At 41.0% G+C, this 144,179-nt stretch overlaps 2 protein-coding genes, 1 pseudogene and 5 gene segments (V, D, J or C); 2 read left to right on the forward strand and 6 right to left on the reverse strand.

Moving 5' to 3' along the window:
- Positions 1-3,628: 3,628 nt before the first annotated feature.
- On the reverse strand, positions 3,629-4,173 carry LOC120363020 (immunoglobulin heavy variable 4-38-2-like). The segment is given in 2 exon segments: positions 3,629-3,983; positions 4,066-4,173. Coding segments are annotated over 2 exon segments (390 nt in total).
- A 2,683-nt stretch (positions 4,174-6,856) lies between these two features.
- On the reverse strand, positions 6,857-57,426 carry LOC101042584 (immunoglobulin heavy variable 7-4-1-like). The segment is given in 2 exon segments: positions 6,857-7,230; positions 57,342-57,426. Coding segments are annotated over 2 exon segments (363 nt in total).
- LOC101036630 (immunoglobulin heavy variable 3-74-like) lies at positions 18,718-98,578 on the reverse strand. The segment is given in 2 exon segments: positions 18,718-19,061; positions 98,467-98,578. Coding segments are annotated over 2 exon segments (375 nt in total).
- LOC120363177 (immunoglobulin heavy variable 2-5-like) lies at positions 33,727-42,856 on the reverse strand. The segment is given in 4 exon segments: positions 33,727-33,855; positions 35,580-35,781; positions 42,325-42,664; positions 42,751-42,856. Coding segments are annotated over 4 exon segments (717 nt in total).
- LOC141582802 (F-actin-capping protein subunit beta-like) lies at positions 64,117-65,093 on the forward strand (annotated as a pseudogene).
- Positions 75,082-78,410, reverse strand: LOC141583432 (uncharacterized). The gene is made up of 4 exons (XM_074392583.1): positions 78,299-78,410; positions 77,737-78,195; positions 77,461-77,608; positions 75,082-75,205 (listed from the first exon to the last, which is right to left on the reverse strand). Exons 1-4 carry the CDS (start codon positions 78,342-78,344, stop codon positions 75,082-75,084), a joined length of 777 nt encoding a protein of 258 aa, XP_074248684.1. The 5' UTR covers positions 78,345-78,410.
- Positions 87,227-89,562, reverse strand: LOC141582493 (immunoglobulin heavy variable 3-74-like). The segment is given in 2 exon segments: positions 87,227-88,106; positions 89,105-89,562. Coding segments are annotated over 2 exon segments (468 nt in total).
- Positions 90,859-93,582, forward strand: LOC120362971 (dolichyl pyrophosphate Glc1Man9GlcNAc2 alpha-1,3-glucosyltransferase-like). Of its 4 annotated transcripts, none has more exons than XM_074390764.1 (4): positions 90,859-91,006; positions 92,011-92,619; positions 92,715-92,840; positions 93,121-93,582. In XM_074390764.1, the coding sequence occupies exons 1-4, from the start codon at positions 90,912-90,914 to the stop codon at positions 93,521-93,523; spliced, it is 1,233 nt and encodes a 410-aa protein (XP_074246865.1). In that variant the 5' UTR covers positions 90,859-90,911; the 3' UTR covers positions 93,524-93,582. The 4 variants fall into 4 exon arrangements, with proteins under 4 accessions (XP_074246865.1, XP_074246863.1, XP_074246864.1 ...); XM_074390762.1 differs by adding an exon at positions 92,882-92,978 and having other exon boundaries at positions 90,877-91,006; positions 92,011-92,840; positions 93,013-93,582; XM_074390763.1 differs by having other exon boundaries at positions 90,885-91,006; positions 92,011-93,215; positions 93,289-93,489.
- Positions 98,579-144,179: the final 45,601 nt, after the last annotated feature.

A 144,179-nucleotide genomic window follows, 5' to 3' on the forward strand; every position in this document is an offset into this window, starting at 1 on the left:
CAGCTTAATAACATTTGCATTATTTTATTACTCTGAGTCTTACTAAAAAAATCTGCAAGTCTGCTTTGAAATGTACATAGGTGAGGAATATATTTTATTTATGTTTTTTTTTACAACAACAACATCAACAATAACAGATAAACAGAGAAGGTGGAAATCTGCAAATTTTTAAAAACACTCTAAACACTTGAAGTTTTAATATAAATGTCAAATCTGAAATCTAGGTAGAGGTAAGTTCCTGTAGAAAGTAACAAAACCAGGATATAGGTTGAACTGGGGCAGCCTGGCATATAAAATGTAGGCTCATACATGAGAAACACACAAGCACATATATTGGATTGCTTGAAGTCGAGTGTGGTAAATGTGTTGTGGTGTGAATTTCTCAGGGACCACATGCTGAAGCGCTTTCCCATCCTCCTGAATCCCTTTTCCCAAAAATGGAGACAGTCACAAAAATCTTTCTGTCCCAATGTGTCCATCTGAAAGCGAAAAGGAGACCACACTCTGAAATGCATTTAGACCCACCTCCTTTACCCCATTGCAGAAATTCACTATTTCAAATACAAATGGTATTATTCCTGGCGCTATGTTGAATGATTTGTAATGTATGCCAATACAATCCTTTTTAATTAAAGGACTTTTTTTAAGTTGGCAGATAGTGATTATTTATATCTATGGGGTACAGTGTGATATTTCAATACATCTGTGCCATGTGGTTTGACCAAATCAGAACAATGAGCAAATTCATCAGCTCAGACACTAAGATTTTTTGTGTTGGTAGCATACAAAATTCTCACTTCTGGCTACTTGTAAACATAAAATGTACAATATATTGTTGATTGTAGTCACCCTACTGCACTGTAGGACACTAGAGTGTATCCCTGTTTACTTGTAATTGTGCATTTGTTAACAAACCTCTACTTATCTGTCAACCCTAGGGCAGGTGCCACTGGATGGCAGTGAGAAAGGAACAGGCTAAACTGGGCATATTTAGTGAGATTTTTTTGCATGCATGTGCTAATGGTGTTAGAGTGTTAAACTACTTGTCCTTGCAGGCTGTTGCCATTAATTTGAAAAATCCACAGTGAACTACCTTATCCGCTGTCCTGTCGTGTTGACAGGGAGAGAAGAACAGCGAGGACTGTTGAATGCCTGGATTCACCTCCACTATCCCCGGGGGAAATCCACTAAAACCTGCACCCTGTGGGCTGTGGTGAAGCCAACAGAAACAAAATAAAACAGAGGATTCCCAGGAAACTCGATTCAGAAAAAAATCCTTAATCTGCAGGGTAAGTACAATGGATGAGAAGCTGAGGACGCTGGTGAGAAAACATTGTGGTTGGGAAAGGAAACTCTACCCCCGGGGGTGGAGGTAAGGACAGGAAAATTTGGATGCTCACCCCGGAGCCATGATTACTGCTCATGCATAAGAGGGAGGTGGATTTGGAAGGTTGGAGAATGTCCCCCTGTGTTCAGGCTCCTTCTCCCCATTGTCAACTAGGTCTGTAGAATAACGATGTAGCTGCATCAGCTCTGCTCTGGCCTCTGTCATGTGACAGTTTTTTGCAGATTTGCTTTCTGCTCTATTATGATTTGTTTCCTCTCTTAAGTCCTAACTCCATTCTCCTTTTAATTCTCAGTTTATTGAAGAGATTCATTGTTAGCTTAAAACATTAAAAGCTTTGGAATAAATTTTCATCTTTAACCCCCCAAATCTAACAAGCTCTCTCCAGGGGTGCTCATCTCTGTTTCTCTCTTCCTTTCTTATGGGGGATGGCCCTTGTATCCACCGGAGTCCAGCTCTTATTTCATATGCATGAGGAGTCCAACCGTCGCACACCCAGGAACATCTTGGAGGAAAGTACCCTACCGTCGGTCTCCTCAGCCTTCCTGTGCACCGTGGCCATGCCTTCAGCTGCTGTATGTGCTTTAGAGCTTTCCCTTTAAAAGTGTCTTTCACTGGCCCCCAAATAAAGTTACTAGACCTTAAGTACCTTCAAGAGCCAGTCTTCTTTTCTCTCCTTCTGTTGTTCATATTATTTTATTCCGTTAAAATCCACTGGAAACCTTAGTCACAATAGAAGTGATCCGCTTACCCATCCCATTGTCTGACTTCTGCCTGACTGACCCACCTGTTTACTCCACTGCTCTGCAGCTGATGGGGCCATCTGGAACTTCACCAATAAAAGGTGTGCAATTTATTAGAGAATGACTGAGATCAGCAGGTGCCTGAACCTCTCAGAACACAGGTATGGTCCTGCAGTGTAACTGAAATCACATCTGTGTGTAACCTGTGGCTTCAGCTCAGAAGCTGATGCCAGCTTCTGGTAATTCCTGGGAAGCCTGATGGGGGGTGTCCACAGAAGGATGGATGCAGGATATGGATATTAGAAAGTGATGTGAGGTTGGGGGCATTGAGAACCAAATTTTATTTAAAGTCTATTTTGTCGTTGGTATTTGGAGAAGTCTGGGAGGCAGGGAAAAACTCAGACCCCATGTAGCTCTTCATTTAGGAAGAGATTCGGTGCAATTTTAGAAAGTTGAAGAAATAGATTATACTTTTAGGGATTATTTCTATTGTTTGAGGAAGTTGAACAATGGTGATGTTGGTGTGGTCCTCTGTGCCATACTTAGGAGACAGCAGAAATGGTCAGTGGTTGGTCTCCATCCAGCTGGTACTCATTATCCACTTGTTACGTCCAGACAAAAGATGAAGGACAACTTTTATGGCACAGAACCCAGGGAGAGTTTCAGAGACCTTGCCCAAAAATGGCCGACGGGGCCATGACACGTTTTTATATGAGAGCTACTATTTTTGTCTACTTCAAATGGAAATCTGAGAGATGTGCCTGGCCTCAGATGGCTGCTCCTCCCCACAGGGTACAGAGATAAGAGAGTTGTGTGGGATTAGTATGTATGGGGCTTCATAAGAAGATAACAGGAGTGGGTGGCTCAAACTACAAATATTGATTTTCTTACAATTGCACAGTCTGAATGTCCAAGATCAAGGTGCGTTAGGGTTGGTCCTTGGTGAGGCTTCTTCCTGGCTGCACAGGGCCACCTTCTAGTGCACCATGTCTCCACATGGCCCGTCTCTGTGTGCACGTGAGAAGTGAGAGGTCTCTGGTGTCTCTGCCTCTTCTTATAAAGACAACAGGTCTATTGCATTAGGATCTCACATTTAGGACCACATTTAACCTTAATTATATAATTGAAATTCCTCTCTCCAATATAGATCCATCGGATTTAAGGTTTCAGCAAATAAGGCACAATTTGGCTGATGACACAGATCAAGAGATGGTGAGAATCCGTCGTATATATAAAAAGACGATGAAATGAGCCATTCAGGAGCATGCAGGAAAGTCTCTAGTAAACGGTGAAACCTCAACAGTTAACAGAAAATTTGTCTTCCTCCTTTCTTTGCTGGCACAAGGATGTGAGGAAGCAGAACCACAGATAATAAAGAAAGGAGCCCTGGACACAGCTCAGGTGTTGGCGGGGAGGGAGCCCACTGAGCCCACGAGGAAGCCCCGCCCTCCCTGCACCTGCTCCAGACCCGCCTCGGGCTCTGCGGGCCCCGCGCGCCCCCTGCTGGTCCTGAGCAGAACCTGCGCCCGCCCCGCCGCCCCGCTGATGGGAGGTTTGTGTCTGGGCTCACACTCACCTCCCCTCACTGTGTCTCGCACAGTAATACACGGCCGTGTCTGCGGCAGTGACAGAGCTCATCCTCAGGGAGAACTGGTTCTTGGACATGTCTGTTGATATGGTGACTCGACTCTTGAGGGACGGGTTGTAGTAGGCGCTCCCACTATAATAGATGCTCCCAATCCACTCCAGGGCCTTCCCTGGAGGCTGGCGGATCCAGCTCCACCAGTAACCACTGCTGATGGAGTAACCAGAGACAGCACAGGTGAGGGACAAGGTATCCGAAGGCTTCACCAGTCCTGGGCCCGACTCCTGCAGCTGCACCTGGGACAGGACCCCTGTGAACAGAGAGACACACGGTGAGCCCTGGGCTCAGAGGCAGCCCCCATAAATTCATATGTGCACCCCTCAGACACTCACGTCTGGGAGCGGCCACCAGGAGGAGGAAGAACCACAGGTGTTTCATGCTCTTGCACGTGAGATCCATGACTCTCAGGAAGCATTTCCCATGTGAGCGGGACCCTGAATTTAAGGAAACATATGGTGGTTTCCTGTGGGTGCCTAAGTGAGGATTTGCATGTGGGTGGTGCCTTTGGAGCAGTGAAAAGTGATGAGGAGGCCCCAGCTTTTCAGGCTCTCCCTGGGAGGAGGATGCTGGCTGTGACCTCTGAGAACTCAGATGTCTTCCTGGGGCCTCCCCTCCCCAAACCCAGAGTCCTCTTCTTCCAGGTAGGGAGATGTGCTGAAGGAGCTGGTCTGGGAGATGAGTGTGATCATGGATCAAGACAGATTGTGGAATAGGGTCAATACTGTTCTACCCTTAAATGACCCTGAAGATATGGCCTGACCTCTAAACACATCTGTGTGAAAAGATGTAGATTGGGGATTGCAATGACAATTTAAGACAAAAACCCTGTAATAGATCAGCACTGGAGGATAGTCTCATCACTAAGATTAGTGCAGTTACCTTTCCTAGGATTCAGAAAGAATAACTGTGAGCCCTCCCCTCTGAGAGCACAGGGAACCCTGGTAATTCCCTGACAGGTCACACCTGTGAAATATGGCTGAACAATGACACTTAAGCCCAGAGCTCTCAAACACATATTTACCAATTCAGAGCCATCTGTCTCTGAAAGACTTTCTTCTCCATTGAATTGCAAGGACATACCCTAAGGTGTGCCGTATTGCAGCATGGACATTTGACATTAGTTCAATGAATTATATAATAAACAAACTATCTCTATGGATGTGGGTAACAGGAGAGTCATCAGAAGTTGGGTGTGTCTTAAAATCAGGACAAATCTGAGCTCTCTTCTTAGGAGCAGAACAAACAAGCTGACCTTCTGTGAAACACCAGAGAAGAAGAGACAGACTTAACATCCAGAGCCAGGAGAGCTCCTTACCTTCCAGATGGTCTCTGGGCCTTTTGTTTGAACAGATCCAGAAAGACCTTTCTCCTCTGGCTCCTTGCTCAGGAGAATTATGAACTTTGAAGGGAATCGAGATACACTTTATTAACAGAAAACAATTCATAGGCTTGTAGACCTATATGCAGATATGTAGAGGGATGCTAGGATATGATCATACACATAATAGAAAGAATTATGGTTCATAGGAATAAAAATGAAGAGCTTCTGAATTTGTAGGTATTGTTTACTACAAATGTGTCAGGTCACTAGATCATGTTTTAACGTTAGAGATAAAACTTCCCAATATTGTCCTGGAGACAAAATGCAAAAGAGTTAAAGATTCAAGTGAGATTCCTTTGAAAATCACCAGTAATAGAGACCAAAATAAATCAACCATTATGGAAAGAGTGCTCATTAAATAAAATAGTAAATTCCATGTTGATGTGAGAAGGAAGTTCCATCTGAAAACCCATTTCCACCTCTGTGAAGAGTTCAGAGCACAGACTAAGAGCGTGAACTTAGGGCAAGTGGGAGATAGATGTTTGAGGAGGATGCAGAGTCCTGGAGTCCTTGTGAGTCACTCGGAGAAGCAGCCATGTGCCAGGGCGTACTGAGTCCTCCTGAGTAAGGAAGTGTTTAATACACACCAGTTTCACTGCCCTCAGTGTGCTTTATTCCCCAGACTCTCTTGGATGCCCAGATTTGAACACTTGGAGTGTTGATGGAAATCAACAAAACTAGGAACTTTTCAGTGAAGATGTAGGTAACAATCTCGGTTAATTAAATTTTGGTTTTGAAAATATTATTATCTGAAATGTCAAAGTCAGTTATCTATCAATTTATCTTTCCTTTTTATTTTACAAAGACATGTTCTGTTGCCCACCCTGAGGTAGCTCTAGTCACAGAGGGAAGGAGGGGGTTTGCTGAGTTGATGCTGTACTTCAGAGGAATTTAAACAACCCCTCACTTCACCCAGTCTATTTTCATAACTATGCATGACCGTTGGGAATGCCATCACTGTTTCTCACATAATGGGAGTTGACTGTCCCATGAAGGTAACAAGCAGATGTGCATTTAAAGCCTGGGTATGCTAACTGCTGAATTAACAAAGCCTGCAGCCAATCACATTCTGGTATCTTGTTTAATTAGTTGTGAATTTATTTTCAGTTGGTTAGTTCACATTCCCATAATTCACTTTCTGCTAAAATAGTCATATACAATATTCTTGAGATATTAAAATTAAAAAAAAAACTAATTTGAAAACAAACCCAACTTCCAGGAGAGGTGAAAGTTACTTTGTGGTGAACAGTGTGAAGGGTGAAGACACAGCTGAATACCAAGGTAGTGTTCACAAGTGTTTTATTTTGATTAGGGGAACTTCTATTCATCCCTCATATTTATTACAAACTCCTATTGTGAACCTTGAACTAACATAATTAATTAATGGATCACACAACAATGAAGCTGAAGGTTATTAAGCAGGAATTGCTGTTACAACGTTAGCTTTCCTTTAGAACACATTCCTCTACCTGATGTGAAATTAGCCCAGGTGTACTGATAAATGCTTGTCAGCTAACCGAAGACCAGGAAATGGGCACACATATGTCTGGAACAGGGCGTGACTTTGGGATGCTTTGCAAACAAAGTGGCTTCTCACATATTCTGGAATACCCGTAAGAATGGGCAAGTTACAGATCTCTTAGGAGCAACCACATATCCCACATTCTTGGCTAATATAAAAGGGGAAGTCAATGCTAAATGAGATAATATGGAAGTTAAGGAAACTCCTGTAGCATGGCCTCAGCTCAACAAAGCAGCCTCCTCTCTCAGGGTTTCTGACACTCTCAGGATGTGGGTTGTCACACTGTGTCTCTCGCACAGTAATACACGGCCCTGTCCTCAGGCTTCAGGCTGCCGATCTGCAGATATGCTGTGCTGACCGAGGTGTCCATGGAGAAGACAAATTGTCCTGTGAAGCCCTGGGCATACGGTGGCTTCCCGGTGTTGGTGTTGATCCATCCCATCCCCTCAAGCCCTTGTCCAGGGACCTGTCGCACCCAGTTGATAGCATAGCTGTTGAAGGTGTAACCAGAAGCCTTGCAGGAGACCCTTACTGATGCCCCAGGTTGCTTCAGCTCTGGCCCAGACTGCACCAGCTGCACCTGGGAGTGGACAGCTGTGGAGAGGAGACAGGAGTGGGTGAAGTTTCTCTTTACTGGACTGATTTCTCCCTCAGCCCTGGGAGTGGGGAGCCCCAAACCTGTAGCCGCTGCCACCAAGAAGACGATCCTCCAGGTCCAGACCTTGGTGAGGAGCTGTGCTCTGGGGCTTCTCCGAGGAGGGGTGTGGTTGTTGGGTGATGCTCTCAGGACACAAAGATCTCTATATTCACCTCAGTTATTTGCATATTCATGAAGGATGCTATTTAATAGTACAATTCCTGACCCAGTAAGAGAAAGAGCAAGTCGATGACACATGGACGACACAATTGTAGAAGCTGAGGGTTCAAGCTGTAATCCTGTGAGAAGCCATGTGTCCCTGACACATCCCAGAACACTGCGTTTACAGAACTTCCACCACTGGGGAACAGGCTCCCGCAGGACACGCACCTCGCTTTGAACCCACATTTGAGTGTCTCAGGGGCAACTTGAACCATTTCTAGACCTTGATATGCGAATGTGTTATTTTGGGAATGAGTGTGTTATTCCAAAGTGGCACTTATAAATAAGAAAGACTCTCTTCCTGACCTCCAACTTCTTATTATTAAGTCGTCTAGCAGAGTTTGAGATCGCCTTTGTGAAAGTGGGTCTCATTACAACATCCAGTTTGACAAATATTCACAATTGAACAGGATATTTATATGGACATCAGCAGTCCTTGTGAAATACTTATTTTAGATATTTTTAAAGGAAGTTCCAGGACCTGAGAGGAACCCCTCCCCAGCCTCCTGTCCTGTGCACCTGCTCTGGGGCAGGAGCCTGTGCTGGGTGTGTCCCGAGCGCCCCCTTGCAGCCCAGCTCCCATCCTGCAAGGAGGTGACACGGCATATTCCTACCAGTGTCTCTAGCCCAGTATAAAGTGTCTGTGCCCAGGCCCAGAATTCTCCTTTAGTGACACCATATGCTTCACACACCATCCTTTGAAATACTGAATTGGCCTTAGGAAACCCAGAAAATAATGCAGGGTAACCCTAAGAAAAGATCTCATACATCACCAGGGATACCTTTCCTAGAGCTCAAGAGGCACCGAATTGCTGGAGACATGGTGAATCCAAAAACTCTTCAGGGTTCTGGGGGAGAGTCTTATTTCCTTTAGGGTCCTGCAGTTGATTCTTGCACCTGAGAGTTGATCCTTGTACCTACAAGTGCAGGGGCACACGCACACACACACATACACGTTGCAGCTAATTTTTACATTAATTGGTCCCATGTTTGCCTCTTTTTCTGGTATCCATCTCATGAGAAGCACTCCCTACACCGACAGTAAGTCTGAGTATGTGTCTACTTTCTTCAAACAGATGTAAAAAAACCAGAATGTCCTTGGGAAGCACGCACACTGAATTCACCTATTCTCACTTTGGAATCCTGCAGATGCCCCATGAAAATGAAATCTGAGCCAATGAGGGTGAAATCAGTTTATTGTTACTAAAGTTACTGGTGTCAGCAGCTTCAAATTTGTCTATTTTCCTTAACATTTATTTTTTTAATTTTCTTCCTCAGATACAGTTTGTGCATTGGCACACTCTCATATTTAATCCATAATGACTAACCTGGTGAGAATGTAATGTGGAACACAGAAGCATTCCATGTGCTTACAGTCACATTTTAATGCTGTTGTGGTCTTCTTTCTCTGGGCTGTGCCATATACAAGAAGTCTCCAGGTGGGAAGCTGATTTTTGTTCTCTTCTGGTCGAAATATCAAAGTAAAATTTTCTTAAATGTGCCCCTATTGTCTAATTTTACTCATTTTCATGATAAAGTTAGGCTGCTGGTATGGGCTTGTAAGGGGATGGATTACCTTTCTCCACAGAGAGGAGGATCAAGAAATGCCCTTCCCCTGGCTTGTCTTTCTAAAGAAGGTCTGGGTATATTTATCAGAGATTCGGTCTCCTGGTGATTGAGCCATTCAGAGATCTATGTGGATTCCCGCCCTGAGAACCTGGGGGTTCCTGGAGGAAAAGGGTGATGAGAGTATGGGGGGTGGGTCTCCCAGTATCTCTCACCCTCATGCTAGTCCAGACACACCCTTTATGTTTATTTGGTTCAGATTTTCATATAGCAAACAAAACAGCCAGGCTCATTTAAATTATCCATACTCACTACATATTTGAGCAGCAGCTGAGCATAACAACACATTGAACTCAGACAAGTCTGGGCCCCATTCCCTTTACTGTAGCTCAGAGCAGCTTTAATGACTCACTTAACGTGGAGATTATTTCTTCCCTGAAAGAACTGTAAGGGCTGCTGAGGAGCCTGTGTGAGGTTAGATTTCTTTGTGTCAGCCTGTCATGCAGAGAATTCTGAATGATGTAGACCTTTATACTTAGACGGTAATTATTCCCAGTGTTGTGGACATGGCTGGCAGCCCTCAATCCTGTTTCTTTCTTCTGTTCACCTGAGTGTCTACGAGAATCCCATGAACCTCAGGACTGTCCTTCATGGATGGCTCTGAGGATGGTCAATCAACTCAGTGCTACAGACAGACGGAGCTAATGGAGGATCAGCTCACTGATATGTTGGGCCAGCAACATAGAACACATCTGAATATGAGACATTTTTGTCAATGCCAATCAATATTAAATTCGAGAGTCACTATTTTCAGTAAATTGGAGTGTAAAATTTCTATGATTCTTGGCAGTGAGGTCTCAAACTTAATTATTTGCAGAAGAAATGAGCTTGTCATGTTTACACAGAAGTCTCTTTGCCCGAGAAGCTAGTCTTTTAAAATAAAGCACCTGAGAAGTGGTTTCCTGAATTCTTGTGAAAATTTATCTACTGGATAAAAATATATCAGGATAACTGGTCTCAAATCATTGAAAGAAACCTCGTAAGAAATTTTTAACAACACAGCCATGAAATTCCAGTTAGTCAATTTTTTGGTTCATGTCTACAACTCAAGAAGCAGTTAAGAAATCTACACAATTGGAAGCCCACTCCAACAGAGATGATTTCCCTGCTTGAAAAACAGATCAGTCTTCAAAAAGACTTTCCCATGAGATCCAGAACTAACACAGATTTATGTAACCTGAAAGTTTCTCTAAGAGGATTATCCTCTAGACATCTATGTTTGCAAAAATACTTTGTGCATATTTGTATGTGAGTAATCTGTAGAAGCCCTTGTCATAGTAAACAAACTTCATGTAAACGTGGTAACTTTATCACTTAATGTTCATTTACACTTTATTGGTTTCAAAAGTTTATCACCCTTGTGATGGAACAATAGGTGCCTTTGATAATATCCTGTTTCTTCACTTGGACATGTTCTAGATCCTCTCTTGACTTCTTGGTTTCACGTTTAGTAGCCGTATATCTGTGACTGAACACCCAACAGTATTATCCAACACATTCTCCTCTAATGAGATCATTCTAAAACCTGCCAACAACCTTCATCATGCATGCTTCCAATCATTTGCTTTTAAGGAAATAAGAGGCAAATTTATAATCCATCCTTGCTTTGAGGTGAGAAACTTTCCTTGTTTTCTATCATATTTATTAGGAATCTCACTGAGAAACACATTATTGGTCTATAGATCATACCTCAAAACTGAAACTGTTTTTCATGATGGCCATATCATTCTACATTTCGACAGTTACAGGAAGCAGTATAAAGGCTCTTAAATGAATTAAAACTGGAAGTATTACATGACCAGAAATCCTGTTTCTTGGAATATACCCAAAGGAGATGAAATCACCACCTTATAAAGTGCCTGTACCCTATGTTTATTGAAACACTATTCATAACAGCTAAGAAGTGAAAACTATCTGAGTGTTAGTAGATAGAAAAATGGATAAAGAAAATGTTATATATACAAAATAGAATACAATTTGTTCTTATAAAAGAACATAATGCTTCCATTTGCCACAATGGATCAATTTCCATAACCACTATCAGTGCAGCCCGTCCACCATAGCTCCTCCCTAGGGGACGGCAGATCCTTATTCAGTAAAAACTGGATGTGGTGTGAAGGCAACTTTTAGGTACTGTTGAATTTTTCAGCCTAACACATCAATGTCTTAAAATACTCTGCTCTGTCTGCATGTGATAAAGTGGAGTCTAACATTGAAGGTGAAATTAAAAGTGCATGAGTCTTCCAGACACCAAGTCATAGGATGGTCATGGCTGTGTCCTTGAGAGAGTGGACCACATGCAATAGCATTTAGACTGGGAATTGGTGCATTTCTGCTTATATGAAGAATAATTATAGTATGTTAAGTGTAATAATGACTTTATTATTGTCTTTATTTGAAGATTATGTATAATATCAGGAGATGTGTATGGGTTAAAGTCGAAAAAGGTGGACTTGTAATGGTAAATACTGAGTGTCAAGTTGATCAGATTGAAGGATGCAAAGTATTGATCCAGGGTGTGTCTGTGAGGGTGTTACTAAAGGAGATTAACCTTTGAGCCAGGGGACTGAAAAAGGCAGACACACCCTTAATCTGGGTGACACAATCTAATCAGCTGCCAGTGTGACCAGAATAAACAGCAAACAGAAAAACATGAAAAGGTTAGACTGGCTTAGCCTCCCAGGACACATCTTTCTCCCGTGCTGGATGCTTCCTCATCTCAAACATCAGACTCCAAGTTCTTCAGCTTTGGGACTTGGACTGGCTTCCTTGCTCCTCAGTTTGCAGATGGCCTATTGTGGGGCCTTGTGACAGTGTGGCTTAACACTTTTTTATAAACTTCATATATAATGTGTATATATCTCTCTCTATCTCTCTGTCTCTCTCTCTATCTATCTATCTACCTACCTGCCTATCTATCATCTATCTCCTTTTAGTTCTGTCCCTCTAAAGAACCCTAATACAATCTGAATTCATAAGAAATTTAAAAAATAGGTAATTAGGAATTCCAGGATGGAATGCAGACAGTACAGAAAATATCTAATGTCATTACAAATGTGTGAAATCCAGGGAGGTACCAAGTAGCTTTGGAAATAGTGTGGTCAATAAGATTAAAGAATAAAGGAACTACATGTCAGCACTGGACTCCATTTGATGATGTTCCACAAAAAGGCACAATTGTTGAACTAATTTACACTCCCACCAACAGTGTAAACACCTTCCTATGTCTCCACATCCTCCCCAGGATCTGTTGCTTTCTTTTTTTTTTTTTTTTTTTTTTTTTTTTTTTTTTTTTTGAGATGGAGTTTTGCTTTGTCGCCAGGTGCTGGGCACAATCTTGTCTCACTGCAATCTCCGCCTCCTGGGTTCAAGCAATTCTCCTGCCTCAGCGTCCAGAGTAGCTGAGACTACAGGCACACACCATAGCGCCCAGCTATTTTTTTTGTATTTTTTAATAGAGATGGGATTTCACCATGTTGGCCAGGATGATCTTGATCTCTTGACCTAGTGATCCGCCTGCCTCAGCCTCTCAAAGTGCGGGGATTACAAGCGTGAGCCACCATGCCTGGCTGTTTTCTGACTTTTTAATGATCATCATTATAACTGGCATGAGATGGTATCCCAATGTAGTTTTGGTTTGTATTTCTCTAATGACCATTGATGATGAGCTTTTTAAGTTATATTTGTTGGCTGAAGAAATGTCTCGTTCTGAGCAGTGTCTGCTCCTGTCCTTCACCCATTTTTAGTGGAGTTTTTGGTGTTTTTACAAATTTGTTTAAGTTCTTTGTAGATTCTGGAAATTAGCATTTTCTCAGATGGATAGATTGAAATATTTTCTCCCATTCTGTAAGTTGCCTGCTCACTCTGATGATAGTTTCTTTTACTGTGCAGAATCTTTTTAGTTTAATTAGATCCCACTTGACAATTTCGGCTTTTAACTTTTTAATCCATCTCGAGTTAATTTTTGTATAATGTGTAAGGAAGGGATCCAGACAAACAGAGTGTAAAATCATGAGTGAACACCCATTTACAATTGCTACAAAGAGAATAAAATACCTAGGAATACAACTTGCATGGTATGTGACGGACCTCTTCCAGGAGAACTACAAACCACTGCTCAAGAAAATAAGAGGACACACACAAATGGAAACACATTCCATGCTCATGGATAGGAAGAATCAATATTGTGGAAATGGCTATACTGCTCAAAGGAACGTATACATTCAGTGCTACCCCAGTCAAGCTACCACTGACTTTCTTAACAGAACTGGGGGAAAAAAAAACTACCTTAAATTTCATGTGGAACCAAAAAAGAGCCCACATATCCAAGACAATATTAAGAAAAAAGAACAAAGCTGGAGGCATCACTCTACCTGACTTCAAACTATACTACAAGGCTACAGTAACAAAAACAGCATGGTACTGGTACAAAAACAGATATATAGACCAATGGAACAGAACAGAGGCCTCAGAAATAACACCAAACATCTACTACCATCTGATATTTGACAAATCTGACAAAAACAAGCAATGGGGAAAGATCCATATTTAATAAACGATGTTGGGAAAACTGGCTAGCCATATGCAGAAGGCTTATTTCAGTTAATATAATGAACTCCAGTTTCATCTATGTTGTTACAAATGACAAAATCTCATTCTGTTTATGGCATAATAGTAATCCATATACTATATGTACCACATTTTATTTATCTGTTTATCTGTTAAAGGGCATTTATGCTGCTTTCAAATTTTGAATACTATGAACAGCATTATAACAGATACAATAGTGCAAAAAATTCTTTTTGGGGGTATAGATCAACAGAAGGATTGATGGATTATATGGTAACTCTATTATCAAGCTTTGAGGAAATGCTAAGCTGTTCTTTACAGTGGTTGTACTCATTTAAATGCCCACCAATACTATAAATGTTCCCATTTCTCCATATCCTCTCCAGCATGTTATTGCCTGGTTTTAGGATGAATGTCATTTTAAAATCAGATGGGATGATATTTCATTATAGTTTTGTTTTGCATTTTTCTGATGATCATTGTGGTACAGTGCATTTTTATATGCCTGTTTTCAATTTGAAAGTCTTATTTTGAGAAATAATTATTGTCCACTTTTTATTCAGATAACTAGATTTTCTTTTCTTATAGAGTTTTTTGAGTTTCTGGTATATTCTCATTAATCCATTGTTAGATGGGTAGTAATGTCTTTTTACTTTATAGTATGAGAGACATGATGTCACTATTCACAGGTGCATTCCTGGATATCCACACAATGTCAATGGAAAAGAGTCATCTGGCAGTGTTGCCTTAGAAAGCCTCTTCCTGATATCTCTGAGAGTCTGTATTTCTTCAAATAACAACTGGATGTTATTCTGTACTCATTACTGGCATAGTGTCACTGTTTTGTGTCAAAAATGGATCCACAGTCTAATGCAATTACATTTGTTCCTATTTTGAGGGGCAGTTTTTGAGGTTTTTCATGACCCAGAATGTTATTTTCTTTTTTGAGAAAATGGGTCTAGCAATATTTTGCAGGCTGACCATGAAATCCTGGGCCGAAGTAATCTTCCCACATTAATATCCTGACTAGTTGAAAATACAGGCACATGGCACAGTGTCCAGCTGATTATTCTTAAGTTATGCTATTTCTCATTCTCTCTTCTAAACCAAGTGTTTTATTGCTCTGATGGAGCTGTGAGCTTTTCGTTAATTACTTACAATAAAAATACACTGTGTGCATAAGGAGAACTTTAAGGTAGAAATTATCCAATTTGACTGCAAATAAAGTCTCAAAATTTAGAGTTCTGTATCTCTGTTTTTATGCCCTGTCTCTTTAACTGTAAAAACACAATAGCCTATGCCATGGTACACACAAAGTTATTCATGATTCTCAGTGTGACAGTCCTACTTCAAGGGCACAACACTGTATGGGAATAGTGGACTCATACACTCTCACTGTGCCTCTCGCTGGAAGCTCCCCAGCAGCTCTGCTATACGAGTGATCAGGGGTGAGAATCAATGGAGTCCCTCTGTTTTTCGTCTATAATGCATGGCATGGAAACTCTATCTTGTAAGTGAAGCTTGGAGGAGATACACACCCATCACATCACAGACTGTAATTTATTCTCCACCATGGAGATCTGACACCATGGCCTCAACGGAGATATGGGGGAGAGGAAGCACCATTTTCTTGTCGGATCAGCTCAAGGGCAAGACTCTGTCATCCTGAGCTGAAAATGAGAGAGTCATGCTCGTCTCTTAAGTATGGTGGACCCTCACTGCCCTTCCTGAGACTTCATAAGTGTTTTAGTCTGTTTCAGCTGCTATAAGAGAACTCAATAAAATGGGTGGCTCAGAAATAACATAAACATGTATTTCTGAATTCCCAAGGCTAGGAAGTTAAAGATCAAGATGCTTTTGAGATTCATATCTGGTGAAGACCCAATTAATTATTCATAGAGGAGCATCATTCTACTCTGTCCTCACATGGCGGAAGGGGAGCATGAAAACTGGATTTACACATGAGGTCACTAATCTTACTTATAAAGATGGCACCTCAACATCTCCCCAAAACATCTATTCACTTATCAAAGGCCCCATCTCCTAACACCATCATGTTGGGTTTATTCCAACATAGACACTGTGGGGGTAATAAACATTCAATCTATAGCAGGACATTTTATCAATCAATACGTTTTATCTACTGTGTTTTCTTAGAATAATTTGCACTCATTTTGAATGGTTGAAATTTACATTTATTTTTACCAGATGTGGTTGTTTCAATGGAAAGCTTGGGGCTTCCTACACCACCACTCCTGTAATTAGATAATTTTATTCATGCTTGTGTTTAAAGTTTTTTTAGTAGGTCCATAAGTATTTTAAGTATTTTTCTGTTAAGCCGACTGCCATGATGGAATTGATTTGTTCACTCTCTTTGATGTTATCATTGTTTATAAATACACTTTTCTAGCGATTAATGCAGTTAATTCACCTGTTTTTTATTTGGCTTTATCAAGATATATTTCGGTGTATGTTAAACTAAGCAATTATTTCATTTATTTTTCCATAGTTTTAGGTTTTGAGAAAAGCCTCTCTAATAGGGTGTGTTCTCATGTACAAATTGCCCTGGTTCCCACACACAGATATGCGCTCTACCAAGCCGGGGTCACCCTCCTGCCATCTGTGGGGCTCACTCTCTGAACAGTGTTGTGCAATCCTCTGTGTATTCTGTGGTCTCCACACTTCCTGGCCTGTCTGAGATCTCAGCTCCTTTTCCTCAACTTCAGATCTATCTGATCCCACTTGAGCACGTGCCTGGAAACTGTCTTAAGAAAATAAGCATGCATTCATCAGCGGGCTCCTTTTGTATACTTTCCCTCTCCCAACAATCACTGTCCTTATTACTTGATGCCAAACATTTTAAAATCATGTTTAAGAAATTTCACTGTGATTTAAAGTTATTTCCAGTGGAAAGATATATCTGGTTTCTGTTGTCACAATTTGTTTGAAAGTGATCATTTTGCACATACATATTAGAATCAACTTTATAATGTTTACCAAGATTTATGTATATGTGTGTGTATATGTACCCATGAAAATTGCAACTGTGTTTCCAGGATGTCCTGCACAATAAAGAAATAATTCTACAGGACATCCTGGAACAGATGAATGTGAAAATTACAATTGTTTGCAGTCTGCACGCATTTTCATATGTCTTCCAATAAATTAAGAAAAACCGTTCATCCTGTATAAACATCCACAGCGTGTTAGCTCTGACAATGCACCTTTCTCCCTCCACCTGCAGGCAGAGTTATGTGCTTGGATCATGCATCTGGCTGCTGCTCTCTGATGTGCATGACATGGCTCATGTCGAAGCCCATGTCCTGTGCTCCATTCTCAGGAACAGAGTGAGCTCTGCACTCATCTGAGCCAGAACCACTGCTGGGGGTCATGGCAGTTTCCTGAGGGGCAGCTTTGACTTGCAGAAGACTCAGTGATATTCTGGACTTTCTTAGCACAGTACAGGAATATAGGAAATTTCCACTCAATCCTCCTTCCCTCTCTCCTTCACTCGGGGACAGGCTTCCATCTTATGCCATCAGCCTCCCCAGCCTCATTTACCCTCCACGCATTTTCGCTCAAAAGGGTTGATGCCCTTCTTCCACAAATGCATGCAAACTTAAGCCACTACTGGGTATTTCTGCTCAGAAGACCAATAATGACACACATAGTTTAGCAAAATTATTTATAACATGAGTTTGATTCTATTATCAAATTTAATATATTAAGTATTAATATTAATATTGCATTGATTAATGTTAGCATTAAAATATTAATCAGTGTAAAATATAAGATATTAATCACGACAATAATCAGTTTTGAGTGTCACCTCTACTGGAACATAATCTCAGTTATTCAATCAAACACGAATGTAGGTGTTGCTCTGATGGTATACTACAGGTGTTATTAAAGCCTGTCATCACTTTTCTGTAAGTCAGGAAGATTGTCCTAGATGAATTTGGTTGGTCTGATTTAATCCCAGCAGAAGAGAAGATAATGGAACTCCATGTCTTTGCTGTGGGACTTCCCAGGAATTCCAGCCTGTCTTTCCTGCTGGCCAGCTTCATTGGCTTTGGCTGTGCCTAGCCAGACCTCACGACTGCTGTCACACAGAGCCCACAGTACAACAAAGTGTCTATCCTCAGCTCTCTCGAAAGTCACAGGTGAGGGTGGGGGCTCTGTGACAGGGTGAGAAGTACAGGGTCAGCTCTATATCACTATCTCATTTGAACATTTGAAGAAATGACTATTTATGTCCACTTGCATTTCCCAAATGCATCCATGCATAGAACACAGTAGGGGCATCAAGGCAATGGGGAATAAGAAGGACCCCTCAGCCTGCCAGGCCCTGCAGGAGCCACAGCCTGAGCCACCCTGATTTCCAGGTAATGTATCTGAGACCTGCGGTTTAGACCACAGGAAGCACACACTCCATTTTCAGAAAAAAAAGGAGAAAAGGGAAGTCTAAGAATGAAGCCTAGAGAAAAGGAAAATGGAACAGTAGAGAAAGGGACAAATGGATTAGTCCTGAGCCGGATGTTCAGTTTTAAAGGACAATGAGGTCACTCTGAAAAATGTCAGGATTGTAAGGACCCTGGGCCTGGATGAGCCTCCTTCTTGGTCCCAATTTGAATCCCAAAACCTATTCCAATCAGAGATTCCCACGGAGATGTCTGATTGACAGACTCCTCCCAGGTTCTCCTGGGCTTCCTCAGGACTCTGATTCTGGTGGCCTGGGGAGGGTCATTTGTGTACCCAGGGTAACACTTGGGCTTCTGTGGAGGTGAGGATGAGTCCTCCTGTTAGAAAAAAAAAAAAAACACTGGGGGGAAAGGTTTCACATTCAGAGACATTAACTGTTAGTACAGAATCAGAAATCTGAATGATTCTCTGAGGAAACTTGATGAGCAGGCAGCCCCAGACCATGGCAGGAAGCCAGCCCTCAGCAGCACCTGCACCTGCCCCGTAGACAGCCCAGTTCACAGGGCTCCTGACGCCCCCTGGTGGTCTCGGGGACCCCTGCAGGAGGTTTGTGTCCGGGCTCACACGGGCCTCCCCTCACTGTGTCTCGCACAGTAATACACGGCCGTGTCCTCGGTTCTCAGGCTGCTCATCTGCAGATACAGTGAGGTTTTGGCGTTGTCTCTGGAGATGGTGAATCGGCCCTTCACGGAGTCTGCGTAGCTTGTGCCACTCCCATCAGTATTGATAGCTGAGACCCACTCCAGCCCCTTCCCTGGAGCCTGGCGGACCCAGCTCATGGCATAGTTACTGAAGGTGAATCCAGAGGCTGCACAGGAGAGTCTCAAGGACTCCCCAGGCTTTGCCAAGCCTCCCCCAGACTCCACCAGCTGCACCTCACACTGGACACCTGCAAACACAGAGACACCCTGGTCAGAAACTGCCACAAATATCCGCTGTTTATCTCACTCTTATCACTCACACTCAATTTCAATAGTTCTCCATGAATTACCTTTTAAAATAGCAACAAGGAAAACCCAGCTCAGCTCAGATTTCATGGTGAGTGCTCTGTGTGCCGCCCTGATCAGCAAGCAGAAACACCTGTGAATCCTGGGGCTGGGCTCCTCTCCCAGAGCTGCAGGGTCAGGGCTGCGCTGATTTTCATCAGCAGAGAGGGGGCCTTATTTGCATGTCTCCTGCTATATAGCAAGCTCTGGGGTGAGACATGTAAAGAGAAAGCAGGGCCCCGAGGAGATGAGGGTGTCCTGAGGAAAACTGGTGACAACACTGGGGTTTGAGGAAATGTGCTTATTATTAAGTTGTACTGTGATAGAAACTTTGCACTGATCACCTTATTTCAGTTTTATCTATGAGTGTAAACTATGTTCCGTAGGAGTCAATGTTCTCTATTTACAGATGTGAAAGTAAGCCCATACATGGACGGGCTCCGTATGTATCTCGGAGTTTATGTCTGGGATGAGCGAGTGCTGGTATCTGGGCCTGTGCTTCTCACCACTGGCCCTGACTCTTCCCTTAGCCAACTCCAGGACAGAGCTGGACATGCCTAGTGCGGTTTGTAGAAGCCACTGCTTGATCAGAATAGATGTGATTTTGCTGTGTTCTCCTGTTTACCTAAAACTATGGAGAGAACTAGGGTTCAGATAGATCTCTGACAATTGACATACTGGTATCTATCTTTCTGCCACTCCTACCTTGTCTAATATTCAACTTGTTTCATTGTTACAAATTTTATAGGATTTGATTGACAGATTATACACTTTACATTTGTAAAGTATAAAACTGATAAAATCATGACATAACTATTACCATTATCAAGAAGGTGGACAAGTTAAATTGCCTCAACTTTTCTTCTGTCCTTCTACATTTCCTTATCCTTTCTCTTTTTCTTCTTCCAACATAGTCACAGACAAGTAATAATCTTTTTTTTTTTTTTTTTTTTTTTTTTTTTTTTTTTTTGCTTTTTTTTATACTTTAAGTTCTGGGGTACATGTGCAGATTATGCAGGATTGTTACCTAAGTCTACACATAACACAGTAGTTTGCTGCATCCGTCCCCCCGTCATCTATATTAGGTATTTCTCCTAATGTTATTCTCTCCCCAATCTTTCCAACCCCTCTTTCCCCAACCCCAGTCCACCCAATCCCTCCCTGTGTCCATAGGTTCTCATTGTTCAACACTCACCTATGAGTGAGAATATGCAGTGTTTTGTTTTCTGTTCTTGTGTCAGTTTGCTGACAATGATTGTTTCAAGCTTCACCCATGACCCCGCAAAGGACATTAACTCATCCTTTTTTAGGCTGCATAGTATTCCATCTTGTGTATGTGCCTCATTTTCTTTATTCAGCCTATCATTGAAGGGCATTTAGGTTCGTTCCAAGTCTTTGCTATTGTAAAAAGTGTCACAATGAACATACATATGCACATGTCTTTATGACAGAATGATTTATAATCCTTTGGGTGTATACCCAGTTATGGGATTGCTGGGTCAAATAGTATTTCTATTTCTAGATCCTTGAAGAATTGCCACACTGTCTTCCACAATGTTTGAACTAATATACACTCCCACCAACAGTGTAAAAGTGTTCCTATTTCTCCATTTCCTCTCCAGCATCTGTTGTTTCCAGATTTTTTAATGATTGCCATTCTAACTGGTGTGAGACGATATCTCAATGTGGTTTTGATTTGCATTTCTCTAATGACCAGTGATGATGAGCATTTTTTCATATGTTTGTTTGCTGCATAAATGTCTTCTTTTGAAAAGTGTTCATATCCTTTCCCCACTTTTGGATGGGGTTGTTTGCTTTTATCCTGTAAATTTGTTCAAGTTTATTACAGATTCTGGATATTAGCCATTTGTCAGATGGGTAGCTTGCAAATATTTTTTTCCCTATCTGTTGGTTGCTGGTTCACTCTTATGATAGTTTCTTTTGCTATGCAGAAGCTCTGGAGTTCAATTAGATCCCATTTGTTTATTTTGGCTTTTGTTGCCATTGCTTTTGGTGTTGTGGTCATGATATCCTTGCCTATGCCTATGTTCTGAATGTTATTGCCTAGGTTTTATCCCAGGGTTTTTATGATGTTATGTCTTATGTTTAAATCCTTAATCCATCTGGAGTTAATTTTTGTATCAGGTGTAAGGAAGGGATTCAGTTTTAGCTTCTGCGTATGGCCAGCCAGTTTTCCTAACACCATTTATTAAACAGGGAATCCTTTTCCTGTTGCTTGTTTTTGCCAGGTTTGTCAAAGATCAGAAAGTTGTAGATGTGTGGCATTACCTCTGAGACCTCTGTTCTGTTCCATTGTTTTATATCCCTGTTTTCATACTAGTACCATATTCTTTTGATTACTGTAGCCTTGTAGTATAGTTTGAAGTTAAGTAGTGTGATGCCTTTGTTTTGTTTATTGTTGTTGTTTGTTTTTGTTTAGGATTTTCTTTGCTGTGCAGGCTCTTTTTTTGGTTCTATATGAAGTTTAAGGTGGTTTTTTCCAGTTCTATGGAAGTCTATGGTAGCTTGATGGGGTTAACATTAAACCTGTAAATTACTTTTCATGATATCAAGTCTTCCTAACCATGTGCATGGACTGTTTTTCCATCTGTTTGTGTCCTCTCTTATTTCCTTGAGAAGTGATTTGTAGTTCTCCTTGAAGTTGTCCTTCACATACCTTGTTAGTTATATTCCTAGATATTTTATTCTCTTTGTAGCAATTGTGAATCAGAGTTCACTCGTGATTTCACTCTTTGTCTGTCAGTTTTCATTTTCCAGAATTTATAAAAACAGAATCATATATTATATATTCTTATTAGTTTGGTTTATGTTACTCAATTTACATTCTTGATAATTTAAACTTATTTTGTGTATCAGACATTCCTTTATTAGAATTATGGGTACTATTCCAGTAAAAAAGTTACCATGATTTTTTTTTTTTTCATTAGAGGGATGATCAATATTTAGAATCTTTTATTATTTTTGGACTTCATAAAAAGTCAGCTATTCAGATTGAAAATGTACATAAATAAGATTTTTTATTTTTATTTTTTACAACAGTAAAATCAACAGTTAGTTACATGTTAAAAAGGGATAATTGGCTTTTGCAATTTTATTTAATACTTCAGATCATTGAAATTTTAAGACAATCAATAAATCTGAAATCTAGAGAGAGACAAGTTCTTGTAGGGAGAATCATAGCTAGTGTATGAGCTGAACTGAGGCAGAGTGTGCCGTATGAAATACAGGCTATTACAAGATAAAATACACTAATATACTTTGAATTGCTTTGAGTCGAGTGTGGCAAGCATGTTCTTAGTTTGACATTCTCAGGCACCACAAACTGAAGAGTTTTTCTATTCTTTTGAATTCCTTTCCTTTTTTTAAAATTGTACTTTAGGTTCTGGGGTATATGTGCAGATCATGCAGGATTGTTGCATAGGTACATACATGGCAAGGTGGTTTGCTGCCTTCCTTCCCCCATCACCTATATCTGGTATTTCTCCCCACGTTATCCTTCCCCACCCTCTCTACCCCCCTGCTGTCCTTTCCCTAGTACACTCCAACTGACTGCAGTGTGTGATGCTCCCTTCCTTGTGTCCATGTGTTCTAATTGTTCAACACCCACCTATGAGTGATATCATGCAGTGTTTGATTTTCTGCTCTTGTGTCAATTTGCTGAGAATGATAGTTTCCAGATTCATCCATGTCCCTAGGAAGGACACGAACTCATCGTTTTTTTATGGCTGAATAGTATTCCATGGTTTATATGGGCCACATTTTCTTTATTCAATCTATCATTGATGGACATTTGGGTTGGTTCCAGGTCTTTGTTATTGTAAACAGTGCCACAGTGAACATACGTGTGCATGTGTCTTTATAATAGAACAATTCATAATTCTTTGGGTATATACCCAGTGTTGGGATTGCTGGGTTAAATGGTATTTCTATTTCTAGGTCCTTGAGGAATCACCACATTGTCCTCCACAATGTTTACACTAATTTGCATTCCCACCAACAGTGTTAAAGTGTTCCTATTTCTTCACATCCTCTCCAGCATCTGTTGTCTCCAGATTTTTTAATGATCGCCATTCTAACTGGTGTGAGATGGTATCTCAATGTGGTTTTGATTTGCATTTCTCTAATGACCAGTGATGATGATCATTTTTTCATATGTTTGTAGGCCTCATAGATGTCTTCTTTTGTAAAATGTCTGTTCATATCATTCACCCACATTTGAATGGGCTTGCTTGTTGTTTTCTTGTAAATCTGTTTTAGTTCTTGGTAGATTCTGGATATTAGTCCTTTCTCAGATAGGTAGATTGCAAATTTTTTTTTTCCATTTTTGTTGGGTTACTGGTTCACTCTAATGATTGTTTCCTTTGCTATAGAGAAACCCTGGAGTTTAATTAGATCCCATTTGTCTATTTTGGCTTTTGTTGCCATTGTTTTTGGTGTTTATAACCACTGTCCTATCAGACCCATAAAATGAACCTGGTAACTCGTTTGGAATTGTGGAGACCACTCGGTTTCTGCACCTCTCTCCCTGGGAGATGCTTTCTGGAGCTGCCTCTTATTCAGCCATCTTGGGATTGACTATTCCTTTTCTTTGTAATTGGAACAGTCACAAAAACCTTCCCTTCCCAAAGTGTCTGTCTGAAAGAATATGAGAGCCCACACTTCTGAAATGTGTCCAAACCCAACTCTCTTTTCCCCGCTACAGAACTAAGAAATTACTCTGCCAGGGAAAACCACCAAAACACGTATCCTAAAGGCACTGCTGGAACCTATCACAAATAGAGATGGGAGCAGAGTCCCTCACCAACGTTTTTCTGGGAAGCAGTTTCCCTGTTTCTTATTGAATCAGAGCCTTAGTCTGCAGGGCAGGGCAGTAGATCTGGAACGTGATGACACAGGTAAAGAACACTGGAGCTGTGGGAGGGAACACCTTGGGGAAACAGGGAGACTCTACCCCAGGGTAGGGGCAAGAAAACACAGACCAGCATGTCATCTAGAGAAGGGCAGGAACAAATGCAAGCTCGCTCCCAGACACAGGTCACAAAACCTTCTTAGGAATATGGACCAAGGAATATGGACCTAGGAATATAGAGCCTTTAGTCTAATGTCTTGCACTGATTTAAAAATTGTCTGTAAATAAAACAACTGCATGAACCTGAGGGAGCTGAAAGTGATTGTCTGGAGGACAGAACAAGGTGAAGAGACAAAGTGAAGTAGAGAAGACAAGGAAGATACTGTTGGAAGATCTGTAGTCTCTGGTGGACATAGAATAACAAACTTGAATTAGTTTTGAAAATTTCATGTCAGTCGTTAGTAATTTTATGTAATAAAACAGTCAGCCTCATCAATGGAGTCTTTTTATCCCCATCAAGGATGACTGTCTATGTGGGTATGTGGTGAAGTTCTAGTCATGAGGACTGGGAGATGGTCTGTTGAAGTGTTCCTAGTCCTTCAGAGGAGAGTTACAAAAATGTCTCTTGCTCACTTCCAAAAAATATTTAACACATGTGTGTGACCCCTGGGAATGTTGTCACTATTCACTGCATGATGGGAGTCACCTGGGAAGTGAAGCTGACTTTCTGGATATATCAGTGTGGAAAATTGAGAATTGAAACTGCCTGGGCACATGAGCTGTCAAGTTATTCATTCCTGAAGGCTCTCACATCAAGCTTCCTGAATTGGCATCGTGAGCTGCTACTGTCTACAGCCTCAGCTGGCCTTCTAATGCACTTTTCTGCCTCTTGCCTCTTACCGAGACTCCACCACCTGCACCTCACCCTAGACATCTACAAACATAGAGACATTTTGGTAAGAAACTGTTGCATATAATCATGTTTTTTTCAATCATATCCACTCACACTCAATATCTCTAGTTCTCCATTATTTGCCTCTTAAATTGGCAACATGAAAAACCCAGCTCAGCCCTAACTCTATGGTGAGCCATCTGCGTTGAGAGCTGATCATCAAATGAAAACTCCTGGTAATTCTGGACTGGGGCTTTTCTCCAGGGCTGGGCTGGTTTTCATCAGGAGGGGGAGGGTCCTGTTTGTGTCTCCTCCTCTGTAGCAAACTCTGAGGTGGGCCTTCTGAGGAGAGAGCAAAGCCCAGTGCAGACGTGAGACTCCTGGAGGAGGGTAGTGGTGATGGCAGCATTTGGGAAACATAATTTCTTATTGTGTGATTTTCCCATTAAAATTACTAAGCAATGATTATTTTATTTCTATTTTAAATACTTGTAAAAATAGAAATATAACTGTATTGATCAACTTTAAGAGATATGAAGGCAGAAATAGAAAACAATAAAAAGGAAGAGACTTCAGCACCTCACCCTCAATAATGTATAGAACATCCACAAAAAATTGTTAGGAAGGCAGTGGACTTAACCAACACTATTGAACAAACTGACTTAATAGACATCTACAGAACCTTCCAACCAAGAGCAGTGTAATATGCATCCCAAGCACACAATATAAACGTTCTTCATGATAGGTTGTATGTTAGATAAAAATGAATTTCAAAATAAAAAAAAAATAATGTCAACAGTTCTCTAACTTTTTCAAAATTGGTGTGGCTCCAACCTTCTAAATTCCCTCTAAAAGGCTACAATAACTGTATTACCGGTAATCGACAATGGCAAAAGAAGAAAGTTAAACTTCAAATATTCTTAGTATATATAAATAAACTACTCCCAAGTAATAGTCAACTAAGTTCTAGAGGACTTTAAAAGGATCATACACTGACTGGGTGCAGTGAGTCACACCTGTAATCCCAGCACTTTGGGAGGGTGAGGTGATGAACCACCTGAGGTCAGGCATTTAAGACTAGCATGGCCAACATGTTAAACCTTGTCTCTACTAAAAATACAAAAATTAGCTGGGTGTGGTGGCACATGCCTGTAATGCCAGTTATTTGGGAGGCTAAGACAGGAGAGTCACTTGAGCCTGGGAGGTGGAGGTTGCAGAGAGCCAAGACTGCACCACTGCACTTCAGCCTGGGTGACAGAGCAAGACTCTGTCTCAAGAAAAAAAAAAAAAAAAAAAAAAAAAAAAAAGAGGGGGTTATATACCATAGCAAACTTAAATTTATTTTTGAGATGCACAGATGACTCAACATCCTCAAGTCAATACATTTTGTGTGCTTAATTAAGAGAAAAAAGAAAAAAATTCATTAACTTCTCACTAGACACAGAAAATAACATTTAAAAATCAAGATTTCATAATAAAAACTATAAAAAATAGGAACAAATGAATATAACCTGTACATGATAAAAGTCATTATGAAAAGCCATACCTATTATCTTACTTAATAGTAAAATTTAAGATGGCCACCTAAGAACAGCTCAGGACTTCAGCTCCCAGTGAAAGTGCAGAGGGTGAGTGGACGCCGTATTTCCAGACGAACTCTTATTGCCCACAGACCAGGAGATACCCAGGCAGAGGGGTCGCCAGCATCACAGTCCAAGCTGGTGCGGCTGTTTTGGCCCCCGCGGGGCTGATTCCGCCCGCGCGGCTGCTGTGACCACTCCCTGTTGCTGCGGTTCTCCCTACAAAAGCCACTGGTCTGGGAGCCCTCTTAGCTGGCGAGCAGAGCCCTGAGACGGCAGAGTTGCCCATTCATCTGAAATAGCGAGTCAGGCCAGGAGATTCCTAGGGAAAAAATCCGCCAGGAGCCGGCGCCGCCGTTGGAGCCGACTCCGTGAGTCGCAGCACGGGAGATCCCGGCGCCTTTTCAACAAGTGACTGGAACGCGGGGTCATTCAACTTAAAAGAAAAGACTGAGTCAGGGAGCCACGTGATCAGGCTCAGTTGGTCCCACCCCTCCACGCCCAACAACAACAAAAACAAAAACAGTAATTGGAAACCCTCAAGGTTGAGCCTTTCAAACCAAGCACAGCTGAACCTGGACAGCCCGGCTCTGTGGGGGAGGGGCTTCCGCCATTACTGAGACTCTCCACCTCTATGGAGGCAGGCTGCCGTTGCCGAGGCAACCCGCCACAACAGAGAGAGTCCTCCATAACAGAGGTGGGGCCACCATTGCTGAGACAGTTCTAACTACGCCCATATAAACAGGACTGCAGGGAAGAGCTCAGGGCAGCTAGGCGGAGCCCACAGCAGCTCAGCAAAGCCCCTGCGGGCAGGCAGTGGCTAGGCGTGCTGCTAGCTGGGCGGGTCAGGCCTGAAAGAAAAATCAAAAAAGGCAGTAGTGCAACGGAAACTCATAAAGCTCCAACTCCCTGGGACAGAGCACCTGGGAACAAAAAGTACTTTATGAGTTCAGCTGCAGCAGACCTGAACATACCTGCCCAGCAGCTCTGAATGAACAACGGAGCTCACAACTCAGGACTTAAGCCCCAATAAAAGTTAGACAGTCTCCTCAAGCAGCTCCCTGACCCCCATAGATCCAAAGACTCACCTCATAAAGGAGAGAACAGACTGACAGTAGGTGAGCATCCTTCTGGGACAAAGATAGCAGAAGAGGAAACTGGCAGCAACCTTTACTGTTCTGCAGCTGCTGCAGGTGATCCACAGGCAAGCAGGGCCTGGAGAGGACCTCAGCAGTCCTACAGCAGTGGGGCCAGACTGTTAGAAGGAAAGCTGAAAAAAAAAAATAAAAAAGAAGAAATAACTTCAGCATCCACGAACTAGAAGCTCACTCAGAGACCCAATCTGAAAGACAGTAATTACAAAGACAACAGGTGGATAAACCCACAAAAATGGGAAGAAACCAGCGCAAAAAGGATGAAAACTCCCTAAACCAGAACGCCTCTCCTCCTAAAAGGGATCACAACTCCTCACCAGCAAGGGAAACAGACTGGATGGAGAAGGAGGGTGATGAAATGACAGAATCAGACTTCAGAAGGTGGGTAGTAAGAAACTACAGTGAGCTAAAAGAACATGTTCTAACCCAATGCAAAGATTATAGGAACCTTGAAAAATGATTGGACGAAATGCTAACAAGAATGGACAGCATAGAGAGGAATATAAGTGAATTGATGGAGCTGAAAAATGCAACACGAGAACTTCGTGAAGCATGCACGAGCTTCAACAGCCTAATTGACCAAGCAGAAGAAAGGATATTAGAGGTCGAAGATCAACTCAATGAAATAAAAAGAGAAAGCAAGAACAGAGAAAAAAGCGCAAAAAGGAATGAACAAAATCTTCAAGAAATGTGGGACTATGTGAAAAGACCTAATCTACGTCTGATAGGTGTACCTGAATGTGACGAAGAGAATGAATCCAAGCTGGAAAATACTCTTCAGGATATTATCCAGGAAAACTTCCCCAACCTAGCAAGGCAGACCAATATTCAAATCCAGGAAATACAGAGAACACCACAAAGATATTCCTCAAGAAGAGCAACCCCAAGGCACATAATCATCAGATTCACCAGGGTTGAAATGAAAGAGAAAATGCTAAGGGCAGCCAGAGAGAAAGGTCGGGTTACCCACAAAGGGAAGCCCATTAGACTCACAGCAGATCTCTCAGCAGAAACCCTACAAGGCAGAAGAGATTGGGGGCCAATATTCAACATCCTTAAAGAAAAGAACTTTCAACCCAGAAACTCCTATCCAGCCAAACTAAGCTTCATAAGTGAAGGAAAAATAAAATCCTTTGTGAACAAGCAAGTACTCAGAGATTTCATCACCACCAAACCTGCTCTACAAGAACTCCTGAAAGAGGCTCTACACATATAAAGGAACAACCAGTACCAGCCACTCCAAAAACACACCAAATGGTAAAAGAGCATCAACACAAACAAGAAGCTGCATCAACTAACCAAGCCAGGTAGCATCAAAATGACAGTATCAAATTCACACATAACAGTACTATCCCTAAATGTCAATGGACTAAATGCCCCAGTCAAAAGACACAGACTGGCAAATTGGATAAAAAGCCAAAACCCATCAGTGTGCTGTATCCAGGAAATCCATCTTACATGCAAGGATACACAAAGGCTCAAAATAAAGGGATGAAGGAAGATCTACCAAGAAAACGGAGAGAAAAAAAAAAAAAAAGCAGGAGTTGCAATTCTCATCTCTGATAAAATAGACTTTAAAGCAACAAAGATCAAAAGAGACAAAGAAGGACATTACATAATGGTAAAAGGATCACTGCAACAAGAAGAGCTAACGATCCTAAATATATATGCACCCAATACAGGAGCACCCAGATACATAAGGCAAGTTCTTAAGGACTTACAAAGAGACTTAGACTCCCACACAATAATAGTGGGAGACTTTAACACCCCATTGTCAATATTAGACAGATCAACCAGACAGAAAATCAACAAGGATATCCAGGACCTGAACTCAGACCTGGAACAAGCAAACCTAATAGACATTTACAGAACTCTCCACCCCAAATCCACAGAATATACATTCTTCTCAGCACCGCATCACACCTACTCTAAAACTGACCACATAATTGGCAATAAATCACTCCTCAGCAAATGCAAAAGAACAGAAATCGTAACAAACAGTCTCTCAGACCACAGGACAATCGAGTTAGAACTCAGAATGCAGAAACTAACTCAGAACCACTCAGCTTCATGGAAACTGAACAACTTACTCTTGAATGTTGACTGGATAAACAATGAAATGAAGGCAGAAATAAAGATGTTCTTCGTAACCAATGAGAACGAAGACACAACATACCAGATTCTCTGGGACACATTTAAAGCAGTCTCTAGAGGAAAATATATAGCAATGAGTGCCCACATGAGAAGAAAGGAGAGATCTAAAATTGACACCCTATCATCAAAATTGAAAGAGCTAGAGGAGCAAGATCAAAAAAACTCAAAACCTAGCAGAAGACAGGAAATAACTAAGATCGGAGCAGAACTGAAGGAAATAGAGACACAAAAAAACTCTTCAAAAAATCAATAAATCCAGGAGCTGGTTCTTTGAAAAGATCAACAAAATAGACAGACCACTAACCAGATTAATAAAAAAGAAAAGAGAGAATAACCAAATTGATGCAATAAAAAACGATGAAGGGGATATCACCACAGATTCCACAGAAATCCAAACCATCATCAGAGATTATTACAAACAACTCTATACACATAAACTAGTAAACCGGGAAGAAATGGATAAATTCCTGGACACCTGCATCCTCCCAAGCTTAAACCTGGAAGAAGCCGAAACCCTGAACAGATCAATAACATGGTCTGAAGTCGAGGCAGCAATAAAGAGCCTACCACCCAAAAAAAGCCCAGGTCCAGATGGGTTCACTGCTGAATTCTACCAGACATACAAAGAGGAGCTGGTACCATTCCTTCTGAAACTATTCCAGACAATCCAAAAAGAGGGAATCCTTCCCAAATAATTTTATGAGACAAATATCATCCTGATACCAAAACCCGGCAGAGACTCAACAAGAAAAGAAAATTTCAGGCCAATATCCATGATGAATATAGATGCAAAAGTCTTCAATAAAATACTGGCAAACCGATTGCAACAGCATATCAAAAAGCTCATCCACCATGATCAAGTAGGATTCATCCCGGGGATGCAAGGCTGGTTCAACATACACAAGTCCATAAACGTAATTCACCACATAAACAGAAACAAAGACAAAAACCACATGATTATCTCAATTGATGCAGAGAAGGCTTTTGACAAAACTCAACAACACTTTATGCTAAAAACCCTCAATAAACTAGGTATTGACGGAACGTATCTCAAAACAATAAAAGTTATTCACGACAAACCAACAGCCAATATCATACTGAATGGGCAAAAACTGGAAGCATTCCCTTTGAAATCTGGCGCTAGACAAGGATGCCCTCTCTCACCACTTCTATTCAATATAGTACTGGAAGTTCTAGCCAGAGCAATCAGGCAAGAAAAAGAAATAAAGGGTATCCAATTTGGAAAAGAGGAAAGCAAATTGTCTCTATTTGCAGATGACATGATTGTATATCTGGAAGACCCCATCATCTCAGCCCAAAATCTCCTGAAACTGATAAACAACTTCAGCAAAGTCTCAGGATACAAAATCAACGTGCAAAAATCACAAGCATTCCTATACACCAGTAATAGACTTAAAGAGAGCCAAATCAAGAACGAACTGCCATTCATAATTGCTACAAAGAGAATAAAATACCTAGGAATACAACTAACAAGGAACGTAAAGGACCTCTTCAAGGAGAACTACAAGCCATTGCTCAACGAAATAAGAGAGGATACAAACAGATGGAGAAATATTCCATGTTCATGGTTAGGAAGAATCAACATCGTGAAAATGGCCATACTTCCCAAAGTAATTTACAGATTCAACGCTATTCCCATCAAGCTACCATTGATCTTCTTCACAGAACTGGAAAAAAACACCTTAAAGTTCATATGGAACCAAAAGAGAGCCCACATAGCCAAGTCAATTCTAAGCAAAAAGAACAAAGCAGGAGGCATCACACTACCGGACTTCTAACTATACTACAAGGCTACAGTAATCAAAACAGCATGGTACTGGTACCAAAACAGAGATATAGACCAATGGAACAGAACGGAGGCCTCAGAGGAAATACAACATACCCACAACCATCTGATCTTCGGCAAACCTGACAAAAACAAGCAACGGGGAAAGGACTCCCTGTTTAATAAATGGTGTTGGGAAAACTGGCTAGCCATGTGCAGAAAGCAGAAACAGGACCCCTTCCTGACACCTTACACCAAAATTAACTCCAGATGGATTAAAGACTTAAACGTAAGACCTAACACCATAAAAACCCTAGAAGAAAATCTAGGCAAAACCATTCCGGACATAGGTGTAGGCAAGGACTTCATGACCAAAACGCCAAAAGCAATGGCAACAAAAGCCAAAATAGACAAATGGGACCTAATCCAACTCCACAGCTTCTGCACGGCAAAAGAAACAGTCAGTAGAGTGAATCGGCAACCAACAGAATGGGAAAAAATTTTTGCAGTCTACCCATCTGACAAGGGGCTGATATCCAGAATTTCCAAAGAACTAAAGCAGATGTATAAGAAAAAAAACAAACAAGCCCATTCAAAAATGGGCAAAGGATATGAACAGATACTTTACAAAAGAAGACATACAGGAGACCAACAAACATATGAAAAAATGCTCATCATCACTGGTCATCAGAGAAATGCAAATCAAAACCACATTGAGATACCATCTCACACCAGTTAGAATGGCGATCATTAAAAAATCTGGAAACGACAGATGCTGGAGAGGATGTGGAGAAATAGGAACACTTTTACACTGTTGATGGGAATGTAAATTAATTCAACCATTGTGGAAGAAAGTGTGGCGATCCCTCAAGGACCTAAAAATAGAAATCCCATTTGACCCAGCAATCCCATTACTGGGTATATATCCAAAGGATTATAAATCATTCTACTACAAGGACACGTGCACACGAATGTTCATTGCAGCACTGCTTACAATAGCAAAGACCTGGAACCAACCCAAATGGCCAACGATGATGGACTAGATAGGGAAAATGTGGTACATATGGAATATTACACATGGAATATTACACAGCCATCAAAAATGATGAGTTCACATCCTTTGTAGGGACATGGATGAACCTGGAAACCATCATCCTCAGCAAACTGACACAAGAGCAGAAAATCAAACACCGCATATTCTCACTCATAGGCAGTTGTTGAACAATGAGAACTCATGGACACAGGGAGGGGAGCACTACACACTGGGGTCCGTTGGGGGAAATTGGGGGAGGGACGGTGGTGGGGAGGAGGGAAGAGATAGCATGGGGAGAAATGACAGATACAGGTGAGGGGACAGAAGGCAGCAAACCACACTGCCATGTGTGTACCTATGCAACAATCTTGCATGTTCTTCACATGTACCCCAAAACCTAAAATGCAATAAAAAATTTTAAAAAAGTAAAATTTTACAATATTTTGATTTAGTATGTGTAAGAAGGCAAGAAAAAACTTGAAAGTATTTTACTTCCAGATTTCAAAAGTAATTACAAAAGTAGAATAATAAAAACAAGATGGGATAGGCATAAATATCTTTTGAGAGTTCAGAAATAAACTGATACACTGAGGGGAATCTGATTTTCAGCATGAGAATCAACAATATACAATGGATAAACCAAAATCTCTCCCTAAGAGGGTGTTGGCAAAACTGGATTTACACATGCAAAGAGTTAAGAATTTCAGGTTAGAATAAACACAAAAATCAACTCTAAATGGGCCAAGTAGTTAAATGCATAACCTGCAGTTGTACAATTTCCTTCACCCAAAAATAATGTTAACAGAGATTTCTTGTGTTTCACACTGAAGGCACAGACAACAAGAGCAGATTTGAACAAGTGGAACTGCATCACAATGGAAAGATTCTGCAAATCATGGAAAAAATTACAACATACAAAATGAGAGAATACAATTACAAGTCATGCATCTGAAAAAGTGTTAATACCCAAAATATGAATGCAGCTTCTACAACTCATCAGCAAAATGATAAATGCCTGGTTGTAAAATGTTGAGTTTTGTACCTTAAAAAATTTAAGAATATAGATCTCATGTTAAAGGTTCTTCTCTATGGGTAATGGTTAGTTTTCTGGTATCCGTGCTTTAGGTAAACTTATGTAATAGATGTTATTCAACCTGTCATCAGCTGACTCTAGGTTAGATAGATTGTCGTTGATAAAATGGTTGTGCCTGATTCCATCAGAGCAGAACTGGAGAAAATGAATTCCATGGCAATTTGGCAGCTTCACCTCTCACTGGGACTTCCAGCCTGTAATGACTGATGGATGATCTTATGCACGTTGGATATCCCTAGCCATCTGCAAAAATAGTCATCCCCTATGCCTCACAAAACAGTGGCATGTTCATCAGTAGTTCGTCAACTTTGAATGACAGAGAGACTCTGAAATACAAAAATATTTATCTAAAAATGGATATTGCATTTAAAATATACTTGGGTGCATTTGGGTTGGTAAAGGAAGATAAAGAATGAAGGGAAAATGAGGAGGGTTACATCAGCTGTTTTGAGACAATTATCACGGGCTAGAAAGGTTAATAACAGGTATGACATTTGTGTGAGGTTAACAGGCAGTTGCTGGGCAGATACATTTAGAGAAGCAATTCTTTTAAGATTATGGTGGCCTGGTCCAGGTGCAGTGGCTCACACCTGTAATCCCTGAATTTTGGGAGGCCGAGTCAGGTGTATCACCTGAGGTCAAGAGTTCGAGGCCAGCCCGGTCTACATGGAGAAATTTCATCCCTACTAAAACTACAAAATTAGCTGGGTGTGGTGGCATATGTCGGTAATCCCAGCTACTCGGGGTTGCTGAGGCAGGAGAATCGCTTGAACCCAGGAGGCAGAGGTTTTGGTGAGCCGAGATTGCACCATTGCAATCCAGCCTGGGCAACAAGGGTAAAATTTCATTTCAAAAACAACAACAACAACAACAACAACAACAACAACAAAAACAAGAAAAATAGAAAAGATTGTGGTGGCCTCTGTGCAAGGTTGTGGTTGTGCACAGTCTATATATGACAGTTCTTGCTCTCAGGAATATGCGTGTTAGACCCTCCTTCATGGCCTTCCACAGCTTCATTCATTGGGATTTTAACACAAGTGGCTCCATTTTGTTCTGATACATTTCACAAGCTCTTTCTAACACTACTTCTGAAGCAGATGACTCTGACAGTTTGCACAGAACAGAGTTAATTCCACATCTACACCCCATTTTGATCAAATAAGTTTATCCCTTTCACTATTAACAGCCAACTGCACTCCCAGATGAGTCTACACACAACACAGTGGAGGGTCCTGAGCAAATGGGGAGAGAAGGAAGCCCCATCAGCCTCTCCCACGTGGTTGCAGGAGCCACAGCCTGAGCCCCACCTGCGCTCCAAGAAAATGCCTTGAGGCCTGGAATGGAGACCACAGAGACCATCTCTTTATATATTTTAGAAAGCAGGAAAAGCAAATAAAAAAGGAGGAACAAACGCTCTGAAGGAAGAACATGGATTGGGGGCAAAATAAGCCCAGATCACTGCTGTTGCGATTGGCTTTAGTGTCAGGAGAAGAGTCGGACGTGAAACCTGTGAGGTTCTACAAGATGCTGACCCTGGCCCTACCTCCCTATTGATTCTGGGAATCTCCTTGAGGCTTCCGTCCTGGGTCTGTTTGGAGAAGACTCATTAGGAACCCCTGAGCTTCCTCAGGACTCTGGTGCTGGTAAACATGGTTGAGATCTTTTAATCTCTGTAAGCGTCATCTACATTTGGTGCATGTGAGAATAGATCCTCATGTTAAAATGATCTTTTAATATTAGGAAGCACAGAATTCTAAACTTAGAGAGATTCACTAGAGAAACTGTAAAAAGACAAAATCCCACATCCTGACAGGAAATCAGCTCCATCTGCACCTGCCTCTGCGGTTGACCCTGACCTGTGGGTCCTGAGCGCCCCCTGCAGCTGATTCCTCCAAGTGTCCCTGCAGGAGGTTTGTGTCCCGGCCCACACTGACTTCCCCCACTGTGTCTCTCGCACAGTAATACACGGCCGTGTCCTCGGCTCTCAGGTTGTTCATCTGCAGATACAGCGAGTTCTTGGCGTTGTCTCTGGAGATGGTGAATCGGCCCTTCAGGCGTCTGCGTAGTATGTGTCTCCACCAGAACCAATAGCTAAGATCCACTCCAGCCTCTGCCCTGGAGCCTGGCGGGCCCAGTGCATGTTAGAGCTACTGAAGGTGAATCCAGAGGCCGCACAGGAGAGTCTCAGGGACCCCCCAGGCTGGACCAAGCCTCCCCCAGACTCCACCAGCTGCACCTCACACTGGACACCTGCAAACACAGAGACACCCTTGTCATTAACTGCCACACATACCCACTGTTCCCCTCGCTCATGTCCACACACACTCAGTATCTCTAGTTCTCCATAAATCACCTTTAAAAATAGCAACGAGGAAAACCCAGCTCAGCCTAAACTCCATGGTGAGTCCTCCGTGTTCAGTGCTGATCACTGAATAGAAACACCTGGGAATCCGGGGCCTGGGCTCCTCTCCCAGAGCTGCAGGGTCAGGGCTGGGCTGTTTTTTATGAGCAGAGGGAAGGCCCTATTTGCATGTCTCCTCCTATATAGCAAGTTCTAGAAGGGATTCCCAGAGGAGCTGTATCCCAGAGAGGATGTGAGTGATTATTCTTCATAAATAATTAATTCTCATTAGCATTTCTACTTTTAGATGCACAAGAAGTATGTTCTGTGGGAGTCAAATTTTCCTACATTTACGCATGTGAATGTCAACCCCCAAGTGTGGAGGGGCCATGTCACATGTCTAAGAGCTCACATCCGGTAAGAGCCAGTCTCAGTGTCCGGCCTGTGTTCCTCAGGACTGGATCTGACTGCTCCCTAGATTAACTCCAGGACAGAGCAAGAAATTTCCAGTGAGGTTTATGAAACTCTCTTCTTATAATAATATCATGACATTATTTGGCTATATCTTAGTGCTTTTCTTAATAATACAGAAAAACTGAGTATTAATTCACATGTATTCAGAAGTCTATGACTTCTTTGTATTATTTTTATCTCTCTTAATCGTTTTCTACCAAATCATATATTTTATTATACATTTTTATTTGTAGTATTTTTAATGAGGTCATATTGACAAATAACAATCTTCACACAAATATTTACATCACCATTCAGAGAAAACAAATCAGTTATCCCACAATTTTCTCTTTTTCTCCTGCAATTTCCCTGCCTACACCTTCCATCCTTTTACCATGGAGAAGTCAGTTTGGGATCTTTGTGATGTAATTTGCAATAAATATTCAATTTGCACAGTTTATAAAATTGAATTATATATATGTACATTCATACACATTATATGTAAACATTAATACACATTAGAGTAGATGTAGTGGAGGGTGGCTAGTGTTGGAATGAGAAGACACCACAGAATCCCATCTCCAGTGCCTTTCCCTGCCTGCTGCACCTGCCCTGATGCTGAGCCTTGAGCCTGCCTGACCACTGAGCCCCACAATGGTCCTGATCCCCCACGTGGTGCCAAGTACCCCCTGGGTTTCCCTGCTGGTTCCTGAGTTTCAGCTTTAGTTTCAGCACCTCCTGCTGTCCTGTGAACCCACACAGGAAGGTGTGTGTCTGAGTTCACACGGGTGTCCCCCCACTGTGTCTTTTGCTTGAAAACAGGTGGTTGTGTGCTTGTTGCTCACATTGCTCAGCTGCACGAAGATCTGTTTTTTGGACACAGATCTGGAGGTGGTGACTGGACCCTAGAGGAATGAGTTGGAATTTTTGCTTCCTTGATGACCTGTGCACCTGACCCACTCCAGTCCCTCCCCTGGGGCTGATTGATCCAGCTCCAGCAAGAAGCACTGGATGTGATGCAGAATCCAGTATTAAAACTGAAATGTTATTGCTGTTGGTTAATCAAACAAAGCGTGCCCTGTTGATTTAAGTACCGTGTCTTTTATAGATAGAGCTGATTAACTCCAGAATCACTGGTAACTTATAGACATTGAGAAATAGGAGTGACTGTAGGTGAGTCTGCCTTTGGTACATGTGAGAAAGTTTTTCTCTTGTTACAACAAATGTTTCTTCTTCAGAGACTTCACAGGTAACAACAGGATAAGGAATCCAGAGAAGGGCTCCAGAGGAAACTAATTAATGGAATGGAAGCCAGAGTGACAGGAAACCAGACCTTAACCCCATCTGCCCCTGCCCTGAGGCTGGCTTTTGCGCAGTGTGTCCTGAGGCCCCCCAGTGGTCCTGTGACCACATCAGGGAGGCTTGTTTATGAGCTCACACTGACTTTTTTTCTAATACATTCCCCCCCGCCCACACACAAAGACAAAGTAAACCATGAATCCATGCATCTCAGGAACAAAGAACAGCAGGATCACACACCTCCTGTACCCCACTACAAACACATTTAGGTAAATCTTATTAAAACTGCTGAAAACCAAAGACAAATAGAAATACACGCAGGCAAGTGGACATGAACAGAGGGGGCATTCCTTCCAAAAGAACAGAAAAGATGATGACGGCATTCTTCTGGTTAAAACCTTACAACTAGAGGAAAGTTTATGGTATCTGTAAAGTGTTGGAAGGAAAGTCAACTCATTGTTTTATAATTTATGGATGTTCTCTAAAAAGTGAAAAAATAAGCAGTTCTATTTCTCTTTGAAAGCATGAAGGTCTCCATGAATCCATGCACTCATGAGACCAGTGAAAATTCTTTTGAAAAATTCCAGGGTTTGGAAAGGCCCTAACAGCATACAGCAAGTAAAAAAAAAAAACATTTATTCAAGAAAATCGACAAAACTCAGTAAGGCCAGTCATCACATTAGATCTAAGATGCTCTTCCTCCCTTCCACATCGCAGCTCAGCATGATGTAAACTCCACTGCAGACAGATGCAGCTGAGAAGACAGGACACCTGCTACCCAGCTCCCATCGAGGAAACTCTGCCCCAGGGACCAGGACATTGGCCCTCTGACCCTACCAAGAGCACATGATGCTGGGGCTCATTTCCGGACAAGAGCTAATGAGAAACAGAGTCACTTCTTCCATGGACCCGATCATGGATGGAGGCTCTTCCCTGGGCCCAGTGCTGGGACATTGGGCCCCTGGTTTCTAGCTCTGCTCCCATGGCAGAGGCTTCACCCCACCAGAACTGGAGTGCTGAGAAGGTGGGAAGCTTCTATCTAAACCTCCACTCAGCACTGAGCTTCTATACTGAGGAATAAAAAAGCCCGTCATTGTCTCCACCTGCAGAACCTTGGTTAGGAGCTCTGTCCCAGGAGAGAGTAGGTGCTGGCATTTGCTCATAAAATATGACCCTTAATTTGGCTCCAAACATCCTAACTTCAGTAACAACAGAATGTGGAAAAGTTCAAAACCTACCAGTGTTCTCAAGAGCAGTGGAGGGTGTCATGAAAGGTCCTTGAAAGGAGACGGGTGGATGCCTGGGAGACACAGGCCGAACCTCCCTGGGGGAGGTTCTCTTGTGGTTGGAACAAATGCCAGACATTGTTCAAAGTGTCCCACGTTTGTTTGGTTCAGTCTGTGAAGGAATGGAACCTCAGTCTGCAAGTGGTGGAGCTCAACATCTGGGCCTGGTTAGGAAAGTGACAGAGAACGCCCAGCCCAAACCACTGACATCTGAGTGTGACTATGGCACCTACAGCTGTGTCCATTTGATCTTTGGGACTGGCTTCTCTCACTTAGCCTCATGGCTGGAGTCCACCTGTAATGGTTAGTCATTTGCTGTCTTTTATTGCTGATGGTATTCAATTGATAGATACTTCTTACTTCCTTACCCATTCAATGAGACATTTGTGTTATTTTTAGTTTCTAATGCACACACACACACACACACGCATAACATCTTAAATATTTGAATACAAGTTTTGTGTGAATAGAAGATTGTATTTCTGTGATGCAAATATTTAAAAGTGGGATATATAGGTCATGTGTTAAGGGCATTTTTGATTTAAAAAAAACTGAAAATTATTGTCCTGAGTAGCTGTTTCATTTCGCATTCCCATTAGCAATGTTGTAGACTCTAGGAAACTGGCATGCTCACCAGCATTGGTATTATCTGTATTTCTTCTTAATTTCAGCCATTTTAAAAGTGTAGAGTGTTGTCTCATTGTAGGCTTGATTTGAATTTCTCTAATGAATGATCCTGTTGAGAGCTTGTTTATATCCAGTCATCTGCACATCTTCAGTGAAATGTCAGCAGAAACCATTGAATAGTTTATCCATGGGTTATTTCTTCTTCTTATTTTTTTTTTTGCAGTTGAGTTCTGTGAGTTCTTATTAAAATTACATTGGTGCCTATATGATCTGCAAAGAGTTCTCATTTGAAACTTGACATTCATTTCCATATAGTAAGGAAATTTTTTTTAATTTAATAAGGTTCAACTGATATTAATTTCATTTATTGATCATATATTAAATTATAATTTTTGATCATTGGTCAACTATTAATTATTTTATGTTTTTAATTGTATTTGTTCACACATTTATTTGTATAAATGTAAGAGCTATGAGTGCATCCTTTGCACATGGATATATTACACGGTGGCCTTGGCTTTTAGTGCACTGGCACCCAAATCATGCACATTGTACCCACCAGGTAATGCCTCATCATGCTCCCACCTTCCACCTTCACGTCCTTCTAAGTCTCCATGTCCATCATTTCTCAATCCATGTCCTTGGGTACACATTGTTACCTCCCACTTACAGTTCAGTTAGTATAATGTCCTCCAGTTCTATGCATCTTGATGCAAAAGACACAGTTTCATTCTTTTTTTTGTGGCTGATTAGTATCAAATTGGGTGTACATGGTACATTCTTTCATGAAATCATCTGTTGGGTGACACTCAGGTTGACATAGATGCTGTTGGGAATAGTTTTGTGGTAAACGTAGAAGTATGGGTATCTTTTTTGAAGTAATGATTTATTTTCCTTTGTGTAATTACCCAGTAGTGGGATTGCTGTGTCAAATGGCAGGTCTGTTTCTAGTTATTTTTGGAAATATCCATACCATTATCCACAGAAGTTGTATTTGTCCACATCCTCATCAACACTGTCTAAGAGTTCCCTTTACTATCCATCTTCAGCAGCATCTGATATTTTTGAGTTTCTAGCAATAGTCGTTTTGACTGGTGTCAGACAAGAGCATGTTGTGGTTTTAATTTTCATTTCCCTGACGGTTAGTGATGTTGAGCATTGTTTGTATATGTAGCATCCATTTTTAGGTGTGCTTTAAAAAATGTCTACTGATGTCCTTTGCTCATTTTAATGGGGGTATTTTGTTCTTGTTCCTATGTTGTAGAGTTGATTGAATTGCTTATGAATTCTTCATATTGTTTCCTGTCACAGGCAAGGTGTGCAAAAATGTTGCAACTTGCCTGTTTAGTCTGTTGCTGTGAAAAAAACTCTGTGGGTTAATTACATCTCATGTGTCTACTTTTTTCTCAGGTATGCTTTTTGGGTCTTAGTCATAAATTATTTACCTATTCCAATGCCCAGAAGAGTTGTCCTGGTGTTTTCTTTGAGTGCACTTATAGTTGAAATATTACAGGTAAGTATTTAATTCACTTTGTGTGGAGTATGGATGTGTTGAGGGTGAGAGTCTAGTTTTGTTCTTCTGTATTTGCCATCCAATTTCCCCAGCACCATTTATTGAATGGGATGTCCTTTCCCTGGTGTAAATTTTTTGTTAATTTTTGTTAACTTTGCCAAAGATCACTTGGCAATAGATTGTGTGGCTCAATTCTGGGTTCTGTACAATATACCTGAGAGCATTGATTCACCCGGGGCCTCGGTACTGACCTGCTCACTGCTTGAACTTTGTTGATCAGTGGTGTTTCTATGATTGCAGTGATTCAATGTCATGGGAGAGCTTTCCTAAAATTGTGGACAGTTCTGTTTTCATATTCAAACATGAGTTAGAAACATAATAAATGTGTTTAAAATTTTCCATTTCTTTACCGCATTGCTCCTTGAACTTAGTGAGGTAGATTTCTGGTGTCAAGATGAGGCGCTTTTTTTTTCTAAGTGTTGGATTTGTTTACTTATCTGGGTATTTATGGGCTCCCCATTGGAAATAAGCCTCATCCATCACATCTACCCCATGAAATTTTTAAAAATTTATTTGTGCACTGCCACTGTGAGACACTCCATGATGAAGACATATTTCATCTATCTTATTGTTTCATGAAATTACTTTACTAGTGTAACTTCCACTCTACAAGAAAACTTGCTATCTGGATTTTCATAATTCCTCTTGCTCTCTTATCTCCACATTCTTCTTCAACATCATTTCTACAGTTTAAGAATGGTATACGCTATAAACATTTGTATTTGGTCCTTTAAAGTGATATGAACCTCAGAAACTAGTGGCCACATAGCAGTGATGCAGGTGGCTCAGGTAACAGGAAACTTTCATGCTGAATCTTTGTCAAACAGGATACAGATTCTCTTGCATGAACCACTAACAAGGGACATGCCATTTATTCATCAAGAAGATAGAGGAAGACAAGGCTCTGATTCCAGTGGGGACAAGAAACACAGGCCCTGGCAGGAAATGGCATCTCAGCCACACTTTCCTGTTCTCAGAGGTGGGGAGGGAGCACCACTGAGAAGCAGCCTGGGTTCTTGTACAGGAGGTGCCCTGAGCTGTGGCTCTGTGGTCTCTGTGCACAGTAATATGTGGCTGTGTCCACAGGGTCCATGTTGGTCATTGTAAGGACCACCTGGTTTTTGGAGGGGTCCTTGGAGATGGTGAGCCTGCTCTTCAGAGACGGGCTGTAGTATTTATCATCCTCCCAATCAATGGTTGCAAGCCACTCCAGGGCCTTCCCTGGGGGCTGTCGGATCCAGCCCACACCCATCCCAGAAGTGCTGAGTGAGAACCCAGAGAAGGTGCACGTCAGCGTGAGGGTCTGTGTGGGTTTCACCTGTGCAGGACCAGATTCCTTCAAGGTGACCTGGGACAAGACCCCTGTGGAGAAAGCATAAGAAGATTAAGCTCACAAAGAAAACGACAGATGTTTCACCCCTGAAGGAGTCCCTGGCCACAGCACTCACAGGAAGGGATGGTTAGCAGCAGGAGGGTGGAGCAAAGCGTGTCCATGGTGGGGCACAGGAGCCAGTGAGCCAGGCCCTGTGACCAGCTTTTCAACCCAGAGGAGGGTGGGGCTGGTGGAGATTTGCATCCCCTCATCTGAGCCCTACACTGTGGGTGCACCCAGGTCTCAGGACTCAGTGGGGGAGTGCATCTGTGGCGAGGAGCAGTGAGCCCTCACGTGTGGGCGTCCACATGTGCTCTCCATGGGGGACACCGTCTCATTTCAGGGTCATGGCTCTCAGTTAAGGATTGAGGCTCCTGCTCCTACAGATTGATCTTCTTAGATGCAGACTGCTGGTTTTATTCCAAGAAAATTAGAGTAGAAATCAAGAGAGCTGGTGTTCTTCCTCTCTTCAAGAGAAATGACGGTGGGTATCTGGGAGAACAGGGGCTCCCCACAAGCATTCTGATCAAAATCCTCTTCAATTAGGGGAAAAAGTGATTTTTTTTTTAAATTGGAGAGGAAAAGATTAAAAAAAATTAAAAATGTATTATGTGAAGAACTGTGTGTTTATCAGTTAGTTTGCACAAAGCTGCATTCCTATAGGAAAGTTTCATGAATAATCAATATAGTCCTTGCACCCTATCAGCCCTGTAGAGAGAGTAGACTGCATGCATGACTGTTTTTTTACCCCTTGGATGAGCAGATGCTTTGGACAAGGAACTGGAAGACTCTAGAGGGAGCCGCTGGCTGACGGCTCCAGCCTTGCTCTGCACCTGCACTGGATGTGGTCTCTGTGCTCACAAGGCCATGGAGACTCCCTTCAGTTCACATTGTCCTCATTACTGCATAAAACAGTGTGCAGAAACTGAACATTTCTAGAGCAATACACTGATACATACAAACCTCCATGGTAGCCTCTGAGATTCATAAATTAGTGGATTTAGTCATTTGCTCTACTGCCATAAAATATTATCATTCTATAACTCATCGTGTTGTTGGGAAACCATAGTTCTGCAACATTGAAGTCTAGTTATTTACAATGGGCTCTATTGGGCTTTTTTTCTTTTTTTAATTATACTTTAAGTTCTGAGGTACAAGAGCAGAATATGCAGGTTTGTTATATAGTTACACACATGCCACGGTGTGTTGCTTCATCCATCACTCTGTCATCTGCATTAGGTATTTCTCCTAATGCTCTCCCTCCCCTATCCTCCTTATTACTTTTAGAGTGAAAAACCATGCTAAGGATGAGGCAGCTCAACTTAAGAAAAACCTTTTGGAATGTAAAGAAATTCACAAGAGAAAAACAATCAACCCCTTTAAAATTAGGCAAAGGGAATAAACAGTCATGTTTCAAAACAATGCATAAACACAGCCAATAAGCCAGGAAAAAAAGTTCAACATCACTGATCATCAGAGAAAGGCAAATCGAAACCATGAGATACCATCTCACACAGCCAGAATGGCTGTTATTAAAAAGCCAAAAAGGAATAGATGCTGGTGAGGTTGTGGAGAAAATGGATTGCTTATACACTCTTGGTGGGAGTATAAATCAGTTTAACCATTGTGCAAAGTATAGTGATTCCTCAAAGAGCAAAAGCAGAACTACCATTCAACCCAGAAATCCCACTACTGGGTACATACCCAGATGAATATAAATCATTCATTCACCAACCCCTTACAGGCCTGGTGTGTGGTCTTCACTGCACTGTATACTTTTGTCCTCATTGTTCAACTCCCACTTAAGAGTGATAACATGCGGTGTTTGGTTTTATGTTCTTGCATTAGTTTGTTAGAATGGTGGAGATTTAGTTGTCAACTGGAGAAAACAAGACTAAGGGCACTGAGATGAAATAATTAAACATACACAACCTTTTCACATTCAGGGAATAGCCTGGATGTAGCTCATGAAAAGAAATATAGTGACATTCAAGGTCATAGGTAATAGTCCTTGGGTTCTTACACAACTGACCTCAGAGAAGCTCATCTATAACTGCCTTTCTCTTGCCTCTGGCTGTGAAAGTGTTTCATTAAGATTTGGCTAAGATTTTAAGTGTAAATTAACTATGAATTTATACGCCATCCATAATAGCGTTCCCAGCCCTGCTCCTATGGCAAAGGGCCCACCCCAGCAGGAACTGCATGCTGATAATGTGGAAAGCTTCTCCCCAAGCCTCTACTGAGTGCCCAGCTCCTACACTGAAGAAGAGAAAGGCTCCTAATCTCCACCTGCAGAACCTTATTTAGAGGCTCTGTGTCAGCAGCAGGGGGAAGGGGAAGGGCGGTGCTGACACTTATTCATAAAATAGAGTTCCGAATCTGGTCTTGAAGGACCTGGCTTCTTTCACAACAGGGTGTGGAGAATTACAAAGCCAGAGAGTGCTCTCAAACACAGTGGAGGCTGTGGTAGAATGCACTGAGGAGGAGATGGGTGGATGCATGGGAGATCCAGGCTAAACCACAGGACTGCTGGCTTGCAGGAGAGAAACAAGAAGAAAGAGAGAAGGGAAGAGTTCTACTGGGGTCAGTACAAACGTCAGGCACTGTTAGTGGAAAGGAGTCCGTGTTTGTTTGGTTCCATCTGAAGAGCAATTTAGACTGCAGAGCATTGCTGAAAATATAAATTTCCAACTGCAAGTAGTGGAGCTCAACATCTGGTCCTGATCAGGGAAGGGACAGAGAGAGCCCAGCCCAAACACTGACAGGAAACGGTGACAGCGATATCCATGACTGTCTCTAGGGATCTTTCAGGCAGGTTTTATGTCACTTAGAAGAAATTCTGGAGTTCACTCTAATGGTTTCTATCCTATTTTGAAGGACATTGATGTTCTCTTTAGTTTTTAACACACACACACACACACACACACACACACACAATGTTAAGTATCTGAACACATGTGTGGGAACATATGATTTTAAACTGTAACATTTGCCTATTTTATAAACAGATTGCTTATTTTTGCTGTTGAATTTGCAGATTCTTATTATGATTACATTGCTAATAGGTGATTTTCAAATATTTTCTACTCTGAAGCTCATCCTTATTTTCTTGACAGTCACTTGAGTAGAAAATGTTTCAGAATGCTGGGAAGATGGCCGCCTAAGAACAGCTCAGGACTTCAGCTCCCAGTGAAAGTGCAGAGGGTGAGTGAACGCCGCATTTCCAGATGAACTCTTATTGCCCACAGACCAGGAGATACCCGGCACAGGGGTCGCCAGCGTCGCAGTCCCAGCCGGTGTGGCTGTTTTGGCCCCTGTGGGGCTGATTCCGCCCGCGCGGCTGCTGTGACCACTCCCTGTTGCTGCGGTTCTCCATACAAAAGCCACTGGTCTAGGAGCCCTCTTAGCTGGCGAGCAGAGCCCTGAGACGGCAGAGTTGGCCATTCATCTGAAATAGCGAGTCAGGCCAGGAGATTCCTAGGCAAAAAATCCGCCAGGAGCTGGCGCCGCAGTTCGAGCCGACTCCGTGAGTCGCAGCACGGGAGATCCCGGCGCCTTTTCAACAAACGACCGGAACTCGGGGTCGTTCAAATTAAAAGAAAAGACTCTGAGTCAGGGAGCCAGGTGATCAGGCTCGGTTGGTCCCAGCCCTCCACCCCCAACAACAACGAAAACAAAAACAGTAATTGGAAACCCTCTGGGTTGAGCCCTTCAAACCAAGCACAGCTGAACCCGGACAGTCCCGCTCCGTGGGGGAGGGGCTTCCGCCATTACTGAGACTCTCCACCTTTAAGGAGGCAGGCTGCCATTGCCGAGGCAACCCGCCGTTGCCGAGGCAACCTGCCACAACAGAGAGAGTCTGCCATAACAGAGGCGGGGCCACCATTGCCCAGACAGTTCTAACTACATCCATATAAAAAGGACTTCAGGGAAGAGCTCAGGGCAGCTGGGCGGAGCCCACAGAAGCTCAGCAAAGCCCCTGCCGGCAGGCAGTGGCTAGGCGTGCAGCTAGCTGGGCGGGTCAGACCTGAAAGAAAAATCAAAAAAGGCAGTAGTGTAACGGAAACTCATAAAGCTCCAACTCCCTGGGACAGAGACAGACAACAGGTGGATAAACCCACAAAAATGGGAAGAAACCAGCGTAAAAAGGATGAAAACTCCCGAAACCAGAACACCTCTCCTCCTAAAAGGGATCACAACTCCTCACCAGCAAGGGAACCAGACTGGATGGAGAAGGAGAGTGATGAAATGACAGAATCAGACTTCAGAAGGTGGGTAGTAAGAAACTACAGTGAGCTAAAATAACATGTTCTAACCGCACACAAAGAAAATAGGAACCTTGAAAAAAGATTGGACGAACTGCTGACGAGAATGGACAGCATAGAGAGGAGTATAAGTGAATTGATGGAGCTGAAAAACGCAACACGAGAAATTCGTGAAGCATGCACAAGCTTCAACAGCCGAATTGACCAAGCAGAAGAAAGGATATCAGAGGTCGAAGATCATCTCAATGAAATAAAAAGAGAAGGCAAGAACAGAGAAAAAAGCGCAAAAAGGAATGAACAAAATCTTCAAGAAATGTGGGACTATGTGAAAAGACCTAATCTACGTCTGATAGGTGTACCTGAATGTGACGAAGAGAATGAATCCAAGCTGGAAAATACTCTTCAGGATATTATCCAGGAAAACTTCCCCAACCTAGCAAGGCAGACCAATATTCAAATCCAGGAAATACAGAGAACACCACAAAGATATTCCACAAGAAGAGCAACCCCAAGGCACATAATCGTCAGATTCACCAAGGTTGAAACGAAAGAGAAAATGCTAAGGGCAGCCAGAGAGAAAGGTCGGGTTACCCACAAAGGGAAGCCCATTAGACTCACAGCAGATCTCTCAGCAGAAACCCTGCAAGCCAGAACAGATTGGGGGCCAATATTCAACATCCTTAAAGAAAAGAACTTTCAACCCAGAATCTCCTATCCAGCCAAACTAAGCTTCAAAAGTGAAGGAAAAATAAAATCCTTTGTGAACAAGGAAGCGCTCAGAGATTTCATCACCACCAAACCTGCTCTACAAGAACTCCTGAAAGAGGCTCTACACTTATAAAGGAACAACCAGTACCAGCCACTCCAAAAACACACCAAATGGTAAAAGAGCATCAACACAAACAAGAAGCTGCATCAACTAACCAAGCCAGGTAGCATCAAAATGACAGTATCAAATTCACACATAACAGTACTATCCCTAAATGTCAATGGACTAAATGCCCCAGTCAAAAGACACAGACTGGCAAATTGGATAAAAAGCCAAAACCCATCAGTGTGCTGTATCCAGGAAATCCATCTTACATGCAAGGATACACAAAGGCTCAAAATAAAGGGATGAAGGAAGATCTACCAAGAAAATGGAGAGGAAAAAAAAAAAAAAGCAGGAGTTGCAATTCTCATCTCTGATAAAATAGACTTTAAAGCAACAAAGATCAAAAGAGACAAAGAAGGACATTACATAATGGTAAAAGGATCACTGCAACAAGAAGAGCTAACGATCCTAAATATATATGCACCCAATACAGGAGCACCCAGATACATAAGGCAAGTTCTTAAGGACTTACAAAGAGACTTAGACTCCCACACAAGAATAGTGGGAGACTTTAACACCCCACTGTCAATATTAGACAGATCATCCAGACAGAAAATCAACAAGGATATCCAGGACCTGAATACAGACCTGGAACAAGCAAACCTAATAGACATTTACAGAACTCTCCACCCCAAATCCACAGAATATACATTCTTCTCAGCACCACAACACACCTACTCTAAAATTGACCACAGAATTGGCAATAAATCACTCCTCAGCAAATGCAAAAGAACAGAAATCATAACAAACAGTCTCTCAGACCACAGCGCAATCGAGTTAGAACTCAGAATGCAGAAACTAACTCAGAATCACACAGCTTCATGGAAACTGAACAACTTGCTCTTGAATGTTGACTGGATAAACAATGAAATGAAGGCAGAAATAAAGATGTTCTTCGTAACCAATGAGAACGAAGACACAACATACCAGATCCTCTGGGACACATTTAAAGCAGTACGTAGAGGAAAATATATAGCAATGAGTGCCCACATGAGAAGAAAGGAGAGGTCGAAAATTGACACCCTATCATCAAAATTGAAAGAGCTAGAGGAGCAAGACCAAAAAAACTCAAAACCTAGCAGAAGACAGGAAATATCTAAGATCAGAGCAGAACTGAAGGAAATAGAGACACAAAAAACTCTTCAAAAAATCAATAAATCCAGGAGCTGGTTTTTTGAAAAGATCAACAAAATAGACAGACCACTAGCCAGATTAATAAAAAAGAAAAGAGAGAATAACCAAATTGATGCAATAAAAAACGATAAAGGGGATATCACCACAGATTCCACAGAAATCCAAACCATCATCAGACATTATTACAAACAACTCTATGCACATAAATTAGTAAACCGGGAAGAAATGGATAAATTCCTGGACACCTGCATCCTCCCAAGCCTAAACCTGGAAGAAGCCGAAACCCTGAATAGACCAATAACATGGTCTGAAGTCGAGGCAGCAATAAAGAGCCTACCACCCAAAAAAAGCCCAGGTCCAGATGGGTTCACAGCAGAATTCTACCAGACATACAAAGAGGAGCTGATACCATTCCTTCTGAAACTATTCCAGACAATCCAAAAAGAGGGAATCCTTCCCAAATCATTTTATGAGACAAACATCATCCTGATACCAAAACCCGGCAGAGACTCAACAAGAAAAGAAAATTTCAGGCCAGTATCCATGATGAACATAGATGCAAAAATCTTCAATAAAATACTGGCAAACCAATTGCAACAGCATATCAAAAAGCTCATCCACCATGATCAAGTAGGATTCATCCCGGGGATGCAAGGCTGGTTCAACATATGCAAGTCCATAAACGTAATTCACCGCATAAACAGAACCAAAGACAAAAACCACATGATTATCTCAATTGATGCAGAGAAGGCTTTTGACAAAATTCAACAACACTTTATGCTAAAAACCCTCAATAAACTAGGTATTGATGGAACGTATCTCAAAACAATAAAAACTATTTACGACAAACCAACAGCCAATATCATACTGAATGGGCAAAAACTGGAAGCATTCCTTCTGAAATCTGGCACTAGACAAGGATGCCCTCTCTCACCACTCCTATTCAATATAGTACTGGAAGTTCTAGCCAGAGCAATCAGGTAAGAAAAAGAAATAAAGGGTATTCAAATTGGAAAGGAGGAAATCAAATTGTCTCTATTTGCAGATGACATGATTGTATATCTGGAAGACCCCATCATCTCAGCCCAAAATCTCCTGAAACTGATAAACAACTTCAGCAAAGTTTCAGGATACAAAACCAACGTGCAAAAATCACAAGCATTCCTGTACACCAGTAATAGACTTCAAGAGAGCCAAATCAAGAACGAACTGCCCTTCACAATTGCTACAAAGAGAATAAAGTACCTAGGAATACGACTAACAAGGAATGTAAAGGACCTCTTCAAGGAGAACTACAAGCCATTGCTCAATGAAATAAGAGAGGATACAAACAGATGGAGAAACATTCCATGTTCATGGTTAGGAAGAATCAACATCGTGAAAATGGCCATACTGCCCAAAGTAATTTACAGATTCAACGCTATTCCCATCAAGCTACCAATGACCTTCTTCACAGAACTGGAAAAAAACACCTTAAACTTCATATGGAACCAAAAGGGAGCCCGCATAGCCAAGTCAATTCTAGGGAAAAAGAACAAAGCAGGAGGCATCACACTACCGGACTTCAAACTATACTACAAGGCTACAGTAATCAAAACAGCATGGTACTGGTACCAAAACAGAGATATAGACCAATGGAACAGAACAGAGGCCTCACAGGAAATACAACATACCCACAACCATCTGATCTTCAACAAACCTGACAAAAACAAGCAACGGGGAAAGGATTCCCTGTTTAATAAATGGTGTTGGGAAAACTGGCTAGCCATGTGCAGAAAGCAGAAACAGGACCCCTTCCTGACACATTACACCAAAATTAACTCCAGATGGATTAAAGACTTAAACTTCAGACCTAATACCATAAAAACCTTAGAGGAAAATCTAGGCAAAACCATTCAGGACATAGGTGTAGGCAAGGACTTCATGACCAAAACGCCAAAAGCAATGGCAACAAACGCCAAAATAGACAAATGGGACCTAATCAAACTCCACAGCTTCTGCACGGCAAAAGAAACAGTCAGTAGAGTGAATCAGCAACCAACAGAATGGGAAAAAATTTTTGCAGCCTACCCATCTGACAAGGGGCTGATATCCAGAATTTACAAAGAACTAAAGCAGATCTACAAGAAAAAAACAAACAAGCCCATTCAAAAATGGGCAAAGGACATGAACAGATACTTTACAAAAGAAGACATACAGGAGGCCAACAAACATATGAAAAAATGCCCATCATCACTGGTCATCAGAGAAATGCAAATCAAAACCACACTGAGATACCATCTCACACCAGTTAGAATGGCAATCATTAAAAAATCGGGAAACAACAGATGCTGGAGAGGATGTGGAGAAATAGGAACACTTCTACACTGTTGGTGGGAATGTAAATTAGTTCAACCATTGTGGAAGACAGTGTGGCGATTCCTCAAGGACCTAAAAATAGAAATCCCATTTGATCCAGCAATCCCATTACTGGGTATATATCCAAAGGATTATAAATCATTCTACTACAAGGACACGTGCACACGAATGTTCATTACAGCACTGTTTACAATAGCAAAGACCTGGAACCAACCCAAATGCCCAACGATGATCGACTGGATAGGGAAAATGTGGTACATATACACCATGGAATATTACGCAGCCATCAAAAACGATGAGTTCACGTCCTTTGTAGGGACATGGATGAACCCAGAAACCATCTTTCTCAGCAAACTGACACAAGAGCAGAAAATCAAACACCGTATATTCTCACTCATAGGTGGGTGTTGAACAATGAGAACACAAGGACACAGGGAGGGGAGCACTACACACTGGGGTCCGATGGGGGGAAATGGGGGAGGGGCGGGGGGTGGGGAAGTGGGAAGAGATAGCATGGGGAGAAATGACAGATACAGGTGAGGGGATGGAACGCAGCAAACCACACTGTCATGTGTGTACCTATGCAACAATCTTGCATGTTCATCACATGTACCCCGAAACCTAAAATGCAATAAAATAAAATAAAATAAAATAAAATAAAACAAAATGAATAAGCAAACCAAATAAATATTATTTATCACATTAAAAAAAATAAACTTTCATATTTTGTTTAAAAAAAAAGAAAATGTTTCAAAATTTGATGAAGTTCAACTAACATTATTTTCATTTATTGATTAAAAGTGTTAATTTTCAAGATTATTGGTCAACTGTCAATTTCATATTTTAATTATATTTGTTTTTATATGTACACATTTATAGGGAGTGACTGCAATTTTATTACATATGTACTGCATTGTAGTCTTGGCTTTAATGTGTACATGATCCAAATAATGTACATAATACTCATTAAATTATTTCTCACCATTCTCCCACCTTCTGCTCTCCCATCGTTGAGTCTCCAGTGTTCATCATTTATTTCTCTATATCCCTGTGCACATACTATTTAGCTCCCATTTATAAGTGACATCATGTGGTGTGTGCTGTTCTGTTTCTCAGTTATTACACTTAAACTAATGACCTCGAGTTCCATCCATGTAGCTGTGAAAGACATGATTCCATTCCTTAATATGGCTGGATAGTATTTAATTGTATATATATATGTAACATTTTCTCTATAAAATTATCTTTTGTTAGACACAGGTTAATTCTTTGGTTGGTATCTGTGCTATTGTGAATAGCTATACAGGAAAACAAAAGACTGGTTATTATTCTGATATAACCATTTATTTATCCTTTGGATAGTTACCCAGTATTAGGGTTATTGAATCAAAGAGAGTCCTTCGATCCTCACAAGTATCTGATATTTTTGGCTCTTAATGATAGCCATTCTGATGGGTTTAAGATATGTCATTGCAGTTTGAATTTTCATCTCCCTGATGATTAGTGATGTTTAGCAATGTTTACATATCTATTGTCCAGTTTCATGTGGTCTTTAAATAAATTCTGATTCATGTTCTTTCCCAATTTAGAATGAGATTGTTTTTCATAGCTGTTGTGGTAGAATTGTTTCAGTTCTGTGTAAATGCTGCATATTAGTCCCCTGTCAGATGCAATGTGTATAAATATTTTTCATTGTTCTGCAATATGTCTGTTCACTCTGTTGCTGTGTGAAAGCTCTTTAGTTTAACTAAGTGTCATTTGTCTTATTTTGATGTTATTGCTTGTGTTTTTGAGCTTTTAGGCATAAATTATTTACTAAGCCCAATGCCCAGAGGAGTTCTGGTGCCTTCTGTGAGTATGTTCATAGTTTGAGGTCCTACGTTCAAGTCTTCAGTCCATTTTCTGTTGAGAGGTTGAGGTCCAGTTTCATTTACCTGCATATGGCAGTCCAGTTGTCCCAGCAACATGTAATGAAGAGAGTGTCCCCTTTCCAGTGCATATTTTTGTTGACTTTGTCAAGATCAACTTGGCCATAGATTGTGCGGCTCAGTTCTGGGTTTAGAACAATGTACCTGAGAGCCATGGTTCTCCTGGCATCTCAGCACTGACCTGCTCATTGCTTAAACTCTGTTACTCAGTAGTTTTTGGGTGTAGTGATTTTCCATGTCTTTCTTTTTGTGGTCATGGTGCACCGCTCAGCATTGCTCATCCATCCTCTGTGTCTCCATTTCAGGGAGGGCAGGGTTATAAGTTTCCTGGGTCTAAATGCACATGGTTAATCTGCCCATTACTCTTTCTTATTCTCTAATGTGGACACTGTCCAGGTATCTTCATAGTAGCAAACATCAACAAATACATCCAGTAAGAAACTAAAAATAGATTTCTAGAGAAAATGGACACCTGTCTCTAATTGGTGCATTTAGAGCTGCAAACTCCAGTTCTTGACAATAAGGCAAAGTTAGGCTTCCATGAAAAACATACAAATCTACACCTTGTCAGGGAGGAGGTTATAATGATCATTACCTTGAGATCATTTTGTCACAAAACATTTCAACATTGGATATATGTGCCCTTGTAAGAAAACAGTCAGTGTGGAAACACGTGTACTTATCTGAGTGAAGAGTTCACATGGAGACATGTATGCTTGTCTGAGACAAGAGTCCACATGCAGAAATGTCTGTTTCCTGAGGAAAGAGTAAATATAAGAACATATGTGGTAGTCTAAGGAAAGAGTCCATGAGGGAACAGGTGTGTATGTCTGAAGAAAGAATCCACCTGAGTAAAAGTGTGTTTGTCGGACAGCAGAGTCCACATGTTGACAGGTGTGTGCACCCATCTGAGGGTAAATGCCCATTTGGGGACAGTGTATGCCTGAACCGAGCTGAAATTTGGGAAAACCTTTCTCAACCAAGGAAAGAAAAAATCCCATGGGTTATTTGCTTGTCAGGAATTAAAAAAACCTGGGTCATATAGAAAATTGATTTGTTTTAACATCTTATATGCAAATGAGGAAAATTACTTCATTCTTTGTTTCATTCATCTCATGACAACCCCACCCTCATGAAATAAGTTCTAATTTTATACAATTCATTTGATCCTGGGGTTAATGAACTCCTAAATAGTTCTTTGTAAATTGTATATATTTAAGTTTATATTTTCCATCACAAAAGTATGTGCTTAGACAAATTAATTGTGTAATGTCTCATATCGCATACCACTAAAAATACTTTTACTCTTCTTAAACAGTGCCTTTTAAACTTATTATATACCCACTCTCTAAATTCCTGGAATATCCTCTATATATTTACTTGTCTATAGTTTTGTCTTTTATAAAATTTTAAATAAATCAAATTATAAAGTGTCATTGAAATGACAGTTTATAATGACAGTTTAAATGACAGTTTAAGTTTATAAATGACATTTAAATTTATAAATGACAGTTTATAATGACAGTTTAAGTGACAGTTTAAGTTTATAAATGACATTTAAGTTTATATATGACAGTTTATAATGAAATGACAGCAATGAACAAAGTGGAAAATGAAGTTGCTGACCTAAGAAACTTTGACAATCAGAAAATTCTGTAAGTTTAAAGTGTAAAGAAGCTGCACATAACCACTCTATTCTAGTAGATAAACATGTTTCCAACGAGGGTAAATCTTTACATTTCTGATACTGCTATGCATGTGTCCTGAAATTCTGCAGTCAAGTAATACAATGGCATATGGCAGGATGGGGTTCCTCATTTTGCAGTGGGAGTTCATGGACAGTCAAGAAGGAAGGTGAGAAAGGTCCAAGTGGTGACACAGTTGGGGGAAGAGACAAGGGTGTTCTCATTTTTAATGTAATAAAGTTAGAGAAGATTAGATACATAAATAGTTTCAATGTGTCCATAAACATGAGTTCACATAAATATGCACATTTGCTAGACAAGTTGGTTGAGAGGCCTTACAAGTACTTATACAACATTAACAACACACATAACCAGTGTCACATTTTTTTATGTTAATACTATTCTTTAACATCAGAAACAAGTTATCTTTAGAAAAATGGCTGATTCTATGTACAAAAAAGATAATAAAGGAAACAAGCTTAGAATGTATTGTAATACCAGGAAGCAGGGAAGTGTTCAAAAACCAAAGGATGAGGTGTGCTCTAAGGATGCAGAATCCAAACTAAATGAGCTCCCAGCGCCTGGTAAAGCTGTGGTGTTTTAAAAAATAAAATGGGTAATGTAGCATGGATCCTCTTCAGAATATGAAATAGACATCCATATACCAGTACAGATATTAATGGATGATTAACTGAAGAAATGATGGGAAGAAGAACACAGCTCCTTACAGAAGCATTCCAAATGTGTTAGGTTAATAGTCCTCTAATCAAGCAGGTGAAGCTTAATCGCTCAAGAATTGATTGTGGCGTGAGATTAGAGACATGGAGAATAATCACTGTTAGTGTGTTTTATGATGAGATATCAGATATAATGCCAAAGACATGATCTATGGGTGAATAACATTTTTAAATCTAAATTTGTACAAACACGCACACACATATTTTTCTGCAATACACACTGATGAGGAAGTAAAAGTGAGCCAGAGCCTTGGAGAAAATACTTCAAAGTCACATATTTGTTAAATTTGAATTATTTTAATTAAGTTACACTTACAATAAATAGGCAAGTATATTTAAAACTAATCAAAAGAAAACAATGCAGTTAACAATGAACCAACTATCAGGAGAGGTATCTCACCAAAAATTATATGAAAATTTTAAATTTGAATTTTTATTAGAGACATGTGCATTTAAATAAGTTAGATACCATTACTCACCTATTACAATGGTTCAAACACATAATTCTTTTTTTTTTTTTTTTTTTTTTTTTTTGAGACAGAGTTTCGCTCTTGTTACCCAGGCTGGAGTGCAATGGTGCGATCTCGGCTCACCGCAACCTCTGCCTCCCGGGTTCAGGCAATTCTCCTGCCTCAGCCTCCTGAGTAGCTGGGATTACAGGCACGTGCCACCATGCCCAGCTAATTTTTTGTATTTTTAGTAGAAACGGGGTTTCACCATGTTGACCAGGATGGTCTCGATCTCTTGACCTCGTGATCCACCCGCCTCAGCCTCCCAAAGTGCTGGGATTACAGGCTTGAGCCACCGCGCCCGGCCCAAACACATAATTCTTATAGTGACAAGTGACAATATGAATGGGGAAAACAAAGAACTACCATGCATTGATGGTGGGAATTCAAAATGCTACATGCACAACATGACTTTTTTTGGCAATTTAAAAAATATGGATAAAAGTAGAGTTAAAATGTGATTTGTACATGTGTTCCAAAATATTTATAACACTGATTCAGAAATTGATGTTTACAAAGATCCCTTCAGAGGAAGTTTTATATCAGCTTTATTAATTGCATTCATTCTCCAGTCTCTGATATTTGTTTACAGAGTATCTGTTGTATGAAAAATCTCTCAAATAATTAAAATTTCTCAAATATACATCTATATACTTTTTTCTTTAATGACTTAATGTTAGTTTCTAAGAAAGTCTTAAATCTAATATTTGTTATCTCCTCCATGTCAGCACAGCTGCCTCCTTTCTGGGGTTTCTGACAATCTCAGGATGTGGTTTTCACACTGTGTCTCTCCCACAGTAATACACGGCCGTGTCCTCAGGTCTCAGGCTGCTTAGCTCCATGTAGGCTGTGCTCGTGGACGTGTCACTGGTCATGCTGACTCTGCCCTGGAACTTCTGTGCATAGTTTGTGTTACCATTACCAGGGTCGATCCGTCCCATCCACTCAAGCCCTTGTCCAGGGGCCTGTCACACCCAGTTCATATAGTAGCTGGTAAAGGTGTATCCAGAAGCCTTGCAGGAGATCTACACTGAGGCCCCAGGCTTCTTCACCTCAGCCCCAGACTGCACCAGTTGCACCTGGGAGTGGACACCTGTGGAGAGGAGACAGGAGTGGGTGAAGTCTCACTTGACTGGCCTGGTTTCTCCCTCAGCCCTGGGACTGGGGAGCCCCTAACCTGTTGCTGCTGCCACCAAGAAGAGGATCCTCCAGGTCCAGTCCATGGTGAGGAGTTGTGCTCTAGGGGCTTCTCTCAAGGAGGGGTGTGGTTGTTGGTTGATACTCTCAGGCACAGAGATGTCTAAATTCACCTCAGTTATTTGCATATGCATGAAGGATGCTATTTAATAGCCCAATTCCTGACCCAGTATGAGAAAGAGCAAATAGATGACACATGGACGACACAATTGTAGAAGCTGAGGGTTCAAGCTGTAATCCTGTTAAAAATCATGCGTCCCTGACACATCCCTGAACTGTGTTGACAGAGCTTCCCTCACTGGGTAACAGGCTTCCTCAGGACACACATGTCATTTTGAACCCACATTTGAATGTCTCAGGGGCAACATGAACCATTTCTAGACCTTAATATGCTAACGTGTTATTTTGGGAATGAATGTGTTTCTCCAAAAATTTCACTTATTTTAAGAAAGAGTCTTGCCCTGACCTCCGACTGTTTACTAATAAGAGATCTAGCTGAGTTTGAAATACCTATTGCAAAAGTGGTTCTCATTATAACGTCCAGTTTGATAAATGGTGACAATTAAATAGTATATTTTTACAAATATCGCCAGTCCTTGTGATATACTAATTTTAGATATCCTTAAAGGAAGTCCCAGGCCCTGAGAGGAACCGCTCCCCAGCCTCCTGTGCACCTGCTCTGAGCCAGCAGCCTGTGCTGGGTGTGTCCTGAGCGCCCCCTGCAGCCCAGTCCCAGCCCTGCAGGGAGGTTTCCGTCTGATCAGAATACATTCCCACCAGTGTCTCTAGCCCAGTATAAATTGGCTGTGACCTGTCTCGGAATTCTTCTTTATTGATGCGATATGCTTCTCACAGCATCTTTTCGAATATTAAAATGGCCTTAGGAAACCAGCAAACTCTGCAGGGAGACCCCAAGAAAAGATCTCCTGCATCACCAGGGAGCCCTTTCCTGGAGCTCAAGAGGCACTGAATCATTGGACAAATGGTGGATCCAAAAACTCTTCCGGAGTTTGGGGCAGACTCCTATTTCCTTTAGGGTCCTGCAGTTTGTTATTGCATCTGAGGATACCCGCAGGTGCAAGTGCTGTGGCTAGAAGCCCACTCCAAATCTGCTATTCAAATCACACATACACCTGCACACATTCACACACACACACACACACACACACACACACACACACACATATCGTGGCAAATTTTTACATTAATGGGTCTCATGGTTTGCCTCTTTGTCTGGTATCCATCTCACAGAAAGCACTCCCTACAGTGACACTAAGGCTGAGTATGTGTCTACTTTCTGCAAACAGAAGTAAAGAAAACAGAATACAAGTGGAGACTTGGGAAGAGCATGCACATTAAATTCACCTGTTCTCACTCTGGAACCCTGCAGCTGCCCCATGAAAAGTAAATTGGAGGCCCTGAGAGTGACATAATTTCCTTGGAGCTGAAGTTGCTGGTGTCATAGACTTCAAATGGCTCTATTTTCCTCAACCATTTTTTTCTCCTACTTTCCTCCTGAGAAAGAGTTTGTGCATTGCCACACTTTCATATTTAATCAGTATTGACTAAACTGGTAACAACGTAACATGTGGAACACGGAAGCATTACATGTTCTTCCCGCTGAATTTTAATGCTGTAGTGGTCTTCTTTCTCTGGTCTGTGACAGATACAGGAAGTCTCCAGGTGTAAAGCTGACGTTTGCTCTTTTCTGGCTGAAACATCACAGGAAATTTTTCTTAAATTTATACCTATTGCCTAAGTTTACCATTAAAGTCATTATGAAAAGCCATATCTATTACCATACTTAATTAATAGTAAAATGTTAATATATTTTGCTATAGTATATGTAACAAGGCAAGAATAAACTTGAAGGCATTTTACTTCCAGATTTCAAAAGTAATTACAAGAGTAGAGTAATAAAAACAAGATGGGATAGGCATAAATAGATATTGAGATTTCAGAAATAAACTGATAAACCGAGGACAACCTGATTTTCAACGTGAGAACCAACAATACACAATGGATAAACTAAAGTCTCTCCCTAAGAGGCTGTTGGCAAAACTGGATTTACACATGAAAAGAGTTAAGAATTTTAGGTTAGAATAAACACAAAAATCAACTCTAAATGGACTAAATAGTTAAATGCATAACCTGCAGTTGTACAATTTCTCTCACCCAAAATTAATGTTAACAGAGATTTCTTATGTTTCACATTGAAGGCACAGACAACAAGAGCAGATTTGAACAAGTGGAACTGCATCACAATAGAAAGATTCTGCAAATCATGGAAAAAATTATAACATACAAAATGGGAGAATATAATTACAAACCACGCATCTGAAAAAGTGTTAATACCCAAAATATGAATGCAACTTCTACAACTCATTAACAAAATCATAAATGCCTGGTTGTAAAGTGTTCAGTTTTATACCTTAAAAAATTTAAGAACATAGATCTCATGTTAAAGGTTCTTCTCTATGGGTAATGGTTAGTTTTCAGGCACCCGTGGTTAAGGTAAACTGTAGTTATTCAATCCAACATTAATATAAGTGATGGTGTCAACTTACATAATAGATGTTATTCAACCTGTCATCAGCTGACTCTAGGTTAGGTAAATTGTCATTGATAAAATGGTTGTGCCTGATTCCATCAGAGCAGAACTGGAGAAAATGAAATTCCATGGCGATTTGGCAGCTTCATCTCTCTCTGGGACTTCCAGCCTGTAATGACTGATGGATGATCTTATGCACGTTGGATATCCCTAGCCATCTCCAAAAATGGTCATCCCCTATGCCTCGCAAAACAGTGGCATGTTCATCTGTAGTCTGTCAACTCTGAATAACAGAGAGAGACTCTAAAATACAAAAATACTTATCCAAAAATGGATATTGCATTTGAAATATGTGTGGGTGCATTTGGGTTGGTAAAGGAAGATAAAGAATGAAGGGAAAATGAGCAGGGTTACATCAGCTGTTTTGAGACAGTTATCCTGGGCTGGAAGGGTTAATAAGAAGGATGACATTGATGTGAGGTTAATAGGCAGTTGCTGGACAGATACATGTAGAGAAGCAATTCTTTTAAGATTATGGTGGCCTGGTCTAGGTGCAGTGGCTCACACCTGTAATCCCTGAATTTTGGGAGGCTGAGTCAGGTGTATCACCTGAGGTCAGGAGTTTGAGGCCAGCCTGACCAATATGGAGAAATCTCCATCTCTACTAAAACTACAAAATTAGCTGGGTGTGGTGGCACATGCCTGCAATCCCAGCTACTCGGGAGTGGTGGGTGGGGGCGCTAAGGCAGGAGAATTGCTTGAACCAAGGAGGCAGACGTTTTGGTGAGCCGAGATCGCACCATTGCAATCCAGCCTGGGCAACAACGGTAAAACTCCATCTCAAAAAAAAAAAAAAAAGGACAAGAAAAGAAAAATAGAAAAGAAAAGATTGTGGTGGCCTCTGTGCAAGGTTGTGGCTGTGCAGAGTCTATTTATGACTGTTCTTGTTATCAGGAATATGTGTGTTAGACCCTCCTTGATGGTCTTCCCCAGTTTTGTTCATTGGGATTTTAACACACGTGGCTCCATTTTGATTCTGATACATTTCACAAGCTCTTTCTAACACTACTTCTCAAGAAGATGACTCTGACAATTTGCATAGAACAGGGTTAATTCCACATCCACACACCCTTTTGATCAAATAAGTTTATCCCCTTCAGTATTAACAGCTAATTGCACTCCCAGATGAGTCTACACACAACACAGTGGAAGGTCCTGAGAAAATGGGGAGAGAAGGAAGCCCCATCAGCCTCTCCTACGTGGCTGCAGGAGCCACAGCCTGAGCCCCACCTGCGCTCCAAGAAAATACCTTGAGGCCTGGAATGGAGACCACAGAGACCATCTTTTTATATATTAGAAAGCAGGAAAAGCAAATTAAAAAGGAAGAATAAACAGTCTGAAGAAAGAACATGGATTGGGGGCAAAATAAGCCCAGGTCACTGCTGATTCGATTGGCTTTAGGGTCAGGAGAAGGGTCGGACGTGAAACCTGTGAGGGTCTACAAGATGCTGACACTGACGCAGCCTCTCTATTGATCCTAGGAATCTCCTTGAGGTTTCTATCCTGGATCTGATTGGAGGCGACTCATTAGGAACCACTGAGCTTCCTCAGGATTCTGATGCTGGTGAACATGGTTGAGAACTTTTAATTTCTGTAAGCGTCATCATTTGCTGCATGTGAGAATAGATCCTCATGTTAAAATGATCTTTTAAAAAAAAGGTAGAGATAATATTAGGAAGCACAGAATTCTAAACTTAGAGAGATTCACTAGAGAACATGTAAGAAGATGAAGTCCACATCCTGACGAAATCAGCCTCCATCTGCACCTGCCTCTGGGGTTGACTCTGATCAGTGGGTCCTGAGCGCCCCCTGCAGCTGATTCCCCCGAGTGTCCCTGCAGGAGGTTTGTGTCTGGGCTCACACTGACTTCCCCTCACTGTGTCTCTCGCACAGTAATACACGGCCGTGTCCTCGGTTCTCAGGCTGTTCATCTGCAGATACAGCGAGTTCTTGGCGTTGTCTCTGGAGATGGTGAATCAGCCCTTCACGGCGTCTGTGTAGTATGTGCTACCACCAGTACGAATAGCTGAGACCCACTCCAGCCCCTTCCCTGGAGCCTGGTGGACCTAATGCATGTGATAGCTGCTGAAGGTGAATCCAGAGGCTGCACAGGAGAGTCTCAGGGACCCCCCAGGCTGAACCAAGCCTCCCCCAGACTCCACCAGTTGCATCTCACACTGGACACCTGTAAAAAAAAAGAAACCCTGGTCAGAAAGTGTCACAAAAATCCACCATTTATCTCTCTCTTATCACTCACATTCAATTTCAATAGTTCTCCATGAATTACCTCTTAAAATAGCAACAAGGAAAACCCAGCTCAGCCGAAATTCCATGGTGAGTCTTCTGTGTTCAGTCCTGATCACCAAATGGAAACACCTGAAAATCCCAGGGATGGGCTCCCCTCCCAGAGCTGCAGGGTCAGGGCTGGGCTGGTTTTTATAAGCAGAGGAAGGGCTCTATTTACATGTCTCCTGCCATATGGCAAGCTGTGGGCTGAGAGGCCTGAGGAGACAGTGGGGCTCAGAGCACAGGACAGTGTCCTGGGGAAGATTTGTGACATTGATAGTATTTGGAAATTGTGTTTTCTTATTGTAAGTTTGTTCTGTGATAAACCCTTACATATTTTAATTTCTATTTTAAAACAGTTTTATTGAAGTACAATAGATCTATATAAACCACATATAATTAAAGTTAGCACCAATCATCTTTTATTTTTACATATGCAGAGAAAACATGGTATGTGGTATCAATGTTATTTCCATGTTACAGGTCAAAAATTACCAGGAAAAGCACAGGTGGGTTGTACAATGTCCCCAGAGCTCGCATCTGGTCAGAGTGAACCTGGGTGTCTGGGCCTGTGCTTCTCACCACTGGACCCGATTTCTCCCTGAACCAAGCCCAGCACACAGTGGGTGGCACCTAGTGAAGTTTGCAGAACATTTTCTTTGTAATGAGAACATGGTGTCATGTGTATTCACTGTTGTGATTACCTGACAAATGTAAAGAAAAGCACGTTTCCTACAGTTGTATTTTCTCGAGTGTCATACATTTCTTATATTGGTGTCTATCTTTCCATGGATCTTTATCTAACAAATTACCCATCCACTTATTGGCAATACCCTTATTGAGGCATTATTGCTTTTTAATAAATATTACATAATTAATGTGTGCAGTTGAATAAGCAGTGAAGCGGAGCATGGTGGCGCACACCTGTGGACCCAGCTATGCAGGGAAGAGGGAGGAGGATTGCTGCAGACCCAGGGTCTGAGTGTGCAGAAAGCTATGATCTCACCACTGAGCTCCAGCCTGGATGAAAGAGCAAGACCATGTCTCCAAAGGAAACATGTCATTTCACATGTGCTCACCTGTGCAGCCAATCTTGATTGTTAAATCAAGATACCAATGATTACACTAACAAACTTCCTCCTGTTTCTCTAATTCCTGCCTCCCAGTCATTCCTTCTTATTATACTGAGACAAACTTTCATCTTTGTAACTTTAGATCTATTTTTCAAGATTTGTTAAAGTGAAATCTTGTAGCTTCAATTTCATTTCTGTGGCGTTTTCCTCAGCCTAATTACTTGTGAGTCAGTAATTTGGTTGTGTATAAAAAATGTGTTGATTCTAATGAGGATAAGTATTGCAGTTAATGAGAGCAACCCTATTACTTATTTATAAAGCATCATAATATTTGTGTTATTTCTAGTTTGTAATATTGAAAATAAAGTTTATACTCAGCCTGGAGATATAGGCATCCAAGAAAAGTATGTTATTTTTACAAAAACTGACCTTACTGAGCTGCAAATTGACATATTTTCTTTAGTACATCAGATTTTTGATGTTACAGGACAAACAAGAGTCCTTACATCTTGAGAAACTCAGTGTCTTACAAAAACAAACAGGAAGAGAATATGACCTTATCTGGGGCAGAGGCCAGCAAATGTCATATAAGATAAAACAAGATTAAATTGGACATTTTCTTTCGATTATTTCAAATTTAGTGTGGTGAAGTTATTGTTTAAATTCTCAGAGCACGCACAACTGAGGCATTCCTACTGCTACTGAAACCTTTTCTCTCAGGATTGAGAATACATCACAAAAATCTCCACCCGGCAGGGACCGGGACCGCCATCACCGCGGCCAGCATGAGTGATCAACAGCTGGACTTTGTCTTGGACCTAATGAGGCGCCTGCCTCCACAGCAAATCGAGAAAAACCTCAGCGACTTGATTGACCTGGTCCCCAGTCTATGTGAGGATCTCCTGTCTTCTGTTGACCAGCCACTGAAAATTGCCAGAGACAAGGTGGTGGGAAAGGATTACCTTTTGTGTGACTACAACAGAGATGGGGACTCCTATAGGTCACCATGGAGTAAAAAGTACGACCCTCCCTTGGGGCCATGCCATCAGCTTGGCTTCGAAACCTTGAGGTGGAAGCCAACAATGCCTTTGACCAGTACCGAGACCTGTATTTTGAAGGTGGTGTCTCATCTGTCTACCTCTGGGGTCTGGATCATGGCTTTGCTGGAGTGATCCTCATAAAGAAGGCTGGAGATGGATCAAAGAAGATCAAAGGCTGCTGAGATTCCATCCACGTGGTGGAAGTGCAGGAGAAATCCAGTGGCTGCACCGCCCATTACACGTTGACCTCCACGGTGATGCTGTGGCTGCAGACCAACAAATCCGGCTCTGGCACCATGAACCTCGGAGGCAGCCTCACCAGACAGATGGAGAAAGATAAAACTGTGAGCAACTGCTCCCCACACATAGCCAACATCGGGCGCCTGGTAGAGGACATGGAAAATAAAATCAGAAGTACACTGAACGAGATCTACTTTGGAAAAACAAAGGATATTGTCAACGGGCTGAGGTCTGTGCAGACTTTTGCAGACAAATCAAAACAAGAAGCTCTGAAGAATGACCTGGTGGAGGCTTTGAAGAGAAAGCAGCAATGCTAAACCTCTGCTTCAAGCTAACCAGACGCCGTGCACTCGTTAGAGTCCTTTCTTAGAAAACCTGTTTTCTGCTCCCTCCCCTGGTCCCTTCCCTCCCCACAGGTCACATAACAGCTGCATCATTGACCTCACAGCGCCATCTCTCCCTGAGAATAAAGCCCCATAGCCACCCTCCTCTGGCTCCGGCTCCGAGCCTGCTTCCGCCACACCTCACTCTCAGCTCTCCACATTTCTATAGAGACCGTCTTCCTCCCCGTCCCCACATTTATAGCCATAAAATCCACTGTCTGCCAGCCTCCCTTCGCTTCCACCTTTTTGTTACATTGGTGTAAAAAATGTAAAACAAAAAAAATTTATGAACTAACTGTGGTGTGTGAAAGAGAGAAGAAAAACTAGAAATCTGATTCCGTGTGTGTTTGGGAGTTGCTTGGGGTTGGGGGTTGGGACAGCTCTGGGAGCAGAGGTGGCCCGTGGTGCCATCCTGCGCAGACTCGCCCGTCCCACAGAGGCTGCGGGGTGGGTGCCGGGGGGGGGGGGGGCGCAGACCGTTTAGCTCTTCCAGCCAGGTGCTTTTCTGTAAATTTCTATGGAATGCAAAAGGAGGTTTTTGTTCTATTTTGTTTTTCTGTAAAGCTTAAGAAAAATCTACATCTTATACTTGAGCCTCCATACTTTAAAAAAGAAAAAAAAAAATCAATAATAATAATAATAAAAAAAAAAACCGCCACTCTGTGCCTCCCGAGATGCTTCTGTGTGGGAAACAGAACAGCAGCTGTGACTGAAATGCATCCAGACCCACCTCCTCTGCCACCACTACATTACCAAAGAATTCACCTGCAGGGGCAAAGACGCTAACACCTCTGTGTTGCTGGCACTGGAGGAACTCATAGAAACTGGGATAGAAGAAAGAAAAGCTCCAAAGCTCTGTCCATTCTTTCAGGAATGACAGGCTCATCTCCCACCTCCTCTTATTTCCTCAGAAATAGCAGCCTCGTCTGCTGGGAGGGGCAGAAAAGAGAAAGCAGAAGACATCAGTGGGAAGACACAGTGGCTGCTGGAAGATCTGGAAAAACAACAACAACAAGGAGCCACTCTCCCCAGGAAAGGGAGGAAGATGCGTGGATCAGCACTGCACCTGTAGGAGGCGCAGGGATACCTGAAAGGACACACCCTGAGCCAGGACTGTGATGTCTGCCTGGAGCATGGCTCCTCAGAAAAGCAGAGAGTGCCCATTCAGTGCAACCCTTCCCACCTCATTGCCAACTCTCAGGTCCACGTACCTCTGGGATGACCTGGGGGATCTGAATGACAGAGTCTCTCTGTTTAGCACAGGATTAAGGCCCAAAGCCAAGCAGGAAATAAAATTTAGGTGTCACCAGAGGAATCTGAGTGTCTGGTGTCTGCAGAGGAAACACACTTCAATTCTGGCAGCCACTGTGATAATGACTTTCAAACGTATCCCTGATTAGTTTCACACAATTTCGTACAATAAATGCCTAGATAAGATAGGGTTTGATCATGTACAAAAACTGCAAAAATCACAAAACAAATACTTAGTGGACATAAGGAATCTGAGAGAAGTATCCAGGGAACATTAATTTGGAAATAATTTGCCTAAGTACTCTTAAACATTACACTTGATCTCACAGTTAGTCTATATGTAACTCCATAAGAAATTGCCAACATGTGTTTAATTTTACTAATACTTTATTAATGTCATGCTTGTGAATGTATAAAAGACCAGAGAGTAGCTTTTCTTAAAGTATTGATAAAAAAAATCCAACTTTGCAAAATACTTAGAGAGATTTATTCTGAGCCAAATGTGAAGACCATGCCCTGTAACACAGTCCCAGAAGATCTTGAGTAGGTTATAGGAACCTATCCTAGTCAGAGGCATCGGAAGTTATTTGCTGAGGTAACCACATTGAAGTTGAGACTTGAAAGATGCCAGATTCCTCTCTGAAAACCTTTTCTCTTGACACTAGAAGTAAACTTAGCAGAAATAAATGTTAGCATTCCTTCTATGTTCAAAATTGCCACCCATTGGGAAAATAATTAAACTTAGGAGACTTATCTTTATAAACAAATAGTCTAGTAGATTTCTAAAGTCCTTTACAAACCCAGTGATTCTGATTAGTTTGCAGATTATGCAGAACATCCCGCCTAATAGGAATCTGCAATTAGCTGGATTTCCCTGCATTGGGGTTTTGTAATGTTTAATTTATGTAGATACAGAATACTTCAAAACCTGTAAGGGGTACATGTAATATTTTGATAAAAGAATATTATATGTAGTAATCTAATCTGGATAACTGGAATATCCTGCAGCTTAATAATCAATTATTTCTTTGTGTTAAGAACATTCTAAATCTTGTTTTCTACTTTTTCTGAAATACACACTAAAATGTTACCTGTAGTTTTCTATGTGCCATTTCAGAATTAGTGAAAGTTTCTGTTTTTCTGCTTTCTCATTACCATTTGGTGCTTTCTATACTGTGTGTTTTACTCATTCTCATAGGCTAGTAGCATTTTTTTGAATCTGTCTCTATTGATAACATGGTTTTTGTATTCAGTTTTGCTTATATGATGAATAACATTTACTGATTTGCATATATTGAACCAACCTTGCATCCCAGAAGCAAAGCCTACTTGATCATGGTGGATTAGCTTTTTGAGGTGCTGCTGTGTTCAGTTTGTCAGCATTTCATTGAGCAGTTTTGCATCAGGAATACTGGCCTAAAGTTATCATTTCTTTTTTTCTTCTTCTTCTTTTTTTTTTAATTGCATTTTAGGATTTGGGGTACATGTGAAGAACATGCAAGATTGTTGCATAGGTACACACATGGCAGTGTGGTTTTCTGCCTTCTATCCCCTCACCTGTATCTGTCATTTCTCCCCATGCTATCTCTTCCCACCTCCCCACCCCCGTCCCTCCCCTATTTTCCCCCAACGGACCCCAGTGTGTAGTGCTCCACTCCCTGTGTCCATGTGTTCTCATTGATCAACACCCGCCTATGAGAGAGAACATGTGGTGTTTGATTTTCTGCTCTTGTGTCAGTTTGCTGAGAATGGTGGTTTCCAGGTTCATCTATGTCCCTACAAAGGACGTGAACTCATCGTTTTTGATGGCTGCGTAATATTCCATGGTGTTTATGTACCACATTTTCCCTATCCAGTCTATCATCGTTGGGCATTTGGGTTGGTTCCAGGTCTTTACTATTGTGAACAGTGCTACAATGAACATTCATGTGCATGTGTCCTTATAGTAGAATGATTCATAATACTTTGGATATATACCCAGTAATGGGATTGCTGGGTCAAATGGGATTTCTATTTTTAGGTCATTGAGGAATCGTCACACTGTCTTCCACAATGGTTGAATTAATTTACATTCCCTTCAACAGTGTAAAAGTCTTCCTACTTCTCCACATCCTCTCCAGCATCTGTTGTTTCCAGATTTTTTAATGATTGCCATTCTAACTGGTGTGAGATGGTATCTCAATGTGGTTTTGATTTGCGTTTCTCTAATGACCGGTGATGATGAGCATTTTTTCATATGTTTGTTGGCCTCCTGTACGTCTTCTTTTGTAAAGTATCTACTCATATCCTTTGCCCATTTTTGAATGGACTTGTTTGTTTTTTTCTTGTAGATCTGTTTTAGTTCTTTGTAAATTCTGGATATCAGCCCCTTGTCAGATGGGTAGACTGCAAATTTTTTTTCCCATTTGTTGGTTGCTGATTCACTCTACTGACTGTTTATTTTGCCTTGCAGATGCTGTGGAGTTTGATTAGGTCCCATTTGTCTATTTTGGCTTTTGTTGCCATTGCTTTTGGCGTTTTGGTCATGAAGTCCTTGCCTACACCTATGTCCTGAATGGTTTTGCCTAGATTTTCTTCTAGGGTTTTTATGGTGTTAGGTCTGATGTTTAAGTCTTTAATCAATCTGGAGTTAATTTTGGTGTAAGGTGTCAGGAAAGGGTCCTGTTTCTGCTTTCTGCACATGGCTAGCCAGTTTTCCCAACACCATTTATTAAACAGGGAATCCTTTCCCCGTTGCTTGTTTTTGTCAGGTTTGTCGAAGATCAGATGGTTGTGGGTATGTTGTATTTCCTCTGAGGCCTCCATTCTGTTCCATTGGTCTATATCTCTGTTTTGGTACCAGTACCATGCTGTTTTGATTACTGTAGCCTTGTAGTATAGTTAGAAGTCCGGTAGTGTGATGCCTCCTGCTTTGTTCTTTTTGCTTAGAATTGATTTGGCTATGCGGGCTCTCTTTTGGTTCCATATGAAGTTTAAGGTGTTTTTTTTTTCCAGTTCTGTGAAGAAGGTCATTGGTAACTTGATGGGAATAGCGTTGAATTTGTAAATTACTTTGGTCAGTATGGCCATTTTCATGATGTTGATTCTTCCTAAGCATGAACATGGAATGTTTCTCCATCTGTTTGTATCCTCTCTTATTTCGTTGAGCAGTGGCTTGTAGTTCTCCTTGAAGAGGTCCTTTACGTTCCTTGTTAGTTGTATTCCTAGGTATTTTATTCTCTTTGTAGCAATTGTGAATGGCAGTTCGTTCTTGATTTGGCTCTCTTTAAGTCTGTTACTGGTGTATGGAATGCTTGTAATTTTTGCACGTTGATTTTGTATCCTGAGACTTTGCTGAAGTTGTTTATCAGTTTCAGGAGATTTTGGGCCGAGATGATGGGGTCTTCTAGATATACAATCATGTCATCTGTAAATAGAGACAATTTGATTTCCTCCTTTCCAATTTGAATACCCTTTATTTCTTTCTCTTGCCTGATTGCTCTGGCTAGATCTTCCAATACTATATTGAATAGAAGTGGTGAGAGAGGGCATCCTTGTCTAGTGCCAGATTTCAAAGGGAATGCTTCCAGTTTTTGCCCATTCAGTATGATATTGGCTGTTGGTTTGTCGTAAATAGCTTTTATAGTTTTGAGATACGTTCCGTCAATACCTAGTTTATTGAGGGTTTTTAGCATAAGGGGCTGTTGAATTTTGTCAAAAGCCTTCTCTGCATCAATTGAGATAATCATGTGGTTTTGTCTTTGGTTCTGTTTATGTGGTGAATTACGTTTACGGACTTGCATATGTTGAACCAGCCTTGCATCCCCGGGATGAATCCTACTTGATCATGGTGGATGAGCTTTTTGATATGCTGTTGCAATAGGTTTGCCAGTATTTTATTGAAGATTTTTGCATCTATGTTCATCATGGATATTGGCCTGAAATTTTCTTTTCTTGTTGAGTCTCTGCCGGGTTTTGGTATCAGGATGGTATTTGTCTCATAAAATGATTTGGGAAGGATTCCCTCTTTTTGGATTGTCTGGAATAGTTTCAGAAGGAATGGTATCAGCTCCTCTTTGTATGTCTGGTAGAATTCGGCTGTGAACCCAACTGGACCTGGGCTTTTTTTGGGTGGTAGGCTCTTTATTGCTGCCTCGACTTCAGATCTTGCTATTGGTCTATTCAGGGTTTCGGCTTCTTCCAGGTTTAGGCTTGGGAGGATGCAGGTGCCCAGGAATTTATCCATTTCTTCCAGGTTTACTAGTTCATGTGCATAGAGTTGTTTGTAACAATCTCTGATGATGGTTTGGATTTCTGTGGAATCTGTGGTGATATCTCCTTTATCGTTTTTTATTGCATCAATTTGGTTATTCTCTCTTTTCTTTTTTATTAATCTGGCTAGTGGTCTGTCTACTTTGTTGATCTTTTTGAAAAACCAGCTCCTGGACTTATTGATTTTTTGAAGAGTTTTTTGTGTCTCTATTTCCTTCAGTTCTGCTCTGATCTTAGTTATTTCCTGTCTTCTGCTAGGTTTTGAGTTTTTTTGATCTTGCTCCTCTAGCTCTTTAATTTTGATGATAGGGTGTCAATTTTAGATCTCTCCTTTCTTCTCATGTGGGCACTCATTGCTATATATTTTCCTTTAGAGACTGCTTTAAATGTTTCCCAGAGATTCTGGTATGTTGTGTTTCGTTCTCGTTGGTTTCGAAGAACATCTTTATTTCTGCCTTCATTTCATTGTTTATCCAGTCAACATTCAAGAGCAAGTTGTTCAGTTTCCATGAAGTTGTGCGGTTCTGAGTTAGTTTCTGCATTCTGAGTTCTAACTCGATTGTCCTGTGGTCTGAGAGACTGTTTGTTATGATTTCTGTTCTTTTGCATTTGCTGAGGAGTGATTTATTGCCAATTATGTGGTCAATTTTAGAGTAGGTGTGATGCAGTGCTGAGAAGAATGTATATTCTGTGGATTTGGGGTGGAGAGTTTTGTAAATGTCTATTAGGTTTGCTTGTTCCAGGTCTGAGTTCAGGTCTTGGATATCCTTGTTGTTTTTCTGTCTGGTTGATCTGTCTAATATTGACAATGGGGTGTTAAAGTCTCCCACTATTATTGTGTGGGAGTCTAAGTCTCTTTGTAAGTCCTTAAGAACTTGCCTTATGTATCTGGGTGCTCCTGTATTGGGTGTGTATATATTTAGGATCGTTAGCTCTTCTTGCTGCAGTGATCCTTTTACCATTATGTAATGTCCTTCTTTGTCTCTTTTGATCTTTGTTGCTTTAAAGTCTATTTTATCAGAGATGAATATTGCAACTCCTGCTTTTTTCTGCTTTCCATTTGCTTGGTAGATCATCCTTCATCCGTTTGTTCTGAGCCTTTGCATGTAAGATAGGTTTCCTGGATACAGTACATTGATGGGTTTTGTCTTTTTATCCAATTTGCCAGTCTGTGTCTTTTGATTGGGGCATTTAGTCCATTGACATTTAGGGATAGTATTGTTATGTGTGAATTTGATACTGTCATTTTGATGCTACCTGGCTGTTTTGTTGGTTAGTTGATGCAGCTTCTTGATTGTGTTGATGCTCTTTTACCATTTGGTGTGTTTTTGGAGTGGCTGGTACTGGTTGTTCCTTCATATGTGTAGAGCCTCTTTCAGGAGTTCTTGTAGAGCAGGTTTGGTGGTGATGAAATCTCTGAGTACTTGCTTGTTCACAAAGGATTTTATTTTTCCTTCACTTATGAAGCTTAGTTTGGCTGGATAGGAGATTCTGGGTTGAAAGTTCTTTTCTTTAAGGGTGTTGAATATTGGCCCCCAATCTCTTCTGGCTTGTAGGGTTTCTGCTGAGAGATCTGCTGTGAGTCTAATGGGCTTCCTTTGTGGGTAACCCGACCTTTCTCTCTGGCTGCCCTTAGCATTTTCTTTTTAATTACAACCCTGGTGAATCTGACAATTATGTGCCTTGGGGTTGCTCTTCTTGAGGAATATCTTTGTGGTGTTCTCTGTATTTCCTGTATTTGAATATTGCCCTGCCTTGCTAGGTTGGGGAAGTTTTCCTGGATAATATCCTGAAGAGTATTTTCCAGCTTGGATTCATTCTCTTCATCACATTCAGGTACACCTATCAAACCTAGATTAGGTCTTTTCACAGAGTCACACATTTCTTGAAGATTTTTTTCATTCCTTTTTGCGCTTTCTTCTCTGTTCTTGCCTTCTCTTTTTATTTCATTGAGTTGATCTTCGACCTCTGATATCCCTTCTTCTGCTTGGTCAATTCCACTATTGAAGCTTGTGCATGTTTCATGAAGTTCTCGTGTTGTGTGTTTTTCAGCTCCATCAATTCACTTATATTCCTCTCTATGCTGTCCATTCTTGTTAGCATTTCGTCCAATCTTTTTTCAAGGTTCCTAGTTTCTTTGCGTTGGGTTAGAACATGTTCTTTTAGCTCACTGTAGTTTCTTACTACCCACCTTCTGAAGTCTGATTCTGTCATTTCATCACCCTCCTTCTCCATCCGGTCTGGTTCCCTTGCTGGTGAGGAGTTGTGACCCCTTTTAGGAGGAGAGGTGTTCTGGTTTCGGGAGTTTTCATCCTTTTGCGCTGGTTTTTTCCCATTTTTGTGGGTTTATTCACCTGTTGTCTTTGTAGTTACTGTCTTTCAGATTGGGTCTCTGAGTGAGCTTCTAGTTCATGGATGCTGAAGTTACTTTTTTTTTTTTTTTTTTTAAGCTTTCCTTCTAACAGCCTGGCCCCTCTGCTGTAGACTGCTGAGGTCCTCTCCAGGCCCTGCCTGCCTGTGGATCACCTGCAGCAGCTGCAGAACAGTAAGGGTTGCTGCCAGTTTCCTCTTCCGCTATCTTTGTCCCAGAAGGATGCTCGCCAACTGTCAGTCTGTTCTCTCCTTTATGAGGTGAGTCTTTGGATCTATGGGGGTCAGGGAGCTACTTGAGGAGACAGTCTATCTTTTATTGGGTCTTAGGTCCTGAGCTGTGAGCTCCGTTGTTTGTTCAGAGCCGCTGGGCAGGTATGTTTATGTCTGCTGCAGCTGAACTCATAAAGCACATTTTGTTTCCAGGTGCTCTGTCCCAGGGAGTTGGGGCTTTATGAATTTCCGTTGCACTACTGCCTTTTTGATTTTTCTTTCAGTTCTGCCCCACCCAGCTAGCAGCACACCTGGCTCCAGAGTTTCGCAGCCAGTGCAGCAATTCGATCCAGGACTGTCACTTCGTTGAGGTAAGGGCAGCCACCGTTCTGAGACAGCCAGTCGTTCCCGTGACAGTCCTTCGTTCTGACGCATATCTCACCTTACTTGTGTTAACAATACCATAAGGACATTGACAGAGCAGCTGGACAAAACCCATGGCAGCTCAGCCCCCTCTCTGTCTTATGAAATCAGAGCCCTAGTCTGCAGTACAGGGCAGCAGATCTGGAGGGTGATGACACCAATGGAGAACACTGGAACTGAGGGAGGAAATGTCTGGGGAAAACGGGAGGACTGTACCCCAGGGGAAGGGGCAGGAACACACAGACCAACTTCTCATATGGGGAAGGGGCAGGAACACGCGCAAGGTCACGCCCAGACTCAGGGTCACAATGTCTTTTTAGGAATACGGACGCAGGAATATTAACTGTTTAGTCTAATGCCTTTTACCATTAAAAAAAATCATCAGTAAAGTAAAACACTTGAACGCACCTGAGGGAGTAGAAAGAGATTCTTGGGAAGATAGAACATGGTGAAGAGACAAAGTCAAGCAGAAAAGACAAAGAAGGTATTGGGGGATCTGTAATCCATGGTGGACATAGAAGAACAGAATTCTGTTAGTTTTTAAAACCTTTATATCTGTTGATAGTAATTTATATGATGAAATTGCCAGCCATGGCAATGGAATCTTATTATCCCCTTCAGGGATGAGTGTCCATTGGGCATGTGGTGAAATTCTAGTCATGGGGGCAGGGGAGATGGTCTGTTGAGGTGCTCCTGGTCCTTCAGAGGAGAATTGCAAACATGTCTCTTCCCCACTTCCAGGGATATTTAATACATTGGTTACTCTTGGGAATGTTGTCTCCATGTCACGACATCATGGGAGTCACCTGAGGGGTGAAGCTGACTTTCTGGATGCATCAGTGTGGAAAACTGAGAAAAGAAACTGCCGGGGCATATGAGCTGTCAAACTATTCAATCCCGGAGCCACTCAAATCCAGCCTTCTTGCTTCATTATGTTGTGATTTTCCTCAATGTTTGGTCAGCCTAGGCTGTCTCTCTTCCCTCTCTGCTGAAATAATCACACATAATAATCTAGAGGCATTAAGATAAATAAGTAGCTAATTTTAAAATTAGAACAAGTCCCAAGTACAGTCAGAGTTACCACGTGGTTAATAACGTGATAGGCAGGAGATATGGATGGATAATAAGAGTGTGCTCATGTCAATTTCCTCTATATTAGCAAAATATTTTCTATATCCCTTACATGATATTCCCATTTTGACCCTTGACTTAACATTAATTCTTGATGAGTAACACCTAAATAATAAAATGGTAGTTATTAACTAATAATTTATATTACTAGTACAAACTTTTATTTAAGGCGTATTGCCCTACCGATGTAAATTCAGCCCCAAAGGCAGAAGTTATTGCACTTAATTAAATAAACACAGATACTGTACAGTGGTGCATAATTGTAAAAGATGCTGCATGCAAAGGAGGATTTTAAATCTTCAAGAAGCTCCATGAAAATGAACAAGAAGAAAACACACTTCTAAGTAATTTCTGTATTCTAGAGACCTGACATAGAAATTTGAAACTAAATACAAACAAAGAAAAAAGCAAATATCCATTATGGAAACTAGAATGACGCCACGTTGCATCACAACCAGCAGGAAGCACTGGCTGTGATGGGGATGCAGAGACGGCACAGGCGAGGGGAGGGTCTGCGAGCGCTTCCCCAGGCCAGGAGTGTGCCGAGAACACGGCTGTCGGCATCACCGGTTCTGAAAAACACACTGAAACTCACAATATGCATGTTTTGATGCATAAATAAAAACAGATGGCACTGGCATTAATATATATAGAGAGAGCTCAGAAATAAAAGGATATGTCAACGGCAAACTGATTTTCAGTATGTGAGCCAACAATATAAAATGTGGAAATCAAGGTTTCTCCCTAAGAGGGTGTTAAACTGCATCTACACATGCAAAGAATTAAGAATTTTAGTTTAGAATGAACACAAAAATCACATTAAATAGTTAAACGTATGGTTTGCAATTGTAAAATTTCCACCACACAGAAAATAATATTAAGAACAATTTTCTGTATTTCAAATTGAAGGCACAGACAACAAATGCAGAAGAGAATGGGTGGAAATGCATCACAACAGAAAGATTCCGCAAACCATGGAAACAACTCCAGCCTACAGAATGGGAGAATGTAATAGCATGCCATGAATCTGAAAATGTGTCAAAATCCAAAACAACTCATTAGCAAAATCATAATTGCCTAATTGTAAAGTGGTCAGTTTTACACCGTAACAAACGTAAGAACATAGAGCTCATGTTAAAGACTTTTCCCTCTGGGTAGTGGTAAGTGTTATGGTGCACTTGGTAAGGGCAGACTTCGTAATTATTCAACCCAACACTAATATAGGTGGTGTTAGCCGGGCAAGGTGGCTCATGCCTGTAATCCTAGCACTTTGGGAGACTGAGGCCGGTGAATCACCTGAGGTCAGCAATTTGACATCAGCCTGACCAATATGGAGAAACCCTGTCTCTATTAAAAATACAAAAATTAGCTGGATGTGGTGGTGTCCACCTGTAGTTCCAGCTACTCAGGAAGCTGAGACGGGAGAACTGATTTACCCTGGGAGGTGGAGGATGCAGTGAGCCAAGATCACACCATTGCACTCTAGCCTGGGTGACAGAGTGAGACTCTGTCTCTCTCTTTCTCTCATATATATGTGTGTGTGTGTGTATATATATATTTAATATATATATTAAAAATACATATTTTATACATTTTTTTATATATATGCATATTATATATGATGTGAGTTTATTTAATAGATGTTATTAAAACTGTCATCAGCTAAGTCTAGGTTAGGTAGTTTGTCATTGATAAAATTTGTGGGCCTGATTCCACCAGAGCAGAACTGGAGAAAATGTAATTCCATGGTGATTCAGCAGCTTCACCTCCCTATGGCACTTCCAGCATGTGCTTACTGACAGATGATCCTATGGACATTGGATGTTCCTAGCCACCTCCACAAACTGTCATCCTCTATGTATCACAGAAATGTGGCCTGTCCATCTGTAGCTTGTCAACCCTGAATAATAAACAGAGAGGGACTCTAAAATACAATAAAATTTATTTAAGGATTGGTATTGAAATTGAAATATGTATGGATGCATTCAGGTTGGTAAAAGAAAGATACATAATTCAGGAAAAATGAGGAGGGTTACATCAGCTGTTTTGAGACAATTATCCTGGGCTAGAAGGATCAATACAGAGGTGACATTGGTGTGAGGTGGAACGGGCAGTTGTTGGAGAAGAAATTGTTTTAAGGTTGGGGAGGCCCCTGTGCAAGGTTGTGGCTGTGCAGAGTCTATTTATGACAGTTTTTGCTATCAGGAATATGAATGTTAGACCGTGCTTCATGCCCTTTCTTCATTCATTGGGGTTTTAACGCACGTGGCTCCATGTTGATTCTAATACATTTCACAAGCTCTTTCTACCTCTTTCTAACTCTTTCTAACTTTCATAAGCTCTTTTGAAGCAGATGACTCTGACATGTTGCATAGAACAGGGTTCATTCCACATACACACCCCATTTTGATCAAATAAGTTCATCCCCTTCATTATTAACGACCAATTGCTGTCCCAGGTGAGTCTACACACAACACAGTGTAGGGTCCTGAGCAAATGGGGGAGAAGGAAGCTCCATCAGCCTCTCCCACGTGGTTGCAGGAGCCACAGCCTGAGCCTCACTTGCGCTCCAAGAAAATACCTTGAGGTCCGGAATGTAGACCCTGGAGACCATCTGTTACTTTTTCAGGAAGCAGGAAAAGCAAATAAAAAAGGGAGAACGAGCACTGCAAAGGAAGGACAGAGAGTGGGAGCAAGGGAGCCCCGGGTCCCTGCTGATGCGATTGGCTTTAGTGTCAGGAGAAGGGTCTGACGTGAAAACTATGAGGTTCTACACGACACCGAACCCGGCCCAGCCTCTCCATTGTCTGAGGCCAAAATTTCTAACGGCGGTTCTAGTCCGGGAATCTCCCTGAGGTTTCTGTCCTGGGTCTGATTGGAGAAGACTCGCCAGGCGCTGCTGAGCGTACTCAGGACTCTGATGCTGGTGACCACGGTTGAGGACTTTTCATCTCTGTAAGCATCATCTGCATTTGCTGCATGTGAAAATAAGTCCACATGCTAAAATGATCTTTTAAAAAATACGTAGAGATGACATTAGGAAACACAGAATTCTAAACTTAGAGAGATTCACTAGAGAAGTGAGAGGAGGATGAAGACCCACATCCTGACAGGAAATCAGCCTCCATCTGCACCTGCCTCTGGCGTTGACTCTGATCATTGGCTCCTGAGCACCCCCTGCAGCTGATTCCCCTGAGTGTCCCTGCAGGAGGTTTGTGTCCGGGCCCACACGGGCCTCCCCTCAGTGTGTCTTTCGCACAGTAATACAAGGCCGTGTCCTCGGTTTTCAGGCTGCTCATTTGCAGATACAGCGTGTTCTTTGAATCATCTCTTGAGATGGTGAATCGGCCTTTCACAGACGCGGCGTATTCTGTCGTGTAACTGTTAGCTTTGTTTCTAATTAAACCTACCCACTCCAGCCCCTTCCCTGGAGCCTGGCGGACCCAGTGCATTTCATAGCTGCTGAAGGTGAATCCAGAGGCCGCACAGGACAGTCTTAGGGACCCCGCAGGCTGAGCCAAGCCTCCCCCAGACTCCACCAGCTGCACCTCACACTGGACATCTGCAAACACAGAGACACCCTTGTCATTAACTGCCACACATATACACTGTTCCCCTCGCTTATGTCCACTCGCACTCAGTATCTCTATTTCTCCATAAATCACCTTTAAAAATAGCAACAAGGAAAACCCAGCTCAGCCCAAACTCCATGGTGAGTTCTCTGTGTTCAGTGCTGATCACTGAATAGAAACAGCCAGTAATTCTGGGGCTGGGCTCCTCTCCCAGAGCTGCAGGGTCAGGGTTGGGCTGGTTTTGATGAGCAGAGGGAGGGCCCTATTTGCATGTCTCCTGCTACAAAGCAGGCTCTGGGTGGCACAGCTGAGGAAAGGGCAGGGCCCAGAGCAGATGAGAGTGTCCTGGAAAACACTGGAGGTAATCCTGTCTCTCAGGAAAATGTAACTTCAGATTATCTGATTGTGCCTTGATAATTATTTAGCAATCATCATCTTATTTTACTTTTATATATTTGGAGAATATCTTTAATGCAAGTGTCAGTGTCAGAGTTTTAGAGAAGATAAATTACACATAGCACAGAGCGGTTGTGCAGTGTGTCCAATATCACACATCTGTACAGTGTCAGCCCCATTACCTGTGCCTGTGCCTCTAAACACTGAAGAGACTGTTCCCCTAGACAGCTCCCGGGAGATGTGGGACATGCCTAGTGAGTTTTCAGGATGTCCCACGTGTCACAACCTTTTGTGATTTTGCTTCCCTAACGTTGGAGGTAGGGCCCTGTGGTTGTATCATGGGAGCAGATTTATAATAAATGGTTTAACATCATCCCCTTGCCGTAATAGTAAATGGCGTCTCATGAGATTTGGCTGTTTAACAGTGTGTAGCACCTCCACCCTCACTCTTTCTTTGCTCCTGCTCCAACCATATAAAGTCTATGCTCCCCCTTTGCCTTTTGCTGTCTCTGTAACTTCCCTGTGGTCCCCCCAGAAGCTGAACAGATTCCATTATCATGCTTCCTCTACAGCCGGCAGAATTATGAGTAAATCCAACCTCTTTTCTCCATAAATCACTCAGTTTCAGTTCTTTCTTTCTGGCAATGAGAGGACAAACTAATAAAGTGGACATCTGCCCCATTTCACCAGTGCCCCTTGCAGCCTGCAAACTCCCAGCTAAGGAGGGGGATTACTGACACCATTGAGGTGCTGCCTCAGGCCATGATGGTTTGTGATGGGTGCCATTTTACTAGTCTTGAGTTCAGGGAGTATAATGCCCTCCTCCCTATGCCTCACAGATGGAGAAACCACCTTATGATCAGCTCTCTCTAGTTCTGTCTGAACCCATTGTAAGTTTCAGCAATTCCACAGTGGGGAAATCTGACATTGTGGTGTGCCTCCTTATTTCCAGTGGAAAATGTCTAGTGAGGCTAGCCTCTGCAGGAACAGTTGGCCAATTTTTATCCTGGTGGTGGCCACCAGATGTGTGGAGAGGACCAAAACCCCCATGAGCTTACATCAGTCTTCATCCACCTCCCCATTAGAGCTCTTTATTTTATTTTTGAGATGAAGTCTCACTCTTTCGACCAGGCTGGAGTGCAGTGGTGTGATTTTGGCTCACTGAAACCTCTGCCTCCTGAGTTCAAGCAATTCTTCTGCCTAAGTCTCACAAGTAGCTGGACTACAGGCACTATGGCACCACGCACAGCTATTTTTTTTTTTTTTTGTATTTTAGTAGAGACGGGGTTTCACCATGTTGCTCAGGATGGTCACAAACTCCTGAGCTCAGGCAATCCATCCAACTTGACCTCCCAAAGTGCCGAGATTACATGTGTGAGCCACCACACCCAGCCTAGAGCTCTTCATGGGATCCTAGGTCTTATGGTCCCAGAAAAATTTAGTCATCATAGCCTTACCTAATTCATGTGATGGTCAGAAATCCTTCAAATGTGCTCTGAACAAGCCACCGCCCCCAGTGGACCATTCTGCTTACACCCAGGACAGAAAGATCTGATTAGTCTGAGCTAGTCTGGCATGCCTCTCTAGGAGTTGCTCTTCTTGTGACTGACTCATGGTAGCCCACACAGTGAGCTCTGCCTCAGTGGCTGCTCAGAGTGCAGTCAGGAGTGACCAACCACCTGCAAATGCAACAGCTTGGGCGTCTGACTTGCACTTTGAAAGATGCACCCTCTGAAGTGGTTCTTCCAGAACGCTTGGCATTTTGGCAGCATCCCCATCCTCATGCCATGGGTCCCATCCATCAGGGACAGCAGCTGTTGGGCCACACATAGAAATTCACAGCCTGCCCGGGATTTCTGCAGGGGTCTCCTCTCTTTAAAGTCCACTCTGTGGGTCTTCATCACATTTTTTTTACCTTTTGCCAGGTTCACTGGATGCCATGCCAGACCAATATTGACTCCAATAGGTCTGGCATCATGTACAACAGGCCAAAGAAATAAACCCAGACCAGTGAACAGGACACAGAGTTTACTGAGTGCTCTCGCACAGTGTGGTTCAAGTACAGCAGGCTGGACAAGAAAACAATGACCATTTGACAAAAAGTATTTAGCTTATGTAGTAATTTTCACATAACACCCTCCAGCTAACAACTTCCATTTAACCCAAAACAAAGAGCCTCAATCACCCGTAAATCCTCTTTCCCAAGGGATAGGCAGGGGTTTGGATGTTATTCATAGATAAAAAGTGAGTTCCTGGGTATGGCCCTCCGGGATTCCTTAGCTTGGAACTTGAAACACACATTTCTTTTTTTCTTTCCTGGAGTTTCAGTAATACTTCGCATAGGATTGGTGAAAGTGTGCATTCCAGTACATGTTCTTCAGGAATATTTTTGCAACTTTTTCTCATTTCGTATGATGTGAGATTTTGTTGTATGTGGCTTTTTTTCCAGTCATTCATGTCTTCACTACTAAGTCACTAGCAGTCCATGGAATAAATTAGTTGCATATGTTTTTACGAAATTTAAGAAGATCCCTGTTTTACTGTTTTATTTATTATTTAAGATCCTTAAGAGTTTTGTTGGTTGTTGTATGTGGCTTTTAATATTTTGAGGTCTGTTTCTTTGCTGCTCCGCTTATCGAGGGTTTTTTTTCAGGAGGGGTATTGAATTTTACTGAATAATTTTTTGCATCCATTGAGATGGTCTTATTTTTTAAAATTATGTTTATATAGTGAATCATATTTATTGATGTGTTTCTTTTATCTAGTCTTTGCATCCCTGGAGTAAAACCCAGTTCATCATGATGTATGATCTTTTTATTGTGCTGTTGGTTTCAGTTAGCTAGTCCTTGTTTATGATTTTACATCTAGGTTCATTGGGGACATCTCCCTTTAGCTTTTCGTTGTTGTTGTTGTTGTTGTTGTTGTTGTTGTTGTATCCTTGCCTAAATTGATATCAGGTGATATGAGTTTTTGTAGACCAAGCTGGGGAAGAATCTTCTCCTTAATCTATTGAAATAGTTCCAGTAACAATGGTACATCTGGTATAATTAGACTGTCAGTTTATCTGGTTCTGGGCTTTGACGGTTGGAAGATTTTCAATTTCTGATTCAATCTTATTACTCTTATTGACCTATTTAGGATTTTATTCCTTCCTGGTTCAACTTGGGAGGGTTGAATATTTCCAGAAATGTATAGACTTCCTCTAGATTTTCTAGTTTGTGAGCATAGAGATGCTCAGTATGTTTTGCTAATCTTTTGTATTTCTGTGGCATCAGTTGTAATATCACCTTTATCATTTCTGCTTGTGCTTATTTAAATATTTATCTTTTCCTGGTTGACTTCGTTAGGGATCTACCAATTGTCTTCATCTTTGAAAGTAAACACCTGTTTTCTGGTTGATTCTTTACATTTTTTTTTTTTGCTTCAATATAATTTAATTTTGCTATGATATTTATTTTCTTCTTCTAGCTCTGGGTTTGGTTTGTTCTAATTGTTATTTCCTTGAAGTAAATCAATAGAGAGCTAGTTTGTCATCTTTATATTTAGGTAGTCATTTAGAACTATAAGCTTTTTTCTTAGCACTGCTTTTGCTGTATCCCAGAGGGTTTGGTATGCCGTGTCTTCATTTCTCTTTGTATTTTTAAAAAATAATAACTTAATTTTATTGTTGAGCCAATGATTGGTCAAACTTTTGCTGCTTAATTGCCTCATTCTTTTATAGTTTCAACAACTTTTTTGCAATTGATTTTTAGATTTATTCCATAACTGTGCAATTAAGAACTAACATCTAGAATCTACCAAGAACACAAACAACTCAGAAACAACAACAAATGAATAAATTACACAGTTAAATAGTGGGAAAAGGCACCCACAGACATTTGTGAAGAAGACATTCAAATGACCAAGCATATGTCAATAAAATGCTGAACAACACTAATCATCAGATAAATGAATATTAAAATAACAGTGAGACACAACTTTACACCAGTCAGAATGACTTTTATTAGAAAGTTAAAAAGTTAGACATGTTGGTGAGAGTTCAGAGAAAACACATTTATAAACTGTTGCTGATAATGTAAATTAGTGTAACTTATTTGGAAAAAATTGTATAGGCTTCTAAAACCACTGCAAATAGATCTATCATTCTATCAGCAATAACACTACATGATATGTACCTCCCAAATAAATCATTGTATCAAAAAACATATGTACTCATATGTTTATTGCAGCAATATTTACAGTCACAAAGATACAGAGTTAATCTAAGTGTCTAGCAATGGATAACTGAATAAAAAGAATGTGGTATTCACACACTGAAAAATAATTTATTCATTAAAAGCAGGAAATTATGTCTTTGACAGCAATATGGATAGAACTGTAGGTCATTTTCTTAAGTCTAATAACTCATAAACAGAAAGTCAAATATGGATTTTTCTCATATATAAGTTGGAGCTAAAAAATGGGTACACATAGACACAGAGAGTTGAATAATAGACATGAGAAACTCATACAATTTGGAAAATGAGATCACTAATCACTTAATGGTTCCAAGATAGTATATCTGTTGAGCTTACTTTAAAAATTCAGACTTTATCACTATGCAATGCATTTATGTAACATAAGTGTACTTGTACCCCACATAAATATTTAAAAACTTAAAAAGCAAACACACACACACACACACACACACACACACACACGCAAATGAGATATTGCAAAATGATGGAGACAACTGGAAAAAGCTCACAATTTCCAAAGAGTTGGAAAATTTCAATTAAAGTATTAAGTAAATATTTATAAAAACAGACTCTTATTAATAAACTAATAAATAAAATTCATGAGAGAAGGATGTTTATCTAAAACAGTATAATTACACCAAATTTTGTTGATATTTCTCCATTCAAAGAGTTGGAGTTTAACCTCCATCTGTTAATTATGATATAGGCTTTGGTGCCTGAGAAAAACTCTTGCTTCCCTTCAACTTCAGAAATTTTAGATATAAGACAATAAAATTATAGAAAAAGTAGTGAATTTCACAGGGTCAACATTCCTTACATGATGTGAGAAACACTCTGATGTAGTAAGGTAGCAACAAATCTCACAGCTAGTAATTCTTTCTCAAGGCAGAGAAGAGGATACCTAGGTTGTCTTGCTACATTTTTTTGTAGTTTGAAATCTTAGCTTACAGCTATAATCCATTTTGAGTTGATTTTCTTTTTCACATGGTGATAGCTGGGAGTAAAGTTTCCAGCTTCTGCTTATGGCTAGCAAGTTATACCAGCACCATTTATTGACTAGGTTGCCCTTTACACATTGCTTGTTAAGGTTTTTCGGAGTTGTCAAAACACATAGGGTTGTAGGTGTGCAGCTTTATTTTTGAGCTTTCTATTCTATTTCGTTGATCTATGTGTTTGTTCTTGTATCAGTACCAAACAGCTTTTGTTACTGTGGCTTTAGAGTAGAGTTTAAAGTCCAACAGTGTCATCTTTCTGTCATTGTTCTTTTGGCTTAGGATTACTTTGGCTAGTTTGGCTCTTTTTTAGTTACAAACAGATTTTAGAATAGTTTTAAAAATATTTCTCTGAAGAATAAAGCTGGTAGATTGATAGTAATAACGTTGAATATGTAAAATTTGAAGGGAAATATTGCCATTTTGCAGTACTATTTCTTGTAATCCATGAGCATTTAATTGTTTTTCCATTTATTTGTTTCCTCTCTGATTTATTTTCACAGTGTTTTGCCGTTCTTCTTGCAGAGATCTTTCACCTCCTTTGTTAACTGCATTTTTAAGTATGTGTTTTTTTGTAGATATTATAAGAGGGATTGTGTCCTTTATTTTGTTCTCACTCTGAATATTGCTGATGTATAAAAAAGCTACTGATTTTTGTATATTCATTGTATATCCTGAAACATTACTCAAGTTGATTATCAATTCTAGGATTCTTTTGGAGGCGTCTATTGAGTGTTCTATGTTTGGAATCCTATCAACAGTAAATTGAGATAGTTTGAATAGTTATTTAATTATGTGAATGTCTTTTATTTCTTTCTCTGGCCTGATTTCTCTGGCTAGCACATCCAGTACTATGTTAAATAGGAGTGATGAGAGTGGGTACTCCTGTTTAATTTCAGTTATGAAGGGAATGATTTGAGCTTTTGTTGATTCAATATGACGTTAGCTGTGGGTTTGTCATACATGCCTCTTATCATTTTAAGTTACGTTACTTTGATGTCTAGTCTGCTGAGGGTTTTTATCATGAAAAATGTTGAATCTTATGAAAAGTTTCTCAGGATCTATTGAGATAATCATATAATTTTTGGTTTTTATTCTGCTTATGTGATGAATCTCCTTCATTGATCTGTGTATGTTGAGCTAACCTTGCATGAAAGGTGTAAAACCTACATGATCATAATGTATTAACTTTCTAATGTGCTAGTGTATTCAATATATCAGTATGTTCTTGAAGATTTTTAGGTCTATCATCAGGAATATTGGTCTAAAATTTTCCTCTTTTGTGTGACTCTGCCAGATTTTGTGTTCCAAGAACACACAACGAGGAAAGGATAGCCTTTCTAACATATGGTGTAAAAACTGGGCATCCGTATGCAGAAAGACAATGAGATCTTATCTCACATCATATGCAAAAGTCACCTAAAATGTACTCAAGGCTTGAAAATAATATGATATGTAAAACTGTAAACTCAGAGAGAAAAAATGAAGCATTCTGGAATTAATCTGGAAAATGATTTATATGGATTTGACACCAAAATCACAGAAAAATAAGTTATGTGCAATTGTATATCTGACAAGGGGTTCTATCCAAATGTATGAAGGGCCCATACAATAGCAAAAAATACAAATAAACTGATTTTTAAGAGGGTAAGACTTGTGCATAGACATTGTATTCTTGGGAAGACATACACAGTCAGCAGGACGTAGAAAGGTGATCAACATTGCTTATCTTCAGAAGAATTCCAATCAAAACCACAGTGAGATATCACCTCACATTGCTTAACATGAATATTATTACACAGACAAAAGACAATGAAATGCTGACAGTAAGCTGCTGAAAAGGGAATTATTCAATGGTGTGGTAGTAAAGGTTATTTTAGAAATTGAAAGTTAAACTGTCATGTAATCTGGTGATCCCACTTGTGGCTATATATTCAAAAGAAATAAAATCAGTAAGTTAATAAAACAGGTCTATTTCAAGATTATTCATAATGGCCTAGAATTTTTTAAAGTTAATTGCCATAGGTAAATGGGTGTATAATGGAAATGTATATACATACAGTGGAATATTATTTGACCTTTAACAAAAAGGAAATTATAATATTTCCAAAAACATCGATGGGCCTGGAGAACATTATTCTAAATGGAATAAGCCAGACACAGAAAGACAAATGCTGCGTTATTTCATTGTTATGTGGAATCTAAAATATTCAAATTCTTAGAAATGGAGAGTAGTAAAGTGGTTCTCAGGGCTGGGAGGAGGGGAAATGGAGTGATGCTTGTCAAGGGCACCAAGTTTCAGTTGTGCAGGCTGAGTGGGTTCCGGAGGTCTAATGTAAAGCAATGGACTGTAGTTATCCTGACCTCTGGTAAAGGATAGAAATCGGGTGTTCTCACTGGACACAAACATAATAAATAAATGAAAAGGAATAAAATGGTAACTGTGAGGAAATAGATATTCTAATTCCTGGGCCATAGTGAAAATTTAACAATTTATAACAAAATATCAAGTGGTGAACCTTAAATATATACAGTTTTTATTATCAATTATAATTCCATAAAGATGAATAAATTCAGCTTAGTTTTGTGATGAGGAAATGCATACTTCCACATATTTTCTGAATAAAAATGTAAAAGATATATATAAACATAAAGTATTTGTAGCAGCTTTGCTTGTGATATTAATAAACTGAGAACAAATTCAAAGTCCATCGACAGGAAAATGAATCAGCTTATTGTCATTTATTGCTCAAGAGACTGACCCAGGTATAACATTTCTCTCTCTCTCTCTCTCACGCTCTCTCTCTCTCTTCATATATGTCAAAACGCTGAGATTTTATATCAAAGGCATTCCATTAAGGGAATAAATGACAACATGTGCATGTAATTTTACATATGAAATAGCATAAACAAACGTCAAAAATAACAAAAGTAACCCCTTACCAGAAAAGGGGTCTATAATGCTTGAGTCCATTTATAAGAAGCTCAAAACTTTAAAAAAGAACCTTCAGCAGCAGAGATCAAACCATTGTGTAAATGTGGGGGCGGGTTGACTGGAAGCACAGAGAAGGTCACTTGTGTTGTTTGTTTTTTAAAAAATAAAAAATTGCCGGGCGCGGTGGCTCAAGCCTGTAATCACAGCACTTTGGGAGGCGAAGGAGGGTGGATCACGAGGTCAAGAGATCGAGACCATCCTGGTCAACATGGTGAAACCCCGTCTCTACTAAAAATGCAAAATATTAGCTGGGCATGGTGGCGCGTGCCTGAAATCCCAGCTACTCGGGAGGCTGAGGCAGGAGCATTGCCTGAACCCAGGAGGCGGAGGTTGTGGTGAGCCGAGATCGTGCCATTGCACTCCAGCCTGGGTAACAAGAGCGAAATTCTATCTCAAAAAAAAAAAAAAATTAAAATTAGTGTACTATTTTACAATTTAGTAAATAATGCAATTATCAATAAAATCATATTCAAAATGTGAACAATATAATAGGAATTAGTAAAATATATTCAACAATGGCTGCTAGAATTAAATTCCAGAAATCAGAAGGGTGATGTCTGATAATAATAAGTTAATAAACACATTTCATAGAGAAATCAGAATGTTCAAAAATATGTGGAACATGCATTTTGTTATTATCAAACGTCTTTAAATAATTGATACAATATTTTAAGTGTCTTATTAGTATTAATTACAAATATCATGTGTAAAAATCATAACCTGTAATAACCTGTAGGGAAAGAAGAGTATTTGAGAGCACATGTACTAAGTTAAATATATTCTCAATATTTTTCCAGCTGTTACTGCTAACATTTCTAACTTTATCCTGGATCTCTAACAGAAGCCATATGGGCCCTTGGGCAAATTAATTTTCAGAAACGACTTAGAAAAATAATTCCTAATATGGAGATATTAATACTCATCTCTTAAAGAAATTGAAACTGTAATACATATAAACTCCTCAAAAGAAAACTTAGTACATAAGGAGCTATTCATAGTGGGTTATGATATTCATAAAAATTATTACCTTGATTTTTCAGGGAAAATTAAAGCAAAGCCTGATGAATTGAAGTGTGATGTATCTTGTTTGGTACATCAGCAGGGTGAGGATAATGAAGAGCCCTGTGATTCTGAGGGGAGCCCCTAATTTAAGAGGGAGGCTCCAGATCCTGTGGACTCACCCGGGACGCCTACTTCTGCCCTTCATGGAGCCACGCTCAGAAGCTTTCAGGAGGCAGGAGTGTGGATGGGATGGGTTTCTCAGGACGATCCAATCAGACCTGGACAAGGGAAAAAACATTATGACCCAGGATGCATTAAATCATTGTCTTGAAAATAGATAAATTGTTATATATTTATGAGGTACAAAGAAATGTTGTGATTTATTAGTACAATATGGAATAGTAAAATAAATCGAATTAGCATATTCATCACCTCAAAATATTTTTACTTTTTGTGTCATGACCATTAGAAATTTACCTTAGCTATTTTGAATTGACCAATATACAATATTTAAGTAAATAGATATTAATATAAACAATGTAAAATTATTGAAATCAATTATTAATTGATTTCCTAGAACTCCAATAGTTTATATTTAGTTCATCAATAAGTTTGATCATTTAGAATATATTTTAAAATGTATTGTGTTATAATTTTAAATATAAATGACTACACGTTTATGAACAGGTTTGTCCTATTTAGACTTATGTCTATAGTTGTAAATTTATGTTCTCACAGCCATAGTTGCTGATAGTAATAGATGATAAAACTCTGGAAGAATAACTGCAAATAATTAGAATTAATTATTCCGTGAATATGTACATAGTATACATATGCATATTATATATATGTGTGCATATATATATATATATATATATATATATATAAATTTTGAGTTTCGCTCTTTTTGCCCAGGCTGGAGTGCAATGGTGTGATCTCGGCTCACTGCAACCTCCGCCTCCCAGGTTCAATCGATTCTCCTGCCTCATTCTCCCAGGTAGCGGGAGGACAGGCTTGCCACCACACCCAGCTAATTTTGCATTTTTAGTAGAAACGGGGTTTCTCCATGTTGTTCAGGCTGGTCTCAAACTCCCAGCCTCATGACATCCACCCTCCTTGGCCTCCCAAAGTGCTGGGATTACAGGCGTAAGCCACTGCGCCCAACCTTAAGTATATATATGTATTTAAAATACTGCACAAAATGTTTAAAATTATTAAAACTTAAATACCAATGATAATAAATACATACTAAATAACAGTATAAAAATATGACAACCTGCAAGACTCCAGAGTTCTGACTTCTCCAGCTGTGGAGAAAGGACCCTCCCCCTGCACCTGCTCCTGGGGCCCGCCCCATCCTCGGTGGGTCCCGAGCGCCCCCTGGCGGCCCCGTGCGCCCCTGCAGGAAGTTTGTGTCCGGGCCCACACGGGCCTCCCCTCACTGTGTCTCTCGCACAGTAATACACGGCCGTGTCCTCGGCTCGCAGGCTGTTCATCTGCAGATACAGCGAGTTCTTGGCGTTGTCTCTGGAGATGGTGAATCGGCCCTTCACGGAGTCTGCGTAGCCTGTGCTACCACCATTAGGATTAATTTCTCCAACCCACTCCAGCCCCTTCCCCGGAGCCTGGCGGACCCACTCCATGTAGTAGCTACTGAAGGTGAATCCAGAGGCCGCACAGGAGACTCTTAGGGACCCCCTCAGGCTTTGCCAAGCCTCCCCCATACTCCATCAGCTGCACCTCACAGTGGACACCTGCGAACACAGAGACATCCTGGTCATTAACTGTCACACAGACCCACTGTTCCCCTCACTCATGTCCACACACACTCAGTATCTCTAGTTCTCCGTGAATCACCTTTTAAAACAGCAACAAGGAAAACCCAGTTCAGCCCAGACTCCATGGTGAGTCCTCTGTGTTCAGTGCTGATCAGCAGGTGGAGACAGCTGGGAATCCCAGGGCTGGGGCTGCTCTTCCAGAGCTGCAGGGTCAGGGCCGGGCCGCTTTTCATCAGCAGAAAGGCGGGCCTGATTTGCATGTCTTCTGCTACTTAGCGCGCTGTTGGGTGGGACGCCTGAGGAGAGGGCTCTGCGCAGAGTAGACGGGGATGTCCTGGGGGCTAGTGGTAGTAATCCTATCATTCGGGAAAACACAATTTCATGATGTAATTGTGGCTTGATAATCATTTAGCCGTCTGTCATCTTATCTCATTTTTGCATATTTGCACACTGTGTTTCCCCTTAGATATTTCTGAAGTCCCTTGGCCTGTCTGATTGAGTGATGTCTCTTTCCTCGACACTGTGAGGGTATGATGTCATCGCTGACAGGTACAGTCCTGGATGTGCACGCGGTTTTCATGGAAATGCTGTCATTTGGCGGAGTTGCCTTTGAGAGCCTAGTTACCTGGGTTCCCCGCTTTACGATTGGTGCCTCTTAGCATACCACCCAGACGTTACGCTCTGCTCATTTCTGGCAGAGTGACGCTGTTTTGTAACATAAATTGATCAACAATCTGATGCAATTAAATCCGGGTTTCTTCTCAGGGGCAGTTTTTGAGGTTTGTCCTGACCCCAAAATGTTATGGTTTTTTTCTTTTCTTTCTCAAGAAATGGAGTCTGGCTATGTTTCCAGGCTGGGCTCAAAATCCAGGGCTTCAGTGATCGTCTTACCTCAAACTTCCAAGTAAATGGAACTACAATAGAGGCAGTGCCACATTGCCCAGCTGCTGGTTCTTACATTATGGATTTTCTCATTCTCTCTGTTAAAATGAGTGGACTACTATTTTGTGTATTGCTCTCATGGAGCAGCCAGCTTTCTGTTACTTACCACGAAACAGCTAAAATTTCATATGAACTTTAGGATTGAAATTATTCTCAATTGACTGCAAATCAAGTCACACCCTTTAGAGAGCTTCTTATCACTGTTTTTCTGCTCTGCCTCTATCATAATAAAAATATACCAGGCTCTACCTTGGTGCGGAAGAAAGGGTTCAAGTATCTCAGAGGGACACTCTTGTTTTAAGAACAGGAAGCTAAAATCCCGGATGTGAATCAAGTTGGTAGGGAGCGTGCGTTGCCGCCGCAATGGCGGCGCTCACAATTGCGGCTGGTACTGGCAACTGGTTTTCGGCTTTGGCGCTCGGGGTGACTCTCCTCAAATGTCTTCTCATCCCCACCTAGTAAGGGACTCGCACGGCCAGGGGCTGGGCGGGGAGGCCCCGTGGTCTGTCAGGGCGGGAGAGAAAGGTGGGGATATCCCTGGGTATGAGGAGGGGGACTTTAGGTTATGTTTGTCGCTACCCCGTCTTTGCTAAGCTTTCCATTTCGCCGGTTGTTACTTGACTTCGTCCCAGCTGGCTAGTTTCAGACCTGGCGCTGTCTGATTTGGAGCAAGTCACTTTAACTTTTATGAGCCACTCATCCTTAATATGCATTTGAGAACATCTGCCTCCACCAGCCACTATGCCAGTATATATACATATAGAGAGAAAGAGACAGTCTTGCCCTGTTGCCCAGGCTAGAGTGCAGTGGCGCGATCTTGGCTCTTTGCAATCTCCGCCTCCCGAGTTCAAGCGATTCTTCTGCCTCAACCTCCCAAGTAGCTGGGATTGTAGGCACCCGCCAACCGTGTCAGGCTAATTTTTGTACTTTTAGTAGAGACGGGGTTTCACCATGTTGGCCAGGCTGGTCTCGAATTCCTGACCTCGTGATCCACCCTCCTCGGCCTCCCAAAGTGCTGGGATTACAGGCTTGAGCCACCAGGCTCAGTCCATTCAGCAAGTATTATCAGATGTCTGGGGCGCCAGATGCCATTCTAACTCCCGAAGATGGGGTGGTGAGCAAGACTTACTGGATTCTGCCCTCTATGGTGTTGGTGAGCGGAGCTAGACAAACAGGAAAGCTTCAGATTGTGATAAAGGAAATAGAGGGTAACTGTCTGGGTGCTACTCCTTTAGAAGGTGTTGAGTTAAAATTCAAAAAATGGAGAAGAATAAGCCATGTGAAAAGCAGTTCAGACATAGGAAAGAGTAAATTCAAAGGCCCTGCAGAGCATTGAGAGAGAGGAGTGGCACAGGATTGGGTACACAAGGGACAGATAACACAGGGTTACGAAGACCATAATTACACTGCTGTGTAAAAAAATGGATATAGGGCCAAGACTGAAAGCGTGGAAACCAAGAAGCAAACATCAAATGGTGGTGTATATACACCATTCTACAGATTTTGAAGTACACGGAAACTGGCTTGCTATTACTCACAGTTTGCCAATATCACAGTGGTATTATGAGGCAACTTCAGAGTGGACATTGGATTACCCTCCATTTTTTGCATGGTTTGAATATATACTGTCACATGTCGCCAAATATTTTGATCAAGAGATGCTGAATGTCCATAATGTGAATTACTCCAGCTCAAGGACCTTACGTTTCCAGAGATTTTCCGTCATCTTTACAGATATACTCTTTGTGTATGCTGTCCATGAGTGCTGTAAATGCATTGGTGGGAAAGAAGTGGGTAAAGAACTTACAGAGAAGCCAAAATTTATTCTATCGGTATTACTTCTGTGGAACTTCGGGTTATTAATTGTGGATCATATTCATTTTCAGTACAATGGCTTTTTATTTGGGTTAATGCTACTCTCCATTGCACGATTATTTCAGAAAAGGCATATGGAAGGAGCATTTCTCTTTGCTGTTCTTCTACATTTCAAGCACATCTACCTCTATGTAGCACCAGCTTATGGTGTATATCTGCTGCGACCCTACTGTTTCACTGCAAATAAACCAGATGGGTCTATTCGATGGAACAGTTTCAGCTTTGTCCGTGTTATTTCCCTGGGACTGGTTGTTTTCCTAGTTTCTGCTCTTTCATTGGGTCCTTTCCTAGCCTTGAATCAGCTGCCTCAAGTCTTTTCCCGACTCTTTCCTTTCAAGAGGGGCCTCTGCCATGCGTATTGGGCTCCAAACTTCTGGGCTTTGTACAATGCTTTGGACAAAGTGCTGTCTGTCATCAGTTTGAAATTGAAATTTCTTGATCCCAACAAGATTCCCAAGGCCTCAATGACAAGTGGTTTGGTTCAGCAGTTCCAACATACAGTCCTTCCCTCTGTGACTCCCTTGGCAACGCTTATATGCACACTGATTGCCATATTGCCCTCTATTTTCTATCTTTGGTTTAAACCCCAAGGGCCCAGAGGCTTTCTCCGATGTTTAATTCTTTGTGCCTTGAGCACCTTTATGTTTGGGTGGCATGTACATGAAAAAGCCATACTTCTAGCAATTCTCCCAATGAGCCTTTTGTCTGTGGGAAAAGCAGGAGATGCTTCAGTTTTTCTGATTCTGACCACAACAGGACATTATTCTCTCTTTCCTCTGCTCTTCACTGCACCAGAACTTCCCATTAAAATCTTACTCATGTTACTATTCACCATATATAGTATTTCTTTACTGAAGACATTATTCAGAAAGGAAAAACCTCTTTTTAATTGGATGGAAACTTTCTATCTGCTTGGCCTGGGGCCTCTGGAAGTCTGCTGTGAATTTGTATTCCCTCTCACCTCCTGGAAGCTGAAGTACCCCTTCATCCCTTTGTTACTGACCTCAGTGTATTGTGCAGTGGGCATCACATATGCTTGGTTCAAACTGTATGTTTCAGTATTGATTGACCCTCCTGTTGGCAAGACAAAGAAACAATAAATAAAGGAACTGAAAAAAAAAAAAAAAAAAAAAAAAAAAAAAAAAAAAAAAAAAAAGAACAGGAAGCTGTATGTGAGGGTGGACTCTTAGAGTCTCACTGTGCCTCTCCCAGAAAGGGCTCCAGATCCTCTAACCTACAGGTGATTTTACATATATACATATATATATATATATAAAATTAGGTGTGATATTAATTCTGTCAAATACTATATAAAATATGATTTCTATTTCTATACTATATATAGTTAAATATGTTTATAGTATATGGTAGAACTGTCTATCTATCTATCTATCTATCTATCTATCTATCTATCTACCTACCTACCTGCCTCAAACTTGTCCTAGACCTCTCATAAAATGAATATTGAGATGTTTTATAGATTAACTGGATAACTACCACATGGGAACCATTTATTTTTCTTATATTTCACTCATAATTTATAAATTGACCAATTCCCACCTAGGAATTATGATATGGTTTGTCTCTGTGTGTTCACCCAAAGCTCATCTGGAATTGTAAACCCCAAGGGTCAGGAGAGGGGTTTGGTGGAGGTGATTAGATTGTGGGAGTGGCTTCCTCCATGCTGTTCTCCCGGCAGAGTTCTCAGGAGATCTGGTTGTCTGTTAAGTTTGTGGCTCTTTCTCCTCCCTCTCATTCTCTCTCTCTCTCCTCTCTATTTCTCTCTCTCTCTCCCTCTGTCCTGCCGCCTTGTGAAGAAGGTACTTGCTTCCCTTTCACCTTCCACCATGACTGTAAGTTTCCTGAGGCTATCCAGCCATGCAGAACTGTGAGTCACATAAACCTTTTTGCTTTAAAAATTTCCCAGTTCCAGGTGATACATTTATAGCAATGTGAAAATGAACTAATACAGGTTCTTTCCCATAAAGTGTAACTGTTAATTAAATAAACATTTTTACCATGAGATAAAACACAGTTTTCACACTGACTAAATATGCGTGTTGATTTTGACATAAGAACCATCAAGTTGAAGATAATGTCATATTCAAAAATAACCCAGGTTCAAGGAGTTAACTGAAGAGTAATATTTACCTCGATTTTGCTTTGGAACAAGAAAGTTGTGAGTTACACATGCTATGGTGGGTGGTCTCCTTAGGGTTGGATGCTGTTAAGGAAAGGAAGGCAACCCAACATTGTAGTCAGAGGTTCTCCGGCTGGTTCCTCACTGCACCTGCTCCTAATTGGGGCTATGTCTTGGCTGAGTTCTGAGCATCTCCTTCTGGTCCTCTGCTGCCCATGAAGACCAGCTAAAAGAGATCTGGGGATCTGCTTCTGAGACATCAAATCCTATGTCTGGGTCCTGGCCAGGAGTTCCAGCAGGCCTGCGAGCTGCCCCTTGAACTTCTCTTGTGTGACCTCACCTGTGCACTGAGCATCCTCACAGCAAGGTGACAGGGTCAGCCTCACAGGCATTACTGCAGGCAATTTTTAGCAAATGTAATTGTAGTTTGACTATATAATTCAGGAAGCATGTTCATTGACTGAAATATCCACACACACAAAGAAACTGTATAGACATTCATTTACATTACACCCAAACTGCACATATTTTGTATTATTCCTTATCCATTAATAAAATTCCAAGGTTTGAACCATAAACTAAAAGACAACATTTCTAGAACCAAACTTACAAATGAATAAAGTGAGTATGGTCAGAAAAATCAAGAATGAGTTATTACCTGCCGTCTAATGGTGGCAAGTTACGTACTGAAGCTGTGCTGATACAGGCTTCCGAGTGCTCTAGTTGATAACCTCCCGATGACAGCTGAGCAGCAATCTCTGGCAGCAGGAAAACTAGAGTTTCCCCCACATGGGACAGCGCTCTGTATTCAGAGAAATTCCCTGAGTTTCTCTGCAGGCTCTGAGGTGTGCAGGCTGCTACCCCAGATTCTGCAGTCAGACAAGTCTCTGCGCCTTCCCAGGGGACACAAGGATAAGCACTAGACATGCTCTACTCAAAGTCTCTGCACATGGAGAAAAAACAGTGAAAGTGGAAAATTCATGTTTTCGATTCATTGAAAAATACGTATGAAAAATGCAACAACGGGCCAGGAACTAATGCAGAATTATAAACGAAGGCAATTAAAATAAGTATGAAAATTACAATTTTTTACAGGCGCACATTTGTTTATATATTTTCCAATACAATAAGGTAAAAGCAGGTCTTCTCTATAAAAATCCAAAATGTGTGCTGACCCTGAGAATGCACCTCCCTGCCTCCTCCTTCAGACAGCAAAATGCACGTGGATCCAGTTTCCAGCAGCTGCTTTCTGACACCTGTGGCATGGTGTGTGCTGAGGCCCATGTCCTGTGGTCCACTCTAATGAAGGGACTGACTGCGCAGTGACTCGTAAGCAGAGCCATTTCGGAGAGTCACGGGGATCCCTGCAAGGTAGCACTGACATGCACAAGACCTTAAATATGTTTTGCACCTTTCTTGCACAGCACAGAAGTATACAAACCTTCCACCCAATCCTCCCTCCCTCTCTCCTTCACTCAGGGTCAGGCTTTCCCCATTTGCCATCAGCTTCACAGCCTCATTCCACCCCCTGCGCATTTTCTCTCAAAGGGTGAGTGTACTTCTTACAGTAATTCAGGGAAACGTCATCCCATCTTGGAGTTTTCTGCTTCGAAAACCAGTAACAACAGAAATGTTAGCAGAAAGGGGCCCCAGTTTGCAGCAAATCCATAGAGTGAAATGAAAGCAAGTTTATTACAAAAGTAAAAGTATAAAAAGTGGCTCCTCCATAGGCAGAGCAGAGGGACGATCTGCGCTTTATCCATTTTTATGGTTATTTCTTGATTGCATGTTAAAGAAGGAATGCATTATTCATGAATTCCCCAGGCAACTCCTGAAGCTGAGGGTTCCTACCCTCCCTTTTGGAGCATACAGGGAAACTTCCTGATGTTACCATGGCATTTGTCAACTGTCATGGAGCAGGAGGTTGTGTCTTTCAGCATGCTAATGCATTATAATTAGCATATAATTAGCAGTGAGGGCGAACAGAGGTGACTTTTGTTGCTGTCTTGGTTTTGGTGAGCTTTGGCCAGCTTCTTTCCTGTAACCTTTATCAGCAAGGTCTTTATCACTTGTGTCTAGTGCAGACCTCCTATCTCATCCTGTGACAAAGAACACCTTAACTTACTGGGAGTGTAGCCCAGCAGGTCTCAGTCTTATCTTGTCTAGCCCCTTTGCAAAATAAAGTTGTTCTGATTCCAAAGTTTTTGGCAAAGAAAATGTAGGACACATATTTATGAGCATGATTATATTGCCAAATATAAAATAAAATATGATAATGGAAACAAATAATTTTACGTGTCACCTTGACTAGACCACAGTCTCTCAATCACACACGAACCAGGGTGTGGCTTTAATGGCATCATACAGGTGTTAGGGGAGTCTGCCATTATTTTTTCCTGAGTCACAAAGAGTGTTCTAGATAATCCAGGTGAGGCTGAATCAATCAGAACCTAACAGAAGACAATGGGACGCCATGGTGGATGGCAAATGCAGGTCTTCCCGGGAATCCCAGCCTGTCTTTCCCAATGGCCAGTGGTATTGACGTTAGGCATGCCTAGCCAGACCCTACAATTACTGTTACCCAGAGGTCACAGAACAATGGAGTGTCCAATCTTAGCTTTCCTCAAAGTTGGATGTGAGAGTCCAAACTCTGTGACATTGTGAGAAGCACAAGGTCAGTTCTGCCTCAACATCCCACTGGAGGAAACTAGTACTATTCCCTTCATGACTGATGTCCACTTCATTTTCCAAATGCCTCCATGCTCAGAAGACAGCCGGGATGTCCAGGCAATGGGGAGTGAGAAAGTCCCTCAGCCTACCCAGGTCCTGCAGACCTGAGCCCTGGGGTTTTGACGGAAGACAACTAATTCTGTTTTTAGGGAAGAGAAGAAGAAAGGAAACTGTGAGAATCAGGTCTGCAGAGAAGGAAATGGATTAGCACAAACAGGGTCAACTGAAACAGTGTAAGTCAGATGTGCACAGTTTTACAAGACGAGGGGAGACAGCTGTGATACCATCAGGTTTAAAGGACCCTGACCCTGGGCGAGCCTGCCTCTTGGCTCCTGATGAAACTCAAAGCCTGTTATAATAGAGATTCCCATGGAGGTCTCTGTCCCTATTCTAACTGGAAAACACTCCCCATGTTTCCATAGGATTCCTCAGGAAGTATGGAAAGATGATCTGTCCCCAAAGTGACACTGCGGTTCCTGTCGAGGTGAAGATGTGTCCTCCTGTTACAAAAACAAAGAAACAAGGACAAAAAGTTTTGTCTTTAGAGACATCAAGTGTTAGCACAGAATTGTGACTCTGGGAGGTTCCCTGGGGAGATGTGACAACGAGGCAGCCCCAGACCACGGCAGGAAGCCAGTCCTCAGCTGCACCTGCACCTGCCCCGAGACAGCCCCGTGCGCAGCGTCCGGGCGCCCCCTGGTGGTCTCGGGGACCCCTGCAGGAGGTTTGTGTCCGGGCCCACACGGGCCTCCCCTCACTGTGTCTGTCGCACAGTAATACACGGCCGTGTCCTCGGCTCTCAGGCTGCTCATCTGCAGATACAGCGAGTTCTTGGCGTTGTCTCTGGAGATGGTGAATCGGCCCTTCACGGAATCCGCGTAGTATGTGCTACCACCACCATAACTAATGTATGAGACCCACTCCAGCCCCTTCCCTGGAGCCTGGCGGACCCAGCTCATGTCATAGCTGCTGAAGGTGAATCCAGAGGCCGCACAGGAGAGTCTCAGGGACCCCCCCAGGCTTTGCCAAGCCTCCCCCAGACTCCACCAGCTGCACCTCACACTGGACACCTGCAAACACAGAGACACCCTGGTCAGAAACTGCCACACACATCCACTGTTTCTCTCACTCATGTCTACACACACTCAGTCTCTCGAGTTTTCGATGAATTACCTTCTAAAATCGCAACAAGGAAAACCCAGGTCAGCCCCCACTCCATGCTGAGTCCTCTGTGTTCAGTGCTGATCAGCAGGTGGAAATGCCTTGGAACCCCAGGGCTAAGGCTCCTCTCTCAGAGCTGCAGGGTCGGGGCTGGGCTGTTTTTCATCAGTACAGGGGGGCCCTATTTGCATGTCTCCTACTATATAGCAAGCTCTAGGGCGGGACGCTTGAAGAGGAGGCTGTGCCCAGAGAAGATGGCAGTGTCCTGCAGGAGTTCACTGATAATGATGGTATTCAGAACATTTGTGTTCTTTATGAAATTGTGCTGTGACAAACACTTTGCCCCGATCACCCTATCTAATGTTTAAGTATTTCTGTAAATTATGGTCGGTAGGAGTCAATATTTTCTCCTTTTACAGATGTGAAAGCGAACCCACACTTGGAGGGGCTCTGTATGCATGTAGGAGCTCATGTCTGGGATGAGTGGACCCCGGTATCTGGCCCTGTGCTCCTCATCACTGGCTGTGCCTGCTCCCTAAACTAACTCCAGGACAAAGCTGGATGTTTCTAGGGTGGTTTTCAGAACCCAGTTTCTGTAACACAAGCGTGTGTGATGTTGCTGCCCTCCAGCACTCACCTGAAAATATGAGGAGAACTAGGGTCCAGGCACATTAATTTTCAAGTAGCTCAGACATTTTACACATTTTTTGTATCTTCATATTACTCCTTTGTTGTCTAAGTTTCCATTTGTTTTCTTGTAATACATTTTATGAGGCTTAATTGAAAGATAATACATTTTACATATTTAAAATGTACAATGAATAAACATGATGTAACTGCCAGCATTATCGAGAAAGTGGACAAGTGAATTCTTCTCCACATTTCCTCTTGTTCTGCTATATTCCTGCTCCTTTCCCCTTCCCTTCCTCCGCCAATTCCCCAGGCAACTGCTAATCTTTATTATATTACTTTAGAGATATTTTTATTTACCAAAATGTATAAAAATGAAAGAACATACTATATATTCTTATTTGTTTGGCGTTTATTTAGTATAAATGATGGGTAGTGTTCCAGCAAACAACTTACCATAATTTGTTTTTCTACTAAGCAGCTTAACAATATTAACATTCTTTTATTGCTCTGGCACTTAACAAAAGAAAAATCTGCAAGTCACCTTTGAAATGTACGTAGACAAGGAATATATTTTACTTTTTCTGTTTTTACAACCACATCAACAACAATAGATAAACACAGAAAAGGGAATTTTCCTAAGTAACAATATACATTAAATACTGGAAATTTTACGATAAACATCAAGTCAGAAATCTATGGAGATGCAAGTTCCTGTAGAGAGTAACAAAGCCAGGGTGTGAGCTGAACTGGAGCAGAGTCTGGAATATAAAATGTAGCTATTACAAGATACAAACACACACATATATTGGATTATTCAAAGTCAAGCGTAGTAAATATGTTGAAGTGTGAATTTCTCAGGTACAAAATACTGAAGAGCTTTTCTATGCTTTTCAATACTTTTTCCCCAAAATAAGGACCATCATGCCGAATTTTTCAACATTTCCTCTTGTTCTGCTATATTCCTGCTCCTTTCCCCTTCCCTTCCTCCACCGTTTCCCCAGGCAACTGCTAATCTTTATTATATTACTTAAGACATATTTCGATTTACCAAAATGTGTAAAAATGAAAGAACATACTATATATACTTATTTGTTTGGCATTTATTTAGTAAAAGTGATGGGTAGGATTACTCAAAGGCAAGTGTAGGAAACACGTTGTAGTGTGAATTTCTCAGGGACAACATGCTGAAGAGCTTTTCTATCCTCTTGAATCCTTTTTTCCCCAAAGCAGGACCATCAAAAACATATTTCTGTCCCAATGTGTCTGTCTGGGAGAGAAAAGGAGCCCACACTCTGAAATGCATTTAGACCCACCTCCTGTATCCCCACTGCAGAACTACGATATTACTCAGCAGGGGCAAGTCACCAAAGCCAGTGTCTTAGGGGCACTGGGGAAACCCCTTAGGAACTGAGATGGGAAAAGAGGTCTTCACCTAAGTTCCATTGAGAAGTGTCTCCCCTCTCTTTCTTATTTAACCGGAGCCTTAATGGGAAGGTCAGTCAGCAAATCTGGAAGGTGATAACACAAAAAGACAACACTGGAGCTGTGGGAGGGAGCAACTGGGGAAAACAAGAGGACTCCACCCAGGGAAAAAGGAACAAGGACGCACAGACCAACATCTCACCTGGAGAAACACTCGAAGCTCACACCCAGACCAGGCATCACGGTGCCTTCGTGGAAATGTGGACCCGTGAAAGGTCAGAATATCTTTTATTATTCTACCACCTTCCACCAATTTCACAATTGTCAGTTAAATATAACATTTCAACCCACCTGAAGGAGCTGAGAGCAACTCTCTGATAGGACAAGGTGAAGAGACAAAGCCAAGCAGGAAAGAAAAGCAAGGTGTCACGGGAGGATCTGAAGTCTCTGGTGGACCTGAAAGAACAGACTTCAACTCTGATGTCAACTGCAAAAGTGAATGTCGAATGTAGCTCTGAGAAGATTCACAGACATTTCCACAATGAAGGCCCGGCAAAGATAGAGTGTGGTGAAATACAGGCAGAAAATGCATAAAATGAAATAATAAGCCAACATTAACTGTCCAACCCAACAGGTCTGGTTATCAACAACAATTATTACATATGTTAGTGAGAAATATCAAATTCTCAATAAACAATAATTGGAATGAGATTCAGAAATGATTCATTATTTAATTAGAACTATCTAATTAAATAAGGTATGTAAAGTAACTATAATTCATATGTAAAAATCTCTTACAGAAACTGTGGACATGATGCAGGACTAGACAGGAAACTGAAGGATAAAAATACTAAGAAGGAATCAAATGGAAATCCACAAGAAAGCGAAAGCAATGCAGCATAAACCTTGAGCAAGCTTTGGGCACACCCCTCAGTCGAGCTGGCTCAGCTTTTAAATGCAACCATGCAATTAAAATGTCACTAGAAATTTCACAAAGTAAATGGCAAGGGAAAAGGTATAGTATATGTACTTTTTAAACCTGAAAAGGAGAAATTGTAGATACAAAGACAGTACTTGAATAAATGATGGGTAAGAATGTTCCCAGTTTTGTGAAATACACAGGAATACAGATCCTAGAATCACAGCGAACCCCAAGCAGAGTAAACACACACAGACACAGACGCATGCACCACACATCCACCATAGACAGAGTGGTGTATAAGAAAAAACTCACACATCACACACCACACACACATTTCCTCAACGATATTCTTTTTACTTAGCTGTTTTAAAATTATTTGCATTGATAGTATTAAGTAGAAGCCTAAAATGAAAATATATTGTTATACACATAAGACGGTCTATTCTAAACATGATCAAACACATGCTTTAGTTCAAATGAATGTAACTACGTTGTTAGAAAATTCACTATTTCAAAGAAAAATGTTATTATTCCTGGCTGTGTGTTGAATCATTTGTAATATATGCCAATAAAATTCTTTTTAATTAAATAATTTTTTAGCGTTGCCACATAAGTGTTTATATTTATGGGGTATAGTGTGACATTTCTATACATGTGTGCCATGTGGTATGACCAAATCAGAACAATGAACAAATTCGCCAGGCTAGACAGTAACATTTCTTTGTGTAGGTAGCACACAAAATTCTCTCTCTGGCTACTTGTAGACATAAAATTCCCATATGTTGTTAACTGGAGTCGCTCTCTTGTGCGGCAGGACACTAGAGCACATCCTTCATGTCTACCTGTAACTGTGCATTTGTCAACAAACCTCTTCTTATCTCTCAGTCTCTTCCCATTCCTGGCATCTCATAACCACTACTCTACTATTTACTGCTAGAAGATCAGCTTTCTTCAGCTTCCACGTAACGTTGAGAAAATGTGGTATTTATTTTTCTGCGTCTGGCTGGTATCACTCCACCTAATTGTGTCCAGTTCCATCCGTGTTGCTTCAAACAACAGAATTCCATTTCTAAGGTTGAGTAATATTCAGTTGTGTTAAAATATCACATTTTATTAATCTATTCAACTGTTGGTGGAAACATATTGATTTCATACGTTAGCTATTGTGAATAACGCAGCAAGAAACACGATTGTACAGGTATCTCTTCAATATTAGTTTTTAACTTTAATTATTTAGATAGATATATACTTAGCAGTTGGATTGTTGAATTACATGGCAGTTCTATTTTTCCCATGATGGCTGTACTAATTTAGACTTCCATCAGTGGTCTATAATAGTTTACCTTACTGGTGGAGGGGTGGGTAGTTAAAAAAAAAAAGAAAAGAAAAAGAAACGAGTTTATCTTTCTATGCATCCTGGCCAGCTTCTGTTGTTTATTTTATTTTACTTTATTGCGTTTCTGGGTTTCAAGCAAAAATGAAGGATGAAAAGACTTCTTATTGCATTTTTTTGAATATTAGTCATTTCTAGCAATATATGTATGTATATATACTTATGTATTTATCTACCTTTATTCATTGATTCTTTTGAGAGAAGGATATTCCTATTATTCACCCATTATTAATCACATTATGATTTGCAGTTCAGTTGAGTTTATTTTATGTGCTTGATAGTACTCCCCTGTCACATAAACAGTTTTCAGGTATGGTCTCTCATCTGCAGTTCTCTCCTCACTCAATTGTTTTCTTTACTGTGCAGGAGCTGAACTTTGTTGGAAACTGGACAGGTGGGCTGAAGTGCTGTGGGACACTGGAGGGGGAGAGCTGGACCCAAAATCCAGAACCAGGTGAGCTTTTACTCACCATGTGGTTTCTCAGTTTATGGTTTGAACAGATGCAGAAGAGTTTGTCCAGGTCTTCTCAGGAGTAAAAAATTTGAAGGGAGAATGATAGAATGTATTAGTCAAATAAATTAAAATATCATACTTATGCATATGTTCTTGTGAGTGGGGGTAGCTCAGCAGTGTGTGTTCATCTCCATAAAAGAGAAAATTATGTCTGCTGCAAAAGAATCCATAGCTTTTAACATACGCATTTATCAATGACAACTGAGCCTGGATACCAGATTATGTTATAATGCTAGTGGGAAGACTCAATAGAAGAAAAAGTGTCATAGCAACAAAATATGAAGCATCAAACATGTAAATGAAATGGCTTTGAATGTTACTAGTAATGAACATGCCAAGAAAAGTCAATTACCATAATCAGAAAAATAATGCATGATCAACCATGGGATTCAATTTGAGAAGGTAATTTTCATTGAATGGCTCGCCCCACCCTCATAAAATGGTTCAGACAACAAGCTAGGAACCAAGCGTGACCTTATAGCAAGTGGAGGCCAAACATTTGGGGAGCAGGAGAGTCTGTGTTGGAATTGGGAGAAGCAGAAACCTGAACTCTGCAGAGAAGCAGCAGTGAGCATGGATCTCGCTGAGTTCACTTCAGGTTAGTGGTAAAGGTGGGTTTCTCTGCCCTCATCCAGTTTTTGCTCTCAATACACTCTTGGAAGCTCAGTTGTGAATACTGGGAATCTTCCTAAAACTCAATCACAGCAAGCACATTTTCACTGAAGAAAGAGGTAAGAATTCAGGCATAATTAAATTTAGGTAATAAAAATTAGTTATTGAAACATCAATGCCAGTCTCTAGTAATTTATATTATAAAATGCTCAGCTACATCAGTGGAGTTCTTTTATCCTATTAGGGATAAGTATCCACGTGAGCACGTGGTGCAATCATGGCGATTAGGGAGGTGGGCTGTCCAGGCTTTCCTGGTCCTTCAGAGGAAAATTGCTGAATCATCTCCTCCCCTATTCACATCAGATTTCACATCTGTATGTGACCCTTGAAAATGTCATTGCCATGTCCCTGCATACTAGGAGTTAAATGGGGAATGAAGCTGATATGCTGGGTGTGTCATTGTAGAATTGACCAAGGAAATTACCTGCATACTGTTTCATCATCCAGGCCTGGGGCCTCTCATGTGTAGGCTTTGCATTATATTTATGATTTTCCATGTTGTTTAGTCAGTACAAATATTCTTTTTAACTTTCTACTGAAATAGCTCTATAATAATCTAGAGCCATAAAGACTAAAAAATAACTAATTTGGCTGTTAACCCAAGCTCCAGGTGAGGTCACAGTTTGTGGTGATAGTGAGACAGGCTGGAAACTGACTGTGCTCATGAATTCTTCATGTTAATAAGGAGACCATGTACACCCAAGAGATTCAGACACTTCCACGGAGAACCTCTACCTAATATTATTTGTTATGAATCACACCTCAATAAGGAAACTGTGATTGTATTTATTAGAATGTTCTAATTTGTCAAAGTAGGAAACAAACACATTGTAAGGCAGTGCATGGCTTTGGGGTGCTTTGTAAGTGAAAAAGCATCTCACATATTCTGGAACACCCATCAAAATGGGCAGGTTAGGGAACTCTTAGAAACCCTCCTTTATCCCAAATTCCTGGCAAATGTAAAAGCAGAAGTCAGTGTAAAAAGAGGTAACACTGAAACAAAGAAAACTGCCATGCCAGACCAAATCTTCAGAGGATAAAGGTGCTGAGAGAGAGTCACAGATGTTATCAAAATATATCAATGCTTAGCCCCTGATATTAAATAAAAAATGAATGAAATACATCTAGTTATCGATTTTACTTAGATATTTTATGCCAGATTATTTCAAATGAATATTTGTTGCATTTCAACTCTATAATTTATAGACAAAATGGTTATCAGATTAAATAAACACTTTGAGGAAACTTAGAAAAGACAGCAGAGGTTAATTCTTGATGAGGTGTGACCAGCTCACCACAAGATCCTGGGAAAACTTGAACACAGAGGCCTACACATATATCAAGCCATACAGCCCTTTGGACACATTTATGTAGACTTTCTTCATTTTCCATCCTTGAGGGGATGTGAATGTATTTTATTTATCAACTGTTTGTGTTCTCCATGTCTTGAAATAATTTGTTGACAAAAGGCTACAGCTCTTTTAGTTGATTAAAAGCATCTGCATTTTGTGTTTTTTGTCTGTTACCAATCAGGTTTTATATGAACTGAGTGAAGCACATCCAGGAAAGGAACTATTATAAAAAGATTCTGTGAGGCATGGCTGATATTAAGTCCCACATTGTTATAACCTCCCACAATCTTCCATGTAAGTTTAGCAGAATGGTTTTCATACATTAAAGTTATCACAATGTTAAGGATGTATCTGTTATTGCCCTTTTCTCTCCAAGAAACTGATCTTTGACAAGTTGCCCAGAACTCACAACAGAGAAAGGACAGTCCTTCAGCAAGTGGTGTGAAATCTGCACATTTGTATGCAGAAGAAGAAAGATGGACCTCACCTCACACAACACACAGAAATCAGCTAAAAATAGATTCGAGACATAAACATAGGCCTGAAAATGTGGTTCAAAGGTATCCAAGTATGATTTTGAACAAAGTATAAATTAGTACACTCATTATGAAAAACAACATGAAGATTACTCAGTGACTCAAACATAGAGTATACCCCTTTCTGAGAATACATCTAGAGATAATACAGTGAGTGTGACAAATACATGTTCATTGTGAGATTATGAATAACAGCCTAGATTTGGAAAATAAGTCAATGTCCATCTATGAATAAACAGATAAAATGTGGCTTATACCTACAAAAAGTTGAATATTATTCAGCCTTTAAAAACAAGGAAATTCTTACATTGGAACACATGGAGAACACTATGCTAAGTGGAATAAGCCAGACTCCAAAAGACAAATGTTGCATGACCTCATTTATATGTAGAATCTAAAATAGTCAAGCTCTTGGAAGCAGAGTGGAATAGTAGTTCCCAGGGGCTGGAAGGAGGAAGAAAATTGGGTGATGTTGGTCAAAGGATAATATGCAGGTTGATATGGTTTGGCTCTGTGTTCTGACTCAAATTTCACGCCAAATTGAAATCCCTACATGTTGAAGGTAAGTCCTAATATAAAGTGATTGGGTCATGGGGTGGCCTTCCTCTTTGCTGCTCTCATGATAAAGTTCTCAAAAGATCTGTTGGTTTAAAGGTGTGGTCCCTCCCGGCTCACTTACTCTCTCTCTCTCCTGCCACCATGTGAAGAAGGTTCTTGCTTCCCCTTCCCCTTCCATCATGATTGTGTGTCCTGATGCCTCCCAGTAACGCTTCCAGTTTAGCCTGCGGAACCGGGAGTCACTAAACCTCTTTTCTTCATAAATTACTCAGTCGCAGGTAGCTCTTAATAGCAGTCTGAAAATGGACTAATTTTCCAAAAATTTGAACTAGGAGTGAGGTAATGCTATTAACATACCCGAAAATGTGGAAGTGACTTTGTAATTGGGTAAAGGGCAGAGGTTGGAAAAGCATGGAGGGATCACAGGAAGACAGAAATATGTGGAAAAGTTTGAAACTTCCTAGAGGCGTGTTGAATGGTTTTGACCAAAATGTTGATGGCGATATGGACAATAAAGTCCAGGCCGAGGTGGCCTCACATAGAGATGAAGAACTTACTATGAAATGGAGTAACGATCACACTTACTACGCTTTAGCAAAAAGACTAGTGGCATTTTTCCCCTGCCTTAGTGATCTGTGACATGTCGAACTAGAGAGATATGATGTAAGGTACCTGGCAGAAGAAATTTCTAAGCACCAAAGCATTCAAGATTTGACCTGGCTATTTCTGCAAATGTAAGTCGTGTGCATTCACAAAGTGGTGGTAGAAAATTGGAACTCACATTTAAAAGGAAAGCAGGGCATAAAAGTTTGATAAAAAATTGCAGCCTGGCCACGTAGTAGACAAGAAAAACTCATTTTCTGGGTAGAAATCCAAGCTCGCTGCAGAAATTTGCATAAGTAATGAGGAGCCCAATGGGAAAAAAAGGTCTCCAGCGCATTTCAGAGATCTTTGTGGCAGCCCTTTCCATCGCAGATCCTGAAGCCCAGAAGAGAAAAATGGTTTCATGGCCCAGGCCCAGAGCGCCACTGTCCCGTGCAGCCTCAGGACATGGCACCTTGCGTCCTTGACTCTCCTGTTACAGCCATGGCCAAAAGCGGTCAGGGTAAAACTATGGCCAGTGCTTCCGAGGCTGCAAGCCCTAAGCTTTGGTTGCCTCCATGTGGTGTTGAGCCTGCTGGTGCACATAAGGCAAGAGTTGAGGTTTAGGAATCTCTTCCTAGATATCAGATGATGTATGAAAGTGCCTGGATATTCAGGCAGAAGTCTGATGCAGGGGCTGAGCCCTAATGAAGTGACTCTACTGGGCCAGCATAGAAGGACAACATGGTGTTGGATCTATCACAGAGTTCCCACTGGAGCATTGGCTGGTGGATCTGTGTGAAGAGGGCCACAATCCTTCAGACCCCGAAATGGTTGCTCCACCAATGGCTTGCACGGTGTGCCTGGAAAAACATAGGAACGCAATGCCAGCCTATGAAAGCAGCCATGGGGATTGAACCCTGCACAGCCATAAGGGTAGAGTCTCCCAGGCCTTGGGAGACCACCTCTTGTGTCAATGTGTCCTGTATGTGAGACATGGAGCCTTACAATTTAATGACTGCCCTGCTGGGGTCTGGAGTTGCATGGGGCCCGTATCCCTTTTGTTATGGCCAATACCTCCCCTATGGACATTACATGTTTTTGACTTTACATATTTATAGGCAGAAGAAACTTACCTTGTCTCAGAGGAGACTTTAGATTGTGGATTTTTGTGTTAATGCTGAAATGAGTTAAGAATGGGTGACTGCTGAGAAGAGATAATTATACTTTACCGTGTGAGAAGGACATGAGATTTGTGATGGCCAGGGGTGGAATGATATGGTTTGACTCTGTATTTCCATCCAAATCTTACGTCAAATTTTAATCCCCATGTGTTGTAGGAAAGGTCTGATGGGGACTGACTGGATCATGGGGCAACCCTCCCCTTTGATGTTCTTGGGATATAGTTCTTGGAAGAACTCATGGTTTAAAAGTGTGGTATACCTTCTCTTGCTCGTTCTCTCTGTCTCTCCTGCCAGCATGTGAAGAAGGTCCTTGCTTCCCCTTCACTTTCCACAATTATTCTAAGTTTCCTGATGCCTCCCAGTAATGCTTCCTGTTGAGGCTGCAGAACTGTGAGTCAACTAACCCATTTTTATTCATAAATTTCCTAGTCTCAGGTAGTTCTTTATAGTAGTTTGAGAACGGACTGATACACAGGTTGAAGAAGTTCTGGAGATGAAATTCACACTGATGTGACGATGCTAATGAATATTATATTACAAATTTATCTTTTGCCACAAGAGTAGATCTTAGGTGTTCCTATGACACACACACAATAAATTAAAGTCATAAAGTGATAACTCTCTGAGATGATAAGCATACCAATTACCTTGATCATGATGAGCATTTTCCCAAATACATCAATACATCAAATGTTGTACATTAAATGCATAAAATGCTGTTACTTAGTTATAGCTCCATAAAGCTAAAAAGGTGATGCATACTTATATTTATACATATTTTATCAATAAAACTGTGAAAATATAAGCAGAAGAACGTGTACAAGGATATTTATAACAGATTGGTTTAAGATATTTATAATGGAAAAATTTAAATTCCATCAACAGAAAAATAGATATACTTATTGTCACTTATTAACTGAATGAACTGATTTATTTACTTAGCAAACTGTCATGTATTAATATAATGGACTGTTTCAGATATGAAATACCTATATGTGTATGAGTACATACATATGTACGGATATGATGACAAGAACTTGATAGATGCAATTACATGAATGAAGCTCACAAATAGCAAAACGAGTCCCTTACAAAAAAATGATCTATGATATTTGATTCCATTTTTATGAAGTTGGAAACAAGAAAAATGGACATAGAGTGACAGAAATCAGAAACTTTATTTGCATTTCTCTGATGATTAGTGATGCTAAACATTTTTAAAAGATATTTACTGGCCACTTGTGTGTTTTCTTTTGAGAAGTGTCTGTTTGTGTCACTTGCCCATGTATTACTCCATTTTCAAACTCCTCATAAAAACATACCTGAAACTGAGAAGAAAAAGAGTTTTAACTGGACTCACAGTTCCACATGGCTGGGGAGGCCTCAGAATCATGATGGGAGGTGAAAGGCACTCCTTACCCGACAGTGGCAAGAGAAAATGAGGAAGCAAAAGCGGGAACCATTGATAAATCCAGGAGATCTTGTGAGACTTACTCACTATCACAAGAATAGCACAGGAAAGACAGGCCCCAGTGATTCAATCGCCTCCCTCCGGGTTCCTCCTACAACACTTGGGAATTCTGGGAGATGAAATTCAAGCTTCAATTTCGGTGGGGACACAGATAAATTAGCCAATATTTAATGAGGTTATTTGTTTTTTACTTCTTAATTTGCTAAATTTCCAATAGATTCTGGATGTGATGTTAGGACTTTGGTGGATGCGATGTTTGTGAAGATCTTCTCACGGTCTGTAGGTTGATTGCTCTGCTGATAGTTTTGTTTGTTTGTTTGTTTTGCTCAGCAGAAACTCCTTAGTTAATTAGGTCCCACTTGTCTATTTTGTTTTTTGTTGCAATTGCTTTTGCATACTAAGCCAAAAATTATTTGTCAAAACTAGTGCTGGGAAGAGTATTTCTAGGTTGTCTGCAAGGATTTTTACAGTTTGAAGTCTAACGTTTAAATCATTCATCAATTCTGAGGTAATTTTATACATGTTGAAAGTAGACGTCCAGCTTAAATCTTCGTCATACAGCTAGCCCGTTGTGCCAGCAGTATTTATTGAACAGGGATTCAGTCCTTTCCTCATTGCTTGTTTCTGTCAGCCTTATCAAAGATGACATGATGGCAGGTGTGCAGCTTCACCCCGCTCAGAATAGTTATCACTAAAATGTCAGAAAACAACAGATGCTGGTAGGGCTGTGGAGAAAAGAGAACATTTATACACTGTTGATAGGAACAGAAATTAGTCCTGCCACTCTGGAAAGCAGACTGGAGATTTCTCAAAGAGCTTAAGACAGAGATATCATTTTACACAGCGATTTCACTACTGGGTATACACTAAAAAGTAAGTAAATAATTCCTTAATTTGTGCACACATTTGTCAGAAACCATCAAGCTATCCATTGAAACTCTATGCATTTTATCTTAATTTTATCTCCTAAAAATAGAAAATGGATTGTATAGTAATATTTTATACTGAAATTAAAATATTGACAAAATGTGTATGAAAATTCAAATACAAAATGTAAATGTGATTACTACAACAATTATTAAAATACATTCAGCTATACTAGAATAAAGTCCCAGAAATAAGAAAGATAAAGGTGACATATTAAAATGAAAAATTAATAAACAAAAATTTCACAGATAATTTAAACATGGCTAAAAATATGTGCAATATTTTATATTCTTAGTTATACATACTTAGTAAACTATTTGTATAATATTTTAACCTGTTTTATCAGAGTAATTTACTAATATTTTGTATAAAATTATAAGTGGGGACCACAGGAAAATAATATTTGCAAGTATATGTATTAATTATTAATATAGTCTTAATGTTGGCCCAGCTATTACACCTGAAATTTGTAATTATATCATGGGTTTGTCTGGAAAAATTAATTTTAAAGGATGACTTAGGGGAATAATCTCCAATATGGAGATATTAGTATCTCATGTATAAAGCAATGGAAAATACAAACTACATGTAAAATCCTGATAAGCAACTGTGTCTCATGGAAAGGAGTTTATCTTATTTGACTGTAATACACTTACTGTTAAAATGATCTGCTTCATGATGTTTTGGAAAATTAAAGCAAAGTGTGGTGAATTGAAGTGTGATGTTGCCTGTTTGGTACAACAGTGGGGTGAGGATAATGAAGAGTCCTGTGATCCCGAGGAGATGGCCTGATCCAAGCAGAGGGGGGCTCCAGGTCCTGTGGACTCACCTGGGGCGCCTGCTTCTGCCTGGCTGCAGTCACTCCCAGAAGTTTCCAGGAGACAGGGGTGTGGCTGGGCCCTCGAGAGGATCCAATGAGACATGGAAGTGAAGAAAAAGATAATGATGTGAAATAAATTTTAAGAATTAAAATAAAAAGTTTTTATTTTAAATTCACAGATTATGACTGTTTATATTCACAAGGTAAGAAGCAATGTTCTGATTTGTGAATACAATATGGAATAACTAAGATAATAAGAAATAATTAAGATAATTATCATTCGTTACCTCAAATTCTTAACATTTAGTGTGACAACAACTTTTAAAACGTACTCTTACCTCTTTTGAAGTGACCAATATACTACTTTTAAATGAACAAACAGAAATCAATTCATGTAAATAATGAAAAATAATTAAAATCTATTGTGAATTACTCTAATAATTTATATTTTGTTCATCATTAAGTTTGATATTTGAGGAGATATTTTCAGAATTATTTTATTGTAATGTTCAATATGAATGCCTACAACATGTGTGCATAGGTAGGTGTATTTATACTTACTTCTTTCTTTATTTCTTTCTTCCTTATTTTTCTTTTTGGATGGAGTCTCACTCTGTCACCCAGGCTTGACTGCAGTGGCATGACAGGGCTCACGGCAACCTCCACCTCCCTGGTTCAAGGAATTCTCCCGCCTCAGTTTCCTGAGTAGCTGGAGTTAAAAGCGTGAGCCACGCCCGGCCTACACATCTTTCTATGCGTATAAATTTCAGTCCCTATAGCTATGTGGTTGTTGATGTCAACAAATGTTAATAAAACCCTGGAAGAATCAGTGCAAATAATTATAAATGTTTTTTCCTTGAAAGTATATGTTTAAAAAATATTTGTATATACATAGTTTTAATAATTAGTAACATTTAAATACTAACGTTAACAAACTTATAACAAATATAGCTAATAAAATGTCACAGCCTAAAATGCTCCAGAATTCTCCAAATACAAAGTTGACTTCTCCAGCTGTGGAGAAAAGAACCCTCCCCCTGCACCTGCTCCTCGGGCCCGCCCCGTCCTCGGTGGGTCCCGCGCGCCCCCTGGTGGCCCCGCGCGCCCCTGCAGGAGGTTGGTGTCCGGGTCCACACGGGCCTCCCCTCACTGTGTCTCGCACAGTAATACACGGCCGTGTCCTCGGCTCTCAGGCTGCTCATTTGCAGATACAGCGAGTTCTTTGAATTATCTCTGGAGATGGTGAATCGGCCTTTCACAGACGCGGCGTACTCTGCTGTCCCACCATAGGCTTTGTTTCTAATAAAACCAACCCACTCCAACCCCTTCCCCGAAGCCTGGCGGACCCAGCTCATGTAGTAGTCACTGAAGGTGAATCCAGAGGCCGCACAGGAGAGTCTCAGGGACCCCCCGGGCTGGACCAAGCCTCCCCCAGACTCCACCAGCTGCACCTCACACTGGACACCTGCAAACACAGAGACACCCTTGTCATTAACTGCCACAAAGACCCATTGTTCCCCACGCTCATGTCCACACACACTCAGTATCTCTAGTTCTCCGTGAATTACCTTTTAAAACAGTAACAAGGAAAACCCAGCTCAGCACAGACTCCATGATTGGTGGTCTGTGTTCAGTGCTGATCACCAAGTGGAAACTCCTGGGAATCCCAGGGCCGGGGCTCCTCTCCCAGAGCTGAAGGGTCAGGGCCGGGCTGGTTTTTATCAGCAGAGGTAGGGCCGTATTTGCATGTCTCCTGCTATATAGCAAGCTCTGGGGTGATATGCCTGAGGAGAGGATGGAGCCCAGATAAGGTGACTGTGCCTTCCAGGTGTTTGGTGACAATGATGGTACTTGGAAATTATACTGTCTTCTTATTAAATTATTCTGTGATAAACACTTTGAACTGAGTGCCCTATTTTAGTTTTGCATATTCATGTATATTACGTTTTCTGGGAGTCAGTGTTTCTCCATGTACAGATATGGAAGCACACCACACACGGGAAAGGGGCTCTGTGTGTGTCTATGAGCTCATGCCTGGATCAGTAAGCCCTGGTACCTGGGCCTGTGCTCCTCAGCACGGGCCCCAATGACTCCCTGAGCCAACTCCAGGACAGAGCGTGGTTTGAGGAACCTACTTTCTGTAGTGAAAACATGTGTGCGGCACTCTAGAATTCACTAAAACTATGATGGGAACCATGGTTCAGGTAGACACATTCTTGAGAATTTCTGAATTCAATATACCCTTTTCCTATGTTTCTATCATTCCTTCCTTGTCTAAGTTTCAATTTGTTTGCTTGTAATAAATTGTGTAAGTTTTAGTTTACAGATAATAAACTTCCACATATTTAAAGTGAACAGTTGTAAACGTGATTTAACCGTCATTGTTGTCAAAGTAGACAAGAGAATTCTCAGCATTTCCTTTTGTTCTTCTGTGTTCTTTCTCCTTTTTTGCCTTGTTTCTTCTACCATTTCCCTGGTGACTACTGATTTTTACGTTTCTGCACATTTCAATTTATCAGAATTTAAAACAATCAAATAACATAGTATACGTTCTTAATTGTTTGGCTTATTTTACTTGCCATAAATAGATATTTTACCTTGTAGTTGCATATGTCAGACATTTATTTATTATAAATGTTGGGTAGCATTGTAGCAAAAATTTACCGTAAATCGTTTTTCTAGTAAGCACCTTAACAATTGGACTTTTTACAAATTATTTTGGGTCTTACTAAAAATCTGCTATTAAACTTGGAAATGTACATAGGAAAGGAATATTCTTCTTATTTTTTACAGCTGCATCAACGATAGCAGATAAACATAGAAGATGGAATTTTGCAAATTTTCTTAATATTTCCAATATTTAAAGTTTGGAAACAAACAAGAAATCTGAGGTTTAGGGGAAGCAAGTGCTTGTAGAGCGTAACAAAGCCGGGGTTTGAAACTTCCTAAGGCGGATCTGGAAGGTGAAACATGGGCTATTCCAAGAAAAAATACAACTATAAATTGGATTGCTTGGAAATGAGTATGGTAAATGTATTGCAGTGTGGAATTTTAAGGAACCATGTATTGAAAAGCTTTCCTATCCTCTTGAATCCCTTTCCTCAAGAAACAGGACAGTCACAAAAGTCTTCCTTTCCTGAACGTCTGTCTGGAAGAGAACAAGAACTCCCACTGCTAAAATGTATTCAGACCCAACTCCCTATTGTCACTACAGAACTAGGAATGTATTCTGCAGGGGCAAGCAACTGAAACCTAGGGGGCTAGGGGCGCTGGATCAACCTCTCAGGTATTGTCACGGGAACCGAGGTCCCCACCAAAGATCTGTTGAGAAGCAGCTCCCCTCTCTTTCTTTCTTTTTTTTTTTTTCAGTAATATTTCCTTTAATTAACATATTGGCTAATATTCAGAACACATGTTCAGGGAGTTGAATGGAAAGGGTGGCCTCAGTACTTTCAGGCATCGCTGAAGTTTTGCTAATATTATAAGCATAAAGCCCTCGTTATATCAACACTTTTCATAATTTGTGTAATTATGAAGTGAATATTTGGATTACTAAGGCTATTTAAGGCTTTCTATTCTCTGGGAAAAACCAGAATTTTGAAGTTGCAAGGCAATTATTTAAGATCTTTCCCCACCATGATAGTATTCTAATAAACTTGTGTTGGCAGTAAAGAATACAGACTTTGAATCTTCTCATAAATTCAATACTCACATCCCAAACCTACTGCATCCATTCTGTTCTCCTGGATCCACAACTCCTCATCCAATAAGTGAGGCATAATAAGAACTCCATGTATATTTGTTGACTATTTAATGAAATTATAAAACATCTACTCATGTGCTGTCTAATATACCAAAGGCAACAAATTTCCCACATTTACTCACATTATTTACCAATGTTTAGAAGCTTCCATCCAGTCTCCTTGCCCTAATCTGTCTACAGGGACTGAAATCAATTTATGTCTCACTTTCCTGACTGTCCTAGTGGACATTCATCAACATAGTGATCATCCTATATATTCTGCAGATCATTTTAAAAATTAATCATACAATTGCTTAAAAGCGACTTACGTCTTAGTAAACATTCATCATCATATTGGTCATCCCATATTCTACAGATAATTTTTAAAATTAATTATGCAATTGCTTAGAAGGGACTTAGGTAAGTGCACTTCTTCCTACCTAGATTATTCAGCTAATTGAGCCCAGCTACTCTGTCTAAATTGACTCTTTTAAGTACTTGATCCAGAATCTTTCTTATAGAAGATACTCATTTATGTCACATTTTCTGGATAGATACATTTTTGTCCATTACTTTTGACCATCAATAGGATGCAAGGTGGTGTAACTGTGGCACACCAGGACATCTACACAGTCTCTTTAAGACACAGCTTTGTTTCCACACATAAAGAGAAAACATGTTTTGGCTTTTTCTTTTTTTTAGGTAGCATTTTTTTTGTAGAAGAAAAGTTTTCTTAAATTTCTCCATAACTTACAAATCTTAAAACTGTTGCACTGCGACAATTATTGGTAAAAATCGGTTAAGTCCTGAACTTGGATAACAAAAGTTATGATTTATCAGTTTATTACACAAAGCCTTTTCAGCATTGTGTGACATATTGTCATGTGACTAATTGTACATTATCAAAGTGGAATCTTCTCTGTTTTTTTCTAGCACATCTTGATCTAGAATACAGGCATTAATAGATTCTCACCAACTATGTGATTTTGCTCTTTGGGCAATAACGTTTTCAAAATAACTTGCTTTCTTAACCTGTTATTTCTCTGATTGTTTTAAAAAGCCTTAATCTCAGCCAGGCAGAGAGGCTTATGCCTGTAATTCCATCACTTTGGGAAGCTGAGGTGGGAGGATCACAAGGTCAGAAGATTGATACCATCCTAGCTAACACAGTGAAACTCCATCTCTACTAAAAATACAAAAAAATTTAGCCGGGCGTGGTGGTAAATGCCTATAGTCCCAGCTAATTGGGAGGCTGAGGCAGGAGAATCGCTTGAACCAGGAAGGCAGAGGTTGCAGTGAGCCGAGATTGCACCACTGCACTCCAGCCTGGGTGACAGAGCAACTCCATGTCAAAAAAAAAAAAAAAAAAAAAAAGCTTACTCTGTTTCGAGATTCCAGTGTTTGCTTAAAATATTTAGCACCTTTACTCTTAAAATGCTGTGCTCTTTAGTAAGCTGGCTTTACAACTTTGCTGGAGTCATTGCTTCATATCTTAGTGGTTTGTCACAGTAAACACACAGTAGAATAGGACAACATAGATCAGCAGCCCATGTGCAACTCACTGATAAGTGATTTTCCTGGTAAAGAAAGCTTGTTTTGTGTCCTGCTACACTACTGCAGTAAAACAACTAGAAATTTGTCGTTATTAATTACTAACATTATCAAAATTATTTTTGTTTTTTTCTTTTTTTCTTTTTTTTAAAGAAGAAGTTTCACTATGTTGGTCAGGCTGGTCTTGAACTCCCGACCTCAGGTGATCCGTCCGCTTTGGCCTCCAAAGTGCTTGGATGACAGGCATGAGCCACCACGCCTGGCCCAAAATTATTTTTCATCTGAAATCTAGAATTTTTTCTACCTCACACATCATCTTTTAAAAAAGCAAACTGAGAGAGCTCCACCAAGATGGCGGAGTAGAAACAGCTCTGAGCACAGTTCCCAGTGAGAGTTACGCAGAGGGCAAGTGACCGCCATATTTCCAACCTAGGTACTAGGTGCGTCTCAGTGGGACTGGCTGGACAGTCGGTGTAGCCCAGGGAGGGCGAGCCAATGCAGGGCGGGGCACTGCCTCGCCTGGGAAGTGCAGCAGACTGGGGGATCCCCTTCTACCGAGGGGAGGCCATTGGGGGCTTCTTTGGCTACTTGGGCACTCGGGTTCAGATACTGCGCTTCTCCCATGGTCTTTACGGCCCACAGACAAGGAGATTCCCCTGGCCGACCAGTGCCGCAGGCTTCCAGGACAAAAGCCCACACAAAGCTGGGCGACCGTGTTAACTGGCACCTGCAAGGCCTGTGAGACAGAGCCTCACACTCCCCTGAAAAAGAGGAGGCGCACGGCAGGGAGCCAGGTGATCTGGTGCAGTGGGCCCCACCCCAACCGAGACCAGCAAGCTCAAATGCAGGGGCTCGAGAGTTTTGCAGCCAGTGCAGCAGTTTGACCCTGGACTGTCGCTTCGTTGGGGTAAGGGCAGCCACCGTTCTGAGACAACCCTCCGTTCCGAGGCAGATCTCACCTTACTTGTGTTAACAAAACCGCAAGGACATTGACAGAGCAGCTGGACAAAGCCCGTGGCAGCTCAGCTCCGTCTCTGTCTTATGAAATCAGAGCCTTAGTCTGCAGTGCAGGGCAGCAGATCTGGAGGGCGATGACACCAACGGAGAACACTGGAGCTGAGGGAGGAAACGTCTGGGGAAAACGGGAGGACTCTACCCCAGGGGAAGGGGCAGGAACACACAGACCAGCTTCTCATCTGGGGAAGGGGCAGGAACACGTGCAAGGTCACGCCCAGACTCAGGGTCACAATGTCTTTTTAGGAATATGGACCCAGGAATACTAACTGTTTAGTTTAATGCCTTTTACCATTAAAAAAAATCGTCAGTTAAATAAAACACTTGAATGCACCTGAAGGAGCAGAAAGAGATTCTTGGGAAGACAGAACACGGTGAAGAGACAAAGTCAAGCAGAAAAGACGAAGAAGGTATTGGGGGATCTGTAATCCATGGTGGGCATAGAAAAACAGACTTCAGTTAGTTTTTAAAACCTTTATATCTGTTCATAGTAATTTATATGATGAAATTGCCAGCCTCGGCAATGGAATCTTATTATCCCCTTCAGGGATGAGTGTCCATTGGGCATGTGGTGAAGTTCTAGCCATGGGGGCAGGGGAGATGGTCTGTTGAGGTGCTCCTGGTCCTTCAGAGGAGAATTGCAAAAATGTCTCTTCCCCACTTCCAGGGATATTTAATACATGTGTTACTCTTGGGAATGTTGTCTCCATGTCACAGCATCGTGGGAGTCACCTGAGGGGTGAAGCTGAATTTCTGGATGCATCAGTGTGGAAAACTGAGAAAAGAAACTGCCTGGGCATATGAGCGGTCAAACTACTCAGTCCCGGAGCCACTCACATCCAGCCTTCTTGTTTCATTAGGTTGTGATTTTCCTCACTGTTTGGTCAGCCTAGGCTGTCTCTCTTCCCTCTCTGCTGAAATAGTCACACATGATAATCTAGAGGCATTAAGATAAATAAGTAACTAATTTTAAAATTAGAACAAGCCCCAGGTGAAGTCAAAGTTACCATGCGGTTAATAACGTGTAGGCAGGAGACATGGATGGATAATAAGAGTGTGCTCATGTCAATTTCTTTTAGATTAGCAAAATATTTTTATATCCCCTACATAATATTCCCATTTTGACCCTTGACTTAACATTAATTCTTGATGAGTAACACCTAAATAATAAAGTGGTAGTTATTAATTAATAATTTATATTACTAGTACACTGTTGCTGATAATGTAAATTAGTGTAACTTTTGTGGAAAAAATTGTAAAGGCTTCTAAAACCACTACCAATAGATCTATCATTCTATCAGCAATCCCACTATACGATATGTACCCCCCAAATAAATCATTGTATCAAAAAACGTATGTACTCATATGTTTATTGCAGCAATATTTGCAGTCAGAAAAATACAGGGTTAATCTAAGTGTCTAACAATGGATAATTGAATAAAAAGAATATGGTATTGGCACACAATGAAAAATAATTTATTCATAAAAAGAAGGAAATTATGTCTTTGACAGCAATATGGATGTAACTGGAGGTCATTTTCTTTAGTCTAACAACTCATAAGCAGAAAGTCAAATATGGCTTTTTCTCATGTATAAGTTGGAGCCAAAAAATGGGTACACATAGATACAGAGAGTTGAATACTAGACATGGGAGACTCATACAATTTGCAAAATGAGATCACTAATCACTTAGTGGTTCCAAGGTACTATATCTGTTCAGCTTACCTTAAAAACTCAGACTTTATCACTATGCAATATATTTATGTAACATAAATGTAATTGTACCCCACATAACTATTTAAAAACGTAAAAAGCAAACACACACACACACAGACACACACACGCAAATGAGATATTTCAAAAAGATGGAGACAACTGGAAAAAGCTCCCAATTTCCAAGAGTTGGAAAATTTCAAATAAAATATTAAATAAATATTTATAAAAACATACTCTTATTAATAAACTAATAAATAAAATTCATGAGAGAAGAAGGATGTTTATCTAAAACAGTATAATTACACCAAATTTTGTTGATATTTCTCTATTCAAAGAGTTGGAGTTTGACCTCCATCTGTTAATTATGATATAGGCTTTGGCGCCTGAGAAAAATTCTTGCTTCCCTTCAACTTCAGAAATTTTAGATAGAAGACAATAAAATGATAGAAAAAGTAGTGAATTTCACAGGGTCAACATTTTTTACATGATGTGAGAAACACTCTGATGTAGTAATATAGAGACAAATCTCACAGCTAGTAATTCTTTCTCAAGGCCAATGCAGAGAAGAGTATTCCTGGGTTGTCTTACTACATTTTTTTGTAGTTTGAAATCTTAGCTTACAGCTATAATCCATTTTGAGTTGATTTTCTTTTTTACATGGTGATAGCTGGGAGTAAAGTTTCCAGCTTCTGCTTATGGCTAGCAAGTTATACCAGCACCATTTATTGACCAGGTTGCCCTTTACCCATTGCTTGTTAAGTTTTTTCAGAGTTGTCAAAAAACAGAGGGTTGTAGGTGTGCAGCTTTATTTTTGAGTTTTCTATTCTATTTCGTTGATCTATGTGTTTGTTCTTGTATCAGTACCAAACAGCTTTTGTTACAGTGGCTTTATAGTTGAGTTTAAAGTCAAACAGTGTCATCTTTCTGTCATTGCTCTTTTGGCTTAGGATTACTTTGGCTAGTTTGGCTCTTTTTTGGTTACAAACAAATTTTAGAATAGTATTTAAAATATTTCTCTGAAGAATAAAACTGGCATATTGATAGTAATAACTTTGAATATGTAAAATCTGAAGGGAAATATTGCCATTTTGCAGTACTATTTCTTCTAATCCATGAGCATGGAATTGTTTTTCCATTTATTTGTTTCCTCTCTGATTTATTTTCACAGTGTTTTGTAGTTCTTCTTGCAGAGATCTTTCACCTCCTTTGTTAACTGCATTCCTAAGTATGTATTTTTTTGTAGATATTATACGAGGGATTGTGTCCTTTATTTTGTTCTCACCCTGAATGTTGTTGGTGTATAAAAAAAGCTACTGATTTTTGTATATTCATTGTATATCCTGAAACATTAATCAAGTTGATGATCAATTCTAAGATTCTTTTGGAGGTGTCTTTAGATTTTTTTATGTATAGAATCCTATCAACAGTAAATTGAGATAGTTTGAATACTTATTTAATAATGTAAATGTCTTTTCTTTCTTTCTCTGGCCTGATTTCTCTGGCTAGCACATCCAGTACTATGTTAAATAGGAGTGATGAGAGTGGGTACTCCTGTTTTGTTGCAGTTATGAAGGGAATGATTTGAGCTTTTGTTGATTCAATATGATGTTAGCTGTGGGTTTGTCATACATGCCTCTTATCATTTTAAGTTATGTTTCTTTGATGTCTAGTCTGCTGAGGGTTTTTATCATGAAAAATGTTGAATCTTATGAAAAGTTTCTCAGGATCTATTGAAATAATCATATAATTTTTGATTTTTATTGTGCTTATGTGATGAATCACCTTTATTGATTTGTGTATGTTGAGCTAACCTTTCATGAAAGGTGTAAATCCTAAATGATCATAAGGTATTAACTTTCTAATGTGCTAGTATATTCAATATGCCAGTATGAATATACTTGAAGATTTTTAGGTCTATCATCAGGAATATTGGTCTAAAATTTTCCTCTTTTGTGTGTCTCTTCCAGATTTTGTGTTCCAAGAACACACAATGAAGAAAGGATAGCCTTTTAAACAAATGGTGTAAAAACTGGGCATCCATATGCAGAAAGAAAATGAGATCTTACATCATATGCAAAAGTCACCTAAAAATGTACTCAAGGCTTGAAAATAATATGATATGTAAAAATATAAACTCAGAGAGAAAAAAAAAGAGCATCCTGGAATTAATCTGGAAAATGATTTATATGGATTTGACACCAAAATCACAGAAAAATAAATTATGTGCAATTGTGTATCTGACAAGGAGTTCTATCTAAATGTACTGAGGACCCATACAATAGCAAAAAATACAAATAAACTGATTTTTAAGAGGGTAAACTTGTGCATAGACATTGTATTCTTGGGAAGACATACACAGTCAGCATGACGTAGAAAGATGATCAACATTGCTTATCTTCAGAAGAATTCCGATCAAAACCACAGTGAGATATCACCTCACGTTGCTTAACGTGAATATTATGACACAGAGAAAAGACAATGAAATGCTGAGAGTAAGCTGCTGAAAAGGGAATTATTCAATGGTGTGGTAGTAAAGGTTATTTTATAAATTGAAAGTGAAACTACCATGTAATCTGGTGATTCCACTTCTGGCTATATATTCAAAGGAAATAAGTAAGTTAAAAAAACAGGTCTATTACAAGATTATTCATAATGGCCTAGAATTTTTTAAAGTTAATTGCCATAGGTAAATGGGTGTATAATGGAAATGCATATACATACAGTGGAATATTATTTGACCTTTAACAAAAAGGAAATTATAATATTTCCCAAAACATCGATGGGCCTGGAGAACATTATTCTAAATGGAATAAGCCAGACACAGAAAGACAAATGCTGTATTATTTCATTGTTTTGTGGAAACTAAAATATTCAAATTCTTAGAAATGGAGAGTTGTAAAGTGGTTCTCAGGGCTGGGAGGACTGGGAATGGAGTGATGCTTGTGAAGGACACCAAGTTTCAGTTGTGCAGGCTGAACGGGTTCCGGAGGTCTAATGTAAAGCAATGGACTGTAGTTATCCTGATCTCTGGAGGTCTAATGTAAAGCAATGGACTGTATTGCAAATCTGATCTCTAGTAAAGGAAAGAAATCAGGTGTTCTCACTGGACACAAACATAATAAATGAAAAGAAATAAAATGGTAACTGTGAGGTAATAGATATTCTAATTCCTAGGTCACAGTGAAAATTTAACAATTTATAACAACACATCAAGTCGTGAACCTTAAATATATACAGTTTTTATGATCAACTACAGTTCCATAAAGATGAACAAATTAAGCTTAGTTTTGTGATGAAGAATTGCATACTTTCACATATTTTCTGAAGAAAAATGAAAAAGATATATATACATAAACAGAAAATATTTATGGCAGCTTTGCTTGTGATATTAATAAACTGCGAACAAATTCAGTCCATCGACAGGAAAATGGATCAGCTTATTTTCGTTTATTGCTTAATCGACTGACTTGGGCATAACATTTCTCTCTCTCTCTCTCTCTCTCTCTCTCTCTGTCATTCTCTCTCTCTCTCTCCATATGTCAAAACGTTGAGATTTTATATCAAAGGCATTCCTTTAAGTGAATAAATGACAATATGTGGATTTAATTTTACATATGAAATAGCGTAAATAAACGTGAAAAATAACAAAAGTAACCCCTTACCAGAAAAGGGGTCTATAATGCTTGAGTCCATTTATATGAAGCTCAAAACTTTAAAAAAGAACCTTCAGCAGCAGAGATCAAACCACTGTGTAAATGTGGGGGCGGGCTGACTGGAAGCACAGAGAAGGTCACTTGTGTTGTTTATTTTTAAAAAAATAAAAAATTAAAAAATAGTGTATGAAAGTATTTTAAAATTTAGTAAATAATGTAATTATCAATAAAATCATATTCAAAATGTGAACAATACAAGATGAATTAGTAAAATATATTCAACAATAGCTGCTAGAATTAAATTCCAGAAATCAGAAGGGTGATGTCTGATAATAATAATAAACACATTTCATAGAGAAATCAGAATGTTCATAAATATGTGGAACATGCATTTTGTTATCAAATGTCTTTAAATAATTGATACAATATTTTAACTGACCTATTAGCATTAATTACAAATATCGTGTGTAAAATTGTAACCATAACAACCTGTAGGGAAACAAGAATATTTGAGAGTACAGGTACTAAGATAAATATATTCTTAATGTTTTCCAGCTGTTACTGCTAACATTTCTAATTGTATCCTGGATCTCTAACAGAAGCCATATGGGCCCTTGGGCAAATTAATTTTCAGAAATGACTTAGAAAATTAATCTCTAATATGGAGATATTAATACTCATCTCAAAAAGAAATAGAAACTGTAATACATGTAAACTCCTCAAAAGAAACCTTAGTACATAAGAAAGGACTTATTCATAGTAGGTTGTGATATTCATTGCAAACATTATTACCTTGACTTTTCAGGGAAAATTAAAGCAAAGCCTGATGAATTGAAGTGTGATGTTTCTTGTTTGGTACAACAGTAGGGTGAGGATAATGAAGAGCCCTGTGATTCCGAGGGGAGCCCCTAATTTAAAAGGGAGGCTCCAGGTCCTGTGGACTCACCTGGGGCGCCTGTTTCTGCCCTTCATGGAGCAACAGTCAGAAGCCTTTAGGAGGCAGGAGTGTGGATGGGATGGGTTTCTCAGGATGATCCAATCAGACCTGGACAAGGGAAAAAACATTATGACCCAGGATGCATTAAATCATTGTCTTGAAAATAGATAAATTTTTTTTTATTATTATTTTTTAAATTTTTTATTGCATTTTAGGTTTTGGGGTACATGTGATGAACATGCAAGATTGTTGCATAGGTACACACATGGTAGTGTGGTTTGCTGCCTTCCGTCCCCTCACCTGTATCTGTCATTTCTCCCCATGCTATCTCTTCCCACCTCCTCACCCCGTGGCCCCTCACCCATTTCCCCCCAACGGACCCCAGTGTGTAGTGCTCCCCTCCCTCTGTCCATGTGTTCTCATTGTTCAACACCCGCCTATGAGTGAGAATATACGGTGTTTGATTTTCTGCTCTTGTGTCAGTCTACTGAGAATGATGGTATCCAGGTTCATCCATGTCCCTACAAAGGACATGAACTCATCATTTTTGAAGGCTGCGTAATATTCCATGGTGTATATGTACCACATTTTCCCTATCCAGTCTATCATCGTTGGGCATTGGGGTTGGTTCCAGGTCTTTGCTATTGTAAACAGTGCTGCAATGAACATTCGTGTGCATGTGTCCTTGTAGTAGAATGATTTATAATCCTTTGGATATATACCCAGTAATGGGATTGCTGGGTCAAATGGGATTTCTATTTTTAGGTCCTTGAGGAATGGCCACACTGTCTTCCACAATGGTTGAATTAATTTACATTCCCACCAACAGTGTAAAAGTGTTCCTATTTCTCCACATCCTCTCCAGCATCTGTTGTTTCCCGATTTTTTTAACGATCGCCATTCTAACTGGTGTGAGATGGTATCTCAATGTGGTTTTGATTTGCATTTCTCTGATGACCAGTGATGATGAGCATTTTTGCATATGTTTGTTGGCCTCCTGTATGTCTTCTTTTGTAAAGTATCTGTTCATATCCTTCGCCCATTTTTGAATGGGCTTGTTTGTTTTTTTCTTGTAGATCTGCTTTAGTTATTTGTAAATTCTGGATATCAGCCCCTTGTCAGATGGGTAGGCTGCAAAAATATTTTCCCATTCTGTTGGTTGCCGATTCACTCTACTGACTGTTTCTTTTGCTGTGCAGAAGCTGTGGAGTTTGATTAGGTCCCATTTGTCTATTTTGGCTTTTGTTGCCATTGCCTTTGGCGTTTTGGTCATGAAGTCCTTGCCCACACCTATGTCCTGAATGGTTTTGCCTAGATTTTCTTCTAAGGTTTTTATGGTACTAGGTCTGATGTTTAAGTCTTTAATCCATCTGGAGTTAATTTTGGTGTAAGGTGTCAGGAAGGGGTCCTGTTTCTGCTTTCTGCACATGGCTAGCCAGTTTTCCCAACACCATTTATTAAACAGGGAGTCCTTTCCCCATTGCTTGTTTTTGTCAGGTTTGTCGAAGATCAGATGGTTGTGGGTATGTTGTATTTCCTCTGAGGCCTCTGTTCTGTTCCATTGGTCTATATCTCTGTTTTGGTACCAGTACCATGCTGTTTTGATTACTGTAGCCTTGTAGTATAGTTTGAAGTCCGGTAGTGTGATGCCTCCTGCTTTGTTCTTTTTGCTTAGAATTGACTTGGCTATGCGGGCTCTCTTTTGGTTCCATATGAAGTTTAAGGTGTTTTTTTCCAGTTCTGTGAAGAAGGTCATTGGTAGCTTGATGGGAATAGCGTTGAATCTGTAAATTACTTTGGGCAGTATGGCCATTTTCACGATGTTGATTCTTCCTAACCATGAACATGGAATGTTTCTCCATCTGTTTGTATCCTCTCTTATTTCATTGAGCAATGGCTTGTAGTTCTCCTTGAAGAGGTCCTTTACGTTCCTTGTTAGTTGTATTCCTAGGTACTTTATTCTCTTTGTAGCAATTGTGAATGGCAGTTCGTTCTTGATTTGGCTCTCTTGAAGTCTATTACTGGTGTATAGGAATGCTTGTGATTTTTGCACGTTGATTTTGTATCCTGAGACTTTGCTGAAGTTGTTTATCAGTTTCAGGAGACTTTGGGCTGATGGGGTCTTCCAGATATACAATCATGTCATCTGCAAATAGAGACAATTTGATTTCCTCCTTTCCGATTTGGATACCCTTTATTTCTTTTTCTTGCCTGATTGCTCTGGCTAGAACTTCCAGTACTATATTGAATAGGAGTGGTGAGAGAGGACATCCTTGTCTAGTGCCAGATTTCAAAGGGAATGCTTCCAGTTTTTGTCCATTCAGTATGATATTGGCTGTTGGTTTCTCGTAAATAGCTTTTATTGTTTTGAGATACGTTCCGTCAATACCTAGTTTATTGAGGGTTTTTAGCATAAAGGGTTGTTGAATTTTGTCGAAAACCTTCTCTGCATCAATTGAGATAATCATGTGGTTTTTGTCTTTGGTTCTGTTTACGTGGTGAATTACGTTTATGGACTTGCATATGTTGAACCAGCCTTGCATCCCCGGGATGAATCCTAATTGATCATGGTGGATGAGCTTTTTGATATGCTGTTGCAATCGGTTTGCCAGCATTTTATTGAAGATTTTTGCATCTATGTTCATCATGGATATTGGCCTGAAATTTTCTTTTCTTGTTGAGTCTCTGCCAGGTTTTGGTATCAGGATGATGTTTGTCTCGTAAAATGATTTGGGAAGGATTCCCTCTTTTTGGATTGTCTGGAATAGTTTCAGACGGAATGGTATCAGCTCCTCTTTGTATGTCTGGTAGAATTCAGCTGTGAACCCATCTGGACCTGGGCTTTTTTTGGGTGGTAGGCTCTTTATTGCTGCCTCGAGTTCAGACCATGTTATTGGTCTATTCAGGGTTTCGGCTTCTTCCAGGTTTAGGCTTGGGAGGATGCAGGTGTCCAGGAATTTATCCATTTCTTCCAGGTTTACTAGTTTATGTGCATAGAGTTGTTTGTAATAATCTCTGATGATGGTTTGGATTTCTGTGGAATCTGTGGTGATATCCCCTTTATCGTTTTTTATTGCATCAATTTGGTTATTCTCCCTTTTCTTTTTTATTAATCTGGCTAGTGGTCTGTCTATTTTGTTGATCTTTTCAAAAAACCAGCTCCTGGATTTATTGATTTTTTGAAGAGTTTTTTGTGTCTCTATTTCCTTCAGTTCTGCTCTGATCTTAGTTATTTCCTGTCTTCTGCTAGGTTTTGAGTTTTTTTGATCTTGCTCCTCTAGCTCTTTCAATTTTGATGATAGGGTGTCAATCTGAGATCTCTCCTTTCTTCTCATGTGGGCACTCATTGCTATATATTTTCCTCTAGAGACTGCTTAAATGTGTCCCAGAGATTCTGGTATGTTGTGTCTTCGTTCTCATTGGTTTCGAAGAACATCTTTATTTCTGCCTTCATTTCATTGTTTATCCAGTCAACATTCAAGAGCAAGTTGTTCAGTTTCCATGAAGCTGTGTGGTTCTGAGTTAGTTTCTGCATTCTGAGTTCTAACTTGATTGCACTGTGGTCTGAGAGACTGTTTGTTATGATTTCTGTCCTTTTGCATTTGCTGAGGAGTGATTTATTGCCAATTATGTGGTCAATTTTAGAGTAGGTGTGATGTGGTGCTGAGAAGAATGTATATTCTGTGGATTTGGGGTGGAGAGTTTTGTAAATGTCTATTAGGTTTGCTTGTTCCAGGTCTGTATTCAGGTCCTGGATATCCTTGTTGATTTTCTGTCTGGTTGATCTGTCTAATATTGACAATGGGGTGTTAAAGTCTCCCACTATTATTGTGTGGGAGTCTAAGTCTCTTTGTAAGTCATTAAGAACTTGCCTTATGTATCTGGGTGCTCCTGTATTGGGTGCGTATATATTTAGGATCGTTAGCTCTTCTTGTTGCAGTGATCCTTTTACCATTATGTAATGTCCTTCTTTGTCTCTTTTGATCTTTGTTGCTTTAAAGTCTATTTTTTCAGAGATGAGAATTGCAACTCCTGCCTTTTTTTGCTCTCCATTTGCTTGGTAGATCTTCCTCCATCCCTTTATTTTGAGCCTTTGTTTATCATTGCATGTAAGATGGGTTTCCTGGATACAGCACACTGATGGGTTTTGGCTTTTTATCCAATTTGCCAGTCTGTGTCTTTTGATTGGGGCATTTAGTCCATTTACATTTAGGGATAGTATTGTTATGTGTGAATTTGATGCTGTCATTTTGATGCTACCTGGCTGTTTTGTTGGTTAGTTGATGCAGATTCTTGATTGTGTTGATGGTCTTTTACCATTTGGTGTGTTTTTGGAGTGGCTGGTACAGGTTGTTCCTTTATATATGTAGAACTTCTTTCAGGAGTTCTTGTAGAGCAGGTTTGGTGGTGATGAAATCTCTGAGTGCTTGCTTGTTCACAAAGGATTTTATTTTTCCTTCACTTATGAAGCTTAGTTTGGCTGGATAGGAGATTCTGGGTTGAAAGTTCTTTTCTTTAAGGATGTTGAATATTGGCCCCCAATCTCTTCTGGCTTGTAGGGTTTCTGCTGAGAGATCTGCTGTGAGTCCAATGGGCTTCCCTTTGTGGGTAACCCGACCTTTCTCTCTGGCTGCCCTTAGCATTTTCTCTTTCATTTCAACCCTGGTGAATCTGACGATTATGTGCCTTGTTGTTGCTCTTCTTGAGGAATATCTTTGTGGTGTTCTCTGTATTTCCTGGATTTGAATATTGGTCTGCCTTGCTAGGTTGGGGAAGTTTTCCTGGATAATATCCTGAAGAGTATTTTCCAGCTTGGATTCATTCTCTTCATCACATTCAGGTACACCTATCAGACGTAGATTAGGTCTTTTCACATAGTCCCACATTTCTTGAAGATTTTGTTCATTCCTTTTTGCTTTCTCTTTTCATTTCATTGAGTTGATCTTCAACCTCTGATATCCTTTCTTCTGCTTGGTCAATTCGGCTGTTGAAGCTTGTGCATGCTTCACGAAGTTCTCGTTTTGCGTTTTTCAGCTCCATCAATTCACTTATACTCCTCTCTATGCTGTCCATTCTCGTCAGCAGTTCGTCCAATCTTCTTTCAAGGTTCCTATTTTCTTTGTGTTCAGTTAGAACATGTTCTTTTAGCTCACTGTAGTTTCTTACTACCCACCTTCTGAAGTCTGATTCTGTCATTTCATCACCCTCCTTCTCCATCCGGTCCGGTTCCCTTGCTGGTGAGGAGTTGTGATCCCTTTTAGGAGGAGAGGTGTTCTGGTTCCGGGAGTTTTCATCCTTTTTGCGCTGGTTTCTTCCCATTTTTGTGGGTTTATCCACCTGTTGTCTGTCTCTGTCCCAGGGAGTTGGAGCTTTATGAGATTCCGTTGCACTACTGCCTTTTTTGATTTTTCTTTCAGGTCGGACCCGCCCAGCTAGCAGCATGCCTAGCCACTGCCTGCCCGCAGGGGCTTTGCTGAGCTGCTGTGGGCTCCGCCCAGCTGCCCTGAGCTCTTCCCTGTAGTCCTTTTTATATGGGCGTAGTTAGAACTGTCTTGGCAATGGTGGCCCCGCCTCTGTTATGGTGGACTCTCTCTGTTGTGGCAGGTTGCCTCGGCAACGGCGGGTTGCCTCGGCAACGGCAGCCTGCCTCCGTAGTGGTGGAGAGTCTCAGTAATGGTGGAAGCCCCTCCCCCACTGAGCGGGACCCTCCCAGTTCAGCTGTGCTTGGTTTGAAGGGCTCAACCCAGAGGGTTTCCAATTACTGTTTTTGTTTTCGTTGTTGTTGGGGGTGGAGGGGTGGGACCAACCGAGCCTGATCACCTGGCTCCCTGACTCAGAGTCTTTTCTTTTAAGTTGAACGACCCAGCGCTCTGGTCGCTTGTTGAAAAGGCGCCGGGATCTCCCGTGCTGCGACTCACAGAGTGGGCTCGAACTGCAGCGCCGGCTCCTAGCGGATTTTTTGCCTAGGAATCTCCTGGCCTGACTCGCTATTTCAGATGAATGGGCAACTCTGCCGTCTCAGGGCTCTGCTCGCCAGCTAAGAGGGCTCCCAGACCAGTGGCTTTTGTACGGAGAACCACAGCAACAGGGAGTGGTCACAGCAGCCGCGCGGGCGGAATCAGCCCTGCGGGGGCCAAAACAGCCGCACCAGCTTGGACTGCGACGCTGGCGACCCCTCTGCCTGGGTATCTCCTGGTCTGTGGGAAATAAGAGTTCGTCTGGAAATGCGGCGTCCACTCACCCTCTGCACTTTCACTGAGAGCTGAAGTCCTGAGCTGTTCTTAGGCGGCCATCTTCCCAGCATTCCTCGATAAATTGTTATATATTTATGAGGTACAAAGAAATGTTGTGATTTATTAGTACAATATGGAATAATAAAATACAGCTAATTAGCATATTCATCACCTCAAAATATTTTCATTTTTTGTGTCAATGCCATTAGAAATTTACCTTAGCTATTTTGAATTGACCAATATACAATATTTAAGTAAATAGATATTAATATAAACAATGTAAAATTGTTGAAATGAATTATGAATTGATTTCATAGAACTCCAATAATTTATATTTAGTTCATCAATAAGTTTGATCATTTAGAAAATACTTTACAATTTATTGTATTATAATTTTAAATATAAATGACTACACGTTTATGAACAGGTTTGTCGTATATAGACTTATGTCTACAGTTGTAAATTTATGTTCTCATAGCCATAGTTGCGGATAGCAATAGATGATAAAACTCTGGAAGAATAACTGCAAATAATTAAAAATAATTTTGACACTGAGTTTTGTTCTTGTTGCCCAGGCTGAAGTGCAATGGCGTGATCTTGGCTCCCTGCAACTTCCGCCTCCCGTGTTTAATCGATTCTCCTGCCTCAGTCTCCCAGGTAGCTGGGAGTACAGGCTTGCCACCACACCCGGCTAATTTTGCATTTTTAGTAGAAACGGTTTTCTCCATGTTGGTCAGGCTGATCTCAAACTCCCAGCCTCAGGAGATCCACCCTCCTAGGCCTCCCAAAATGCTGGGATTACAGGCATAAGCCACTGCATCCAAACTTAAGTATATATATATTTAAAATAACACTGCATAAAATGTTTAAAATTATTAAAACTTAAGTACCAATGATAATAAATACATACTAAATAACAGTATAAAAATATGACAGCCTGCAAGACTCTAGACTTCTGACTTCTCCAACTGTGGAGAAAGGACCCTCCCCCGGCACCTGCTCCTGGGGCCTGCCCTGTCCTCGGTGGGTCCCGAGCACCCCGTGGTGGCCCTGTGAGCCCCTGCAGGTTTGTGTCCGGGCCCACACGGGCCTCTCCTCACTATGTCACTCTCATAGTAATACACGGCCGTGTCCTCGGCTCTCAGCCTGCTCATCTGGAGATACAGTGAGTTCTTGGCGTTGTCTCTGGAGATGGTGAATCGGCCCTTCACGGAGTCTGCGTAGCCTGTGCTACCACCATTAGGATTAATTCGTCCAACCCACTCCAGCCCCTTCCCTGGAGCCTTGCGGACCCAGTCCATGTAGTAGCTGCTGAAGGTGAATCCAGAGGCCGCACAGGAGAGTCTCAGGGACCCCCCAGTCTTTGCCAAACCTCCCCCAGACTCCACCAGCTGCACTTCACACTGGACACCTGCAAACACAGAGACACCCTTGTCATTAACTGGCACACAGACCCACTGTTCCCCTCACTCATGTCCACACACACTCAGTCTCTCTAGTTCTCTGTGAATTATCTTTTAAAATAGCAACAAGGAAAACCCAGCTCAGCCCAGACTCCATGGTGAGTCCTCTGTGTTCAGTGCTGAACACCAGGTAGAGACAGCTGGGAATCCCAGGGCTGGGGCTCCTCTCCCAGAGCTGCAGGGTCAGGGCCGGGCCGCTTTTCATCAGCAGAAAGGCGGGCCTGATTTGCATGTCTTCTGCTACATAGCGCACTTTGGGGTGGGACACCTGAGGAGAGGGCTCTGCATAGAGTAGACAGGGATGTCCTGGGGGCTAGTGGTAGTAATCCTATCATTCGGGAAAACACAATTTCATGATGTAATTGTGGCTTGATAATCATTTAGCAGTTGTCATCTTATCTCATTTTTGCATATTTGCACACTGTATTTCCCCTTAGATATTTCTGAAGTCCCTTGGCCTGTCTGATTAAGTGATGTCTCTTTCCTCCACACTGTGACGGTATGATGTCATTGCTGACAGGGGCAGTCCTGCATGTGCACGCAGCTTCCATGGAAACGCTGTCATTTGGCAGAGTTGCCTTTGAGAGCCTAGTTACCTGGGTTTCCTGCTTGACCGTTGGTGTCTCTTAGCATACCACCCAGACGTTACATTCTGCTCATTTCTGGCATAGTGTCGCTGTTTTGTATCATAAATTGATCCACAATCTGATGCAATTAAATCCAGGGTTCTTTTCAGGGGCAGTTTTTGAGTTTTGTCCTGATCCCAACATGTTATTGTTTTTTTTTCTTTGTTTTCTCAAAAAATGGAGTCTTGCTATGTTTCCAGGCTGGTTTCAAAATCCAGGGCTTAAGTGATCCTCTTACGTCAAACTCCGAAGTAAATGGAACTACAGGCAGTGCCACAGTGCCCAGCTGCTGGCTCTTATTATGGATCTTCTCATTCTCTCTGTTAAAATGAGTGGACTACTGTTTTGTGTATTGCTCTCATGGAGCACCAGCTTTCTGTTAATTACTTACCATGAAACAGCTAACATTTCATATGAACGTTAGGATTGAAATTATTCTCGGGAATGCTGGGAAGATGGCCGCCTAAGAACAGCTCAGGACTTCAGCTCCCAATGAAAGTGCAGAGGGTGAGTGGACGCCGCATTTCCAGACGAACTCCTATTGCCCACAGACCAGGAGATACCCAGGCAGAGGGGTGGCCAGCGTCGCAGTCCCAGCCGGTGCGGCTGTTTTGGCCCCCCCGGGGCTGATTCCGCCCGCGGGGCTGCTGTGACCACTCCCTGTTGCTGCGGTTCTCTGTACAAAAGCCAATGGTCTAGGAGCCCTCTTAGCTGGCGAGCAGAGCCCTGAGACTGCAGAATAGCCCATTCATCTGAAATAGCGAGTCAGGCCAGGAGATTCCTAGGGAAAAAATCCGCCAGGAGCCAGCGCTGCAGTTCGAGCCGACTCTGTGAGTCGCAGCACGGGAGATCCCGGCGCCTTTTCAACAAGCGACCAGAACGCGGGGTCGTTCAACTTAAAAGAAAAGACTCTGAGTCAGGGAGCCAGGTGATCAGGCTCAGTGGGTCCCACCCCTCCAACCCCAACAACAACGAAAACAAAAACAGTAATTGGAAACCCTCTGGGTTGAGCTCTTCAAACCAAGCACAGCTGAACCCGGACAGTCTGGCTCTGTGGGGGAGGGGTTTCCGCCATTACTGAGACTCTCCACTGCTATGGAGGCAGGCTGCTGTTGCCGAGGCAACCTGCCACAACAGAGAGAGTCCACCATAACAGAGGCGGGGCCACCATTGCCCTTATAAAAAGGACTACAGGGAAGAGCTCAGGGCAGCTGGGCGGAGCCCACAGCAGCTCAGCAAAGCCCCTGCGGGCAGGCAGTGGCTAGGCATGCTGCTAGCTGGGCGGGTCCGACCTGAAAGAAAAATCAAAAAAGGCAGTAGTGCAACGGAAACTCATAAAGCTCCAACTCCCTGGGACAGAGACAGACAACAGGTGGATAAACCCACAAAAATGGGAAGGACCGAGCACAAAAAGGATGAAAACTCCCGGAACCAGAACACCTCTCCTCCTAAAAGGGATCACAACTCCTCACCAGCAAGGGAACCAGACCGGATGGAGAAGGAGGGTGATGAAATGACAGAATCAGACTTCAGAAGGTGAGTAGTAAGAAACTACAATGAGCTAAAAGAACACGTTCTAACCCATCGCAAAGAAAATAGGAACCTTGAAAAAAGATTGGACGAACTGCTGACGAGAATGGACAGCATAGAGAGGAGTATAAATGAATTGATGGAGCTGAAAAACGCAACACGAGAATTTCGTGAAGCATGCACAAGCTTCAACAGCCGAATTGACCAAGCAGAAGAAAGGATATCAGAGGTCGAAGATCAACTCAATGAAATAAAAAGAGAAGGCAAGAACAGAGAAAAAAGCGCAAAAAGGAATGAACAAAATCTTCAAGAAATGTGGGACTATGTGAAAAGACCTAATCTACGTCTGATAGGTGTACCTGAATGTGATGAAGAGAATGAATCCAAGCTGGAAAATACTCTTCAGGATATTATCCAGGAAAACTTCCCTAACTTAGCAAGGCAGACCAATATTCAAATCCAGGAAATACAGAGAACACCACAGAGATATTCCTCAAGAAGAGTAACCCCAAGGCACATAATCGTCAGATTCACCAGGGTTGAAATGAAAGAGAAAATTCTAAGGGCAGCCAGAGAGAAAGGTCGGGTTACCCACAAAGGGAAGCCCATTGGACTCACAGCAGATCTCTCAGCAGAAACCCTACAAGCCAGAAGAGATTGGGGGCCAATATTCAACATCCTCAAAGAAAAGAACTTTCAACCCAGAATCTCCTATCCAGCCAAACTAAGCTTCATAAGTGAAGGAAAAATAAAATCCTTTGTGAACAAGCAAGCACTCAGAGATTTCATCACCACCAAACCTGCTCTACAAGAACTCCTGAAAGAGGCTCTACACATGTAAAGGAACAACCAGTACCAGACACTCCAAAAACACACCAAATGGTAAAAGACCATCAACACAATCAAGAATCTGCATCAACTAACCAACAAAACAGCCAGGTAGCATCAAAATGACAGCATCAAATTCACACATAACAATACTATCCCTAAATGTAAATGGACTAAATGCCCCAATCAAAAGACACAGACTGGCAAATTGGATAAAAAGCCAAAACCCATCAGTGTGCTGTATCCAGGAAACCCATCTTACATGCAATGATAAACAAAGGCTCAAAATAAAGGGATGGAGGAAGATCTACCAAGCAAATGGAGAGCAAAAAAAGGCAGGAGTTGCAATTCTCATCTCTGATAAAATAGACTTTAAAGCAACAAAGATCAAAAGAGACAAAGAAGGACATTACATAATGGTAAAAGGATCACTGCAACAAGAAGAGCTAACGATCCTAAATATATACGCACCCAATACAGGAGCACCCAGATACATAAGGCAAGTTCTTAATGACTTACAAAGAGACTTAGACTCCCACACAATAATAGTGGGAGACTTTAACACCCCATTGTCAATATTAGACAGATCAACCAGACAGAAAATCAACAAGGATATCCAGGACCTGAATACAGACCTGGAACAAGCAAACCTAATAGACATTTACAGAACTCTCCACCCCAAATCCACAGAATATACATTCTTCTCAGCACCACATCACACCTACTCTAAAATTGACCACATAATTGGCAATAAATCACTCCTCAGCAAATGCAAAAGGACAGAAATCATAACAAACAGTCTCTCAGACCACAGTGCAATCAAGTTAGAACTCAGAATGCAGAAACTAACTCAGAACCACACAGCTTCATGGAAACTGAACAACTTGCTCTTGAATGTTGACTGGATAAACAATGAAATGAAGGCAGAAATAAAGATGTTCTTCGAAACCAATGAGAACGAAGACACAACATACCAGAATCTCTGGGACACATTTAAAGCAGTCTCCAGAGGAAAATATATAGCAATGAGTGCCCACATGAGAAGAAAGGAGAGATCTAAAATTGACACCCTATCATCAAAATTGAAAGAGCTAGAGGAGCAAGATCAAAAATCTCAAAACCTAGCAGAAGACAGGAAATAACTAAGATCAGAGCAGAACTGAAGGAAATAGAGACACAAAAAACTCTTCAAAAAATCAATAAATCCAGGAGCTGGTTTTTTGAAAAGATCAACAAAATAGACAGACCACTAGCCAGATTAATAAAAAAGAAAAGAGAGAATAACCAAATTGATGCAATAAAAAACGATAAAGGTGATATCACCACAGATTCCACAGAAATCCAAACCATCATCAGAGATTATTACAAACAACTCTATGCACATAAACTAGTAAACCTGGAAGAAATGGATAAATTCCTGGACACCTGCAACCTCCCAAGCCTAAACCTGGAAGAAGCCGAAACCCTGAATAGACCAATAACATGGTCTGAAGTCGAGGCAGCAATAAAGAGCCTACTACCCAAAAAAAGCCCAGGTCCAGATGGGTTCACAGCTGAATTCTACCAGACATACAAGGAGGAGCTGATACCATTGCTTCTGAAACTATTCCAGACAATCCAAAAAGAGGGAGTCCTTCCCAAATCATTTTACGAGACAAACATCATCCTGATACCAAAACCCGGCAGAGACTCAACAAGAAAAGAAAATCTCAGGCCAATATCCGTGATGAACATAGATGCAAAAATCTTCAAAAAAATACTGGCAAACCGATTGCAACAGCATATCAAAAAGCTCATCCACCATGATCAAGTAGGATTCATCCCGGGGATGCAAGGCTGGTTCAACATACGCAAGTCCATAAATGTAATTCACCACATAAACAGAACCAAAGACAAAAACCACATGATTATCTCAATTGATGCAGAGAAGGCTTTCAACAAAATTCAACAACCCTTTATGCTAAAATCCCTCAATAAACTAGGTATTGACGGAACGTATCTCAAAACAATAAAAGCTATTTACGACAAACCAACAGCCAATATCATACTGAATGGGCAAAAACTGGAAGCATTCCCTTTGAAATCTGGCACTAGACAAGGATGCCCTCTCTCACCACTCCTATTCAATATAGTACTGGAAGTTTTAGCAAGAGCAATCAGGCAAGAAAAAGAAATAAAGGGTATCCAAATTGGAAAGGAGGAAATCAAATTGTCTCTATTTGCAGATGACATGATTGTATATCTGGAAGACCCCATCATCTCAGCCCAAAATCTCCTGAAACTGATAAACAACTTCAGCAAAGTCTCAGGATACAAAATCAACGTGCAAAAATCACAAGCATTCCTATACACCAGTAATAGACTTCAAGAGAGCCAAATCAAGAACGAACTGCCATTCACAATTGCTACAAAGAGAATAAAGTACCTAGGAATACAACTAACAAGGAACGTAAAGGACCTCTTCAAGGAGAACTACAAGCCATTGCTCAATGAAATAAGAGAGGATACAAACAGATGGAGAAACATTCCATGTTCATGGTTAGGAAGAATCAACATCGTGAAAATGGCCATACTGCCCAAAGTAATTTACAGATTCAACGCTATTCCCATCAAGCTACCAATGACCTTCTTCACAGAACTGGAAAAAAACACCTTAAACTTCATATGGAAGCAAAAGAGAGCCCGCATAGCCAAGTCAATTCTAAGCAAAAGGAACAAAGCAGGAGGCATCACACTACCGGACTTCAAACTATACTACAAGGCTACAGTAATCAAAACAGCATGGTACTGGTACCAAAACAGAGATATAGACCAATGGAACAGAACAGAGGCCTCAGAGGAAATACAACATACCCACAACCATCTGATCTTCGACAAACCTGACAAAAACAAGCAATGGGGAAAGGATTCCCTGTTTAATAAATGGTGTTGGGAAAACTGGCTAGCCATGTGCAGAAAGCAGAAACAGGACCCCTTCCTGACACCTTACACCAAAATTAACTCCAGATGGATTAAAGACTTAAACATCAGACCTAATACCATAAAAACCTTACAAGAAAATCTAGGCAAAACCATTCAGGACATAGGTGTAGGCAAGGACTTCATGACCAAAACGCCAAAAGCAATGGCAACAAAAGCCAAAATAGACAAATGGGACCTAATCAAACTCCACAGCTTCTGCACGGCAAAGGAAACAGTCAGTAGAGTGAATAGGCAACCAACAGAATGGGAAAAAATTTTTGCAGTCTACCCATCTGACAAGGGGCTGATATCCAGAATTTACAAAGAACTAAAGCAGATCTACAAGAAAAAAGCAAACAAGCCCATTCAAAAATGGGCAAAGGATATGAACAGATACTTTACAAAAGAAGACATACGGGAGGCCAACCAACCTATGAAAAAATGCTCATCATCACTGGTCATCAGAGGAATGCAAATCAAAACCACATTGAGATACCATCTCACACCAGTTAGAATGGCGATCATTAAAAAATCGGGAAACAACAGATGCTGGAGAGGATGTGGAGAAATAGGAACACTTTTACACTGTTGGTGGGAATGTAAATTAATTCAACCATTGTGGAAGACAGTGTGGCCATTCCTCAAGGACCTAAAAATAGAAATCCCATTTGACCCAGCAATCCCATTACTGGGTATATATCCAAAGGATTATAAATCATTCTACTACAAGGACACATGCACACGAATGTTCATTGCAGCACTGTTTACAATAGCAACGACCTGGAACCAACCCAAATGCCCAACGATGATAGACTGGATAGGGAAAATGTGGTACATATACACCATGGAATATTATGCAGCCATCAAAAACGATGAGTTCACGTCCTTTGTAGGGACGTGGATGAACCTGGAAACCATTATTCTCAGTAAACTTACACAAGAGCAGAAAATCAAACACCGTATATTCTCGCTTATAAGCGGGTGTTGAACAATGAGAACACATGGACACAGGGAGGGGAGCACTACACACTGGGATCCGTTGGGGGGAAATGGGGGAGGGGTGGGGGGGATGGGGAGGTGGGAAAAGATAGCATGGGGAGAAATGACAGATACAGGTGAGGGGACGGAAGGAAGCAAAGCACACTGCCATGTGTGTACCTATGCAACAATCTTGCATGTTCATCACATGTACCCCAAAACCTAAAATGCAATAAAAAAAAAAGAAAAAGAAATTATTCTCAATTGACTGCAAATCAAGTCACACCCTTTAGAGAGCTTTTTATCACTGTTTTTATGCCCTGCCTCTATCATAATAAAAATATACCAGGCTCTACCTTGGTGTGGAAGAAAGGGTTCAAGTATCTCAGAGGGACACTCTTGTTTTAAAAACAGGAAGCTGTATGTGAGGGTGGACTCTTAGAGTCTCACTGTGCCTCTCCCAGAAAATGCTCCAGATCCTCTCCCCTACAGGTGATTTTACATATATATATATATATATATATATATATATATATATATATATAAAATTAAGTGTGATATTAATTCTGTCAAATACTATATAAAATATTATTTCTTTTTCTATACTATATATAGTTAAATATATTTACAGTATTTGGTAGAACTGTCTATCTATCTACCTACCTACCTAACTACCTGCCTCAAACTTGTCCTAGACTTCTCATAAAATGAATATTGAGATGTTTTATAGATTAACTGGATAACTACCACATAGGCACCATTTATTTTTCTTATACTTCACTCATAATTTATAAACTGACCAATTCCCACCTAGAAATTATGATATGCTTTGTCTCTGTGTGTTCACCCAAAGCTCCTCTGGAATTGTAAACCCCAAGGGTCAGGAGAGGGGTTTGGTGGAGGTGATTAGATTGTGGGAGTGGTTTCCCCCATGCTGTTCTCCTGGCAGAGTTCTCAGGAGATCTGTTTGTCTGTTAATTTTGTGGCCTTTTCTCCTCCCTCTCATTCTCTCTCTTTCTCTCTCTCTCTCTCTCTCTCTCTCTCTGTCCTGCTGCCTTGTGAAGAAGATACTTGCTTTCCTTTCACTTTCCACCATGATTGTAAGTTTTCTGAGGCTACCCGGCCACACAGAACTGTGAGTCAATTAAACCTTTTTGCTTTAAAAATTACCCAGTCTCAGGCGATATACTTATAGCAATGTGAAAACGAACGAACACAGGTGCTTTCCCATAAAAAGTAATTGTTAGTTAAATAAACATTTTTATGATGAGCTAAAACACAGTCTTCATGCTGACTAAATATGCGTGTTGATTTTGACATAAGACCCATCATGTTGTATTTGATGTCATACTCCGAAAAATAATCCAGGTTCAAGGAGTGAACTGAAGAGTAATATTTACCTTGGTTTTGCTTTGGAACAAGAAAGTTGTGAGTTACAGATGATGTGGTGGGTGGTCTCCTTAGGGTTGGATGCTGTTAAGGAAAGGAAGGCAACCCAAAATTGTATTCAGAGGTTCTCTGGCTGGTTCCTCACTGCACCTGCTCCTAATTGAGCCTATGTCTTGGCTGAGTTCTGAGCATCTCCTTCTGGTCCTCTGCTGCCCATGAAGACCAGCTAAAAGAGATCTGGGGATCTGCTTCTGAGATACCCAGTCCTATGTCTGGGTCCTAGCCAGGAGTTCCACCAGCCTGCTAGCTGCCCCTTGGACTTCTCTTTTGTGACCTCACCTGTGCACTGAGCATCCTCATAGCAATGTGACAGGGTCAGCCTCACAGGCATTACTGCAGGCAATTTCCAGCAAATCTAATTGTAGTTCGACTATATAATTCAGGAATCATGTTTATTGACTGAAATATCCACACGCACAAAGAAACTGTATGGACATTCTTTTACTTTACCCCCAAACTGCACACATGTTGTATTATTCCTTATCCATTAAAAAATTCCAAGGTTTGTACCATAAACTAAAAGATAACATTTCTGAACCAAACTTACAAATGAATAAGGTGAGTATGGTCAGATAAATCAAGGCTGAGTTATTACCTGCAGTCTAATGGTGGCAAGTTGCATATGAAGCTGTGCTGATACAGGCTTCCGAGTGCTCTAGTTGATAACCTCCCGATGACAGCTGAGCAGCAATCTTTGGCAGTGGGAAAACTAGAGTTTTCCCCACGTGGGACAGCGCTCTGTCTTCATAGACATTCACTAGGTTTCTCTGCAGGCTCTGAGGTGTGCAGGCTCCTACCCCAGATTATGCAGTCAGACAAGTCTCTGCGCCTTCCCAGGGGACACAAGGGATAGTGTGGATAAGAACCAGACATGCTCTACTCAAGGTCTCTGCACATGGAGAAAAAACAGTGAACGTGGAAAATTCATGTTCTCGATTCATTAAACAATACCTATGAAAAGTGCAACAACGGGCCAGGATATAATGCAGAATTATAAACGAATGCAATTAAAATAAGTATGAAAATTACAATTGTTTACAGGTGCACATTTGTTTATATATTTTCCAATACAATAAGGTAAAAGCAGGTCTTCTCTATAAAAATCCAAAATCAGTGTGCTGACCCTGAGAATGCACCTCCCTGCCTCCTCCTACAGGCAGCAAAATGCACGTGGATCCGGTTTCCAGCAGCTGCTTTCTGACACCTGCGGCATGGCGTGTGCTGAGGCCCATGTCCTGTGGTCCACTCTAATGAAGGGACTGACCACAGTGACTCATAAGCAGAGCCATTTCGGAGAGTCACGGGGATCCTTGCAAGGTAGCACTGACTGCACGAGACTTCAATATGTTTTGCAGCTTCCTTGCACAGCACAGAAGTATAGTAACCTTCTATCCAATCCTCCCTCTCTCTCTCCTTCACTCAGGGACAGGCTTCCCCCATCTGCCATCAGCTTCACAGCCTCATTCCACCCCCTGTGCATTTTCTCTCAAAGGGTGACTGTAATTCTTACAGTAATTCAGGGAAACGTCATCCCATCTTGGAGTTTTCTGCTTCAAAAACCAGTAACAACAGAAATGTTACCAGAAAGGGGTCCCAGTTTGCAGCAAATCCACAGAGTGAAATGAAAGCAAGTTTATTACAAAAGCAAAAGTATAAAAAGTGGCTCCTCCATAGGCAGAGCAGAGGCACGATCTGCCCTTTATCCATTTTTGTGGTTATTTCTTGATTGCATGTTAAAGAAGGGATGGATTTTTCATGAATTACCCAGGCAACTCCTGAAGCTGAAGGTTCCTCTCCTCCCTTTTAGAGCATTCAGGGAAACTTCCTGATGTTACCATGGCATTTGTCAACTGTCATGGAGCAGGAGGGTGTGTCTTTCAGCATGCTCATGCATTATAATAAGCATATAATTAGCAGTGAGGGCAAACAGAGGTGACTTTTGTTGCTGTCTTGGTTTTGGTGGGCTTTGGCCAGCTTCTTTCCTGTAACCTTTATCAGCAAGGTCTTTATCACTTGTGTCTAGTGCAGACCTCCTATCTCATCCTGTGAGGAAGAACACCTTAACTTACTGGGAGTGTAGCCCAGCAGGTCTCAGTCTTATTTTGTCTAGCCCCTTTGCAAAATAAAGTTGTTCTGATTCCAAGGTTTTTGGAAAAAAAAAAAGTAGGACACATTTATGACCATGATTATATTGCCAAGTATAAAATAAAATATAATAATGGAAACAAATAATTTTATGTGTCACCTTGACTAGACCACAGTCTCTCAATCACACACTAACCAGGGTGTGGCTTTAATGGCATCATACAGGTGTTATGGGAGCCTGCCATTATTTTTTCCTGAGTCAGAGTGTTCTAGATAGTCCAGGTGGGGCTGAATCAATCAGAACCTAACAGAAGACAATGGGATGCCATGGTGGATGGCAGATGCAGATCTTCGTGGGAATCCCAGCCTGTCTTTCCCAATGGCCAGAGGTATTGACCTTAGGCTAGCCGCACCTTACAATTACTGTTACCCAGAGCTCACAGCACAATGGAGTGTCCAATGTTAGCTTTCCTCAAAGTCGGATGTGAAAGTCCAACCTCTGTGACAGTGCGAGAAGCACAAGGTCAGTTCTGCATCAACATCCCACTGGAGGAAACTAGTACTCTTCCCTTCATGACTGATGTCCACTTCATTTTCCAAATGCCTCCATGCTCAGAAGACAGCGAGGATGTCCAGGCAATGGGGAGTGAGAAAGTCCCTCAGCCTACCCAGGTCCTGCAGACCTGAGCCCTGGGGTTTTGACGGAAGACAACTAATTCTCTGTTTTTAGGGAAGAGAAGAAGAAAGGACACTGTGAGAATCACGTCTGCAGAGAAGGAAACGGATTAGCAGAAAGAGGGTCAACTGAATCAGTGTAAGTCAGATGTGCACAGTTTTACAAGACGAGGGGAGACAGCTGTGATACCATCAGGTTTAAAGGACCCTGACCCTGGGTGAGCCTGCCTCTTGGCTCCTGATGAAACTCAAAGCCTGTTATAATAGAGATTCCCATGGAGGTCTCTGTCCCGAGTCTAACTGGAAAACACTCCCCTTGTTTCCATAGGATTCCTCAGGACGAATGGAAATATTATCTGTCCCCAAAGTGACACAGAAGGATTATCTGTCCCCAAAGTGACACTGCGGCTCCTGTCGAGGCAAAGTTGTGTCCTGTTAAAGAAACAAAGAAAGAAAAAAGGACAAAAATTTTGCATTAAGAGACATCAACTGTTAGTACAGAATTGTGACTCTGGGAGGTTCCCTGGGGAGATGTGCCAAGAGGCAGCCCCAGACCACGGCGGGAAGCCAGCCCTCAGCTGCACCTGCACCTGCCCCGAGACAGCCCCGTGCGCAGCATCCGGGCGCCCCCTGGCGGTCTCGGGGACCCATGCCGGAGGTTTGTGACCGGGCCCACAGGGGCCTCCCCTCACTGTGTCTCTCGCACAGTAATAAACGGCCGTGTCCTCGGCTCTCAGGCTGCTCATCTGCAGATACAGCGAGTTCTTGGCGTTGTCTCTGGAGATGGTGAATCGGCCCTTCACGGAGTCCGCGTAGTATATGTAACTACTACTGCTTCCAATGTATGAGACCCACTCCAGCCCCTTCCCTGGAGCCTGGCGGACCCAGCTCATGCCATAGCTGCTGAAGGTGAATCCAGAGGCCGCACAGGAGAGTCTCAGGGACCCCCCAGGCTTTGCCAAGCCTCCCCCAGACTCCACCAGCTGCACCTCACACTGGACACCTGTAAAGAAAGAGACAGCGCCCTGATCACAGAAACGGCCACACACATCCACTGTTCCCCTCTATCATGTCCCCTCACACTCAGTGTCTCTAGTTCTCCATGAATTACCTTTCAAAACAGTAACAAGGAAAACCCAGCTCAGCACAGACTCCATGATTGGTGGTCTGTGTTCAGTGCTGATCACCAAGTGGAAACTCCTGGGAATCCCAGGGCCGGGCTCCTCTCCCAGAGCTGCAGGGTCAGGGCCGGGCTGGTTTTTATCAGCAGAGGTAGGGCCGTATTTGCATGTCTCCTC

The sequence above is a fragment of the Saimiri boliviensis genome, chromosome 2, assembly GCF_048565385.1.
Source record: "Saimiri boliviensis isolate mSaiBol1 chromosome 2, mSaiBol1.pri, whole genome shotgun sequence".
NCBI classification, from domain to species: domain Eukaryota; kingdom Metazoa; phylum Chordata; class Mammalia; order Primates; family Cebidae; genus Saimiri; species Saimiri boliviensis.

Bases quoted from the DNA above. Each gene is read 5' to 3' on its own strand.
- LOC141583432 (XM_074392583.1), bottom strand. From the start codon at position 78,344: ATGGAGTTTGGGCTGAGCTGGGTTTTCCTTGTTGCTATTTTTAAAG. The intron at 78,196-78,298 runs GTGATTTATGGA...CTGTGTTTGCAG, and splicing joins CCTTGTTGCTATTTTTAAAG to ATGTCCAGTGTGAGGTGCAG. The intron at 77,609-77,736 runs GTGGGTCTTCAT...TTTCACATGCAG, and splicing joins GGCTGATTTCCTGTCAGGAT to CAAATGCAGATGATGCTTAC.
- LOC120362971 (XM_039467210.2), top strand. From the start codon at position 90,912: ATGGCGGCGCTCACAATTGCGGCTGGTACTGGCAACTGGTTTTCGGCT. The intron at 91,007-92,010 runs GTAAGGGACTCG...GAAACCAAGAAG, and splicing joins TGTCTTCTCATCCCCACCTA to CAAACATCAAATGGTGGTGT.